General features: G+C 47.0%; 3 protein-coding genes across 6 annotated transcripts; 1 reads left to right on the forward strand and 2 right to left on the reverse strand.

The window, feature by feature from the left end:
- The first annotated feature begins 8,795 nt into the window (after positions 1-8,795).
- DNAL1 (dynein axonemal light chain 1) lies at positions 8,796-43,027 on the forward strand. Of its 2 annotated transcripts, XM_032837294.1 has the most exons (8): positions 8,800-8,913; positions 15,912-15,950; positions 19,356-19,465; positions 22,946-23,001; positions 24,087-24,142; positions 36,051-36,177; positions 38,357-38,497; positions 42,629-43,027. In XM_032837294.1, the coding sequence occupies exons 1-8, from the start codon at positions 8,911-8,913 to the stop codon at positions 42,667-42,669; spliced, it is 573 nt and encodes a 190-aa protein (XP_032693185.1). In that variant the 5' UTR covers positions 8,800-8,910; the 3' UTR covers positions 42,670-43,027. The 2 variants fall into 2 exon arrangements, with proteins under 2 accessions (XP_032693186.1, XP_032693185.1); XM_032837295.1 differs by lacking the exon at positions 15,912-15,950 and having other exon boundaries at positions 8,796-8,913.
- Positions 43,028-50,500: 7,473 nt separating this feature from the next.
- PNMA1 (PNMA family member 1) lies at positions 50,501-52,224 on the reverse strand. The gene has a single exon (XM_032837397.1). The coding sequence runs from the start codon at positions 51,712-51,714 to the stop codon at positions 50,653-50,655; it is 1,062 nt and encodes a 353-aa protein (XP_032693288.1). The 5' UTR covers positions 51,715-52,224; the 3' UTR covers positions 50,501-50,652.
- A 4,368-nt stretch (positions 52,225-56,592) lies between these two features.
- Positions 56,593-119,991, reverse strand: MIDEAS (mitotic deacetylase associated SANT domain protein). Of its 3 annotated transcripts, none has more exons than XM_032837480.1 (13): positions 119,826-119,991; positions 74,101-75,793; positions 72,539-72,838; positions 66,841-67,186; positions 64,802-64,868; positions 64,171-64,313; positions 63,963-64,066; positions 63,400-63,475; positions 62,698-62,786; positions 60,512-60,661; positions 59,166-59,378; positions 57,204-57,400; positions 56,593-56,810 (listed from the first exon to the last, which is right to left on the reverse strand). In XM_032837480.1, the coding sequence occupies exons 2-13, from the start codon at positions 75,559-75,561 to the stop codon at positions 56,630-56,632; spliced, it is 3,327 nt and encodes a 1,108-aa protein (XP_032693371.1). In that variant the 5' UTR covers positions 75,562-75,793; positions 119,826-119,991; the 3' UTR covers positions 56,593-56,629. The 3 variants fall into 3 exon arrangements, with proteins under 3 accessions (XP_032693371.1, XP_032693370.1, XP_032693372.1); XM_032837479.1 differs by lacking the exon at positions 119,826-119,991 and adding an exon at positions 93,846-94,364; XM_032837481.1 differs by lacking the exons at positions 59,166-59,378; positions 119,826-119,991 and adding an exon at positions 93,846-94,367.
- Between the last annotated feature and the right edge of the window lie 22,688 nt (positions 119,992-142,679).

The raw sequence follows: 142,679 nt of genomic DNA on the forward strand, positions 1-142,679 counted from the left end.
CCAGGCCAGGACCCCAGCTGAAGGCAAAGGCTTTAACCCCCTGAGCCACACGGGCGCCCCCAGATGACCTTTTTGTTGTTATTTTCAAACATACTCTGATTGCTTGGAGACCTTCATCATGATGAAGAGACTGTTCTGTTGCTCATCTCGTAGATCAAAGAACAATTTATTTTACAGATGAGAAAACGGAGGCTTAAAGTGTTTTAACCAAATCACACAGCTAGATGGTGCTAAAATCAGGACGTAGTCAAAATCTTTGAGAGCCACACTCACAACGCAAACAGGGGCTGACTGAATGAGTGAAATAGGTTTTTGTTTTTAAAAAACTAGTCTGGCTTATTTTCTACTCTCACTTTCGGGATCCTTAGGAACAACTAAGAATCTTTTAAATGAGAGATTTAAAACATTTTCATCGTTGAGGGTCGGTGGGCTTTTTCTTTTTTTTTTTTTAAAAGATTGTATTTATGTATTTGATAGAGAGAGATCACAAGTAGGCAGAGAGGCAGGCAGAGAGAGAGAAGGGGGAAGCAGGCTGCCCGCTGAGCAGGGAGCCCCCTGCGGGTTCCATCCCAGGTCCCCAGGATCATGACCTGAGCTGAAAGCAGGCACTTAATGACAGAGCCACCCAGGCTCCCCTCCTTTTTTTTTTTTTTTTTTTTTTTAAGAATCTAAAAGGTAGTAGCAAGTTTGCATACTGAGGATCAAATTGCTGAATTGAAGCAAAATTAACAAATTCTCAGTTATTTTAATGTTGTAAACCTGTGGTTGGAAAAATCTATTGCTGGAATAATTGGAGGACCTCTGCGTTATGTCTTTTTCATGGTTTGCTTTAGGCTTTCTGAAAGTAATCTTGAATCCAGAGATATTTGAGGTTGACCTAATTTTAAAAAGAGCAGACCAAGATATGTCAAGAAATCTGAATGTTAAGAAGACCATACCGTAAAAACCACTACGCAAACATGTACATCTTGGCTTTCACTTGGGTGGCTGTGTGTGCCTTAATTTCTTTCTAGATTTGAAAATTTAGAATGGCCTTTGGCACTGGAATTTTAGATCTCTTAGTTTGGTTTATATTCTAATGTTCTTGCCTCTCAATCCGTTTTTATAAATTTATCTGGGACTTTTTTTGGAATAACACAGAAGAATATATCTGAAAAATACTAGGAGGGAATTGGCTGAGACATTCTTCTCTTGGAATGGTGAATGAATAACGTCATCTACTATAGGGATGTTGAAAGAGAAATGACATCGACATCAGAAGGAAATAGTTTGACACTTTATACTCTCTTTCCACTGTGAGGGAGCAAGAATTTATTGTTCCCTTCAAAGTCCTTCTAGCTGGATTAAGAATCAAATTGACATGAGACAGATTAACAGAAGAAAATGAAACTTAGTTTTTAATATATGGGGAATCCACACAGACATGGAAATTCCAAAGACAGTCAGGCAAAACGACGTATATATGTCATCCTGAACTAAGGAGAAAAGGTTTGGGGTCTAGGACTTTGAAAGGAAGGAGTGCAGCTCACAGGGCAATAAGAAGACCAGATGTTTGGAAATTGGATTTTTGCCCTGCCATATGGGTGCACTCAGATAAAATTTATCTCTGGTAGTAAACCTCATTCTGGGAAATACCCCTAACTTAGATTTTTCCATGTCATTAAGGGAGGGCAAAAGTTTCTCTTGAGCTGCAGGGTCTGGATTGCCTTCAGCTCAAGATCACCCCCATGCCAAAGTGGCATATTCTGAGGGCAACTCCCCTGAGCTCCTTCGAATTCAAACTACTCTTTATATACCAAAGTGGTTGATCTAGGGACAGCCTGCTTTGGCACCAACACCACACATATTGTTCATTTTATATCACAGTATCATTAGACCTTTAAAATAGCAAAACTTTGTTTATTTAGGGGTTTTGGTGACTTTGTATCTTAAGCTCATTGAGAATTCAAAGGGCCTTTTACAGTTGGACTTTTTTTCAATGAGGTATTATACTGTCACAACTCAGAGACTGCCAGAACTATTTGCTTAGATTAATCAGGACTCACACTTCAAACCAAAACATTTTCCATATCTTTGGTGCAAAAAAAAAAAAAATGGATTTTTTTCCATTTCCAAGTGATTTTCTCATAGGAAAAAAAAGATAAAAACATTCTTACATTTGTAGCTTCAAAATAGCCAAAACAAGTATCTATTTCAACCACAACAATAAACCTATTTACGCCAAAACAGATTCCCCCCCCCAAGGCAAATAGGTGAACATTTTAAACAGATAAAAATCATTAGACAATTTTTAAAGTTAAAAAATAGTAAAAATTTTTAAAAATAGAAATTATACAATTAGAATTTGCTTCAGAAAATTATAGTCCATTAAATGTCCTGTCATCTAATCCCAGATTAATCCTCTTTCCTGGTTTATAGGAGATGGTCCTTTTCCTGGAGTGACTGATATGTTTGGTGATGGAGGATTAAATGAATCTGGAGCTAGTCTCCTGGCTTGTCGAGGTTTTGCTACTCTGGCTTTGCCATTTTTTGGCTGTGAAGATCTACCTCCAATCATGAAGGACTGAAATTTAGATTACTTTGAGGAGGCAGCTAAATTTGTGCAAAGTCACTCGAAGGTGAGTGGGATTGTAGAGAGAAATGTATTGAAAATTAACTCCTTAGGGCCAGGAGAGCGTGAATAAAGAAAAGTGGTACTAATGGGCTGGAAAACATCTATAACAAATATCTGTTGAATGAATTATTGAATGGATAAGTAAGTGAATAAATAAGCTATCTGATACGTACATAAATGGTGTTCTTTATCTAGGGCTTTGCAACTCCATTAACAGTCATGCTTTCTCTCTGTGTCTCTGTCTCTCTCCTTGTCTGTCTTCTTTTTCTTCAATCTCTAGGTTAAAGGTCCAAACATTGGAGTGATCGGTTCTGGCAAAGGGGCTGAGTTGGCATTTTCCATGGCTAGCTTTCTCCCAAATACAGGTGCCGTTGTCAGCATCAGTGGCTGCATCTCTAACACAACTACTTCCCTTTCATGTGGTAGATGCATCCTGCCAGGACTGCCTTTTAACCGAGATAAAATCTCTGCTCTGGGTTCAGGGGTTTACGATGTTAAAGAAGCACTGGAGGACCCCTTGGACCCAGCCTACCGGGCAAGCCGCATCCCCCTTGAAGAAGCCAGTGCCCATTTCCTTTTCATAGTCGGAGAGGATGACAGGCATTGGAAGAGGTCTGTTTATGCGGACATAGCTGTGAAGCTCCTCACAGGGCACGGGAAGACAACTTTCACTCTTTTAAGTTACCCTAACGCCGGCCATAGAATAGATCCCCCTTAGAGCCCCTTTTTCTCTGTATCCCTGGATCCCGTGTCGGGAGTGCCTGTTCTGGGAGGTGGACAGCTCAAAGCTCATGCTGTTGCTCAGATTGAGTCTTGGAAGAAGATCTTGGAATTTTTGCACTTGCATCTAGGGTAAAGTCTAACAAACTAGACGTTTAAGTTTAGAGTATGTGCAGAACGAATTAAGGGCTAGATTGAATATTTTTAGCAAGTGGTGACTGAAATCTCGACTTCTCAGGGGCATCTGCAAGCTTTTAAAAGAAGTAAGAATACTTGCTTCAAGTTCACCAGAACCTGTAACTTTGGCTAATATCCATGTTTCTCCAATTTTGGTTTGTTTTAGCTTGACCTCAAGGTAATTGCTAGGTGAAAACCAGTTTCCAATCTGTCATTTGCCCACCCTTCCCACCTACCCTCCTTGTTTCCTATACTTCTAAAGGTTTCTAAAAACTGGTGTATGGGGCACCTGGGTGGTTCAGATGTTTGGGCATCTGCCTTTGGCTCAGGTCATGATCTCCAGGTCCTGGGATTGAGTCCTACATCGGGCTCCTTGTTCCGTAGGGAGCCTGATTCTCCCTCTGCCTCTCTCTCTCTCTGTCTCTCATGAATGAATAAATAAAATCTTAAAAAAAAAACTGGTGTATGAGAATTAGTTTGATATTATGTGTCCCAGAGATTATAAAACTGTTTTAAACCGGGTTGAATACATAAATATAGGTCCCCGGTTTAATGATGAAGAGCCACTGGACCATGATAGGTTTCTCATAATAGAGGCTGGAGTGAACTCTAACAAGATGACTCAGAGATTCATTTGTGGTAAGACTGAAGTCATAGAATCCTTTCTGTTGTTAATCAGGTTTTGATTTTTTTTTTCTAGTTGCTACCTGTTCTAGGATCTTTAAAGAAAGTTAGGCATCCTAAAATACTTGCTTTAAAACTGCTGACCAATTACTGAGAAACACTGATTCTTTACAGTTCCTCTATGTCTGTGTTTGAACTTTAAAAAACTTTTCTTCACGCTTTGCTTCAAAAACATATTTAAAAATAGGCACATTCCGGTTCTCCTCCCGAGCTGATAATGACACAAGTAGACAATGTAATTATCTGAGGTAAAGACTGGGTTCATCCCTTCTACTTTCCACCACCCTCACTAAAGCTTTAATTGCAACTTATAGATGAGTATAATTTATTAAAATCATTTTAACTGAAGTTCTGAGATTTGATTTTAAACTTTAAAAATACGTGTGGAGGAGCACGTGGGTGGCTCAGTGGGTTGGGCCTCTGCCTTCATTCGGCTCATGTCATGGTCTCTGGGTCCTGGGAGCAGGGAGCCTGCTTCCCCCCACCTCTCTTTGCCTGCCTCTCTGCCTCCTCGTGACCTCTCTCTCTGTCAAATAAAGAAATAAATAAATAAATGTTAAAGAAAATATGTGCGGAATTAGAAGATGTTAAAAGTTCTCAGAATTTACTTTCAGTTTAGTGGGTTTTTCTTCCACATAATTGAAGGGGAAGATTAAAGTATTAATGATCAGCCTTTGATTTTGCTTGATCAGTGGATCCTGTGGTCAGAACTATATATTTTGGGCTCTTGGCAGAGGATGAAGTGTTGGCACCCTAATTTGTAGTATTAATACTTTCCCTCCCACAAATTAACGTTATTTTTAAAACATAATATATGTTTCAAATTATTAACATCAAAAGAAAGTGTATGTGTCATACTTTATACATACCTAAATACATATGTACTACCTCCTGATTTTTGGGTTATCCATGTAAGATTTTTTTTTTAAGATTTTATTCATTTGAGAGAAAGCAAGAGCACCAGGGGGAAGGGCAGAGCAGAGCCCTTTGGGGGCTCCTATCCCAGGGCTCTGGGATCATGACCTCAGCCAAAGACAGGTTTAACTTACATGAACCTCATTCATGTAAGATTTAAAAAAAAAAATTTTTTTAAACAGACCAAAACCATAGGGGAGAAATTAGCTTTTTATCAAATAATTATAATGAGAATAATAATCTGGGAAACTGACTACTGGAATTTGTTACAAAGCTCACTTCTATTTGAACAGATAAACCTTTGACTGTATAAATGACCTTAACAATTAATGACTCTCCTAAGCTTTAAATTCTTAAATTTTTTTTAGTTTTAAGGTATGTAACTTTTAGCTATTTTGCTCAATCTCTAATCATCTGGTAAATGTGACATTTTCTTTCTCTTTTATTCAACCCACATTCTTGTTCAGAGAATTAAAGATTCCTTAACATACTCAGTGGCTACCATTCACACTCTTTTACCTTTACTTTTCAACGGGTCTGCCAGATTTTCTGAATTTGGGGAAACTGTTTCAATAGTAGTTTTAATCTTTCTCTCAACTTTCTTCTAGGCCTGCAGGAAGAGCAAGTAGATCCAAAGTCGAAGTCTCTGGTGAACAGCTTTTTGAATCTATTTTGCCATTTGGTAGGACTCGGAAGAACTAAGAAAGGATCCAAGTTCTATAATTCTTTCTTTTCCTGTGTGAATGGTTTTAACCTTTGAGAATCTGAAACTCAGCACATTTCTGCTTATGTAGTGGTAAATAGTTTATTTGGAGGTAAATAAGACATATTCATAGTCAAAGTTTCCTCCTCCGATGATGAGGAGGAAGTAAATAACATTCTGAACAAGCATGAAGAAGGAATGGATTGACTAGTGGTATTTTACCTTTAATGCCAACGCCTTCTGATGTAATCCACAGTTTTGAGCAAAAGGCATACTCTATTAGGTTAGAAGATATGTTCAAGGATTAAATTCCCATTTCAGCCACCTCAGCAAAACTGGTGGCTGTTTTGGCAGGCAGGATAAATTCTAGTTTGGAGAGGTGTGGTAGTATGGAGATCTGAAACAAGACGAAACAAAACACTACAAGCAAAAAGGCTAGATATGTTATGAATACCCATTTTATTTTTTTAAAGTTTTTAAAAAGATTTTATTTACTTATTCGTCAGAGAAATAACAAGCAAGGGGAGTGGTAGGCAGAGGGAGAAGCAGGCTCCCCACTGAGCAAGGAGCCTGATGAAGGACTCCATCCCAGGACCCTGGGATCATGACCTGGGCCAAAGGCAGATGCTTAAATGACTGAGCCATCCAGACGCCCCTATGAATATCCATTTTAATTTTCTTTAATAAACAATTCAGTGTTTCCTGTTTTTTTTTTAATCTGATTCAATTACCTTTTTCAAAATGGAATTTATTTGTTATTTCAAAATTTAAAATATCCACTTTACAGGGGCTTCTGGGTAGCTTGGTTGGTTAAGGGTCAAACTCTTGATCTCAGCTCAGGACTTGATCTCAGGGTCATGAGTTCAAGTCCCATGTTGGCCCCCATGCCTGGTGTGGAGCCTAGCCTATCTACAAAAAAAAAAAATTTTTTTAATTAAATTAAATATAAATAAATAAATAAATATTCACATTCCAGAATAGAATAATCAGAGAATAGAGAAGCAAAATGAACACCATATTAGTCTTCTCAGGCTGCCATAGTAGAATACCACAGACTGGGTGGTTTAAACAACAGAAATTTATTTCCTCACAGTACAGGAGGCTGAAATTCCAAAATCAAGATGCCAGCAGTGTTAGTTGTGGGTGAGGCTTCTCTTGTTGACTTGCAGGTGACCATCTTCTTACTGTGTCCTTGGATGGCCTTTCCTCTGTGACCACCACTCCTAGCATGTTTATTCCTCTTCTAAGGACACTAGTTATATTGGATTAGGGCCCCACTCTTATGGCCTCATTTAACTGAAATTACCTCCGTAACAGCCCTCTTTCCAAGTACAGTCACAGTGGACTTAGAGCTTCAACGTATGAATTTGAGTGGGGAGGACACAATTCAATCTGCAGCAAACATTAGACTCTCATAATATTCTTTTAGATATATGTTATGTCTAAATGTGTCCACGGTATATAATTTTTTTAGATTTATTAGAGAGAGAGTGTGTGTGCTCAAGTGGGAGCAGGGGCAGAGGGAGAAGGAGTGGGAGAAAATCCCAAGCAGGCTCCGTGCCCAGGATGAGATCCACCCCCCCAGATCTTGACTGGAGTCAAAATCGAGAGTCAGAGGCTTAACGGACTGAGCCATCCAGGCATCCCTGCGGTATATCATTTTCAAGAAGATTATACCAACTATTTTGTTTGGTAACTTGCATTATAAATTAGGACATCATGACTGCATGTGAATAGATGCATTTCAACAACTTTTTAAAAAAAGGATTTTATTCATTTATTCGACAGAGAGAGAGCGCGCAAGTGAGCAGAGAGGCAGGCAGAGGGAGAAGGAGAAGCAGGCTCCACAGTGAGCAAGGAGCCCAGTGTGGGGCTGGATCCCAGGATCCTGGGATCATGACCTGAGCCGGAATCAAGAGTCGGAAGCTTAACTGACTGAGCCAGCCAGGAATCCCATTTCAGCAACATTCTTTTTTCTTTTATTTATTTACTTGACAGAGATCACAAGTAGGCAGAAAGACAGGCAGAGAGAGGAGGAAGCAGGCTCCCTGCTGAGCAGAGAGTCCAGTATGCTGCTCTATCCCAGGATCCTGGGATCGTGACCTGAGCCAGAGGCAAAGGCTTTAACCCACTGAGCCACCCAGGGGCCCCTTTCAGCAACATTCTTCATGGAAGTATATTATTTCATTGTTTGGATGTTTGATAATACCAATTTTTTCCCTCTTGACATTTGGGTTATTTTACTTTTTGCTATTAAAACCTTGAACATAAATCTCTGTGCACTTGTCTGATTATTTCTCCAAGATGAAGTCCTAGAAGTCCAACTGCTGGGTCCCAGAGGTGCACACGTTTTGAAAGCTTTTCATACTATGACCAACAGCTCTCCACAAAGGCTGTGTCAGTTTTAAAGAGCAGTGTATATACGCCACCGCATTTCTCCATACCCCTAGCAACTCAGTATTTTTACAGTTTTTGTCTAATTTAATAGGAGGAGAGCAGGAGAGGACATCTCGGTCATCTAAAAATCACCGTTTTATGCTTTCATTCGCCTCTGGCTCCACGGAGGGGTTGGGGAAAGGCAACCGAGGAAATTCAGCTGAATTTAGTTTCAGTCATAAAATGAACAACAACAACAACAAAGAATTTCGTTTAGGTCGAACTACAGGTGAATTATAACAGGCGATAAAGACAAGGATGCGATGGGCAACCTGCGGGAGAAGGGAATTTATTTTTAAAGTTGTTTACGGGAAGGGCAATTTTATAGCGAGGTTTTCAACTTTAGGCAGGCACGTCACTGCGGAGCGAGTGAAACTGCTTTCGGTAGAAAGCATCTCCTGACCACCCTGCATGGCGGAGCTCTCGCATCCTGCGAGAGCCCAGCAGCCCCGCCGCACATGCTGGGAAGCGAGCCGCTGCCCGGCGGGAGGACCGAGGCGGCTGCCGGGAGGTCCCACAATGCCCCGCACGCGCCACCCGGAGGGCGGAGAGAAAGGACCACTGCCGGGGGTGGGCTCCACGGAGGGCTCCGAGAAGTGCGCACGCGCACTGACCTCGGCGGGCCCTAGCAACCAGAGCAGTGACAGTAGCAACGGCCGGGATGGTGAGTACCCTCTAGGCCTCGTAGTCAAAGAGGAGAGGAGACTGGAGGTGAAAAAGGGTGACTGTGGAGTGTTGAGGGTCGGAGCGCTTCTCGGTCAGCGGAAGGAAGCCGGTCGCCGGCGCTAGCTCCGCAGTCAGAGGCCTGAGGCGAAAGAGAAGCCCCGGCACGGCGCGGTCTGGGGTGCGGGCGGCCTGGGGCAGAGCGGAGGTTGGGTGCGTGTGGAGGGACTCTGACAGAGAAAGGGAGCGCAGAGAGCAGGAACTTCTCGAAAAAGAGCGGATTAGAGTGGGAAAGGTGATGAAGGCGGAGTGCGAATAAGGATTTTTCTGTGCGTAGCAGTCATTTTCCCCCTGGCGAGACGGGGCGCGGGGAGCTGGTTATGAGAGGCGTGTGTGTAACCCCGACTGCCGCGGTACTCCTTACCTGTGAGGTGCCCGGGTTGTCCTCTCAAGGACTGTAAGTGCAGGTATTAGGTAGCACTGTAAAGCCTATTCGGATAGACTGTATTAGGAGATGTTCCTCAAGTTTAAGTATGCATAAGTATAGTGGGCTGAAGACTGAGCTTGCTGGAATGGAGATTATGAATTCTTAATGCAATGGGATTCGGGAATTGCATTTGGACGGTGCACCTCAAGTGATTCTAAAATTGGAGGGCGTCCGTACTGCTACCTGGGATTTGAAATCTCTCCGTGATCTATCCAATCAAAGACCTTTATGAAGGAGTGATTTTACTTACTGATGCTCCTCATCTCCTCCTTAAAATGTGCAGTGTTGGGACACCCGGGTGGCTCAGTCGGTTAAGCCACTGCCTTCAGCCCAGGTCAGGATCCCAGATTGCTGGGATGAAGTCCGCATCAGGCTCCTTGCACGGCAGGGAGCCTGCTTCTCTCTCTGCCTCTGCCTGGCACTTTGCCTGCATGTCCTCGCTCTCTCTCTCGCTCTCTCTCTCTGACAAATAAATAAATAAATAAAATCTTTAAAAAAGAGAAAAAAGGTTTAAAAAAAATGTGCAGTGTTGCGTACAGGTTTGGTAGTTCCGCCTAGCAGTTTGAAAAGGGTTGTTGTTGGTTGATTACAGAGTCAAAGCTGTTTAGCAACTATGTGATTGTCCTGTCCGGTGGAGGTGTTTATGAAGAACAAGTACAATTGGTTGTCTTCTTTTTGTGATTCCAGTGCTGTGTAAGTGGGCAGAAATTGAGCCCAGGAAATTGAAATGATGAGGAAGTCATGCTTGCCTTCAACCACAGGATTAAATACCACTTTTAAAAGTAGTTTTCCCGCACACTTTCCTTACTTTATTCGACAGGCATTTAGCTGAAAAGCACTACCAAAGAAAGGAAAAAGTTCTGGAACCTAGGTTTATATTCAGGTGAAGAAATAATCAGCCCTAAGCGATTTTGAAAGCTTGATCCATGAGAATTACTGAAAATCGCCAAATAGAGAATCAGAACCAGTAATTAGATGAAGCTAGCTAAGGCTGGAAACCGGTCGGTCCAGAGCCCTCCAGAAATCAGGCCAGCATAGTTTTGTCAATGAACAATCCGTTAGCCTCCGGGGCGTCTGGGTGGGTTAGTCAGTGAAGCATTTGCGTTCCTCTCAGGTCATGATCCCCCAGTCCTGGGATCAAGCCTGCTCTTGTGTTGTTGCTCTCTCGCTCTCTCTCTTTCTCAAATAAATAAATAAATAAATATCTTTATAAAAAAAAAAAAAACAAACTGCCTTAGCTTCCATTGTCTTTAAATGATTGTATTTCACATCAAAACCCAGGTTTATGGCCTCTGTGAAAAATCAGAAATACTATATTTCACCACTGGACACATTTTCGCCCTATTTTTGTATTACTAAAATATGATGGTGTTGTATAATTGGCAGCATCTTTACTTTCTTAGTAAAGGGTGTTATTTTCAGTAATGGAGTTTTAACGTTTGGAGACATCTTGTCCCAAGTCCCACGTGCCAGCTGTTTTCTAATGCCAGAGTTGAGGTTATTCTCTTTATATGGCCAGCTTTACCCATTAAAGATGCCCACTGAAATAAGTCGAGCAGAGAGAGTCAATTATCATATGGTTTCACTTATTTGTGGAGCATAACAAATAGCATGGAGGACATGGGGAGTTAGGAGAAGGGAGTTGGGGGAAATTGGAAGGGGAGGTGAGCCATGAGAGACTATGGACTCTGAAAAACAACCTGAGGGTCTTGAAGGGGCGGGGGGTGGGAGGTTGGGGGAACAAGGTGGTGGGTATTAGGGAGGGCACGTATTGCATGGAGCACTGGGTGTGGTGCAAAAACAATGAATACTGTTACGCTGAAAAGAAATAAAAAAAATAATAACACAATAAAAAAAAAAAAGCTGTCCACTGGTCCTTTAGGCATTTCAGTTTTTGACCTCTATCTATAGGGAACTAGTAACCTCATAAACCAACTTGCCAGATTGCTTCCAGTTTGAAAGTATTATCAGACGTGTCTTTTCATGGTACTATACAGGGATTTTTTTGGAAATCTACCCAGCAGTGAGATTTCCGAGTCATAGGGCCTCTGCATACTTAATTTCCCTAGGTATTGTCAGACTGCTTTCCAGAAGTCTGCTAGTTTGTTTTGTTTTGTTTTGATTTTAAGTAAGCTTTACCCCCAACGTGGGTCTTGAACTCACCACCCTGAGATCAAAAGTTGCATGCTCTGCTGGCCGAGTCAGCCAGCCACCCCTCTCTCTACTAGTTTTTACTTCCTTCAGTACTGCCTGAGAGTTCTACATTCTCACCAAATTTCTCACCTTTGCCAATCTGAGGATGTATTTTAGTATTCCGTTGTTTTACTCTGCATTCCTCTGATTCTCAGTGAGTTCCAGTACCTCATGATATTGTTAGTCATTTGGATTTCAATTTCTGTTAATTCTCTGTTTATATTTATTTTGCTTTTTCCATTTTTTGTTTTTTGAATTTTAGGAGTTCCCTCTATATTCTCTATTAGTCTTTTGTTGGTTTTATGTTGAAAATCTCTTCTCCCAGCTTTTCTGTTAACTCTCTCAACAGTGTTCTTCACTTGCTGAATTCCATTTGTTCTATTTCTCAGTTTGTTCTATTGTATTTCCTATGTAAATGATCACGTACGCATCGTGCGTTTTATTTCTTCCTTTAAATCATTCCAATTTGTATTTTCTTTTATTATAACATTGATAAAGATCTCTTGTACCATGTTAAACAACAGCAGTGATAGTAGGGATCTCTGATGTATTGGGGATCATAAAGAGAAGACTTCTCGTGTTACCTTTCCAATTTGCTCTTCTTTCCACCTTATTTAAAATACACATACTTTACACACATAAACGCACATCCTGGTACCTCTTCGAAATTCAGCGTTTTTGTTTTTGTTTTTTCTTTTTCCTTAGTAATTGTCACTTTCTAATATACTATAAAATGTATTTATTTAATATATTATTTACCACGTGTCTCCCGCCAGTGGATGTAAGTTATAGAAGTTGGGAATCTTTGTTTTGTTCCTTGATATTTCCCAAGCATGTAAACGTATGTTTGGTATATAGTAGACACTTACTGAATATTTGCTGAAATGAATGACTGTCTTAAGTCTGGCGTTTGTGATAGCTTTTTGGTATGTAGCTTTTATCAAGTAAAGAATTTCCTTGTAACTCTTAGTTGAGAGCTTTTAATGTTAGATGTAGAATGTTACTTTTTAAAAAGATTTTATTTATTTATTTGACAGCGAGAGGGAGAGAGAGAGAGGGAGAGAGAGAGAGAGAGCAAGAGCAAGCGTACAAGCAAGGGGAGCGGCAGACAGAGGGAGAGGGAGAGGGGGAGGGAGAAGCGGGCTGTGGGAGGGGAAGGGCTCTACCCCAGGGTCCAGGGATCATGACCTGAGCTGAAGGGAGACTCTTAACTGACTGAGCCACCCAGGTGCCCCAGATGTACAACTATTTTATAAAGTACTTTTTCCTCACTTCCTGAAATAAATGTGATTTTTTCCCCTTTAATCCATAAATAGGTGATTTACATTTATGGGGTTTTTTGGTTAAACAATCCTTATGCTCCTGGGATCAGCCATTCTTGACCCTGATTATTATTCACCATTGGCTTTGGAGATCTAATGTTGTATCTAGGATTTTCACATCTGTGTTGAGAAGTAAGGAGGGCCTCTTATCTGGTTATGACATCAAGGTTATTCTAGCCTCATAAAGTAAATTGGCAGCTTTCCCTCCTTTTCTGGTTTCTAAAACAACTTGTCTGTTAACAGAGAATATCTGTTCCTTGAAACCTTGTCAGGATTTACTTGTAAAATTATCTAAGCTTGGAGATGTAGGGGAAGAGGATAAGGGTAAATCTCTGGTCATCTTTTTAACATTGAAAATAATTATTGGTCTATTCAGATTTTCTGATTCTTCCTGTGACAGTTTGACACTTTTGTGTTTTTTCTAGAAATGCATTCTTTCTAGGTTTTCAAACTACCATATGTTTGCTTATGATATTTTATTTTTAAATCTTTGCGGTATCTGTTATTTCCTCTGATTCTCTGTTTTCGTCATACAGCTCTCTTTTTGCTCAGTCAGCCTTGCTAGAGATTTAGGAACCAGATTTTAGTTTTGTTAAGCTTTTTTTCTTCAGGTCTGTTTTTTATAGACTTATTCCTTTGTATTTTCCTTAGCCTTCTTTGTGTTTGCAATGACGTGCTTTTTCAAATATCTCAAATACTTGGCTTGTTTTCTGTTTCTTATTTTCTCTTAATTTTTGAATAGATAAATATATTTGAAACCGTAAGTTTCCTTTTAAATGTTATATTCCTAAAATTTTTATATTTCTTCTTTTATTTTTTTTGTTTTACTGTTGTTTATAGTTTACTTTTAACCCAACGATTATTTATTACTATGTCTTTGCTTTCTAGATGTAATGGTATATACAGTTGAGCACCATAGGCCTGAACTATACCGGTCCATTTATATGCAGATTTTTTTCCAATAAATACACTGCAATACTGTAAGTGTATTTCCTCTTATGATTTTTTTTCTTTTTTTAAAATTTATTTGAGAGAGAGCACATGAGTCAGGGGAGGGGCTGAGAGGGAGGGAGAATCTTGAGCAGATTCCACGCTGAGCCCAATATGGGGCTCTATCTCTCGACCCTGACTGAGGTCATGACCAGAGCCAAAACTAAGGGTTGGATGCTTAACCTACTGAGCCACCCAGGCACCCCTCTTATGATTTTCATAATAACATTTTCTTTTTTGTAGTTTACTTTATTGTAAGAATACAGTATATAATGCATGTGATGTGCAAAATGTGCATTAATCAAATGTTTATGTTATTAGTAAGGTTCTGGTTGATAGTAGGCTTTTAGTATTTTTTGGCAAGTCAGAAGTTATACTCAGATTTTTTACTGTGTTGTGGGTTTGGGGCAGGGGAGGTTGGTGTCCCTAATGCCTGTCTTGTTGGAGAGTTAACTGTACTTTTAAACTTTTCCTTTTGTTATTCCTTAGGATTTTTTAAAAAGATTTTATTTATTTATTTGACAGCCAGAGATCACAAGTAGGCATAGAGGAAGGCAGGCAGAGAGAGAGGAGGAAGCAGGCTCCGCATGGAGCAGAGAGCCTGACGTGGGACTCGATCCCAGGACCCTGGGACCACGACTGGGGCGAAAGGCAGAGGTTTCAACCCACTAAGCCATCCAGGCACCTGCTTAGGATTTTTTCTAAATGAACTCTAGCAGTAATGAAAAGATGTCTCCCTTTTCTCACATTTAAAGTTTTAAGTGTTCGGGCTCCTGGGTGGCTCAGTGGGTTAAATCCTCTGCCTTCGGATAGGGTCATGGTCCCGGGGTCCTGGGATCAGGCTCCACATTGGGCTTTCTGATCAGCAGGGAGCCTGCTTACTCCTCTCCCTGCCTGCCTCTCTGCCTAGTTGTGATCTGTCTGTCAAATAAATAAAATCTTAAAGAAATAAAATAACTTTTAAGTGTCATATTAAATTGAATCTAAGATACTATTGATTATAAGGTGCAACGTTATTTTATGTTTTAAGAAAGAAAAATAAGTAGTTGGAATTGAATCATGACAATTAATTTCTTATCACTTAGAATTTTTATTTTGTGCCTATCGACAAAGTTCTTTTTTTTTTAAATTTTATTTACTTATTTGACAGAGAGAGATCACAAGTAGGCAGAGAGGCAGGCAGAGAGAGACAGGCAAGCAGGCGCCCTGCTGAGCAGAGAGCCCGATGGGGGGGCTCAATCCCAGGACCCTGGGATCAGGACCCGAGCTGAAGGCAGAGGCTTATCCCACTGAGCCACCCAGGCGCCCCGACAAAGTTCTTTTAAATGTATTTAGGCATGTAGGTTTTTATCGTAAGTCATTATTTGCAAACATAAAAAAGAATATATGTATATTAAATAAATTGCTTAATATTTTTCTAGATCATCACCATTGCTACCCGGCCACAGTAATTGTAGATTGTTCCTGGTTGTAAAATGCATCCAAATTTCAAAGATATTAAAACGTAAAAGATGTCGATCTTAGAATCAATGAAATAAGATCTATTTTTTCAATTTTATTTTAAAGATTTTATTTATTTATTTGACACAGAGAGAGATCACAAGTAGGCAGAGAGAGAGGGAAGCAGGCTCCCCACTGAGCAAAGAGCCCGAGGCAGGGCTTGATCCCAGGACCCTGAGATCAGGACCTGAGCCAAAGGCAGAGGCTTAACCCACTGACCCATAAGATCTATTGTAATATCAAATGTTGAAAACTGTATCTTTCTGTAAACCAAGTGGGAGAGAAGTATATGGGCATTGCATCATGATTTCCTTAATTTCTCTGAGAGGCATTTAAATAAATCATCCTGATTTGAGGAAGTTAAAATACTTGTATTTTTTGCATGTAAGGTCTCAAAGAAAGAAGTTAATCTTTTCAGTGGTAGATGCTGAGGCTAATAATCATTGTGTGAAAATCGAATCAACAAATCATACCAATAAAGATACTCTTGTTTCCTTTCCTTTTAAGGCAAAAGCAACAACAATCAAAGAAGCTCTAGCCAGATGGGTGAGTATGTGAATTTTTACCTCTTTTAGAAACCATACAAGAATTATTGGATAGTTATTTAAATCTGACCAGTCAGCACAAGGAATCTTTGTGGCACTGGAACTATTTAACTGTCTTAACTGTGGCAGTGGGTACATGAACCTGTATAGGTGATAAAATTGTATACATTTAATACGCACATACCAATGCATTCACACTTGTGTATAAATGAGTACTAGTAAAACTGGGAAAGTCTGATCAAAATCAGTGGATTATATCAATATCAACACCCTACATGTCCCATCAGTGGGTAAATGGATAAAGAAAATTGTATATCTACAGAGTAGAATATTATTCAGCCACAAAAAAGAAGGAAATCCTTCCATTTACAACATGGACAGTCCTTGAGTGCATTATGCAAAGTGACATAAGCAAGACAGAGAAAGACACATACTCTGTGATCTCACACATATGTGAAATCTAAAAAAGCTGAACCCGGAAATGAAGAGTAGAACAGTGATTGCGGGGGATTTGGGTGTGGGGGAAATGGGAGATGTTGGTCAAAGGGTACAGACATCCAGTTATAAGCCAAGTCCTGGGGATCTGATATACGGCATGGTGACTATAGTTAATAATATTGCATTATATACTTGAAAGTTGCTAAGAGAGTGGATCTTAAATTTTCTTTGCACCCAAAGTAAAAAATTAGGTGATGGATGTGTTAGCTAACCTAATTGTGTTAATCATTTCGCAGTATATACAGGTATCAGATCATCACCTTAAACTTATACAATGTTAAGTGTCAATAACGCTGGAAAAAATATTAAGGTATATATTAACATAAGAAAGGAAACTGCATTATAAAATAAATGAATTGAATATAAACTATAGATATTTTGAATAAATCATTCTATAAAGTTTGAACAGTTGTAATTCAGCATCATAAATAGAATTTCCTTAGAGTATTGACATAGCTCCTCAATTTCTATGCCCAGTGATAACTTTTTTGTGGATATTATCAAAGGTTTTTTGAATAATATATGTCTTTTGCTTTTGAGGCTGAGCTTTGAATCAAAAGTCTTTCAGGAAAAAAAAAATCTTTCAGCAGACTTGTGTCTAGGGAAAATAAGGTGGATAGAATAATGAAATATTTGAATTCTTGTTTTGGTGCTTATAAACTTCTCTGTACTTCACATTTAAAAATTCATTTCTGTTTGGTTAATGAAAAATCTGTTTTCTTAAAGAAGAAAAGTAAATATGGAATAAGCTTAGTATTAGATTAGATTTTCTTTGAATTAGATTTTAGGACTTAATTTACTTAAATAATAAGTGGTTGCGTTTTTGTTTTGGGTTGTAGGTTCTATTTCTAGATTATATTGTGGCCATAAATCTTTAACTTTAAGATTGATTGAAGACACTAAGCTCGTTCTTTCACTGATTAACCTAACATTTATTCAGGATCTACTATGTATCAGTTTCCCTCTCATAACCTACAAATGTATGACACAAAAATAAGTACTCAGTGTATGTGTATTAGATCTTTTTCTTTCAATGTACTGTGTATTTTCTTTTTTGTTGTTTTTTAAATTGTGTATTTTCTAGTATTGACATGTTACAATTTGAATTTTAAAAATAAGGCTCTGGGGGCGCCTGGGTGGCTCAGTGGGTTAAAGCCTCTGCCTTCGGCTCAGGTCATGATCTCAGGGTTCTGGGATCGAGCCCTGCATGGGGCTCTCTGCTTGGCAGGGAGCCTGCTTTCCCCTCTCTCTCTGCCTGCCTCTCTGCCTACTTGTGATCTCTGTCTGTGAAATAAGTTAAATAAAATCTTAAAAAAAAAAATAAGGCTCTGTATGTCTGCTAGTGCACTGTTCTAGAAAATGCAGGAAAGCAAAGGAAATGGTCCTGCACTTTAGGAGCTTCCTGTTTTGTTGGAGAGAGAGAACTAACTTTAAGTAGGGAGGTACTTTGAAAATATTATTAGGCAGCATATATTGGTAATATTAAATTGTGTACATAGTACTGAAAATCTAAGATAGAATTTAGTAGTAAATTATTATAGAGTAAATTACTATCTTTGACTTTGGCTGTGTTGTAAGGATGACATCTTCCCGAATTCTTGGTATTTTGGAGCTCTATCTCAGACTGAACTGTGTGCAGAAAAAACAAGAAGTGGGACACCTGGGTGGCTCAGTCGGTAAAGTGTCTGCTTTTGGCTCAGGTCATGATCCCAGGGTCCTGGGATGGAATCACGGCATCAGATTCCTTGCTCGGCTGGAAGCCTGCTTCTCCTGTCTGCTGCTCCCCCTGCTTTACTCTTTGTCTCTGGCAAAGGAATAAATAAAATTAAAAGAAAAAGAAAAAGCAAGATAAGATGACAAAATAGTTGATCTTATAGATCTAAATCTCATATTTAAGAAAAGGGTGCTTAGGGACAAAGAACTCTTCCCAAGAAAATGTTGTTATTGTTGTATTTTTGTTTATTATTAGACTCTTAAAGGATTTTTTATTTTTTATTTTATTTATTTATTTATTTTTAAAATTTTCTTTATTTATTTGACAGAGAGAGAAATCACAAGTAGGCAGAGAGGCAGGCAGAGAGAGAAGGGGAAGCAGGCTCGCCACTGAGCAGAGAGCCCGATGTGGGGCTCGATCCCAGGACTCTGGGATCATGACCTGAGCCGAAGGCAGAGGCTTTAACCCACTGAGCCACCCAGGTGCCCCTCTTAAAGGATTTTTTAAAAATGCTTTTGTTTGTTTATTTGTCAGAGGGAGAGAGAGAGAGAGAGAGTGCAAGCACAAGCAGGGGGAGAGGCAGGCAGAGGGAGAAGCAGGCTCCCCGCTGAGCAAGGAGCCCGATGAGGGACTCGATCCTGGGACCCTGGTGTCATGACCTGAGCTGAAGGCAGATGCTTAACTGACTGAGCCATTCAAGTGTCCCAACTCTTAAAGGATTTTATTTTATTTTATTTTAAAGATTGTATATATTGACTTATTTGTCAGAGAGTACAAGCAGGCGGAGCAGCAGGCAGAGGGAGGTAGCAGACGCCCTGCTGAGCAAGGAACCTGATGTGGGACTGATCCCAGGGTGCTGGGATTATGACCTGAGGCTGGAGGCAGATGCTTAACCCACTGAGCCACCCAGGCATCCCAAGGATTTTAAATATTACAGAGAGGAAAGTTATTTTCTTTCCTCCTCCCTTCCACTTGGTTGGGACCTATCAGTAAATTATCTGAACCGGCCAGGTAGAAGCCTGGTTGTCAGGGCCAGTTAGTAAATGTCAGTAAGTGAATTGTAAAGAATGCAGAGTTATCAAATTCTAAGAACTGTTTTGAAATAAACTTTGAAAAGCCTTAGGGTAGTCTGTACTTTTTTAGTTCTGTGTTACAATCAGGTTTCACTTTCTTCCAAACTAATTTTTGTCATAGGAAGAGAAAACCAGTCAGAAGCCATCCGAAGCCAAAGAGATTAAGCTTTATGCTCAGATTCCCCCTATAGAGAAGATGGATGCCTCCTTGTCCACGCTTGCTAATTGCGAGTAAGTTCTCTTGTCTTTTTCCCTTTCTTTTCTAAATACACAAACCAGAAAAAATGTGTTTGTTTCCTATGATCTTCATTTCTCTTCTTTTGTTTGTTTGGTTAGTGCAGTTCCCCCTTTGGCAAGGCCAAACATAAGAGATTACTGGTTTATGGGACTACTAATAAAGTAAGCTTGAACAATGTAGTATTTTTTTACAGTAAAATTTGTATAATGCGCCTGGAGAATAGAAGTTTCCTTGTCTCTTGGGAGAAACTAAATAACACAGTAATACTATTATCCTGCCATAAAACCTAATAATTTCTCTTATAAGATTAGCCAGTCAGCACTATACTTAGCAGAGGACTAAGAGATACTGCTGTAAAATTTTTTTCAAATTATAAAAATACATTGTAAAACATCTAGAAAATACAAAGAGCACAAAGGAAAGAGTTAATATTAACCAAAATTGTACCACCTTTTGAGAACCAGTATTAGCATTCTGATATAGAGCCTTCTAATTTTTTTTCCTAATGAAGATCAAATTATACTTAATATTTTGTAATTTTCCCATGACTTTAAGTACCAAATCTATATTAATTCCTCTTAACTTCTTCTTCTTTTTTTTTTTTTTTAATTTGAGAGAGAGAGTAGGAGAAGTGGAGAGTCAGAGGGAGAAGCAGACTCCCTTCTGAGCAGGGAGCCCCATATAGGACTTGATCCTAGGACTCATCCTCTTATTTTCTAAATACTCTATGTACTTTTTAGCAAGCTTCTGTGACAAATTTGAGGCAGTTCAACCATGACACCTTGTGACCATGCTCTCTGGCAGCAGTGTCTCTTCTCAGAGCTGTAGAATATTGTAGAAACACCTGGGGTTCTTTCTGCTTTCTCCACCTTGTGTGTTTCGAAGTGTAGTGCACTGACTACCAACATAAGAATCTCCTTATACATGAGATAAGCCCCATCCTAATTTACAGAAACAAAATAGCTACTGATGAGATCTAGGAATCTTTTTTTTTCCCTAAGAGTTTATTCATTTATTTGACAGAGACAGTGAAAGAGGAAACACAAGCAGGGGGAGTGGAAGAGGGAGAAGGAGGCTCCCCATTGAGCAGGGAGCCTGATGTGGGGCTCAATCCCAGAACCCTGGGATCATAATCTGAGCCGAAGGCAGATGCTTAATGGCTGAGCCACCCAGGTGCCCCAATCTGTATTTATAATAAGCAACTTGAGTATCTCTTAGACACATAATTTGTGAACCCACGCATTAGACTAGTATCTGTCTTTGGAATGAAAGGGAAAAGCAAACATACTTCGTTATTGTATGCAACTTGTCCTTTATGATGACAGCACAGTGTATTATATAAAATTCCATCTTGGATTTTTTTTTTTTTTTTTGCTTCAAAAGCATGGCTTCAAAGAGCACTGTTTCCAAATGGTCAGATATCTTTTTATCGTAAGGCCATCTCCAAGGCAAATATTTGAGAAGGTTTTGTACCTAGTACCACAGTACTAGGAAGCGGCTTGGAAAGAGTCAACCTATTTGTATTTTTGCTGACAATCTCTTTGGGCAGGTTGCCTAGACACCAATTAAAGAATTCATCCCCAATCACATTCCCAGATTTAAGGCATTTTCCACTTGTAGTAGTCAGGAGTTGGGGATTATTGGAAAATATACAGATTTGACCAATAACTTACACTGCACAGTAGTTGCTTTTATTAAAAAGAATGAATAATTCTTCTTCAAGTCATATCAGAAAGGATAAGATCACATGTTTTAGAGTCAGTTTTGGAGGGATTTAAATTAGTCTCTGCCCCTTTCTGGCTATGTAATATTGGGCAAATTGCTAAACATCTTTGTACCTCAGTTTACTCATTTGTAAAATACAGGTGATCATAATAGTACTTACTTCACAGGATTGTTGTGATGGTTCAAACAGTTTATGTAAAGTACTTGGAAGAGTACTGAGCACAGATTGTGTTCAATAAAATTAGCTTTTATTATATTTTTTGCATGAAGTAAACTAAAATATTAAATGTTTTTGTCAAGAAAGGATGACTAATAATAAAAAAGAAAGAAAAGAAGGGATGACTAAGAATGTGTAGTTATGTCCCTGTACAATATTTTTTTCTTTTCTTTCTTTTTTTTTTTGGTAAGTAGGCTCCACACCCACTGTGGAGCCCAATGCAGAGCCTGAACTCATGACCCTGAGATCAAGACCTGAGCTGAGATCAACAGTCAGAGGCTCAGCCAACTGAGACACCGAGGCACCCCTAAATTATTTTTTTATATAACTGAATTATGAGTAGAAAAAATCTAGACAAATATATACAAACCATTAAAAGTAGTTCTCTCTGGGGAAATCTGTGGAGTGGTTAGGATTACATATGGCTTCCTCAGTATTCATTTCTGAATGATTTAACACACAAGCAAACAAATATCTTCGTACATGCACATATATAGTTCTGCTTTTTTTTTTTTTAAGATTTTATTATTTATTTGAGAGAGAGAGCATGAGAGGAGAGAGGTCAGCGGGAGAAGCAGACTCCCTGCCAAGCAGGGAGCCCAATGTGGGACTCGATCCTAGGACTCCAGCATCATGACCTGAGCCGCAGGCAGTTGCTTAACCAACTGAGCCACCCAGATACCCTATAGTTCTGCTTTTTATCAAAAGGGATCATATAAAATGTATCGTTCTGCTAGGTGGTTTTCAACTTGAGTACACATCATGGACATCTTCCCAAGCTGGTATCTGGAGCCCAGTTTCATTTGTATTAGTGACAGCATAGTTTTCCATTATCTATCCCTCAGTTGCTAGATGTTTACAGATTTTTCCCCATTTTTTTGCTATTACAATAATACACTAAATAATCTAGCTTATAGGTCTGTTGGCATTGGTATTAGCATTTCAGTAGGATGTATTCCTAGAAATGAATTACTGGGTCAAAGAACACATGCATTTAAAAAATTTAATAGGTAACACCAAATTACCTGCAGAAAGTTTTTTTTAAATTTTCTGCAATAAATATGTATTAACTTCTGTAATCAGAAGTGGATTGATTTCAAATGAGGATTGATTTCAAAATGAAAGAATACAGGGCTCCTGGGTGGCTCAGTAGGTTAAAGCCTCTGCCTTCAGCTCGGGTCATGATCCCAGCGTCCTGGGATCGAGCCCCGCATCGGGCTCTCTGCTCAGCAGGGAGCCTGCTTCCCCCACTCTCTCTCTGCCTGCCTCTCTGCCTCCTTGTGATTTCTGTCTGTCAAATAAATAAATAAAATCTTTAAAAAAAAATGAAAGAATACATGCCATGTCTGAGAGGGAAAAAAAGGATTCGGTGTAAAAAGAAAACATGACTTAAATGTTATCTTGTATGGGCACTTGATTAATTCCTGATACAGAATTTATTTATTTATTTATTTATTTATTTATTTATTTTTCTGATATACCACTTAAAATTGTTTTGTATTAATTCAAGTTTTCCTTTGTTCTTTTTAAGGAAGCTTTCACTGTCTACAAACTGCATTGAAAAAATTGCCAACCTCAATGGCTTAAGTAAGTGATCCACAGTAACAGATGGTTCTTGGATTTTCTCGTTTTGGGAATAAACATTCCAGAGACACTATGTAATCCCAGAAACTGGCACCTGTTTTAACCACAGTAATTGTCAGGTGGCAGAGAGACTATATCAACCATGTGTCTTAAATGTGGTCATCCAAAGAACATTAGAACACAAGATCTGAACATTTTAAAGACATTTTAAAGCTTTCTTAGAGTTAGAATTAAATGGAAGAATTAGATTTTTTAATTATAAATTTTTCAAATCTGTCTTGTGTTTAATACTTGTAATATTTAAATTTTAATTCCTCACCATCATTGTTTTTGTTATCCTCCTTATCTGTCTTTTTTTTTTAATTTTTTTTTAGATTTTCTTTATTATTTGACAGAAAGAGACACAGCGAGAGAGGGCACACCAGCAGGGGGAGTGAGAGAGGGAGAAGCAGGCTTCCCGCGGAGCAGGCAGCCCGGTGCAGGGCTGGATGTGGGGCTAAATGCAGGGCTGGATCCCAGGACCCTAGGATCATGACCTGAGCCAAAGGCATGATATGAGCCACCCAGACACCCCACAAATAAGCATTTTTAAAGCAAATCACAATCTAACTCTTTAAAAGTTTGAAAGCAAAAGATTTTAAAATACTAATTCATTTGATTTCACTTTTAATCCTTTGTGGAGTGAGGCAGGCTATACATAGATATGTTCCTATTTTCTAATGTGAGTCCTTATGCTATAGTAGATTTGAAATATATATGCTTCCAAATTTAAAGTTCAAATCTTCTTTACTTATTTTATCCCTGAAGTATTTTTCCTAGCCAGCAATTTAAAACCATGCTTTCAAAATAGCTGACCATTTGTAAATTTCATGTTGTCATGATGTGAAATTATAGTTGTAGTGTTTACCTTCAATGATAAGTAAGTCAATTTCCTACTTGAATACCACTTTTTATTAATACAGCCTTTCTTACTCATTAGATAAGTATATTTATTATATAGTTTATTAACCACTTCATTATACTAGATTTACAACAGCTGTAATATGATTCTCATAAACAAATAACTGTGTTTTTTTTCCCCACTGCAGAAAACTTGAGGATATTGTCTTTAGGAAGAAACAACATAAAGAACTTAAATGGACTGGTAGGTTGTTATTTATTTCTTTAAAAAAGCATGCACTTCTTTCCTTAATATACAAGCAATATTTGTCCATTGCAGAAACTTTACTAAATAGAAAAGCAACTATGAAAGGTACCTACAGATCACTTACAGTTTAAATATTGGTAACTTTTTTTTAAAGATTTATTCATTTATTTGAGGGACACAGAGTGTGCAGGGGGAGGGGCAGAGGGAGAGGGAGAGCTGAGGTGGGGCTCAATCGTGACCCTGAGCACGACCTGACCCAAAACCAAGAGTTGGATGCTTAATTGACTATCCCACCCAGGCACCTCATAAATATTGCTGACATTTTGATTGTCATCTTTCTTGCATTTTTTCCTATTCTTTGATGTAGAAAATGAAACCATACTATACATATTGTTTTGGATCTTTTATTTTTTTTACTTAATATGTAAAGATGAATTTTTTCATGTTATTCATTCATTTAACAAATTCATTTGGTATATTTCCTGAATGCCTACTTTAAGCCAGGTGCTGTTCTGGGCATCAGAGATACAGAAAAATATGAAACGAAGTCCTTGCTTCCCTAGAACTTCTATTACAGTAGAGGGAGGCAGACTAGAAAATATTTGTAGAGTACATAAGCAATAGATTATATAATGTGGGTGGTGATGAAGGCAATGAAGAAAAACAAAACATACAAAAGCATGGGTGGATGTAAGCTCTAGATAGTGAGGACGTAAGCTCTAGAACTGACCAAGGGACTGGTGTTCCCAGACTGAGGTGGGACAGCAAAGGTAGATGTCCTGAAACCGAAGGTACTTGATATGATTGAGTAAGATCAGAAGAGTTGAATGAGGTGGGGGCAGGGGGAAGTTGTCCTCCCTGAGGTAGGAAGCCAGGAACCAGGCCAGATGGGGCCTAGTAGGTCATAATAAGATTTTGGATTTTTTTCCCAAATGGCTTGAATAGTCATTGGAGGTTTTTGATCAGAGGATGTAACTTAAGTTGTTCTGTTTTTTTTTTTTTCTTAAAGATTTTATTTATTTGAGAGAGCATACCTGCGTGTGCACATGCAGGGGGAGGGACAGAGGGAGAGGAAGAGAAGCAGACTCCCTGTGGAGTGCAGAGCCTGTCCCAGGACTAAATCTCATGACCCTGAAATATGACCTGAGCCGAAATCAAGAGTTGGACACTTAACTCACTGAGCCACCCAGGTGCCCCGTAACTCAAGTTTTTAAAATAATTTTCAACCATACCCTTTTTAAATAACAGCGTAATATTCTGTTTTACCGATGTACCATAATTTAAGTCAGTTACTTATTAGTCATTGTTTCTAGTTTGGAGTTGTTATCATAATGCTATTATAAATCTCCTTTTAGCTATATTATTACACATATCTGTGAGTAATTCTTTGGATAAATTCCTTGAAATGGAATTGCTGGGTCAAAAAGTATAAATTTCTTTTAAGGCTTCTATATAGCACATTATCAGGTTATCCTTTGGAAAGTTTGAAACAATTTATATTCCTACCAATAATGTATCAGGGCTCCTATTTCCCCTTACCAAACTTGGGCATTTAAAAGTTTTAAGTTTTTGACACTGTATTTTATTCGTATATTTATTGCCCATTTGAATTTCCTTGCAAAGAAGTTGAGATGAAACAATACTGTAAAACTAGGCAATTTCAGGAATGACAAAGCCAATGTCTTTTTCTTGTATCTGTTCCCCAAAAGACAAATTTTTCAATTTATTATAGATTTTATGTGTTTATTTTAGACAGAGAGAGAGAGTGAGCATGAGCAGAGGGTAGGGGAAGTGGGAGAGGGAGAAGCAGACTCCCCACTGAGCAGGGAGCATGATGGGCTCCACCCCAGGACCCCGGGATCATGACCTGCACTGAAGGCAGAGGCTTATCCACTGAGCCACCCAGATCCCCCAACAATAACTTTTTTTAAGTGTTTATTGTTAAATAATTTCTAAACAGGGGTGCCTGGGTGGCTCAGTGGGTTAAAGCCTCTGCCTTCAGCTCAGGTCATGATCCCAGGGTCTTGGGATCGAGCCCCGCATCGGGCTCTCTGCTCAGCAGGGAGCCTGCTTCCTCCTCTCTCTCTGCCTGCTTCTCTGCCTACTTGTGATCTCTGTCTGTCAAATAAATAAATAAAATCTTAAAAAAATAATTTATAAACATTCTGAAATTTTATTTTATTTATTTATTTTTTAAAGATTTTATTTATTTATTTGTGAGAGAGAGCGAGAGAGCGAAGGAGTGAGCACAGGCAGGCGGAATGGCAGGCAGAGTCAGAGGGAGAAGCAGGCTTCCCCACCAAGCAAGGAGCCAGATGTGGGACTCGATCCCAAGACACTGGAACCATGACCCGAGCCGAAGGCAGCTGCTTAACCAACTGAGCCACCCAGGCATCCCAACATTCTGAAATTTTAAAAAAGATTTTATTTTTATGTATTTTTCAGAGAGAGAGAGAGAAAGAGAGAGCACAGCAGGGGGAGGACAAGCAGAGAGAGAAACAGGCTCCCCACTGAGCAAGGAGCCTGATAGTGGGGCTCCATCCCAGGACCCTGGGATCATGACCTAAGCCGAAGACAGATGCTTAACTGACTGAGCCCCGCAGGCATCCCAACAGTCCGAAATTTTTTTTGACTCTGGCCTTCTCCTCTCAGTCCCCCAGCAAGTCTAGCTTGTGCTTCATAAGAACCAGCAGGGACAAATCTACAGAGCTTCTCGACAATAAGCTCACCAAACGGACAGGCTGAAGTGGCCGTGCCCTTGTTGCAGAGGCCACTGTAATACCTGAACAGGAGGCAGTGTTCAGAGTTGTGATTTTGGAATGATCTTGAAATGTCTTTACCTACCCACATGAAGTGTTACGAAAACTTACAAAATACTTGGAAATTCTTAGAGATTACATTCTGGAGTTAAATAAAAGAAGTTTTCTCTCTCAAAATAATGACCAGTAGATGAACTGTGTGCTTGCTAGTTGGATGTGATAAGTGAAATATAGGATTAAAGGCATGTGTAGAGATATTATCTAGCTGAACCATCACTTGCTTAGAGCTCTTCACTTTCCATAGATTTCTATCATACCACCCAGCAGTTTTCTTCCCAGGGTGTGTGTGTGTGTGTGTGTGTGTGTGTGTGTGTACATATATGTGTATGTGTATATACTATGTATACATCAAACATTTTCCCAATCCATAAGTTTTACTACTTATACATAGACGAAAGGAAAATAAGTGCATAGGGATTCCGATGCCAGGCTTCAGGCAGGTTCACATACTAACTGATTTATTCACCTAGACACACCAGCCTCAAAGCATGAATTCACATAGCTGCCTCCGTAAGTTACAGATGACTAATGTGTGAAACCTGGAATGTTAAATCAAAGGAACGGAGTCCATTTAAAAGGACCCTGAAAGCTAACAAGGTACATTGCAAGCCCATTTGTATATGTGATCTGGCCTCTGCCTCCCTTTCAGATCTCATTCCAGGTTACTCTTCCTAGTTGGTAATCTACAGACACTTGTCAGTCTCCTCCTTGAACACACCAAGTCTGTTCCCACCTGAAGACCCCTGTACTTGCTATTTCTTCAGCCTTATCACCTCTGTTACTTTGGATTTCTTCATTACTGGCCTTCACACTTCTCCTCCACAGAAGCGTCCCAGCTGCCACATATCTAAAAGTTGCCCTCTAGGCAGTAACTCTCACCACTTACAGTTTTCTTCATCTTCCTTGTTATTATCTGAAATTTTCATTGGTTTATTCTCTGTCATGTCACGCACACACACACACACACACACACACACACGAGTCCTAATGAGTACATTAGTTTTGTTTATCGCATCTATGTCAGTGCTGGATATGTGTAGTAGGCACTCTGTAAATATTTACTGAGTGACTCAATGTGTTCCTAATTATAGAAACTATTAGGTTACATTTTTAATTCTAAGAGTAATATACGTTAATTATAAAAAACAAATCAGGCATTACATAAATACATGAAATACACTTTGAAAGTCTTTCCTCTCTATACCTATAGATATCTGTGTGTGTGTGCGTGTGTATGTGTGTGTGTATATATATATATATATATGTTATATATGTTTGTACTGATAGTATACAGGCCATATTTTTTCTGCTTTTTCATTCATCAGTATATCAGGGATATCCTTCCATGTCAAAACTTGAAGACTTAGTGTATTTTTTTTAAGATTTATTTTATTTATTTGAGGGAGAGCGTGTGCTGGAGGAGGGGCGGAGGGAGAGAAGAGGGAAAGAAGCAGACTCCTCAATGAGCATGGAGCCCAATGCGGGGCTCGATCTCACAGCCTCGAGATCATGACCTGAGCCAAAATCAAGAGTGGGATGCTTAACCATCCAGGCACTGCAATGCATTAACATTTTCTTTAAGGATTGCATTTATTTATTTGAGAGAGAGACAGATAGAGATCTCACACAAGTTGGGGGGGGGGTGGGGGCAGAGGGAGAAGCAGACTCACGGCTGAGTAGAGAGCCTGACACGGGGCTCAATCCCAGGACCCTGGGATCATGACCTGAGCCCAAGGCAGACACTTAACTGAGTCCCCAGTGCATTATTTTTTTAATAGCTTATAGTTTCACAGTTCCAATATATAACAATGCATTTATTCCTTATACTGCTGAATGTTCATATTGTTTTTTTGAGGAAGGGGTATCTTTTTTTTTTTTTTTTACTATTACAAATCATGCTGCTGTGAATATCTTCACACATATCCTTCAACAGTTATTTGAATGTTTATATAGGCTAGATTGCTGTAAGCAGAAATGCTGAGAATATTTGTGTGGATTTAAATTTTTGGTTGGTACCTCAAATTGCTCTTACAATGCTAGTGCCAGTTTCTGCTTCCATCAATGGTATATGGGTGAGGATTCTCCCCTCCACCCTCAGTATCCATGAGTATTATGCCTGTTTTTAATATGGTAAAATATGATAGGCAAAATGGAGTATACTGGTGTTCTTGTTGTTTTTTTTCAAAGATTTTATTTATTTATTTGACAGACAGAGATGACAAGTAGGCAGAGCAGCAGGCAGAAAGAGAGGTGGAAGCAGGCTCCCTGCTGTGCAGAGAGCCCAATGTGGGGCTCGAGTCTCTATCCCAGGACCTCAATCCCAGGACACTGGGATCATGACCTGAGCCAAAGGCAGAGGCTTAACCCACAAAGCCACACATGTGCCCTGGACTGCTGTGTTGTTTTAATCTGTATTCTCTAGTTCTGATTTTGAACGTCCTCCTATATCTTTGTTATGTATGTTTCCTCTTTTGGAAATTGACCAAATATAGTTGTTACCCATTTTTCTATTGGCTTTATTTTTTTCTTATTGAATTCTAATCACTCTCAATATTTCTAATATCCATTGTTGAGAATATTATTACTATTATTGTTGTTAACATTTATTATCTATGTAACAGACTCTTTATATGCATTGTCTCCTTTGAAATTCACAGGTAGATAATGTCCTCATTTTAAGATTAAAAAAAAAATCCTCATTTCAAGATAAAGACACTCAGTCTCAGGTAGTTATGTGAAGTGCCCAAGTGTAGTGAGCAGACACTCTTAAACACTATTGCTGAGGGCCGTCTGGGTGGTTCAGTGAGTTAAATATCTGACTTCCGCTCAGGTCATGATCTCAGGGTCTTGGGATGGAGTCTTGCATTGGACTCTCTGCTCAGCCAGGAGTCTGCTGCTCATGCTGCCTGCTGCTCTCCCTGCTTGTGCTCTCTCTTTCTTTCTCTTTCTCTGACAAATAAATAAATAAATAAAATCTTTAAAATAAAACAAAACACTGTTGCTGAGACCAGCAGTTTGTAGTAGCTGTCACAGTCTTCAGTATGGTTTTTTTTTTAAAGATTTATTTATTTATTTATTTATTTGAGAGAGAGAGAGAGAGAGAGAGAGATCACAAGCAGGCAGAGAGGCAGGCAGAGAGAGAGAGGGAAGCAGGCTCCCTGCTGAGCAGAGAGCCCGATTCAGGACTTGATCCCAGGATCCTGAGATCATGACCTGAGCCGAAGGCAGAGGCTTAATGCACTGAGCCACCCAGGCCCCCAGTATGTATTTACTTTTTCCCAGCTATTCCACATCTAAGAGTTTTTTTTCATGCTCATGTATATGGGCCAAGATGTTAGACCAAATATATTATTTGCAACATAGCTTGTATAAAAAGCTGCAACACTCTAGGTGTCTGTCAGTTGTAGACTAGCTACATTAAATAAATAAATAAATAAATAAATAAAATAAATAACATATCAAGGGGAAAATGAGGAAGGACTTACCTATACATGGTGGGTAGAATAATTTTCAAGGTATATTGTTAGGTGAAAAAATAAGCAATGTGTAGATAGATAGATAGATAGATCTGTATATAATATTTCTGGTGATAGCTGTTACCTCTGCAGAAAGGAAGAGGTGTGAGATGTGAAACGTTTTTCTTTTTATGCTTTTTTTGTAGTGTTCGGGGTTTTTTGTTTGTTTTGGTTTGTTGTTATTTTGTATGTTACTTTTTATTCAAAAAACAAACTAATGATTCCCCCCTAAAATACAAGCAAATATTTGTTTACCCATGTTTATAGCAGCATTATTCACAATAGCCAAAAGATGGAAGCAACCCAAGCGTACTTCAATGGATTAATAGATAAACAAAAAAGAAAATGATGGAAGAGTGGCAGAGGGTAGGAGGAAGAAGGTGGACAGGGTGGAGGACTTGGCCAAGATAGTCAAATCTAGGCAATCTGATTGCAGATTCCACACTTCAATTTAATGCAAAGAGTTTTAAGATTTTTTTTTAAGATTTTATTTTTAAGTAATCTCTACACCCAACGTGGGACTCACACCCACCTTCTGAGATCAAGAACCACATGCTTTTACGACTGAGCCAGCCAAGGACCCCAGTTTTCAGAATTATTAAATGTATTTTCTCTTAGTTTGTCCCTTGTCTTTTTACTTCATTTGTAGTAGCCAAGTGGAATTTTAGAATTTGTCAAATTTATTCATCAAACTTTATGACTTCTATGTTTTGTATCTTATATAGTAGTTCTTCGAGATTATAAAAATAGTCACATTTTCTTCTAGTACTTCTATAGTTTTTTTAAGTGTAAAATTTTAAATTTATATGTTTAGTCCCTCTGGAGTTTATTTTTATATATTTCATTAGGTAGGTATCAAACCTTATTTTTTTTTCCTTTAAATGGTTAGCCATATATTGAAAAAATCTCTTTTTCCCACTGTATGTGCCACCTACCAAACTCTGTGTATGCATGAGTGGGTTCCTGGATGGCCAACTTTCTATTTGTTGTTTTACTTATATACTCCAGCTCCAATATGCTGGTTTAGTTTTCTTTAGCTTTATAATATATTTTGATATCTGTTTGGATAGGTCCTCTTTCTTTGTTCAAAGTGCTTGTTGGCTTTTCTTAAATATTTACTCTCCAAGAGAAACTTGAAAATCAGTTTATCAAGCTCACAAAAATAAATTCCCATTGGAAGTCTTAGAACTACATTGAATTTATAGATTGATTTGGAGAAAATTGATATCTTTTTTTTTTAGATTTTATTTATTTATTTGACAGAGATCACAAGTAGTCAGAGAGGCAGGCAGAGAGAGAGGAAGGGAAGCAGGCTGCCTGCTGAGCAGAGAGCCTGATGCGGGGCTCGATCCCAGGACCCTGGAATCATGACCTGAGCTGAATGCAGAGGCTTTAACCCACTGAGCCACCCAGGCGCTTGAAAATTGATATCTTTATAATAATGAGACTTCCCTTACAGGCAGATTTATTCAGATTTTTTTATGTCTTTTAGTAGAATTTTAGTTTTAGTTCCTGTAAGGCCTGTACACTTCTTACAAAAGTGTATTCCTGGGGCGCCTGGGTGGTTCAGTCGTTAAGCATCTGCTTTCAGCTCGGGTAGTGATATTAGGGTCGTGGGATTGAGCCCCACATTGGGCTCCCTGCTCTGCAGGAAGCCTGCTTTTCCTTCTCCCACTCCCCCTGCTTGTGTTCCCTCTCTCCCAGTCTCTCTCTGTCAAATAAATAAATAAAATCTTTAAAAAAAATGTATTCCTAGATAACTTATAGTTTTTGTTGCTATGATGAATGAGGTAATTTCTCTCTAATCACTTCCTGTTTATAATATAAAAGCTATTTTTTGTATATTTATAATCAATTGCTTACAAACAGCTCTTAACTGTTTATGAATCAGATCTTCTTAAAGACTTCTAAGCAAAATTGTTATCTGAATTCATTACTTTATATCAAAAGCAAACACTAATAATCATCATCATCATTTTGTGTGGTCCAAAATGGAGGTTTTTATAGCACTTCATTAAGCCCTTCCCATTCCTACAACTTCCAATGTAATACTATTTATGGAAGACACTTTTTTTTGTTTGTTTGTTTTCAATACTTGTAATTTCATACTTTGTTGACCTCAAAGAATCATAAACTTTAATAGCTGAAAGGGATCTAAGAGAACTTCTTGCCCAACCTCCTCATTTCCTTTCCTTTTTTTTTAAATTGTGCAAAATACACATAACATAAAATTTACCATGGTAACCATTTTTAAGAGTACAGTTCAATGGTATTAAGTATATTTGTATTGTTGTACAACCATCAATGCTATCCATCTCCAAAACTCTTTTCAGCTGGTAAAACTGCACTTCTGTACCCACTGAACAATAACTTCCCTGTCTCCTCCCTTCAACTGTAAAACCCCATTCTACTTTCTGTCTGTGTGAATGTGACTACTATATGTACCTCACGTAAATGGAATCATACAGTACTTGTCTTCATGTGTGCTTATTTCACTTGGCATAATATCCTATTTATGTGTAGCATGTATCAGAATTTCTTTCCATTTTAGGGATGAATAATATTCTTTTGTATGTATATACCATATTTTGTTTTGTTTATCCATTCATCCATCAATAGATACTTGAGTTGTTTCCACCCTTGACTATTATAAACAATGCTGCTGTGAACATGGGTATCCAAGTATCTCTTCAAAACTCTGCTTCCAGTTCTTTTGGGTGTATGCTCAGAAATGGGAATTCCAGGATGCCTGGGTGGCTCAGCTGGTTAATCGTCTGCCTTCGGCTCAGGTCATGATCCCAAGGTCCTGGGATTGAGTCCTGCATCAGAGTCCTTGCCAAGCAGGGAGCCTGCTTCTCCCTCTGCCCACCACTTCCCCTGCTTGTGCTCTCTCTCTCTCTCTCTCTGGCAAATAAATAAATAAAATCTTTAAAAAAAAAAAAAAGGGAATGGGAATTCTAGATCACATATTTTTAATTTTTGGAGGAACCACCAAACTGTTCTGTAGTATAGTAGCTGTACCATTTTACATTCCCACCACTATTGCGCAAGGGTTCCAATTTCTTCCTATACTCGCCCAACACTTGTTATTTTCCATTTGCCTGATAATAGCCATCCTGATGAGTGTGAAATGGTATCTCAATATGCCAACCTCCTTATTTTACAGAGTAAGAAACTAGGAGGAGGAATGATTTGTTCACATGCAGAAGCAGACCAGTTTGCTAAGTACCTGTTTACTCAATGTCCGGTTCTCCAAAGAGCCAGTGCACTTAATGACAGATTTCACTGAACTGATCTACACCAGTTTAGGCAGGTTTGCTGGTTCATAGTCACCAGATTGCTTTCCTAAAATCTTATCATTATTACCTACATAAAAGTATATAGAAAATTGTGTTTCAACACCTTGAAAATTTTTAAGGTTTTATTTAGTCTTAATGTACAGCTGTTTCATCTCAGCTGTGTTTCTGTCAGTCCATCTTTGTAGAATGTCAGTTTCATAATTTAGACACTAATCACTTCTCAAATGATTAGAACACATAAAAACAGTAATCTAATTGAGCTGGTTAGCAAATCCTTCCATTTACAGAAGTACAATAGATAGTGGAATAGATTGAAAATGATTTGAAAGAACTATGCTCTGGGCATCCCAAATCTATACATTTGTGAGTCAGTATACATAAGAAACTCTCATTCCACAAAGTCATATTGCCAAGCAAAGAAAAGTCCCCAAGCGCACTGCGATTCAGCAGTGGTAAAACAGCTACATCCAAATGGCTGAAAACTAAACTAAAACTTAATTAGTACTTGGATGAATAAAACATCACAGACATCTTCAAAAGTTATCCTAGCTAAAGAAATTTCTACCCTATCTAAAATGAATTGCTGTAATTTATAAGTAGTTGAACAGTTTTTCAGCAGATCAGTGAAAGAGTAAATTCAACAAATTGGCTCTTGGAGAACTGATCCAGCTGGCTATGTGAAATTGACTGAGAGTCCTCACTCGCACACGTAAAACAAAACTAAGCAGCAGAACCCAGAATTGAGCCTAAATCTTCTAATCCATATTTAGTCAGTGTTTTTCCTGCTATCTCACACTTTCTAAATTGGAGACATGAGATGAATGGAGATGCGGTGAGATGAAAATGTACACAATACGTTTTCAATTATTTGAAGACTGATTGCCCTCTTCTGAAAGATAGGCTATATTAGGTCCTTTGGGAGAAGATACCAGAAAACTATTAGATGAGGGGGTTTGGTTAAATCACAAAGTTCTGATATATGAATGAAGTTGAAAGTTCAAAGTTGAAACTATGATGAATTGTGGGAGTTGGGATGACACACAGACTAATTCAGGCCACTCCCTTCTTGGCTTCCCCCTGCTTCCACCAGTACGGAAAATGCATTAAGGATATTTATCCAGGGTACACTTATTTTCTTTGGGGGTCTTTGAAGGGAAAATTACCAGGACGTAGACCTAGGCCCCACGGTCTAGATGTTACCATGTGGTTGTAGGTAAATTATTTTGGGATAAGAGGGAATTGAGCATATAATTGATCCTGCATAGCACTTTTTTTTAGTGGAGGGACAGGCAAAGAGAGAGGGAGAGAGAGAATCCCAAGCAGGCTTCATGCCCAGCATGGAACATGATATGTGACTTGATCTCACAACCCTGTGATCATGACCTGAGCCGAAATCAAGAGTAGGGCACTTCACCGACTGAGCCACCCAGGTGCCCCTCTTTTCTTTTTTATAAAGAGAAATAATCATTATATTTGTCTTATGTCTATAAAGGAAGGAAGAGTCTTTGTACCACCATTGATTAATCTAACATTTGAGATCCAGTATGATCTTTATACCATAATGGAAAGCCTGTGGGTTTTAAGCTGAATTTTATACATCAAAATAAGAGGAAAAATAATAAAATAAATTTTGGTTATTTTATATAAATAAATAAAGTAAGAGGAATTGATGAATAGTGGATGGTTAGATGGACAGATATGTGATAGGAAAGGGATAGTAGAATGTTAATGGTAGAGTCTGGGTCATAGATGCATAGATACTTGTTGTAAGATTCTTCCAACTTCTTGTGTTTGAAAATTTCTGTAGTAAATACTGAAACAAAAAAAACCCTGAAATTTAGACCTAGCTTTATTATTTGATAACACTGTGATCTTAGAAAATGCCTTTAAGCTCTCTATAATAGAAATCAAGTAACCTGCTTTGCCTATCTTAAATGTTATAAGGATCAAATAATAAAATGGACAGGGAAATAATTTGAAATCTATACAGTTCAATAAAAGTGATAAAATATTGCTGTTATTTCCCCTTTTGATATTTCAGTAGCTATTCTTAGATCAGTTTGAAGAGAGGAAGAAAATGTTGTACTTGCCTTTTTAATGAGAAAAAAACCTCCCACATTGCCTTCAGCTCTCCTGCTAGTGGCCAGGTGTGTTTCAGTTCACTCTGAAGGCCATTGTCTTTATGTTTATAAGAAAGGGGACAGAGGAAAAGTTTTTTAAAAAGCTTGATGTTTAAAAATAAGCTTGTAAACCAAATTGCTTTCTTTTTCAGGAAGCAGTAGGGGACACATTAGAAGAACTATGGATCTCCTACAATTTTATTGAGAAGTTGAAAGGGATCCATGTAATGAAGAAATTGAAGATTCTCTACATGTCTAATAACCTCGTGAAAGACTGGGGTAAGCTGAAGCTGGCTCTTCACTGGCTCTTCTACCTCCTATATATGGAAAATATCCCAAATAGAGAACAAGATGCAAAATGGGGACATTTCTTTATATGCACACAGGGTTCCAGTCTTTCGGCTGAATGCGTGAAATTTACATTTAAATATTTACTTAAAGTGATTATAATTGAATAGATCCTGGTCCTATTCATCATGGAAAAAAATTACTGTCCAAAAGCTGAATGGAATCAGGTTTTGTTTTTTGTTGTTGTTGTTTTTTTTTTTTAATTTTTATTTATTTGATACAGAGAGAGAGAGCACAAGCAGAGGGAGCAGCAGGCTCTCCACTGATCAGGGAACCTGATGCAGGGCTCGATCCCAGGACCCTGCAATCATGACCTGAGTCAAAGGCAGCCGTATAACCGACTGAGCCACTCAGGCATCTTGCAATAATCTTAAAGTCTTTCTTTCCGGGGTGCCTGGGTGGCTCAGTGGGTTAAAGCCTCTGCCTTCAGCTCGGGTCATGATCCCAGAGTCCTGGGATCGAGCCCCACATCGGGCTCTCTGCTTAGCAGGGAGCCTGCTTTCTCCTCTCTCTCTCTGCCTGCCTCTCTGCCTACTTGTGATCTCTGTCTGTCAAATAAATAAATAAAATCTTAAAAAAAAAAAAGTCTTTCCTGTTTAACTTTTGAATGGAATCAGTTTAAATTTAATAATTCTTGGATGGAAGATGTATTTGCCATCTGTATGACTTCGTTTTTTTTGTTTGTTTGTTTTCTTTTTTCTTTTAAAGATTTTATTTATTTATTTGACGGACAGAGATAGCAAGTAGGCAGAGAGTCAGGCAGAGAAGCAGGCTCCCTGCTGAGCAGAGAGCCCGATGCGGGGCTCAATCCCAGGACCCTGGGACCATGACCTGAGCTGAAGGCAGAGGCTTTAACCCACTGAGCCACCCAGGCGCCCTAACTTCATTTTCTTACAGTATATTATTCATTCAGCATTACTAAAAGCCCTGTTCAGTGTTATGAACTGTGCCAGGCTCTTGAGATACATAGTTGAATAGGACACTGCCCCTGCCTTCAAGGAATTCACAACTTAGTGGGAAAGAGTGGTTTATAAGCTAATAATTATAAAACTGTGTAATGAGTTTTTCCATAGGTGTGTGAATGCAGTGCCTTGAAAATTCAAAGATGAGGGGTACTTGGATGGCTTGGTCAGTTAAGCTCTGGAGTCTTGGTTTCAGCTCAGGTTGTGATCTCATGGTTGTGAGATCAAGCCCTGCAGGGTCTGTGCCCAGCAGGGAGTCTCTTTAAGACTGTCTCCGTCTCCCTCTGCACCTCCACCCACTCTCTCTATATATAAAATAAATAAACCTTAAAAAGAATAATTCAAAGATGAGGGGCGGCTGGATGGCTCAGTTGGTTAAGCTTCCAATCTCGGGGTTGTGGGTTTGAGCCCCACATCAGGCTCCACGCTCAAAGGAGAGTCTGCTTGAGATTCTATGTCTCCCTCTCCCTCTACTCCCTCCCACACACTCTCTCTTTCTCTCAAATAAATGAATATATATTTTTAAATTTTTAAAATTATTTACTTATTTATTTATTTGTTTTGATTTGACAGACAGAGATCACAAGTAGGCAGAGAGACAGGCAGAGAGAGAGGGGGAAGCAGGCTTCCTGCTGAGCGGAGAGCCTGACGCGGGGCTCCATCCCAGGACCTTGGGATCATGACCTGAGCCGAAGGCAGAGGCTTTAACCCACTGAGCCACCCAAGCGCCCCTCAAATAAAAATAAATAAATCTTTTAAAAACAAAAGAACTCGAAGATGAGGGAGTGGGTAGAGACAAAAGCAGTTTGACTTAACCCACACTGATACAGTACAGCATAGAGAAGACCTGTTACTGTCTTTGTGATTCTGAACCTCATCTTCTTTTCTTACCCCATCCTTAGGCTAGGATAAAGATAGAAGAGGTATGTCTTCTTTTTCCTTCCCTTTCAATAATGTCTTCAGAGAATGACTCCATATGGTATAATTTCCCTTACTTTCTTCAAAATCTTAACCAACAAATCATTCTGAACGATTTGTCACAAACTGAGGGTTCTGAATAGTCACAAACACATACTAGAGTTCAACCCCCAAAATTGTAACAGGACAACTTGGCATTTTAATATGGAATGTGTTCCTTGTACTTGTAGCTGAATTTGTAAAGCTGGCAGAATTGCCATGTCTGGAAGACCTGGTGTTTGTAGGCAATCCCTTGGAAGAGAAACATTCTGCTGATGGAAACTGGATTGAAGAGGCCACCAAGAGAGTTCCCAAACTGAAAAAGCTGGATGGTGAGTGACTCTGGGCGAGTTTGGGCCAATGCTTTTTGGGTATAAGGATTGAATTTGTGACGTGGAATAATAAAAAGGAACAAAACTAAAAAAGAAATAGCTTTTCCCTAATCTCCAAAGCCATTTCATTCCATAGGAAATTTTATAGTCCGGGGTCGAGCCAGGGTGAGATGAAAACCTTCTAGCATACTGAGACTGGTATAAGGTCATCCCTAGACCAGGAACTTTTAAGAAAGCTGGTTTTGTTCTCAAGTCAGGTATTATTTTGCAGGATAACTAGACATAAATGGTAAGCAGTCTCTTTTTCACAACTGGACCAAAATTGTAGTTTCCGCTCTACCCCCACCCTCTAATTGTAGTTAACCAATATTTAAGATAGGTGTCAATGTTTGTAGATATCCCTGACTGATTGGGTTCAAGTTCCAGTTCTCCCACTTAATAGCTTTTTCGTTATCGTGCTAGTTAATTAATTTCACCAAATCTTTTTCTTTTATAAACTAAAAACTGGAAATGATAATAGTCCCAGACTTCTCTGGATCTTACCTCCTCCCAGGAAGTCAGGCAAGGATCCCAACTGTTCCAGAATCCACAGACTTCTCTCTTTCTGCCAGCCCAGGGAAATAACCTTTCTAATCTGAAGAGAATCACTATTCCCCTCCTTTATTTCCACATCATTCTGCATGTTCTCACAAACTGTCTTCCAGGAATCTTCTTAGGCCTTTCAAAGACAAAAGCCGGTAAGTCTGACGGTCTTTACTTTCCACATGCCCCTGTAGCAGTGATCCAGAGCCAACTAGGCTACCTAATTGAATGGAGAGAAATAAAAATATTTAGAAGAAACAAATAAGCAATATCCAGCTACGTAATCATCATCATCATCATCCCATGTACCAAATATATATTTGCCCTATTGTCTTTTTTTTTAAGATTTTTAAAAATTTATTTGACAGAGAGAGATCACAAGTAGGCAGAGAGACAGGCAGAGAGAGAGAGAGAGAGGAGGAAGCAGGCTCCCTGCCGAGCAGAGAGCCTGATGCGGGACTCTATCCCAGGACGCTGAGATCGTGACCTGAGCTGAAGGCAGAGGCTTTAACCCACTGAGCCACCCAGGCGCCCTGCCCTATTGTCTTTAGCACCATACCCACACTGACAGTCACATCCAAATCAGAAGGACTTAGCTGTCTGTGGTTGAGGCTTCCTTGTCCCTCAGCCCTTCTCTTCCCTCTTTACCACCCCCACTGCCTTGTCATTCTATCCTTTCTATATTCTTTGTCTCCCTATCGCTCCCCTACTATCTCTCTCAGAGCCTCACTACGCAACCCTTTTATCCACCCCAGCTTACTGCAGTGGTTGTTCTTCAATGGGGCCACACCCCTTCGAAGATATCAGATATTTTAGAATCTCTCGGGAGAGAGTAAAGAGGTCTCTATTGTTTGAAAAATTTCACAGGTGATTCCGGCATGCCTCCCTGGAAGATATTTGCTCATCTGTCCTCCAGTTGAGAATTATTGATGTGAAAAGCTCTTAACTATCTATTTTCCTATACCAGAAAGTTTTAGCAGCTTGACTGACATTTAATTGACACACAGTTAACTGCACATATTTCAAGTGTGTAATTTGTACATTTTGTTATACATATACACCTCTGAAACCATCACCACAATTAAGATAATGAATATATGATGGTGACTATAGTTAATAGTACTGTCTTACAGCAACTTGAAAGTTGCTTAGAGTGGTTCTTAAAAGTTCTCACCACACGCACACACGCACACACACACACAGAAGTACTTATGTAAGGGGATGAATGTATTAACTAACATTGTGGTAATGAGTCCATAAAATACATGTATATCAAATCATCACTTTCATACCTTAAACTTACACAGTGCTATATCAGTCATATCTCAATAAAGCTGAGGAAAAAAGATAATAAACATATGCATCACCCCCAGAAGTGTCCTCGTGCCTCTTTGTAATCCCTCCTTCCTGGTCCTTGCCATCATCCCTCCCAAGGCAATCACTGATTGCTTTCTGTCTCTATAGATTAGTTTGAATTTTCTAGAGTTTTATATCAGTGGAATCATGCAGAATGTTTTCTTTTTTCCTGGGTGCATATGTAGGGGTAAGGTGACATACTTATGGAGAGGTACAGGAATAATTGGGAAGAAGAAAACAGGTTTCTAAGATACTGGTAATGTTCTATTTCCTAAATTGGTGGTGGGTATATAATCATTAGCTTTATTACTCCTTAAATTATTTATATTGCATTTATATGAATGAATATTTCATAATTTAAAAATAAAATTGAAAAAAGGAGGTAGGGACATTAGAGTCTTGAACTTTAGCTTTTTAACGTTCACCTTTGGTTGGATTCTAGAAACCATTTAAAGTCATTTGTCTTCTTTCAGGATTGCATACAGGAAATAAAACCCTTCCCTTAAAACTGGAACAGAACCTCCCCCCACCCCATGTAGACCTTGAATAGACCAAGCCACAATGTAGGCTTTTGGACCAAGTATTGACCTCAAGCCAATCCAAACAGCCCCTAGGAGAACCAGCTTGGTCTACCCTAGTAGAATAGATGAGAACAGAGATAGCTACAGCTGCTCATTTGCCTACTTTTGCTTCTCTTCTGTTGCTTATAAGCAGAACTGGGGAATCTTAAAAAGCTCAAATGAAAAGAATAAGGCCAAATATTAGTGGGACATGGAGAACTAGAACTCTCAGACCTTGCCAGATGGTGATGTAACTTGGTATAACCACTTTGGAAAACTAGCATTATCTATGAAAGCTCTACATACATATCCGTTATGAACCCACTTTTCCTCCTAGCTATATACCCAAAAGAAAAGGATATATATGTTTACCAAATGACGTGTATGAGAATGTTCATAGCAGCACTATTTTAATAGCTATCAATTGGAAACAACCCAAATGCCCATCAACAATAGAATAAATTATGATGTATTCATACAATGTAATATTAAACAGCAATAAGAAAGAATGAACTACAAATTTCGCACAGTATAGATGGGTCATGCAAACATAATGTCGAGTAACAGAAGCCAGACACAGAATGTATATCAATTTCAAAAACAGGCAAAATAACCTGTGGTGTTGGACATTAGGATAGAACATGCTTTTTGTGGGGGATAGTGAACGGAAGGGGCCCTGAGGAAGTTTTGGCGGTTCTAATAATGTTCTCTACCTAATCTGGTGCTGATTACCAGATGTGTTCACTTTGTGTATATTTATTGGTCTGTACGCTTATGTAATTTGTGTACTTTGGATGTTATACTCCAATAATACGTTCACTCTCCCCCTGCAAAAAGATGCTGTGGGGAGTACAGAGGGATGAAACTCTGCTTGCTGACATAAAGAACATAAATGTTCATTACGGAAGGATCACAGAGGAAGAGGCACTGGAATTGGTTTCTTATTAAGGGTGGGGTTTAGATGGAAGGAGAGTTGTGGGGTGGGGGGACATTCCAAAATGGAGGAACTCTGTTGAACAAGGCTCCAGGGGTAAGAGTGTGCACAGTGAGTTTGGGAGACAGTGAATTGATCAGTTTAGCTGGTGCAGAAGGTGACTGTCTGAGGAGTTAAGACAGAACAGTGGATCGAGGTCAAATTGTGGGCAGGCTTCAAATGCCAGTGCTCAGAAATGGGTGGCCCTTGGCCCAGTAACAGCCTGCAGATATGTCCCCCCCCCCAAATTTGTCCCTATTGTTTAATATTTGGGAGAATAATACAAAAATTCAGATTTCTGGCAACACTGGGCTTGTATATTTTATTGTGAAAAATGAAGAATATTTCTTTGTGTTTAACATACAAAGTTTTTTACTGTGGATTGGGCTTTATTTTTCTGCCTGGCACCTGTAACCATTTCATTTGCAACTCTGCATTTGGGGAGCCATATTCATAAGTACTTACATTAATCCATTTGAGAATTTCCCTGAGGGGCTTTTTGGATAATTTGAAATTAAGGAGATTATTTTATAAAATTATTTTTATTATGGCACACTTCCTAGCATCTCATAGCTTCTCAAGTTAATAGGAAAATATTTTCATTTAGAATTTTAACAATCTTTTGAGAATAACCAGAAATAATTTTCTTTTTCATTTTAGGTACCCCAGTAATTAAAGAGGATGAGGAAGAAGATAACTAACACCATGTTTCCTGCTTTGTGTTAACTTATTTAAATGTCATAAGAACAATAGATAAGTTTTGTATAATTGTCTATTTTAAAGATTCTGTGTGGGGCAAAAGGTTCTTCAGATAAAACAAATCTCTCATTCCTTTCTTTTTTTTAAACCTATTGAGTGTTTCTCCCCGCAAACGGTAACACCAACTTCATATATCCAAGTACTTTTTTTAGAAACTCAAATTCTCAATTTTTTGTCTTCAGTCCCAGTTATGTACTATGTGGCCCCGTCTACAAAAGTTTTATAGACCAGTCATTTTTAACAACAAAGAACAACAAATACCGTTCTTTATTCAGCTTGGTTAGGTTTTTGGTTTTTTTTTTTTTTTTCAGACCAGGCATTTAAATATATATACTTAACTTTTGAATCTGTAAACCATCTTTCCTGAAGGTCCATGTCCTTATGACTCAGAAGCACAAATGTGTTATGCCTTTGGTTTAGAAGGCACCACAGTGACAGGAAGGGTTCCTCTTAGAAGAAATACAGAGCAGTCCTAGAACAAAGACTCCCAAAGTCCAATTGGAAAAGCTGTGGTGAAAAAGGAAAAATTAATATCTTGGAGGCCTTATAGCCCATGTTATATTTACTTATTTGTTTTTCTAAAAAATGTGTGCATTGTCAACTGGAATTTAGCTTGTATTTGCATGCCCGGCCACTTGAGTCGCTGTGCACAGTCAGTCATGCTGTGGTCCGGGTCAGTGGTGAAAATGACGGCCATGATAATTCCTTTGACCACTACTGTGGTCATGTTATTCATGTGGACCTGACTTTAGGCACACTTTTTGGTTTATAGTCCCTTATATGTTATATAAGGGAATATATGTAAACAGTAGTTATATTTGAATTCCTAGTGTAAATGTTGGCTATTCATATATATCAAAATTTTCTCCAATAACTTTGTTCTGTTGACCCTCATGGTCATGTTGGGAGAAGTGGTTGCTATAAATAAGGATATAGAACTTAAAAGATTGCATCTGATACCTTTCAGTAGATTAAATTTAGAATCTCAAAATATATTTTTAGAATGTTTCTAAGGTAGACAGCTCTTAAAATGAATTATGTAAGTGATTATGGAGGGAAAAGAGAAGAGATATTTCATTATGGGATCCCAGGCAAATGGCAATATTTTTGAAGATTGCCTTCTCTATGAAGCATGGTAGGTGATTTAACCTCAAAATTGCAAAGCAATAGTTGGATACAGAGCTTAGAATTTGTAAGGGAAAAAAAAAAATCCTTTTGGAAAGTACCAGGTATAGTAGTCAGTAACCAGAGGAAGTTCATAGCAAGTCATGACTGAATCACAGATTGCAGAAAAGAAGTCAGAGGCGCTCTGCCAAATTGTGCCTAAAGTCCCTCAACCAGAGACTGATTCTTATTTCCCCATTTACTTGTGTAAAATCAGTCAGAGGGGAGAGTCATTTTTTTAAAAAAGTGATTGCATAGTCCTAAGTTTCAGAAAATTTCAGCTATTATTTAAGTGGGAATTACATGATTTCTCTGAGTCACTCTGATCTAAAGGGACCACTGCTTTGACAATCAATACTAAGTATAAACAGCAAGAGGAAAAATGAGTCCAACACTTTTTTTAGCTTCCTTTTTGTTCTTCCTCATAATCTGATAGGAAGAAATCTTTACTCTGGCTTATACATTCAAAGCCTCTGGGTACTTCTTTTGTGAACTGTAGACAATGAGTATTCCCCATGGTGATGTTTAAGTCCCCCAAACTAGGAGGGAAGACGATCTTCTTCGGTTGTAGTTTACACTTCACCCAGTAGGCAAGCTTAAAGCCATTTTACGATGTATGGATATATTTTCAAAAGTTACTCTGGAAGTGAATGTAATAGGAAGGGATGACTTCATATTGAATCTGTAAAATGGCTTACAGTGTTGGTGTGTGGTTTTCTGAATTTTATAATATAGAAACTAATTTTCTCTGCTTCTCCTTGTTTCTTAATGTCTTTAATCACTAATAGTTCTCAAAGAAATGAAAGGTGCTTTTCTGTGTCCATTTCACACAAAATTCATATTTCGTTTCAGCAAATATTTGAATGACTTCTGTGCATCCTTTTCATGGAGTTAAAACCAGAATCCATGCCATTAGAAGATGGAAGATAGGATGTAGGAGTACGTTCTGAACATTCTCTCCAATCATTCCTTAAATCATCCTTTACTGTTGCAAATTTAGCTGATATTAAATCCCTTTGGTTTATGGATTAGACACTTGACCTACTTGGAATGGTTTCTCTCTGTGCTCCTGGTTTAAAGCATTATGCCATTTTAGTGGCTCATTTAAATTTCTTCTATTCTCATAATGATGGTAGAGCTCTAAAATCAGTTCAGTATTTTAATTTTTCACAGGTAACTTGATTTTAGTCTACAAAGAATTCAACTTTTCTGTGTTCCTTAACTCTAAGCTTATGGGTATATTACCTGGTCAAGACCTTGAAAGGTTTTTGTGTTCTCTGTTCATAGGATTTTATTCCTTTAAATCAGAGTTTCTCAGTTTCTTGGCCCTATTAACATGTTGGGTTGGATGATACTGTCCTGTGTATTACAGGATGTTTAACAACATATCTGGCTTCTCCTCACTAGATGCCAGTAGAACCCCCTGCTTAGTTGTAACAACCACAAATATCTTCAGACATTACCATCTGTCCCTTCTGGCAGGGGCATAGGAGCAAATCTGCCCCTGGTGAAGAACCAGTGCTTTATACTAACATTCCTTTTGTCCAGGGTGCATTATTTTCACTCCATAGTCACATATGCCACCTGAGTTATTATATGCGAGAAGGTGTCGTATTTAATAATCATGGGTGGAACGAAAATGGTCCTTGGTGTTTTTCTCTTTGGTAATGGTCATTTTAATAATTTTCATATAACACTAGAAACTCAGGGCTGGAAGGTTCAACTTATATTTTTCAGCAGGGTCTCAACTTCTATTTCTTAGCACTCTTGCTTTTCTTAGGACAGTAATTATTAACCTACCTCTCTCTTACTCTAACAGAACTCAACTTTATGGTATATTTTTCTTTATCTCTAAAGTTGAACTTTCTGAGTGTGCTTTTAGAAAATGGATCATTAACTGTTCATTCTTTAAATGTTCCTTCATTGTCCACTAATGCATAGAATTTTCCAGACTGTAGCAGTCGTTAAATACAGAAAAGTATTGTATAAAATTTGGCAAAATTTGGCAATCAGATGTGAGTTAGCTGGTGTAGACATCAATTTTGAATGTGATCAGAGGAATGTCTGATGATGATAGTTGGTCACTAACTCGGTATAGTTATAAGATACTTAAATGTGGTTCTTGTGAGGAAAAATAAATTTTGGCTTGAATAGATGCTTCTTCTTATACCTTTTACCAGTGGTCTGAATTGAAGTAGAGTAACAAAGAATAAGAAATGAATCTTAACTGTTGACTTATTCTCAAAATCGGTGATGTGTAAGTGGAATGGAAGATTGTTTATCTCTCTGACCCAGAATCTTCTACCTGGGTTTTTCTTAAGATTAAATGGAAGAAGTGTAGGGTCTAGAAAGGTTGGATTTAATCATTAACTTTTTAAAAATTGATGTGTGTTGGGGGGGGGAGTGTCAAAGTATCAATCATATGAGTAGTTAGTGTCTCTCTGACTGCAGTCTGTCAGTTTGTGAAGACCTTACTTTGTAAGTATTGGTAAAGGGAGGAAACTAACTGCTGAACTGAAAGTTATTCTTTAACTGAAATTAATTCCTTTGGCACACATTTTCTTTATTTAGGCTGCTTAATGGGTCTGTGAAAAAGTAAACATAAAGCAGAATTCAGTGTAATGGATTTGGTGCTCCCGTCACAGCTAACTTGACCGTATTCCTTTATCTTCACTCCAGCATGAGGTTTTGGTTTTTGTTTTTGTAAAACCATAAAATAGGTGCAATTAAAAAAAGGGTGTGTTTAAAAAAAAAAAATCACTGAACTTTTAGAAATCCCACATCTAAGTCTCTGTCCCTGCCTTTTTATAAGCTAATGACTACAAAGGAAGAAAACTGAAAGAAAAAAATGAGACGGAGTCTTAACTTTTTTTCTAAACTATCTAAACTTTCTCTTGCCACTTGGAGAAGTCATAACTGGATTCTAGTAAATTTCCCATATTGGGCTAAAATAGAGGGGAACCAGCCAACCAAATTCTGATCCAGCAAATTTAACAAGGGAGTGGGGGAGAATGAACTATTTTGAAGTAGATTTGCACTTTAAAATTATAAACTGGATGTTGGTGGAAAGTACTCCCAAAGGACAGATAAGTAAATACCTAGCCTGCACATGGATATTGGAGAATCCAACTTCGTCCTTGCTCGTTCTAAGCCCACCTGTGCAGTAGTTGTCTGTTGACATAATCAGAGTCAGGATTTCCCTGTGTCCCTCGTTGGTGTCATCTCCCACATCTGCTACATTGACAGTCGTCCCTCTGGGGAATGTGTCAAGTAGAATGCTCTCAGAATAGAAACTTCGTGAGTTATCTTTCCCACATCTAGATTTGCAAAATTAATTTAGATGTTGGTTAAATTAAGTTGTGGCTCGTGTTACAAGGGCGGGAAGTTCTTTGCTTCTTGGATCTGTCACAGGGTACCTGCCTCTGAGGTGCTATCGCCTAGAGGGATCAATTCCATCAGGACTGGTGAGTCAGTAGCTATGGAGAATACACATATAGCTAGCTACTTCTCCCAGGGTGTCAGTCGTGATAACGAGCATCATTCCAGAATCTTTGGCTTCTAGAACCAACTCCATTCTGAAGAACATTTTAACATCTATTAATACTTTGGTAATAATCTTTTATATGCAGGAATTTTGTAGCATGACTTTATGACTAAACTTATTGTGTTAAATTATTTAGAAATGTTGAGTTTCTGAATGTTATTTTGTGAGACATGTTTTAAAATAGTAATAAATTGTGTTATTTTATAAAAAAAATAATTTGTATCTTTTTTGGTTATATGACCCATTAGTTTTAGCTAGTACAGAGCAATGACGTGAACTTCCAATGACATTCAGTTCTGAAGAAATTTGGTCTTTGGATCAAACATTCCACACAGCTTGTGTGCGTGTGTATGAGAGAAGGGGGGGGAGAGATTGACTCATTTCTTTATGCTTTTTTTTCCCCCCTATAGTTCACCACCAATGACAGTCTCCTCTCCCAGTTTTGTAAGTCTTCGCCATAAGTTCTCTGGGCACCGTTTCAATGATTAGTAGCCTGGAAAGAGTGCTTCCCAAGACAGCAAGTTACTACTGCACGTGACAAGTCCTAGTCTTCTCCTTGCTAGTGGTATAGGAGGTTAAGATTGGTTAACAGGCCCCTGATGTGTGGTCTGGAATAACCTGACATTGGCCAGCCCCTTTTTGATACGTAAGAAATAGGGAAGAGCGTAGGTATGGACGTAACATTATATGCTGTCTCAGCACGTATTCTGCGCTATCGGCTGAATATAATTTTGGTCTCAGAATGGTACTGTAGTGCAGTTTCTACTTCTTTATTCCACAGTTCTTTGGTTTTAAGGATGTTTCTTGCTGCTATCCTCCTTTAAAAAGCAGATTTTAGTTTCTGAGCCTATAAAGAGAAACCTTAATTCAGATTTGAAACAGCTCATTACTTTTAGTTATTTTCTAGACTAAAGGGTGGATGTCTAGAATCCTGACATGTATACCATTATATGTATTGTATTAAATATATATGTATGTATATGTAGATATATAATTGTTATATATAATAAAAGAATCCTAAGTGATAACCCTCCTTTCTAAAATTTAGTCAACTCTGCAGCTATAAGAAGGTGTATCCCTATGTACAGACGTAGAAGGATGCCTGCAACACTGGGTGAAAAAAATGAACTATTTTTGTTATGAATGTAGTATGTGTGGGTGAGAAGGTGTGTATATGTGTGGTGGCCAGTTGGTGTGAAGTGGCAGTGGGAGCACATGTGTGTGTATGTGTGGAGAGACGGGAACGTATGGTTGGGGTGGAGACTGCTGCAGTGTATGCATGGGGGTGCGATACGATGGAGTGCTGGGGGGGGAGGTGGGAGTGGATGTGTGTGTACAGGTAAGATTCTAAGAAGTAAGTGGGGTGCGTGTACCGAGTGCCATGCCGCCAAGATGATGGGAATGAGTTGGGGAGTGGAGGAATGAGGCCATGTTTGGTGGGGGAAGCAAAGACACGGTATCTGTTGTTAGGGTCAAATATGTGGAGATCTCTGGAGAGAAGACTGTGAGTGTGGAACAGACCTGACACGGCAGATGAGGACATAAGTGAGTGTACAGAAAAATCTGTTAGACTGTATACCAGTATTAGCCTTTATAAATAATCTTTTGCCTTATGATTGTTAAATAGATTGGCTATAATTTTAAAGCCTTGTTACTAGGGGGAAACCCCACTGAACTCTTATGTTCATGTAACCATTTCTGGATTTATTGGGATCTCAAGACAAAACATCTTCAGTCACTGATTCTCTGCAGTCAAACATGTTTTTAAACTGTCCCTGTTTATACCATTTTCATATAAAAGGGCTGCTATAAATCTGAAACATTCATTTTAAACAGATATGAGGAATTATTCCTGTAGCAAAACATTTTTATTTTATTTTATTTATTTATTTTTTTAAGATCCCACCCATTCACTTGACAGACAGAGAACACAAGTAGGCAGAGAGGCAGGCAGAGAGAGAAGGGGAAGCAGGCTCCCCGCCGAGCAGAGAGCCCGACTCAGGGCTGGATCCCAGGACCCCGGGACCATGACCTGAGCCAAAGGCAGAGGCCTTCACCCACTGAGCCACCCAGGCGCCCTGTAGCAAAACATTTTTAGCTGAAAAGGGATTTAAAAGAGAAAAAGCATTGCTAGATAACATCCTGAGCCTCATTTCAGGATTTCTTAACATTGTATAATAAGTTAGTATTTACTTATGTCTATTTAGCCTTCTAACATTTGCCTGGTAGAAAACGTGCAAAAATGGAATACATCAAAAAGTTCTGCAATTTAAACTTACATAGTATGCTATAAAGCTTAAAGATAAAGTAACTGGTTTGATTTTCTTTTTTTTTAGTGACATGGGGAAGTCTTCCTAAGAGAATATAGAGCTTAATTACAATGAAATTTTGTATACGTGTCAGAAAAGACAACAGAATTTTTTAAATTCTTTTATTCATTTACATGTATTTTGATAACTTCGAATTTAGAACACTTAGAATCAGCATGAACAAGAACTACTATTCAATGACAAATATTTGAAATGGGGGAACAGATACTGTAACCGGTTCTTATTAGCCTCCCCATGCAATTTATATCTGTATCTTGTACAGAGAAAAACTGATTTACATAATTCTAGAACTGCAGTATTTTTCTAACACCCCATTCCATAGTCTCAGAATACTCAATTAAACTGATCCAGATGTTTCAAGATGAAAAGAAATTCGCTTTGTTTGAATAACTAAATAGCATCTAATTAAGTCACATTTCTTTCCATTAATGTAAATGAGGAGCAATTTACTGTAAACACAAAACTACTCACGGTATTAGTTAACAACGGCTCCTGTATTTACTGAACACTTCTCATGTTTGCCAGGCCCTGCGCTGAACATCTGAACATGCAATTTCACATTTAATTGCCTCAATGGGAAGTGTCACAAATTCACATGTTTTTTTACAACAAGTTTGCCACAAGGACAGCTTGCACTGAGCACCTGCAGACAGGTCTGTACTCGCACTGCAGCCAGTACCACCACTCCCTTGGAGCAGTGCAGGGTGCTCAATGGCCAGTCGGTACTAATGTTACACGAGTACCCAGGCCTGACTCCCCCCGCCCCACCCCCCAAAACAAGAGAACATGGCGAAGTCTTTACAACTAAGAGACACACCTGTAAGACAGCACAGAGACAAGGAAATCGGCTGTGATCTACATCTGCACTACAGTCCCACTCCTGGGGCTCAGAAGTGCCCCTCCAGGCCTAACTGCAGGAGGGCGACCTCAGCCTCCTCCTCCTCCTCCTTGGCCTCCTCCTCCCGGATCTGCACCAGCAGCTGGAAGAGATTAGGGGCAGGCCCTTCCCCAGCCCCCGTCAGCCACAGCTGCCTCCGGATGGCCCCGCTGTGGTTGGCCCCTGCAATGACCTGCTCCAGGCGGGCCTGGTTCACGTTATCTTTATCTATGGCCCCCTTCTCCACCACCTTCTGCAGAAGAGGCTCCAGACGAATGACATAGGCAGACAACTTCTCTCCCGGGTTCTGGTAAGTGTTCAGAAATCTGACCTGCGCGTCCCTAGAGCTCTCCACGCTGCCAAACACCTGCTCGAGCGCCTTCAGGCATTCGGCAGTGGTTATGGAAGGGTTGTTAGTCTTGAGGATGCGGATGACATCAGCGGCAGGGCCTCTAAGACTCTCCATCAGTCGCCGCCTCTTTTCTAAATCAGACACCTGCCACTCCTCTAAGACCTCATGAGTGTGTTCCAGCCAGGGATCAAAGGTCTCCTCCCCAGGCCCCGGGATGTCCCTCCCCGAGAACAGCGTCAGCTTCTTGTACCATATGGACTCAACAAGAGGCTGAATAACGTTATCCAAAATATAGTTTAGCATCTCTGCTGGCATATCTGGGCCTGGGGCCGGAGCGGGGTTCTGAAAGCCAAGGACGCGGGCAACATCTTGCACGGTCCACCCCTCTCTCGCTAGGAAGAGGTGCAACCTTTCTAAAAACTCAGCATCGGAAGTCGGGGGTTTAAAGACCACTTTCCAGACCCCTCCTTTCCCCGGCATCTCCCTGGGGATCGCGGCGTAATCGACAGCGCCAGTGAGCTCTAACAAGGCTGCTTTCGCATTCTCTTCCCTCCAAAACATTCTCCCAAGCACTCGATAGGGCACCTGGGGCATCGCAGCCTGGAGGGTCTCTTCGATTTCAGCCTCATCACAGTTCACTGGGATCCCCCAGACCAGCAGGGCTCTCTGGGAGTTCACATCCATCCCCCTGCACCAGTCTTCCAACAGTGTCATCGCCATTTTCCCAACTCTCACGGGCCCCAATTCTATAAATACGGATTAGGCTGTGTCTGCCTGTGCTCTAGGACTCAGAACAGCTGCCGACACTCGCCCCAATATGCCCGAGGGAGGCAAGCTTCACGCGATCACAATTAACAAATGACACCAGAATCCTGCTCTTGTCCTTTCGCTGCCCGCCCCCCAAGTCAGTCCGTCGGCTCGTTCTCGGAGCGAAGCCTCGGGGAGGCTGAGGCAGTAGGTCACGCGTCCTCCGCCACCTTGCGTCTCCGGTCGGGGTCCGCAGCCGGGGTCTCCACGCGCAGGCAGGGGGTCGCGGCGCGGCGAAGAAGGCGAGGAGCGAGGGCGGGTGGCCAAGGCTGGAACCGCGGGGCTGGAGGGGCGCCGGGGTGTGGCCGCGGGGCGTGGCCGCCTTCTCCCTGCAGCCGGGGCGCCGGGCACCCGCCGCACCTCCCGGGAGACGATGCAGCGGCGTTCGCGGTCGGAGGCCGGCCTTCAGGCTGAGAAGCGGCTGCTCTGCAGACGAAGGCTGTGTCGTCCCTGAAGGAACAGACAGTTCTGAGGTCTCGGCGGCGGCGGCGGCGGCGAGGCCAGCCCGCAAGCGGCTTCCTTGCAGACGCGGTGATGGCTTCAGGTGGCGAGGGCGTCTGAGGACCGAGGACACAGGCCAGGGAGCGGACTCGCCAGAAGGCCGGGGAAACGATACTGCAGGCGGCGGAGGCAGGGGCGGGAAGGGGCGTGCAGGGGCAGCCCTGCGCCGGTTGCAACCGGCTGCGGCGGTGTGGCGCAGCTCGGCCACCAGGTCGTCCGACCCGCAGCCCTCGGAGGCGTTCCTGCCGCAGTGGGGGGCGGGGCCGGCTCCGGGAGAGCCTTTCCGCCAGGTCCCGCCCCCGCGGCTGAGCGTAGCCATGGCAACGGCGGCCTTGAGGACGCGAGTTCCGTGCGCTCCCGCAGTTGGCGGGGGGTCGAGCGGTTGCCATGGTGCTAGCGAGGCGCTCCGGGCACGGCTTACTCGGAAGGCGCATTTCCTTTTTCACATTTTCCATTTTTTTTTTTTTTTTTTTTTTTTTTTTGTAAACAAAGCACCGTGTTTAAAAGAAAATTCAGGAGTAGAGTGAAGGTGACGTCCGTCAAGGCAGACTGGCCTACCACTGCGCAGGAAAAATACCGTCTTGAGTGCCGCGGCTTCGTTTGTGCCACCTGATTGCCTTCTGCACGCTCCGTACTTCATCTCCACGAAACCAACACGTGGGAAGTGTGCCTTGTACATATTTTTGTGTGAGACACTGAGTTGAGACTTTTCCTTGTCTAAAATTTTGTAAAAGTATCTGTATCTTTTCAGGAATCTTTGTAGCCAGGCAAACGCTAGCTTGTTGTTTTTCCCGTCCTGGCATCGTTTGACAAAGAGGTAATAAAAGAGAATCTTTATGGTTCAAATCTGTCAAGTAATCCCCTGCAAGCAAAACGGGGCCACCCAACCTCAATCCCGGGTGGTGAAAATCTCCCCAAAAGAACACAGAATTCAACTCTGAATTTTTAAAACCTTATTTAATAAAAGGTTTAAAGATACAGAAGAACATTCAAAAGTAAATAAGTTACATAGGTACATTACAATCACATCCGCAAGATTTACTTTAGTGTGTTATTTTTTCTTTTTTATAAAAAGCACACAAAAAATAAAATCTTCAGTCTGGTCTATCACAACTGTACAGCAAAAGAGGTAATATTTATATATATATATATACACGATTTTAATATGTAACAGTCTTTTTAAAAAAGGGTGCCACAGGCAGCAAACACACAAAAGGCAGTGTCTGATCATTTTTTTTCCAAAATAAAAGGAATATACTTATTTATATGCTATTAAAATATTTGTACAATAATTACAGACTGTCAAGGCTGTTCCTGTGCTGTCCCCTCCAAACAAGGCCTTCAACTTAGAGACAAATGAGGGAAAGCTGAAACAGCTGCAAACTGTTAGAGGCAAATATTAACACAGCAAACTATGGGGAGGACATACATTTGTTGTATAAAAATATGCATACTTCCTGTAAACCTAAGGAGTTAGGCTTGCCAGTCTGGTAATAAATACCATTCGAAAAAAGACAGCCCCAGGGAAAATATATTTAAATAGCTGAGGCTTGAGTATGTGTTGTATTCCTCCTTCATCTTAACATCTGGCACATGAGAAGAAAGAGGTCAGGTCACTGAGGCAGTTAAATATAGGGGATCTCTTTAGACATAAGCAACATACAACCTCTGTCAGGGGTAGGGGGGGTGGCAGAAGGGAGGAGGGTGTACCTTAGCTGTGAGGGGGACTGCTGAAGGCATGGAGGACAGTGTGCTGGAGCACAGTCTCCTTGGGTGGGTAAGACACCTCAGAAATGGTCTGGAACACAGGCACTAGTTAGTTTCATGCCCTTAGCTAAGTGTGGATGGAGACTGGAAGATGGATATGGGAGACGGTGTGGGGAAGGCATCAGAAAAGCCGGAGGTGTTTGTCATTTAACTTCTTAAAGCAAACAGCTCTGAACAGAAGACAGTAAGAAAAAGAATTAACAGAAGACGAGCCGATTGTGTTCACAGGGAGAAAGCACCATAAAGGATATACCTGTCCCAACTCCTATGGCTGCACCTACTTTGTTCGCAGGTCACTTGGAACAATGGCATCTGCCCGCTACACTTTTTTAACTTTCACCAAATATTCTAGATATGACTCCATCATGGAGCACGAGCCCTTCTAAAATACAGTGTCTGGTGGAATTAATACAGAGGTACCAGCTTGATTTTCTCCACCAACATTTACCCAGTCTGGTTTCTATGAGCTTAGAATAGGAGAATCACTCTAAACGAAGCAGGTTTCCTCTTACCATGTGTCTACAGAGGGGCCTGAAACTAAATACTACTGAAATAGAAAAAACCTCGGGAAACATAAGTAGCACTTTGGGGCAAAGCTGCGAAGGCACTCTTATTACACAAGTGATTGAGAAGACAGCCTAAATTTGCCACCTTCCTGTTTCCGGAGGTTATACCAGATTTTTGCAGTCTTGGGACCTTGAAGAAGCCTTTGGGGGAAATTAACTGGGAACTTGAAGATCTAGGTAGCTTCCTGGAGTCTGGCAGGGAGAAGAATTTTGTTACTCCCATCGCTGGGGTCCTGAAGAACCATATTAATGCATAAATGAATGCTGAAAAACACCTGTTAGTGCATAGTTTAGAAAGAAACTCCCTCCCCACTCCCTATCAGACAAGGCGCCTTTTGGCTATCTCATAAGGAGAGTGGCAGAATTTTTAGCTCCTTCCTAACCTGCTGACCTGTCCTTTACTTGCATTCACTTGTAACTTTTAACACAACTAAGGCTGAATAACAAGATCAGAAAAGTAACTCAGCCCTCCTATAGGACTGGCAAGTGCTGGGGCCCCTAGAAACTTCCAGCCCTTCACTTCAGTGACTCCATGCCAAATATGGCTTCAGTCAAGCCAGAAACAAGGCCAGAATCCTGGCTTCCAGCCAATCCCCTCAGGCAACTTGAAAATACAGCCAGAGAAGAGGTAGCAATTAAGAACTGCCTTTGATCTCCCTTGCTTCTGCTAGTCTTTGTGTGGCTTTGGTGACACCTTACACCTTTCTACCCTCTTTCAGTGCTACTATCACTCCTAATGGCAAGAGCTTCCAGAGCAATGAGGTGAGGGACCTTAGGAATGGGAGGGTGGTGGGGTGGATGCCAAGAAGGTGCCTTGTTTTGGGATAAATGCACTTGGGCCTCTGTAAAGCAGGAGGCCCCTGGTCCCTGAGAGGATGTTAAAAATTAAATATTACGAATAAATAAATAGCTCCCAAATGACACAAGTCAAGGAATGAAGGCTCCTGTCCAATCTGGTTAGGAGACCTCCCCCTCCCAGGGAAGGATCCAGAAATCTCCAGCATGCAGGACTGGGGGCTGCGCTAGACCAGATGGGATGGGAATAGAGGGGAGCTGCCAAGGGCAGGAAAGAGGCAGGGAAGGAACTCGCACCAAAGGGGAGCAGGCTGGGCCCCGGATAAGCTCCCTTTGCAGCCTCCAGGGCCCAAAGGTGTTTGGCAAAAAGGTGGGAAGCAGGAAGAGCCAAGGTCTATCAAAGAGCTCCCTCCAGCCCAGTCCGGCAGCTTCCACTCTCTGCACCCTTCCTAGCCCTCCCAGCGGCTCCGGAGAGGAACGCTGCCCCACCCCCACCCCACCCCCATTCGAGAAACTGTTCAGCCCCAGCAGGCTGCGGGCCAGCAGCAAAGGGACAGGCACCTGTCCTCTGACCTCTAGGCATTCCCGCAGCTTTCCTCCCAGAGGAGGTGGCCTGAGGACTGGGTCACTGGAGAGGCGTAGGCCTGGCAGCACAGGTACTAGGCTGAGCTCCCTCTCAAGAGAGGACCGCCACACTCCCTCCAGGGGAGTCCCTTTTGTCGGGGGCTTGGGGGCAGGACCAGTGCCGCCTCTGACATCCTCGGGGAGGGGAACCACCCTGCCAGGCTCTCCACGACCGAAGGGGTGGGGGGTGGGGGGTGGGGGGGTGGCGGGGACACACAAAGACGAACGGAAGAGGCTGCGCGGTGGCAGAGGTCCCGGCAGAGGTCCCGGCGTGGGTAGCGGCGGTGGCAGTGGCGCCCCTCCCGAGGGGCAGCCCCTGCCGGCGGGGACCTTCGCGGTTCCAGGAGAGCGTAAGGACGACTTCCGACCCCGAATGCAAGAGAGCTGGATCCTGTAGCCCTGAAGACTGCTCCTGGGCCTTTGATAACTAACAGAGCCGTTTATTTTATTGTCTCGTTTTGCAGAGCAGAGTCCGCGCCGGCTCTCGGCGCTCCCTCTGGCGGCCCCTGGGGGCTGCAGGAGCTCGGGCAGGCCTCGGGGCGCCGTCTCCGCCGGGCACCCCCACCCCGGGCCCGTCAGCCCCGCTCCCCCGCGCCGCTCTCCTCGCGCAGGGCCGGCTGGTGGGGAGAGTTGGCGGCTGCGGTGGCCGCAGCAGCCGCCGCTTCCTTCTCCTTCTGCCTCAGCGCGGCCGCCTTCTTCTCCTGCTCGGCGTGGCTCTTCATGTGGGCGCTGCGGCTCTTCACCTTGTAGAACACCCTGCGGCCGGGCAGGAGGGGCTCAAATCAGAGGGCCGGCCCCACTCCCCGAAACCACCAGGCCCGACAGCGTGCGTGCACGCGTGTGTTTGTGCAGTGTGCGAATGTGCACCCCACCGGGGTGCCCCCGCCCTGCCTGATGGTCTCCGGCCACACGGCCCACTCACTCCCACCCCTATTCTAGGGGAGAGATGGGTTCCTGACTGGGCACCGTCATCCCTCTCCTCTGAGCCGCCAGGTGACATCACTGCCCTAGAAACCCTCGTTGCCAATCAGAAAGCAAGGCGAGAGCTCCCACTACCTCTGCCCTTTCCCCTGGAAAGCAGCTTTCCCTGCCCTCCCCAGGGGTGGCCACTCTGCTAGGTCCCAGGGGAGGCAGGGCCCACCATCTTACCTGCCACATTTTTTACAAGGGAAAGTGTTCTCCTGATTTTGGGTCTTGTTAAATGTCTCCGGTTTTTTCTTCTTCTCTGAAAAAGGTAGTGCCCTCCGTGACTTCCCAGCGCCCTCCCTTGGCTTCTCTGAGGCCTGGCCACCAGCAGACCCAGGGGCATTGGATTCATGGCTCCGGAGGATGAGGACGTCATTGGCCTGGAGAGGATCAGACAAGGACAGGTGAGATTGGGAAAGAGAGTTTCCTGAATTCTAGCATCGCAGGGAACAGAGGGCTCTTGAAGGTCCTATGCTCCTCCCAAATGGCCTTCTAGAATCTACCTGAATCTTTTCAGTGACAAGGGACTCACCTCTTTTTGGCAGCTGATTCCAGTCTTTGGCCAACTCTTCCCCCCCCCCCCGCCCCCCGCCCAAGGATTTTTAAATTTTTATTTATTTGACAGAGAGAGAGACAGCGAGAGAGGGAACACAAGCAGGGGGAGTGGGAGAGGGAGAAGCAGACCCACCACTGAACAGGAAGCCTGATGTGGGGCTCGATCCCAGGACCCTGGGGATCATGACCTGTGCTGAAGGCAGCCGCTTTAACAGCTGAGCCGCGCAGACGCCCCGTGGCCAACTCAATCTCTACAAAGCTGTTGGTACAGCTGTTCTGTGGGACAGCCCTAGCTGCCACAGGACTTCCCCATGCATCTACCTGATGGGGAGGCCTAGATGTTTCCATTAATGATGTCTGCACGTCTGCAGTCATCTAGCCCATTCATTCGTGCCTGAATTCCATAAATGAGATGCAAGTCCACGCGACTATGCCAGGTGCTGGGGATACAGAGGTGACAGACAGGAACCCCTGCTCTCAGAGAGCTCACAGTCTAGTAAACAGGACAGACAACAGGAGCCACCAAGGGAAATACCAAGCAGGCAAGCAGACGATGGAGAGCAGAGGACCGTGGCACAGAGCTGGAGAGGTGCTGCTCAGGACATAGAATCATGGGCCCTGAGTCAGGGAAGCCTCAGATGGCCATCAAGAGTCATGTCTGTGCACGGGCTGACCCTCACAGGGAAGTGTTCACAGAAGTCGGCAGAACTCCATGCAGCTTGTGCACAGAGGACAGCTCCCGGAGAAGGAGCGCAGCCAAGTCTCCAAAGGGAGGAGACAGCTGTGAGTCTGCAGTCTGGGCTGAAAGCGCAAGTGTACGACATACTTGTTTTTTGTCGGTTTTTTTTTTTTTTTAAACTCTCACAGTAGTTCCCTGATAGGCCCTTCCCATCCCTACTCTCTTTGGGGGCACCTCTCCCTGACAAGGAACACCTCTGGCTGGTACGTCCTGCTTCTTGGTCTGCGACAGAGCGGGTGGGGCCTCATTCCGAGAACCACGGGCAAGTTACTCAGCATCTCTGAACCCAGTGTCCTCTATGTTCCAGGTACGGGTTAACACTTTATGGGGTTACCGTGAGGAATCAACGAGAAATAATGGGCAGGAGGGCACCATGCGGAGAACACACGTGAGGGGCCGTTCTCATGGTCGCAGCTTGTTCTTGTCAGATGTTCTTGGCGGAGACACAGCTCACTCAGGGGCAATCTGCCTGACCTACAACTCATAAATGCCTCCCCACCGTCCCACACGCCTTTAAGGTCTTCCCATAGCTTTCTTCTTGAGTCTCAGATCCAGACGCAATATAGTATAAAAATTAATAGCAGACTTTGGAGTCTGGCTGCCTACTAGCTGTCTTACCTAGGGGCCTCAATTTCCTCATCCGTAAATGGGAATAATGACAGTACCTACCACACAGGTTATGAGGATTAAAGGAATTAAAAGCATAAAGTACTTAGAACATATCCTGCTGTGGCAATGATGATCGATGATCGCCATCACCTTGTTCCTGTTCTGCCCTCCCTCCCGCACCCCCAGGCCCAGCTCCAGCCCTCCTCCTGGCCCTGGACTCCCCCAGCGGAGGTCACACTTACCGACTCATTGGCCTGTAGTGTCTGTGTGGCTTTGACAGCCGCCGCCCTCCGGCTTCTCTCTCGCCCCTCTTCCTGCTCTCCCTTCTCCGGGATCTCTGGCACTTCCTCCTCCCCCTCCTTCCTGGTCTCCTTTACTTCCCTCTTGGGCTCCAGCCTCTCTTCACTTGGAGACTCTCTTCTGGGAGGAGGCACCCTAGGGAACTTCTGGGAAGTCTACAGGGGACAAGACCAAGGGCAGTGAGCCTGGAGCGCGGTTACACAGCCGTACTGCCCTGATTCTGACCCAGCCAGAGGCCTCTAGCCCCTGATCGTCCTGCTTGCCTGGCCCTGCCCGGCCTCCCATGCTACAACTCCATTTCCTGCCCCCACTGGTCTACCAAGGAAGGACGATGGGAGTCTTGAGCCCTGGAGGCCCTCATGGAAGAGACAGAGCCCTTGAGACTGAATTAAAGGCAGGGAAAGTACAGGCCAGTCCAAGACACACCCTTCAGCAAGGTGGTCTGGTGGGGCCAGGCAGCAGCCTTAGCTGCAATCCTAAACCACCTCTGTCATGCTTTCGGGACCTGAGCCCACTTTCCACCTGCACAATGGGGACCAAAACAATCTCTCCTTAGTACAGCATGTCAGCAAGCGTGGACTTTGAACCCCAAGATGATGTCAGGTGGATACATGGCCAGAGAATTAAATAATATCCGCTCTTCAATTTTCTTTCAATCCCGACTGTGTCCAGGACAAAGTTTTGAGTCGGGTCTTAGCGTGTCTTTTATACTTCTCCAGATTTCGTTAAACAGAGATCAGGCCCCAGACTCAGAGCCTTGGCAGGTAAGAGTATCTACCCAGAATTTAATAACACTGTTTGATTTTCATTATCTATCTATTTTTAATGTACCTTCTATGGCAAACAATACTGGTTTTCTATGACTGTGATACAGTGTTTCTCTTCTGAGTAAGAAATGAGTTGATTGAAAGAAAAATATGAAGTAGTAGCACAGGTGGTGTGTGATAGTGACACAATCAGTAGCAGTGCTGCATAGTTGGGCAACAGGGTTAGAGATTTGCCATGAGGGGACAGTAAGTCAGGGCTGGTCCAAGTACTGTGGGAAAACTCCCGAGGTTCTGCACTGACACAATCTATTATTCCCATGACACTGGTAGACAGAGAGGGGAACCTAAAAGGTCCAGGTCCAGTGCCCAGGATATTAGCTCCCTGGAGTGGTCAGGGACACTGCCTTCCTCTCTCTACCCTCCAGGGACTTCCAGAGAGCTTGGCCTCAAGCTCCCAACTCGGCCCCTCGCCCCAGACACAGTCAAGGCTCAAAGCAGCTGAGGCTTGGGAAGGGAGTCACCTTAATATCCACTTCAACCTCTTCCTGGGCCGACTTCTCATCACTTATATCCACATCCCCGAAGGTCAGCGTCCCATTGCGGCCAATTTTCACCTGCTTCTTGTAGGTGTAATAGAACTCCACGCACTGGGCCACCGTCTTGGTCTGAATCTGGTTGGAAGACAAAACGAGGTCAGAGTTCCTGGTTTATTTAGCTCACCTGCCTCGGGATACTCCAGTCTTTCCCATCCACGCATGTCCCCCTCAGCCGCAGCAAATCCTAAACCCAAGAAACCCAGGAAATACAACCATTTCTCCAATGCCTATTCAGAATAAACCACTGACCAATGCTTCAGCACTATTAAAATGGGGGGGAAAAGGCTAAAAAGCTAAAAAGCAACATGAGGCCATTGGGGGAGACCTGAATAGGGATTGCATATTAGAGCGTATTACTGTATCAGCTTCAATTTCTTAGGTATAAGGATGGTATTTTGGCTTTGCGAAAGAATATCCTTATTTTTAAGTAATATTCGGATCAAGCATCACGATGTCTGTAACTTACTTTTAATGATTAGTTAAAACAGAGGAAGAGGAAACAGAATGTATATAAATGTATGTATCGACAGAAAAAGAGAAAGCAAGCGTGGCAAACAGTAACAACTGGGAAATGTAAGTGAGGGGTACGTGGCTGTTCACTGTGCTATGTTTTCAATGTTGCTCTAAGTTTGTAATTTTTCAAAATAAAAAGCCAGGGTGACAACAATCTGGACACCATCCACAGAGCCAGCCCAGACGTGGCAACACAAACTCCCTTCACTGAGCTGGGCAACAGTATCCTTCCCCCACAGGGAGCAGCAATGGACAGTGAGGCTAGAGAAAGGGTCAACGTCCTAAGTCAGAGAGGGAAGGCCCACGCCTTCCTCCGAACTGAACTCTACCACTAAACGGCTGTGTAACCTCAGGTGAGTCTCTTCAGGTGCAGATGACCTCCAGCGGGCCTCCCAAGCCTCTGAAATCCTAGCACTCCCATTTGGCTCCAGGGGTTAGGTTCTGGAAGGTTTCCCCCACACAGGGGCTGTTTTCTCTGACTCTGCCCTTTCTGCCCCAGGCTCCCAGACTGCTCAGCCAACTGTGGGGCTGCAGAGGGAGCTGGGAAGTCCTGTCCACAGAGCCGCAAGGGTCAGTGACAGTCCTCAGTGCCTGAGGAGGAAACAGATGTGCTCCCATCTCTCAGGAATGGCCAAGTCACGATGTATTCATTAGATCCTGTTTATGCTTTTGCTATCAATTCTCTCTGATCATCTGTATGACTAATGGTCTGCTCTTTTCATTATGGCATTAAGGGCCCCACCGTGAATTTCACAGGCACGTACTTCGCAGAAATGTTGCCCAATCCAGGAACGCAGTGTTGCTAAAACCCAGCAAGTGACTGTCCTCACAACAGGGCCCTGAGGAGAGTTCCTCAGCACCCGGTCCCCAGAGCTGTCCTGGCACAGTGTATAGTTCCAGGAGGAGAGAACGCGTTCTTGGAAACCCTCTTGCCTCAGCAGGCCACAAGGCTCAGATTCTGTGAGGCAAGGCTGCTGGAAAGATGCAAGTCCTTGGATTAGCAAAGCACTCTTTTTCTCCCAGAAGAAGACGGGGAGAGGACAAGAGAAATTCAATCTAGGAAAACTAGGCTTGGCCTCCTCTACCTGTTCAGCTGAGTTATTGGAAGGAAGCCCCGGGTCTGAGAGGAGGGCGGGGGCGGTGGCCCCCCAGGTCAGTCCCACAGTCCCTTCCCTGCTGGCTCTCAGTTCCCCTCGTTCTTAGGGTGACCTCTCCTCCATATATAATTGTGGCTTTTGAAGTACTCAGCCCCTGTGGGGATGGCTCACGTCTGCCAGCAGCCCTCCTTCTTTTCCTGTTCTCCCCCAGGCAAGTCACTGCCTCAAATCTGACCTCTCTGGGTGGGTCTGTCCACTCAGGCCTCTGAGATTCCAGAGCAGGGCCACAGGACCCTAACCTGAGGGAAGGAGGCCTGGAACCAAGGGGAGGAAAAGCCCAACTGTTCCCCCTTGTCTGGAAAAGTGTCTCTGAGGACACTGCGTGGCATTACCCTCACGGCTTTCTCAGGGGGCCTGGGAAGGGACTGCCGGGCCCACCACTGGCAGAGAGAACCCCAAATCATGCACCAGTTCCGCCCCTAAAACAGAGCCCCAGCTTACCAGCTTCTGCACCAGGAAGAAGTCCTTCTTGTAGATAGCAATGCCCTTGTTGAACAGCTTCCTCTCTGCCATCTTCCACTGGTCAGAGCCTGCGGGGCAGAAAGGGAGCCGAGGCAGTGAGCTGGATGGGGCTGTGTGTACCGCAGGGGGCGACCCCAGCTGGCACAGAGGTGTGAGGGCGCCCACCGGTGGTCCCCGCGGGCATTCAGAGCCAGATCCATACCCTGCTATGGTACAGACTGAATGACATAAGCCCATGGAACCTCGATGCTTTGCCTGGCCTGGGCAAGGGGCACCGTTCAGCGGGGATCGAGGACAGTGGCTGCTGTGCTTATGCCACCGGGTCACTGTCCCTTCTAAAGCACAGTGCCCGGCGTGGGACATGGCACTCCAGGCGCTGCGTAAGTTCCAGGCACCTGAGGCTGGTGTGAACAGCACCCCCTAGACACCTGTCCCTTGCACCTTGCCACGGACTTTTCCGCCTGCACAGGCTCCCACCTGCCCACACCTTTCCCCCTCGGCCTCCAGAGCACAGGAAGCCCCTCGAGAACTACCCCAGCTTGGTGTCAGTTCCTTCTCTTTGGCTCTTGGCTTATCCACACCCTCACGCCACCCCCACCCCCCGCCCCGGGGCCATGCCTCAGCGCAGAACTGGGCCCCCCTGATGCCAGAAACTCCTGGAGGCTGCAGGTCCAGGCCCACCTGTGTAGTGATACGTCGCCAGTGGGTGGTTATGGGGCCGCAGGGGCTTCTTCAGTAGCAGCTTATTCAGCGTTTCCTGAAAGGGAAGTGGGAAAGCTCAGGGCCCTGCAGAGGTCTCGGTGGCAGGCGGAGCATCCCAGATGCTGGGCAGAACTCAGAAGGCCTCTTCAGCCCTCCGAGTAGTAGGGTGGGCCTTAATCCCCCCGCCACACTTACACTTAGCGGCTGAGGGACAAGGGGTCTGGTGGGATGGTGATGTCATGGGGGGTGGGGCTGCTCAGGAACTCAGCCATGGGCCTCCTCAGAGGGGAACATGCGATCCCCAGGACAGAGAGCCACAGGTACAGAAAGACCTCAATGACGGTCTTTCTGAGGGTGGGGACTCACTGACCCAGAACTGGAGACTGGGGTACACAGGAGGACCCTGTGCCGTGAAGTCTGGGCTCTGGAACTAAGATGGCTTGGTCGGACCCCCTGCCGGCCTCAGATCAGCTGGTCCGCAGACACGGGTCCGGGGCCAGCCTCCCCGAGGGGCCCTCCCTCCACCAGGGCCGTTGTCTCACCAGGATGTCTCCCCTGGACTCGTGCAGACAATGCAGTGCCAGCTCCTGGTTGGTGCCAGCCCCAGGGAAAATACTGGAACAAGCGGCAGTCAACAGGTCTTCCACTGGAGCAAGCGTGGGAAGGGAAGAGAAGGAATCAGGTTCCGGGCCCAGCCCACCCACCTGCCTGACAGCCCACCTTCACCTCCTGGTCCCGGTCCCCTCTCACCTTGCCTCTGCTTCTCCCGGCTGCTCTCGAGGTTCTCCCACGGCTGCCACACCAAGTCAGCCTTGTGGGGGTCGGCGGCTGCCAGGGCGCGATCCCTCATCGAGGGGATTTCCGCTTGGAACCGGGAACCCACATTGATCCGTCTGCAGGGGTGGAAAGGGCAGGGAGTGAGGCCTTGCCTGGCGGTGACCGGGACTCTTTCCCGCTGGGGTGGGAGAAGGCGCAGGGGGTAACTGGCAGAGGCTGAGCACAGTAAGGCCTCAACTGGGCGGAAGGGACTTTGGCTTCTGTGAGGACAGCCTGGAAAGGGCACCTGGTATGGCCAGAAAGACAAGGCCCAGAGGTTGGAAAGGGGAGAAGCTCAGGTCTCCAGACAGAGAAGTCTCTTGGACTATCCCCCGAATTCTCCTCAGAGGTGAAATTTAAACCGAGCTGGTCCTTACCTTTCCCTGTGACTTCCACACAGAAGCAGGCTGGACACAGTAAAGCCCAGAGGCCACTGCAGAGTCTCAGAAGCCCGCTCAGCCCTCTGGGGGCCCCACACGACCCTCCTCTTCCTCACAGGGCCCACATGCACTGGATCCCCCTCGGCCACCCTCATGCCACGGGCCAGAGAAAGGGCTGCACTTACGGCTCAATGCTCACTGGGGTGGCCTCCCCCATCACAGAGAGGACAGGTGGGGTGACTTCAGCACTATCTATGGGACAAAAGGCATGTTGGTGAATGGTCCCCTCTTCCCTTTAGCAAGCGCCCCCCCCCCCCCACCCTACATGGCTGCTCTGTTTGCAAAGAGCCACAGCAGTGACTCATAGAGACTCACACTAGGAAACCAGGCACCCTGCATCCTGGCTCCTCAGCCCGCGACTGTGACGGCTAACTGTGACTTTGCCAAACATGTGGCTGCTTCTGCTCTCATGCCTGCTGAAAGGGGCTATTACTACCCACCCCCCAGGGTTAACGTGAGGGCTGAGTAAGTCACGCGCAGAGCTGCACCCTTGATAAATATTAGCTATTACTACTACTACTACTCCCACCCAGAGCTGGGTCCCTGCCCCAGGAGCTCCCACACTACAGAATTAACTCCGGCCTTAAGCCGTACTTGCTCTAGTCAAGGGGCCGAAACTTCTGGCACACTAGCACGGTGGTGAAGGGGATCCCCGTTTCATACTTATCTCCTCCCTTCCGTCCTGGATTCTCTGCCTCAGTTTCTCCTGAGCTAATCTTAGGTCCCACGGGATCCAGACACTCCCTTGCTCTGAAACCCAAACCCTGGCTGACTCCCCTCTGCAGCCTGAGATAAACCCCGAACTCCTCACTCTGCAGGCTCACGCAGTCTCCCTTCCATCTATGCCTCCCACCACCCTCTCGCCCAGACCCCGGATCCAGCAGACCGCTTACTGTCGGCTCTCATCGCTCTCCCTGCACGCCCCACCTCCAGGCCTTGGTACCGCTCATTTCCTCACCCCGGTGGACCCTCCCCACCCCCTTCCCACTTGAAGCTCAGCTCTAGCCCCACCCTCTCTTGAAGGCTGTCTTAAGGCCCCAGGCTGGGAGCCCCTGCAGGCTCCGGAGCTCAGGGTCTGAGCTGCTGCTCCCACTCTGCTCACAACCTCTGCTTTTCTGTCTCCCAGGTTCCCAGGTCAACTCCCTAATGACCCTGTACTCTCTTTAGAACAGACTATGCTGTCCCATGCACTGCTGGAGCCTTCACAGGCCCAGTTCAACGCTTTACACCCAAGTACTCGATAAACACTTCTGGATGGACAGGAGACCTCTCGCTGCTGCCAGTCTGGTCTCTACAGTGACTTCTTCCTGCATGACCCAGACAGGGAGAGAAGCTTTGAAGCTTGGACAATACGTGAGAGGGGAGGAGGTCAGCCAGCCCAGGGTGAGTCATTTCTCATGCACAGACACCAGGGGGCACCAGAGAGCTAGGCCAAGGGCGGTCAGGGTTGGAGGTTAACTTCATGACAGGACTGCATGGCCTCACCCCTCCACCTCAGGCAGCCTTTACTCCCACTTAATCCTCCACCACTGCTAAGGGGCAGGATTATCCCATTTTTTCAGAGGAAATGGAGCCTTTCGTGGAGTGGGAAACATTCTTCAACAATTCACCATCCAGGCCAGCCAAAATGTCTACTCTACGCCAAAACTGTTTGAGAGAGGCAGGAGACAGGATCTACCAGACAGTAAGTGCATACAGGACGCTCCAGGTATGATGTTAAGTGCTTTATGTCTGTTAATGCATACGAACCTCCCCGCAACCCTGTGAGGTGGCGATTAGTTTGAACGCCAGGAAACTGCTATTTGTGGATCCCAGAAGGGTTGAGATCGGCAATTTCATCATCAAGCAAATACTACTAGTATCTTCAATTAAATACGGAAGAAACTGAAGCTGAGAGGGTTTGAACGACTTACACAAATAATAGTAAATGGTAGAACTGGGATCCGAACCTGCGCAGTTGGGCTCATACCTGCCTCCCACACCCCTGCCTGTTCTTGAACCAGGACAGTCTCCTTTTCTCTCTCAGAGAAGGACTGGAACCCCTTTGCCCACAGTGTTTTAGCCCAATCTCCAGCAGCCCTATAAGCAGAGTCTCATCCCTGCCCGCTGCCCTCCCCCTGCCCATTCCCTGCCCCCATGGCCCCTGATGGGGGGTGTCACTCACTAGACCGGAGCAGGGTGCGATGGGCACTCTTTGGCGTGATGGGAGGAGGGGCTGGGATGCTGCTGGTTGACATGATGGCATTGAAATAGAGGCCGGAGCCCTCCCGCACAGGGCTGAGGATGGGGGGAGGCGTGTAGGGGGGCAGCTCAAAGCTCCGCTCAGAGGGGTGGTCGGCGAGGCGGACAGGGGAGCGCAGGTGGCTCTGGTATGGGGTGATGTTGGAGTAGACGGGAGGGGCAATGAAGGTGCCCGCCTTGGTGGGGATGATCAGGGGCTCAGGCCGTGGCCGCTGCTTTGGTTTCCGCACTGAAGTGTCCCCTTCCAGCTTGACGTTCATGTCCTCAGCCTGGAGAAGGAAACAGAACCAAGATGGCTCAGCCTCCTAGGTGCTGGGAAAACTGAAGACTTGACCACTACTTGTCAGTCTCACCTCTGGAACTTCGTCTGCCCGCTACACCGACCAAGGCAAGCCTGAGACAGCGAACGGGTCCAAAAATCCCTTTACAGTCTCCTCTAGGCTAGGGGTCAGCACACTGTTTCAGTAAAGGGCCAGAAAGTAAATTTCGGCTTGTGGGCTACATGCCCGTCTCCATCACATATTCTTCTTCCCCTCCTCCTCCCCACGCTTTCCAAATAATCCTTTTAAAATGTAAAGTCCATTCTTAGGTCTGGATTTGGCCCACACGCCCTGGTTCGCAATCCCTAACATAAGTATGCCACTGGACAGGGAGCTGTAGTAGTTAAGGTCCAGGCCCCGCGGCTTGATTGCTTGGAATGGGATCTACCTCCTTTACTTACACCGAAAATTTCTTAACTTCTCTGTGCATCAACATTTTTAACACGGGAATAATAATTACCTACCAAATGGGTTAGCAATGAAAATGGAATGAATTAATACTTGGAAATCATGGAGAACAGTACCTGATATATAGTAATTGCTCAATAAATACAAGCTGCTATCAAGCTCTGTATATGATGGAGGTGCCTGCTATGTGCCAAGACCTGAGCCGGGTACGGGGCTACCAAATGAACAAAACAGTCCTGTCCTCATAGTATCAGTCCCATGACCACAGACTAGCCCATTCATGCTGTCAAGGGTTAGCGCTCCGAGCCTACACTTCTCCCTGCTCAGTAGGCCTCATGGGTCTTCAGACAGAATAGAGGGTAGGGCTGTAAGGGAACAGAGGCCTTTCTCTGTTCCATCCCTATCCTCTCAGGAGAATGGAACCCTATGAGCATGAGCAACATCCACATTGTCTCCCTGGGTGCAGGGCTGGCCGAGAGGTGAGGCTGGGTCACAGTGGCCCAGGAGGTCTGGGAACAGCTGCCTTTCTCCCCCTCCCCCTCACTTTCTCCAGTCCAGCCCACAACCCCTTTCAGCAGAGGGTCTTGATGGTCCATGAAGTCTTGGCCATGGCCTTTACCCATTTGTGCCCTTTTCTTTTCTTGCCCTTCTTTTCTTCTTCTACTAGGAAGAAATGAAATGTTTCATTCTTCCTCCCTTAGGGGAACAAGATGATTACACAGAAAAAAATGCAGCAGAACCGAAGGCCCCCAAACTTGCTAGACAAGAAACCCAACATGAACTCAGCTAGCTGTATTGATTTGTTAACTTTGTAATAAGGGAAATGGAATTAAACTAATATTTGACAATATTTTTGGTATTAATTTTGTAGATGTGATAGTGATATTGAGGTTATATGGAAAGAAGGAAGGCAGGGGGAGGAAGGGAGGAAGCAAGGAAAGAAGGAAGGGAGAAAGCTTATGTATAGTGTACTTCAGATACAAGAATGCAATGATATGGTGTTTGGGATTTGTTTAAAACAAAAAATCTAGTGGCAGAAGAAGTGGAGGTACAAATTTAAAAAAAGGATGTCTGTATTCTGAAAACCGTTAAAACCAGGGGGTGACTAAATACTGAGGTTCATTTTACCATCCTCTACACTTTTGTGCAACACTGAAAATATCTGTAATACAAGGAAAAATAAAAAGTAAACAATAACAATAAATAAATACATAAACAGACCTCCTCCTAAAGCCTGGTGAAGTGAAAGTACCCACAGGTGGGGATTCAAGAGATCCAAATTCCAGGGCTAGCTCTGTCATTTCTTGGCTGTATGAACTTAGGTAACTTCTCGCATTTTCTGGACCTACTTCCTCATCTGTGAAATGGGCACGTGGAGCTGTGCAGCTGCTCAGGCTCCTTCCAGTCATCCTCAGGACAAGCTAAGGCCTCTAGCCTCCAATCTCTATCACAACCAGGGAGTAGAGACTGAGCTGCCTGTGATAATCTTAGAGCTCCCTTTTCTGTTACGGAAGACAGGCTTATAGGCCAAATCTCCAGCTGAAAACTAAAAAATCCTTGCTGAAGAAGGAGAGCCTGATAAACCCTCAGGCCTTGGACTGGGGCTCCAAAAGGCTAACTCCTCAGAATAAAGGTGACTCAGAAATACACTCGTCATCACATGGAATAATGCTTAACTTAAAATCATCTCATCTCAGGACGCCTGGGTGGCTCAGTCGGTTAAGCTGCTACCTTCAGCTCAGGTCATAATCCCAAGGTCTTGGGATCGAGTCCCGCACTGGGCTCGTTCCTCAGTAGAGAGCCTGCTTCTCTCTCTGCCTCTGCCTGCCACTCTGTCTGCTTGTGTGCTCGCTTGCTCTCTCTCTCTCTGACAAATAAATAAATAAATAAATAAAATCTTTTAAAAAAATCACATCATCTCGATCGGTGATTAAATTAAATAATTCAGGATTGCTAATGCCCTTTGCTACCTGTCAGATGCAAAGCTAAATCCTCTCTCGAAGACAAGAACATCATCCACAGTCTTTAATTACCTCAACAATTTTTCATATATGTCTGACATGCAATTAAAACTAACCAGATCTGTAAGAGAACAAAATGTGACTTAAAAACAAGAAGTAACAGGCATTTAAAAAAAAAAAACCAAAAAAAAAAAAAAAACAAAAACAAACCAAGAAGTAACATAACAGAAGGAGACCCACGAGGATCCCACTAATGGAGTTATCAGACTTAAACTCTAAGAAAACTATGCTTAAATTATGCAATAGAAGAAAAGGTTGAAAAATTCACTGAAGAACCAGAAATGCTACAAATGAACCAAATAGAAATTCAGTAACTAAAAAAAATAACTAAAAATAAGAACTTGATGAGTGGGCTTAACAACATACTAGATACAGCTAAAGAGAGAATGGGTGAACTGAAAGTCCAGAGGAAGAGAAAAGTGGAAAATACAGAAAAGTGCATGACAGACAAAATAGGGGATATGGTGAAGGGCTCCAACAAATGTGTAACTGGAGTTCCCGAAGGAGAGAAGAGAAGAAATGGGGCAGATGAAATATTTAAGAAGGACTACAAACTCTAAACAGGATAAACACAAAGCAAACCAGTATTTAGGTCTAATAGCAAAAGTGCTGAAAAGCAGTGACAAAAACAAAAACAACAACAAAAAAACCACTTAAAAACAGTAAGATAAAATGACACCTTATATTCAAAGAAACAAAATGGCTTATGGTGATTTCCTAATACTGTAACTACAACAAAGTCTAAAGACAATAGAATGATATTAAATGCCAAGAGAAAGTAACTACCAACACAGAATCCTCCACCCAGCAAAGTTATCCTCCTTCTCTCTTGATAGCTCTCCAATAAATAAATCTTAAAAAAATAAACATTTTCAAACAATCAAAGACTAATAAATTTCATCATGAAGACTCGCACTGAAGGAAATACTAAGGGGCATTCTTCAAACAGCACATAAATGTTCTGAGCTAGAAGCCTGGAGATATGAGAAGAAATGAAAAGCAACAAATTGCTAAGTCTTTCAGTAAATCTAAAAGTAACAACAACTGAACAAAACAAGGTTATCACTGAGGAATGTATAGAATTGTTGAATCACAAGATTGTACAGATGAAACTAAAATAACACTGTATGTTAACTATATAGGAATTAAAGTTAAAAACTTAATAAAAACAATGATGTTATAATACCCTGGTGATGTTAAAATGTTTAGAGAATAAAAATACATGTTAATAATTCTACAAGTTAGAGACTGGTGAAAAATGGAGTTAAAAGTGTTGTAAGAATTTGCATTGTTCTGGAAGAGGTAAAATACTAATTTCTATTAGATTTCAATAAGCCAAGAATGCATGTTTTACACTGTAGTAGCTCTTTTCAACCAGAAAATTAAGCCCTAATGTCATGAGGCATTCACTATACGTAATGACTTAGCTTGCTTATGCATCTGGAATGGTACTAGCTTTGTGCCATCTGAGAAGGTAGTCATTCAAATTCCTTTTTGTGGGACTTAGTTCTCTCACATGAATTCAGAAAAGAAAGGCTACCCGGATAATTACTAAGAGTAATGAATAAATAAGAGTAATAATTAAGTAAATAAATAAGAATAATAAACAAGTATATAACTAATAAATTAATTGAGGGAAAATGGAGTAACAAACCCAATCAAGCCAAACGGGGTGAGGGGGTGGGGGAAAGGAACAGAAAAGGCAATATGGGATAAATCAGAAGGCAAACAGTAGGGGTGCCTGGGTTGCTCAGTGGGTTAAAGCCTCAGGTCATGATCCCAGGGTCCTGGGATCCAGACCCACATCGGGCTCTCTGCTCAGCAGGGATCTGGCTTCCCCCTCTCTCTCTGCCTGCCTCTCTGCCTACTTGTGATCTCTGTCTGTCAAATAAATAAATAAAATCTTTAAAAGAAAAAAAAAAGAAGAAGGCAGATTTAAACCCAAGTATTTCTGTAATTATGTTAAAGTAAACTACAGCAATGCTCTAAAAGACAAAGGTTGTCAGAACAAATAATAAACCCCAATTATAGACCACCTGAAAGATACACCTTAAGCATAAGGCTACAGAAGGGCTAAAATTAAATCGATGGAAAAGATACACATCTCATCCATTCCCCCTCCCCACAACACTAATCAAAAGAAAGCTACTGTTGGGGCGCCTGGGTGGTTCAGTGGGTTAAGCCTCTGCCTTCAGCTCGGGTCATGATCCCAGGGTCCTGGGATGGAGCCCCGCATCGGGCTCTCTGCTCAGCGGGGAGCCTGCTTCCCCCTCTCCCTCTTTGCCTTCTTCTGCCTACTTGTGATCTCTGTCAAATAAATAAATAATATCTTAAAAAAAAAAGAAAGCTACTGTTTCACAAAATAGACTTTAAGAGGCAAAAAGATTATGAAAGATAAATAGAAGCATTTCCTTATGATGAAGTGTCTAATCCACTTCTAAATGAGTATGCAACTAATAACACAGCATCAAAATGTATAAAACAAATGCTGACAGAAAAGATGAGACAGATAAAACCTCAATCTTAGTGAGAGACTTTAACATATATATGTTGGTACTGACAGAACAAGTAAACATCTCTGCATCCCAGTGCCTAGCACAAAACCTGACCCATATTAGAAATTTTGCTAACCTGTAATGAGATTCACACATCCTAGATTTTCCTAGGCAGTCTTAATTTTAAGTATAAAACTACCTGTGTCCCATAAATGCATTTCTCCGTCAATTTGGTTTGGAAAATATAAATAGTATCTCCACAGGTTGCTTGAATCCCTCCTGTATTGCCATGTTCTCCTTTTTTCCACAGGGTATTAGGTCCCCAGGAGCACACAGGTACTAGAGGTAGAGGTGTCTGCATGGGGAGCTTCTCATACCTGAGCTGGGGCATCAGCCCCTGGGATACGGGTAGACCGCCTGCGGGTGACGATGACGGACGGCTTGTGTTCAGTGGGGTTCTGTTCAGGACCCTTCCTGTCCTCGTCAACACCTCCAGCTTGGGCCGCCTCAGTTGGGTCCATAGTCCGCACAGGCACAGATACTGGGATGATGAGGGGTACCATCCCGCTGTCCTCTCGTGCTCGCTTGGCAGCTAAGGCAGGCTCAGAAAACTCCACCCCACACTTGGTAGTTGAAGCCAACACACTTTTCCGCTTCTCCTCAGAGCCACTGGCATCCTGGAGGAGAGGGAGGGGAAACAGAGGTTAAGGTTTAGAAGGTAAGTCCTAGACCTCTAGTCACCACTGGATTCAGGAACTCAGACACCCACAATGGTTCATTCCCATGAACCACAGCATTTGATGCTATGATGGTTCCCATGAAAACCGATGGTTTTCACAGTCTTTCCCTGAATACCTTTTCTCTCACCACATTCCCAAATACTCCCTATAACCTCCCTTCTGCCAGGACTTCGGATCCTGCCTGGCACGGGGGTCCCCAGATGGCCATTTCAAGCCACAAGTGGCTTACAGACTGTTTTGTTTCATCTGCATGGGGCATGGCACAAAAAACAGTATCTAAATTCAAAACGTATCTCTGCAAACAAACGAACAAACAAACAAAAAACGTATCTCTGCAAAAGAAAGTAACCAAGGAACCTGTTACCAGGCAATGGTGGTCTTTGTACCTTTTCCCCATTGGCAAGTGGCTGGAGGGAAGTCAAATTCTACAGCCTCTGACATGTCAGCCTGGCCCAAAGACATGGGAAAAAGCGGGTGGGGGAGTATGGGGGGAGGGTAGAAACCCCTAGGGAAGGAAGGTGCAAACACTGGCTTTGGAGCCAGATACTAGGCTTTTATCTTAGCTTTGCGCCCTTTGTAGAACTCCGAAAGCCTACAGGTTCTTTCCATCTCCGTCAATGAAATAATCCCTGGGCCTCAGCTTCTTTAGCAACAAAACAGGATAATGGCACCGTCCGTCACAGGGTTTGATGACAAATTATTTGTGATCAAGTGTAAGAAAGTGCAAGTACAAGACAGTGCTCAGATTCAGTTCATTCTTCTTCCCCCCTTGTGGCCATTTCTTTTAAATCCACCTGATTGCAGCAAAATTTACATAAAACAAAATGCACCTATTTTTAATTAGTTTGAAGCATTCTGACAAGTATAATCACCTGTGTAACCACTGCCACGTTCTTGTTCTAGTACACAGGATCTGGCAACGGTTTCACATGCCCCTATTCCCAGTCCTTCATGTGCCAACCCACAATGGCACCTTCCTGCCTGCGGACTACAGGTGTGCAGCCACTTCCTCTCTCCTTCAGGTCGGGATGTACCTACGTAGAGACTCTGCACACAGGGAGCTCAGAACTCCCAAAGCCTACAGGTTCTTTCCGTCTCCGTCAATGAAGGGAATACACTGCCCTGTGGACTCCCCTGGCCCCAGACACGGTTCCCTGTGCCCTCTGCCAGGCCAGGCCTGCACCTCGTGCCACTCTCACCTTTGCGTTCTGCATTGAGGCCAGCTCCACTGCCTTCTGGGCCAAGGTCAGCAAATTGGCCTCCTGCGACGCCCGGCGCCTCCGTCGAGTGCTCTGGATCACCCCACCCCGTAGCACCTGCCCACAGTCCCCCGTGCCCACGGCCCGCACGCCCTCCTCACTGCCCATGGCGGGAGCCTCCCGCTCCCGACCGTTGGGTGCCAGTCTCTCCCCGTCGGACAGCAACTGCGACTCCCTCAGCTCCAGCGGGAATCCCAGAGCTTCAGGATGCGGCTGCCCCAGGGGCCCAGGCGGCGGCTGCTGTGGGGGCCAGTGATGCAGGAACAGGTTGCTGGTGGGCTCCTGTCCAGGCTGGGTGCCAGCCACATCCAGGGGGGCGGAAGGCAGGACGCCCTCCTTCGAGAGGCGGCGGGAGCGGCGGGGGAAGGCGATCTGGGACTGAGGTAGCACAGGCTGTGGGGCTGACTCCTGCAGGAGGGCCTTGCGCAGTTCTGGGTTCATGTCAGGGTTGTGGGGGAAGGGGTAGGGCGCCATGCTGTGGTGAGCCAGGTGCGACTGCCCCAGGGGCCCGGCCGGCTGCAGCCCAAAGTCCTGGGGCTGCTGCGAGGGGGGCTGCTGCATGGGATAGAAGTTCTCGAAGAGCGGCATCTGCGGGAGGGCGGCCTGCGGCGCCGGCGGCTGCTGCTGCTGCTTCTGCGGCGGGAAAGCCGCCACCGGGTTGGGGGGCGGTGGGCCCTGCCGGAAGACCTGCCGGTTCACCTGGTGGCCGAACGCCAGCTGGAAGGGTTGCAGGGGCAATGTCTGGTTTGGGGGCTTCTTGGCCACATGGAAAGAGTTCAGGGGAGCCTGGGGCCTCCCGACCTCCAGCTGCACCTTCTGCGGCATCATCGGCCGCACCGCATTTCCGTAGCGGTCCAGCTGCGGCCCCGCTCCTTTGTCCCGCTTCAGCGCCTCGGGGTGGCTGTAGTACGTAGAGACCCCCATGGCGGGGTGGGGGCTCCCCTTGGGTCCACTGTAGAGAGGCAGGCTGTGGCGGTTCCACGTCGTGGGGGGCGGAGGCTGGCCCGGCTGCTGCTGCCAGCCGCTGTCGCTGACGCCCCCGCCGCCGCCGCCGCGCTCGGGGCCCCGCCCCGGAGCCATCACGGAGTTGGGCCACTTGACGGAGCCCACCTGCTGGGACAGCATGGCCGCCGTGGTCCGCTCGGGACCATACACCACGGAGTTAAGCAGGGCCAGGCTGTTGGGAGGGGGCAGCTCCACAGGCTGGGAGACAGGGGCCGCCCCTGCCGGGCCCTCGTGCCCGAAGTAAGGCTCCTCCTTCACTCTGGTAGACTGTGGAGGGGCGGGGTGCTGCTGTGGGGCCTGCAGGGGTGGGGGCTGCTCCTTGGGAGCTGGTTCCTGGTCCCCAAAGAGGCAACGCTTCCGCTTGTTCTGAGCCTTGGGCTGGGCCTGGAGGTTCATGGTGTGGCCAACCGGGCCCTGGAAGTGAGCCCTACTTCACCAGTTGCCCATGCCCTGTGGGAAGGTCCTGCTGGAAGCCCAGCTCTTGTCTTGGAGCCAGTGGGGGCAGAGAGGGAGGGGGATGAGGCCAGGCACGGGGAGATAGCAGGTTGGCTCTTCCTTGCTCTTGGCGGAGAGGTTCTTGGCCTCAGCTACTCTGCCCAGTTCATGATGTTCCACAGGGCCCTGGAGCCTGCAGACAGAAAGGCGATAGCGTCAGCCACAGCCTCCCAGGATGCCCCAGATGTCAGCACAAGTATGAGGGAGGGGCCCACGCTCACAGAGCAGCCCTGGCGAGGCAGGGGCCAGGGCCTCCAGTGGGAACGACCAGAAGCCAGCGCTTTGTGACTCTCCTTGTCCCACCAGCTCACCCTGCAGCATTTGGATGTATAATCTGTACACGGCACAAAGGCATCTACCAGGGAATAAGCGGGGCTGAGATCCAGTCGGATCCCCTACAGCCACGACGGGAAAACGGGCAACAAAGGCCTTCTCACAGGCCAGGTCTGGCTGCCCATAGGCTGAGCATGTCTGTCCACACAGTAGCTTCCCCAGCAGACCCAGGAGTTTTATCCACACCATGCCTCCTGTGATGCTCCAAGCATATCTCAGACACAGGAAGTGGAGACAACAGGGGTCATTCATAACTATGTGGCTCCAGGGTGGGGAGCCCACCAGGTCCTTGCAGAGCTCAGGGCCCAGGGCTAGCTCCCAGTCCTTTGCACTGATGCATGCAGGCGAGGCCCTAGAAGGGTAGGTGCAGTTCTAGCCCCACCCCTGGGAGGAGCTGCTGGGTGGGACTGCTGTGGCCAGTCTTTCCCAAAACAGCACAGAACCTGTTTTGCAGCCCTGGCTGGCTGGAGGCAGGATCCCGCCTGGTACTTGGTCAGCAATCCTCACCTACCCTCCTCCACCGCCAAAGAGCTCCTAGCGTCCCTGGTCAAAGGACTGGCGCAACTACGAACCGAGGGGATGCTGACAGCTAGGACTTAGATCTGAAGTGTTTTTCTGTGGCATGGTGTGACTTAAAAGTGTTCACGATGTCTGTGTTTATTTTCTAACTTCATTAAAAAAAAAACAAAACCCAAAGCAGGTTGCTCTATGCTGCTATAGGACAGCCCAAATCAAGACCAGTATTTTATAACTTACATGTATTTTTATCACCTACATGTACACTTGCATGTATTTTCAAAGCTCTGTCTTTCGTCAGAGGGCTTCCCCCCCAACCCCCACCCCCGGAAGCTGGTGAAGGTGGGAGCTACTCAGCCCACCTCCTCCCAAAGCCGCTAAGATTCTGGTCCTGAGCCAGTCAGGCCAGGAGGGAAGGGGAGGGAGAGGAGGGGCTCAGGAAGCCCCGGGGAATGAACCTCAGACCTCAGACCCTACAAGCTCCAGGTCCTAGTTAGTAGTCCCAGGAGTTCCCGGGAAACCAGCCCAGTCAAGGAGGGCTGGGGCTGGGAGTAAGGGCCGGCTCTCTCGGTGCAAGGCCCCCTATCACCAGTTCACAGGCTTCCGCAGCTCCCCAGCCCTTCCCCTCCCGGAGCTGCAGTGACTCACTCCAGCGCTCCCCCCCCCACCTGCCTTTCACTTTCACCAGCACCCAGAAGGGGAGGGACTTCCTCCTCCATTTCCTTCCTCAGCCCTGGGCCCCGCAGTAAGCAGACAGCGCTTCCTGCCAGCACCCTCTTCGACTTCAGTTATGGACATCGGGGGAGGGGAAGAGAGACTAGGTGGGCATCCAAGCCCCCCTGGCCCTGGCAGCAGGGGAACAATTTGCACAAGCAGGGAGTGCAGAGGACCATGGAAAACACCTTTAGAACAAACCCCTTTCTCTTGCCTTTAAACTCTCATTCCCTGACAGCCAACCTGACTCAGACCAGAGACCCTAAAGCCAGCGATCCCCTCCCCCATGAAAATAACCCTGTGTGGCGGGGCGAAGATGCAGGCTGGGACTGTCAGTGACAGGCGTCAAGCTCGGCCTCTCCAATCAGCGTGAGCAAACGAGACAGGTCTGCAGAAGCAAGACAGAGAGGAAGGAAGAATGTTCCTGAGGGGAGAGGGAGGGAGGGCGCCGAGGGGGAGCTGGCCGATCCACGTGCCTCAGCACCCGCCCCCAGCCCCTCAGGTGCTCACGTGCACTCCTGCTTCCCCTGCCCTCACAGGCCTGTTGCCTTTGATGAGCTACAGCACCAGCTCACGGGCTTGGAGTCTGGAAGAAAGGAAGGCCCACGTGACAGATGAGCTTGTGTGCACATGTGAGCGTGTACACCTGGTGGAGGGTAACCCAGACACCCAGCCCGGGGTGGGGGGTGGGGGGATGGCTGGCCACTTGGAGCCCAGTGGGGAGGGTGAGTTCTGCGGGCTGGGTTGAGTGAGATGGAGGCCAAGTCTGTGCATGGAGCTCAAGGCAGGGCTGCTTGGGGGCCTAGGGCCCTGGGCCCCAAGCTGGCTCACCAGCTGCTTGGTCAGGCTGGTCGGCCTCCCCTCCTCCGCCCTGCATGTCAAGAAGGACCCGCAGCAGGTTTCTAAAACTGGCCTTGGACCTTGCTTAGAAGAAACCAAGGCAGCAGATTCTGGGGAGGTTGAATCACCCCAGAAGCTTCTGCAGAGGCCTTCCTGTCCCCACACACTGGCAGGCTAAGAGTGCCAAGAGCACACAGACACCCAAACCTGCAACGCTTAGAGAAGGCAGGTCATGATCTGGGGGGATAAGAAGACCGAAAGATGCCTTGGAACCCTAGAGGAAGGAGGGGAGGACCCACACCAAGGCAGCAGGGCTCCAAGGATGGTGGTGGCTGTGGCAGCAGGTCTGTCCTAAGCGCTTTGCATAGGTTTAGTTTCCACAACAGCATTATACGGCAGCATGAAGGCCAAGCATGAAACATTGCTATTTTAACCTCCTTTTTACAGATGAACTAATTGAGGCTCAGGGGGGCTAAGTAACCTGAACCTAGGTCTGTCTGCCTCCCAGACCAAGCTCTTCTTTTTGTCCCTACGACATGCCACAAAGAAACCAGGTCCCTTCCCTCTCTGCATCCCCCCTTCCAGAGCATGTGCCCCACCATCTCAGGGCAAGGACTTCTGGACACAGATACACCTCCTCACTGACAGACCCCTAACCCCTGCCCGAACCGTTGGCAGGTAAACCTCTTTTATTTCTACCCCAATACAGCTGAGTCCCTCAGTCCTACACGAAGGGAAGGAAGACATGGGGCTTCATCACAGAAGGGCCACCCACAAGGAGGCCTGAGACTGCACTGGCCACTTCAGTCCAGTCCTCTGGGCCTGGCCCTGCAAACTCACCCCTGCCTCAGGTCTACTTGCTGCTGGTGAGGCTTCCAGCTCTCATACCCTACTTGAACCTCACAGCCTGTAACTCTGGGCAGGACCAAGCCACTTCCTCTTGTTTCCTGTGCCCCAACCCCACTTCTCTGTTCCTCAGGTGGAAGTCAGCCTGGCCTTCCTCCCAGTGAGGAAGAGGAAGGAAGCCATCTTTTCCGAAGGCTACTGACCTATGGGCCAACTCCCTGAGGGTACGGGGAAGAGGGTGTAATGAGGAACTTCTGCAGCGACTCTCCCCCTCCCCCGGGACCAGCTGCAGGGTCTCTAACAGCGGATGCAGGAACACTGCAAAAGGAAACCCACAGTCACCAAGGGGCCCCAGACACTGCAAGCCACTTATCAGTCTGTTCGACTGTCTGTCCCAGCTCTAGTCCCTCTCCCTTCCTCTGGGCACCTCACTGCTCTAGCCGATCTCTGACCAGAGATGCCCCAGGGCTGAAGACAAGGCAAGAGTCTGTTATCAACACTCGCTCTACGGAAGAAAGCAACATGCACCAAGAAAAGAAAACAGTGCTGAACCCGCATACGTGTTTTGCAGACACATGAGGAAAGGCGCTGGAAGGGTGTTTGGGTGCCCTGTGCTGATGGTGAGACCATGCCCTCCAGAGACGGCACACAGAAAATATGCAGCTCCCCAAGCGTCCTCAACAGCCCTGCCACATGCCCAGCCCTCAGCGGTGGGGCGCAGTGGGGCCAGGCCATGACCACCAGGAGACAAGAGCCATCCACAAGTTTGAGACACTGAGTGCGGCCATCTGAGAGATGAAACCAGTGTTAAGTCAAGGTGACACAGGCCAGGAAGGAGATGCTTCACCTGGTCCCACAGCAGCTGCAGGAGCTCAGCTCTGCCCCGGATACGGGAGCTGACTGGAGAACCCTCCTGGCCCTTCTCCCTAAAGCTTCTAACTCCTGCTCTTACAACCTGGGCCACTCCCAGCCCCACAAACTCAGCGCTGGGAGGATGGAGAGTCAGAGCTCACGCATCCTAACCAAGACAGTACACACCTATTTATGGCATCTAACAAATCCCTAGGTCAGCCAATTCCCAGAGCACCAGACAGGCTATGTCAGGACAAAGTCTAAACTCCCCATCCTGCCCACAAGTCCCGCAGACTTTGGCTCCCGCCACCTCTCTCCACCTGCCACGCTTGGGCTCTCCTTCAGTGCTGTTCCTGCTCTGCTTCCAGGTCTTTGGCAAGGCAGAACCTCTGCCCCTGACACCCTCCCAACCCTTTCATCTGGCCAGGTCCTACTCGTCCTTCAGGTCTGAGACACTGTTTCCTCTGGGAAGCCCTCCCTCACCCCAGGGCTGAGCCAGGAGCTTCCTTATGCACCCACAACACCTCCCAGCCACCTCCCCGTCCCATACCACGCTTAGCACACAAAACTCTAGAGGCCTGTATCTTTGTCCTCAGCAGACAGTAAGCTCCACGGAGCAGAGTTTGTAGACCATTGTACCTTGACACTTGACTTGTACCTGCCCCATGGGATGCTCATTCAAGACTGTGCCCAAGGTGAGTCAGAGCTCTGCCTGGCCAGGAGCACCACTCATGGCCAGCGTGTCCACCCTGGGTTCCCACCCAGGCCCTGGCTCCCAGTCTCTCTCCCCGATGCACAACAGAGATCCCCATGACCCTGAGATGAAGTGAAAAGCCCATCCAAACTCCATCCCACGGCATCCCATCAGCTGCTGCCCCACACCACGGGCAGGCCAACTGGAAAAGTGCCAGCCCCCCTGTTGCCCTGTCCAATTTTTCTTCCCCCATGGCCTCCCACCCTTGCTTTGACCATAGCCAGAAACGTGGATCTGTTTACCTCGTGCCCTGACATGGCTGGGCTGGGCCCTGAGACACCAAGGTGTCTGGCTAGGATGCCAGGAGCAGTGAGGAGGGTTCCTCCTTGGCCCAGCTGGCCCTCCAGCCCACACTCCTATCCTGGAAAGTTCTCTCTCAGATACTCTGGGGTCTGTGGCTACCACAAGCCTAGTCAAGTGGCCTGGAACTGTCATCTTGGGCTAGCTAGAGTTGCCCAGGCCCTAGATAACCCCTCCCTCTGGCCACAGTGCAATCATCAGCCATGCTGTGTGCCAGCCCACCCCCCACCTTTAACTGGGAGTTCACACCAGGCCAAAGGGCCCCTGTCTCCAAACCACTGGACACATACACTGTGTTCATAAGGAGTTTGCATGCCAGTAAGGAAGGACATACCAGCAACAGGGACAAGGACCTGACTCTGACAAGTGTCACTTCCCCTGGGGAGGGGGTCAGGGGGTGAGAAAGCAGGTCCTATATGATCCACCCGTTCCCAGATTAGCACTTCTCTGGACCCGGCTTCAGCTCAGAAATGCAGAGCCCAGGACAAGAAGGTCCCAGGGATCTGAGCCATCAAGCGGGTGAGAAGGTTCGGCCAGGGTTCCAGCTGGCTACAGTCTGAGCTGTGACAGTAAAAATGTCAACGCCAAGATGCCTTTGAAGGGATGTGTGTGAGAGAGGAATCCTTTGCCTTACGAGGCGCTCTCGGGGCTTTATGCAGACACCTACCCTCACTGTCCCTCTCCTCCACCTCCAGCAAGCACCCTCAGGAAGTCTATAGGAAGCCAGGATGTCCAAAAGAAGCTACGAGAGCGAGGTCTATTTTATAGGGGGGAAGCAGAGAGAAAAGAGAGTCCCAGGAAGAGCCTGGAAACGATCAAATCTCCAGGCCCAGCTTCTGCCCACATGGAGGGGACTGGCTGCCTCCCTCTGAGGCAAGGGCCACCAACAATCACAGGCAGCCTAGGAAAATTTGGGAGTCCCAGGGGACCAAGGTAAAAGCTGGCAGGTTTTGGCTTTCTCCAGAAGAGATACAGCAAATATGAAATCTCTGTACCCTAGGGACTCGCACCCCCAGAGGCTGCTCCAACCTCTACCTCCCCTTTGGAAAGGCCAGGCTGGCTCCTCAGCAGTAGACGTCTAGGGCAGGGCTCTTTGCAGTCTGTGCCTAAGCCTCAGGGCTAGACTCTGCCCCAGGCCAAGACACAGAGGAGCTGTCTCACAGGGGCCTCCCTAAACAGGGCCTGACCCTGCCTACTGAACAACTCCCCCTCCCCAACCCCACTCTCCACCGCCATCACACACACACACACACACCCTTGCAGCCCTCCAGTTCTGGGAGACACAGGAGACACAGCACGGTCCCTACCCGCACAGAGCTCCCGGCCCAACGGAGGACACAGAAACACACAGATTATAACCCACAGTGGCCCATGCAGGGGTGAGAAATATGGGAACAAGTGACCTGCGGAGAGTTCCCTGACTCTCAGCCTTGACCGGAGCTGTTCCCTCCACCCGGAAGCCTTGCCTCCAAGCTGACAGGTCTACCTCCTGCGGGAGGCCTCTGGCACACACAGTTCCCACCCTTTCTGAATCTTCACGCTCTTACTCCGTATTAATCATTTTCCCATAGTACTACTTCACTCTCTCTGTTTTTGCCCCAAGACTGGGGGAACCAGGGCCTGGAGGCAGTGTGGCCCAATGGCGAGTGTCGTGGACTGGTTACCCAGTCACACATGTCTGGTCCAGGAGCTGCAGCTCCCTGGTTCCTGCCTCTGAAGAATTTAGGAGCTTTGGGCAGGCCATGGGGGCGGTGGAGGGAACAAGGCAGGACAAACACCTTTGTAACCAGCAACTGCGACGTGAAGTATTAGCCACCAGCACTGACCACATGCCCCGTATGTGTGAGTACTGCTTACTTGTGTAACCACTATTCCCACCTGAGAAATGAGAAAGGTTGGCTCTGAAAACAACCTGTTCCAGGTCAGAGCCTGAGGACACGGTGAGGAGCCAGGGTTCAAATCCAAGTCCATCAACTCCAAACCAGATCTCTATCACACCCTGCGGCCCACCTGTGTTGAGCAGTGATTCTCAAACCTACCCTAATAAATGGATTTATGGGTCCAGTGAGGAGTAGGAGGTGGAAAGCTGCAATGCTCCACAGGAAGCCCTGGTGGTGGCCGCATGCTGGAGCAGGGGAAAGACGAGAGGGTTGGGGAAGGGCGTAAGATGGCTTCTGAGGATCCACCCACTGCTCCTTCCTCCCCAAAGGAGCCGACTGCCAGAGGGCCATATCCTGCCTAGGAGATGATCAGAATCCCACGGAGCCCTGGGTGGACTCTGCTCTCAGTCAGCCCTAGGGCCGACCACGGCTCTGAGACTGCCAGAGCCCCCACATGAGCACCACTGTCTACTACGCACTTACTATCTGTCAGGCATGGTGCCAAGTGCATTGCCAGCAACATCTCATTGAACCCTCACTCTTCCCAGTCTCATTTTGTAAGTCAGGAGTGATACACTCAGAAATACCTATTTAACGCAAAAGAAGACCGTAAGAGAGCTAACAGAGAAACAAACAAAAAGACATTAAGACAGACATCAATAGCAGAATGGCAGATATAAACTCCACCCTATCGATAATTATTTTAAATGTAAATAGATTAAACACTCCAATTAAGAGGGAGAGGTGGGGAAAATGGGTTAAAAAATAAAAAAAGAAACCACGATCCAACTTTATGCTGTTTACAAAAGACACACACTTTAGATTCAAGGACGCAAAGAGGATGAAAGTAAATGGATGGGAAAAGACCACATAAAAGGGTAACCAAAGGGAGCTGCACAAATCACGCTAATATTATGCTAATAGACTTCAAGACAAAAATTCTTCCTGGAGGGGCGTCTGGGTGGTTCAGTGGGTTAAGCCTCTGTCTTCAGCTCAGGTCATGATCTCAGGGTCCTGAGATGGAGCCCCACATTGGGCTGGCTCTCTGCTCGTCGGGGAGCCTGCTTCCTCCTCCCTCCTTCCCTCTCTGCCTGCCTCCTCTGCCTACTTGTGATCTCTCTCCCCATCAAATAAATAAATAAAATCTTTAAAAAAAAAAAATTCTTCCTAGAGACAAAGAAGGGCCTCTTATAATGATAAAAGCATCCACCCCTCAAGAGAATATCACAATTAGAAACATAAATGCACTTAACAACAGAGTCACCAGTATACGTAAGGCAAAAACTATCAGCATGGGTGGGAGAAACAGACAATCCAACAGTAATATCCAGAGACTTCAATAATGGTCCACTTTGACTAACAGACTGAACAACTAACCAGAAGATCAATAAGGAACATAAGACTTCAACACCAAGAAGCAACTAGACCTAAACAGATACCTACAGAACATTCCACCCAACAACAGCAGAATACACATTCTTCTCAAGAACACATGGAATATTCTCTAGGACAGATCATAAATTAGCCTATAAAACGAGTCTCAATAAATTCAAAAGAAGTGAAACCATTCGAAGCATGTCCTCCAATCAAAATGAAACAGAATTAAAAATCAACAACAGAAGGAAATTTGGGGAATTTACAGGAAATGAAGGTTCTAAGGAACTTGTCAGGTTGTCCCAGCCCAGAAAGGCCACTCCCTCAGATCACGGACTCTGCACCTTCTGCAAAACCCTAGGAAGCTGCAGATCTCAGATTTTTGCAAACGCCTGTATAGCCCCTCTTCCCCCCCCTACCCCGTACCAGACACACACTGAACCTGACCCCAAGCTTGACCCCAGAATCCAAACAGCCGTGGGAGGGAGAGGCCTGTGGGGCTGTAACAGCTTATTAGGCAGCTGCCTCTCCCCGGAGGGGGGGTGGGGAAGGCCACAGGCAAATATGTTCACTCCCCCTGCCAGTCTACAGAATATCCAAAAGAAGGAAGCAAACATTTACAGAACACTTCCCCTACGCCAGCCACTTGACATACCCTAATCCATGCTTACAAACTTCCCATCTAAGCATCATTATTGTCTCCATTCTAGACAAAAATCAAGGCTCTGCTGCTAAAGTGACAGAAGCATGATTCAGGTCTCTGTTGCCTGCCTTCAAAGTCCCTGGTCTTTCCATCATTCTTCCAGAAAACTCCCAATTGCACGCTTGTGGGCTTCAAAAGGATTGCCGCCCCACAAAGCGGGCTGTGGACCCTCCCCTTCCTTCTGCTCCCTCCCAGCTGCTGCTTCTCCTGGGAGCACTTCCAAGTAGAGCACAGTCTCTAACACTCCCACCCAGAAATCATCCCAGCCCTGGTCTGTCAGACACAGGCTCCTCACAAGACGGGGTATCGGTAAAAGTCCCCGGAAACCGATAGGATTTTCAGGTGAGGGGACAGCAGAGGTGAGCCAGGAGCCGTAGGGTTGGGAGGATCTCCCTCAGCAGAGTAAGAGCCTCCACACCACAGGGAGAAAGGTGGCCGGTGCCTCTCTTCAGAGCCAACCAGCCAAGCCGGGCCCAGCTGAGGAAGCTGAACAGATTCCAAACATGAAGGGATGCCAATGCTCACGGAGTCCATTCCTCATTCCACAGAGAAGCAGAGAGGGAAAGAAATTAGCCTGCGGATGCACAGCCAGGAGCAGAGCAGGGCCCAGAATCCAGAACTCCATTAACAATGCTTCGTGCCTCCACTCAGGCAAGCCACACCTTTTGGCAAGACACTAGGCAGGGCCTGGAGCCAAGGTGAAATCCCAACGTCACACACACACAGCTTTCTCCTTTCCCACCATCAGCATCTCTACCATTTCTTGAGGGTGCCACTGCGTGCCAAGACAGTGCTAAGCGCTCTCTACCCGTGACGTGGTTTAATCTTCAAAACAAGGTACACGTTAGTACTCTCCCCCTTTTTCCAATGAGGAACCTGAAGATCCAAGGGGTCCAGCCACTTGCCCGAGGCCATGGGAGCAGAAAGGGGAGGCTGGGACTGGAACCCACAGCCCTTTCTGTAAACTTCCTTCCCAGGAAGCTCTAGGCTCAGCCTCCTGCTTGGTAGCTGGGACCTGGTGGCAGCCTCTGGACGGCTCACGTCTTCTCCCTGGAGAGCAGCTTCGGCGGGCCTGAAAACCACCAGGGTGTTCTGCAAGCGTGGCTGGGCAAGGGTGCTGGCTGACAGAGGCGTGGGAAGCGAGCGGCTTTGAAAATGAAGAGACTACTGGTGATCACCACCACAGGGGACAGTCTGTGGAAGTCCCAACACCTTCTGCTGAGGAGGAAGCCACACCCCTCCCACACTCCCCAACCCCACACCCACGGCGGGCCAAACAGCTCTTTACACATAAAGCCTTGACTGTCCTCTGCTTGTCAGACAACCCAAACCCTCATGGGGCCCAGGCTCCCGTCCCTTCCTCTGGCCACCTGAGTCTGGGTCAGGTCAACTCCGTGACTGGGTTCCCACTGGTAACAATCCTCCCTCCCCCACCCAGGGCCTTGACTATCAGCCCCAGCCAAAGCAACTCGCCTCCTGCATAGGGCTCTCTGGAGGCTTCCTCTCAAGAACCTGAATTCCTAAATAAGGGCTATTCAGTGCACATCCTAATTAAGGGAGACAGATAATGTCTGCCCACCCCAAAGGTCACTGGTCCACATCTCTATTTCATGACAAATAAAACTGAAGCCCTACAAGGTGAAGTGACATGCCCAAGGACACACGGCTGATTACTTGGGTAGACAGGTGTGGTCAGGGCCTCGCAGGTGGATGCTCTCACACCCAGCACTTCCTGGCAGGGCCAGGGCCTTGACGTTTGGCTCATGTCCTTCTCAGGAGGGAGGTGGAACAGGGGTGACTAGCATGTGGTGTCTGCATCAGCCCGGGGTCTCCTGTGTGGTCAGCTCCAGAAGGCGCCAACACCCACCCGGTGGCCTAGAGCAGGCAGCGAGGAGGGCTGTCTCGCTGGTCTGGAACAAGAGTGGGGACAATACGGCTCCCCAGGACCTGCTAGTGTCCGAGAAGCACAGACCCTTGCTGCAGTGGGGGCGTCAGCACAGCTGCCTGGGCCTCCCGGAGGAGTTAGGACGTGGGCACAGAGCCGCCCGCCTCACTGGCCTGGCCAGCCAGTCGGAGCCTCGCCCTTTCTCAGGCCCCGGTCAAGATCCAGGGCCTCTGCCAAATGCTCACACATTCCTTGCGTTTCTTCAGTCTCCGAGCAGCTGCTGCAGGGCCTTTTTTCCTGTGTTGATTTATTCTTTATTGTTCCTGAAATATACCCAGAGGCCTTTGGCACCAGCCACCAGCAGCGCATCCAGCCCAGGCCCCAAGTACACACCGACCAGGTTCTCTGAGAGCGGGGCCGACCTGCTGGGATGAGGGACGCTAAGGGCAGACCCAACAGCCAGGAAGGAAGACCCAAGATTCCACCCATCCCTGGCCTACGGTCCTAGAACTGATCTCAGGGCTGACTACAGAGGCTGGGATGTCTGGGGAGGAGGAAACACTTGGAAGGTCTCGGGGAGGCCCACGCTAAGGCTTTCCACTCTTCCCATGCATGGGGGACCCCCCCCGCAACCCCCAGATCAGGGGCAGCTGACCCTTAGGTGTCTGCTGCCGTCCACAGGAGGGCCTTGTGGCTTGGGCTGGGCTCCTGACTGCCCTCTGACATGCTGGGAGAGGGAGGCCTCAGAGGGGTCTTCCGAGCCCTTCCCAGTCCAAAATATCTTCCCTCATCAGCTGTCTAAAGGTGCCTGAATTCCCACCATCAGCACTTCATTCCAAGGCTCAAAGCACTCCTCCCTGTGCGCATGCAAACAGCCCAGGTAGTGTGCGCTGCATGGCAAAAAGAGCCAGGGCCTTAGGGTCTGACAAAATGTATCCCAGCTTCTCCAATCGCCAGCCTCTCTGTGGGTCTCAGTTTCCCTATCAGTAAATGGGCACAATATCCTCGCCTCCTAGTTACCATGGAATATGATGAGGGTAACAGGTACATGGAGTGCCTGGCACAAAGCAGAGGCTCAGTAAATGTGCTTTCCTTTCCCCTCTGCTGGGCAGGAGCGGCACCGTTATCAGTCTTCGACCCCCGGGAGACCTGACTAGTCTGATGCTCTCGGTCCCGCAGCTGCCTGAGCACAGGGCCAGCCCGCCTGAGCAGACAAGGAGCAGAGCGGTCCCAGCATTCGTGTCGGGCTCTGCAGGCACGCAGGGCATCTGCCCTAGGGACCCAGGAGGGGCACACCCAGCACAGGCCCCTCCTGGGCTCCGCTGTGCCAGCAGGGCCTGTAGGGACATGGTGAGACAAGCGTCCCCGGATGATACCGGGCAGAGCTTCCAGGCCCGTCACGGAGCCTCCACCCCACTGGGCTCATTCGAAGAAAAGCAGTAAGAGGGAAAGTACCATCACCGGAGGGAAGCTGGGGAGAGGGGTGGCCAGAGCAAGTATGAGCAGGGACGCCAAAGGCACCTGGCCTGCACACAGCCAGTAAGCCTGCCCCCGGGGCGACCACAGTCAATGTCCTACAAGTCCAAGTGCCTGCCGGTTATTTTTGGCACCTCTTCTGCCCAAAGCCAGCAAGGAAAGGCAGCTGCTAGCAACATGGAAGGCGTGTTTATGCTTCAGCGTGCGAGCACTGAGGCAGAACACAAAGAGCACAGCGGCCACCGCACAGGGGAGGCCTTGGCCCCCTTTCCTCCTCTCCTGACTGTCCCTATGAGGTCCCATCTGCCTGTCACGTAGTTGACATAACATGGGTACTTCTGCTTTCACTCAGATCCAGTCTCCCAACCACGAAAGTCTCTCACACACGCACACACGCAGGCACGCACACACATGCACACACACATGCAGACACACACGCACACACAGACAAATAAATAACTAGGGAGCCAGCTGGGGACTGAGCCACGCCCGGGAGCTGGAGACAACTCCTCTGGGCAGCCCTCCCACCTTCCAAACCAGGAGGGGCAGGAACCAGGGGCGGGACGCTGGAGCAGCTCCTCTTTCCAACCGCCTCAGGTGACAGTGGACACGGAGGGGACTCTCAAGGCACTCACTGTCTCTGCACTTCCCCATCTGAAAACAAAGGAGTGGGATTCGATGTCCCAAAGTGTTTTCCAGCTCTGGGATGACTCCTGGGAGCAGGGGAGCCCAGGATCGTGACCCAGGCCCGCTGGGGAGGTCAGATCCAGCAAGGTCACGTGGGAAGGAGAATCCGGGCAGCAGCCAGGTACATTCCCCAGGAGCTGCCAGGAGGCTGGGAGGGGGAGGGGCAGGACCAGGTAGAGGAGGAGGTAGAAGAGAAGGAAGAGGGGGAAAAAGCCAGCCCAGGCGCACTCTTAAGAGTTACCAGTTATCACCTAAGCTTTTCTGAGCCCCTTTCTGAGCTCTGGGGCCCTCCCCCACAAGGAGCCGACAAATTCTGCCAACAGCAGGCTGGACTGGGCCTCTGTCTGTCCAACTGCTGGAAAAAGCTGGGAACTGAAATCCCTCACCATTTTCCTTCCTCTCTGGACCCCATTTCCCCAGAGAAGTTGGGCAGCCTCACAGGGAACCCCCTTCTGGCTGCAAGCCTGGTAGACGTTCCCCAATCCAAGCTCTGGCCTGGTCAAATCTTGCCCTGGCTGTTCCCCTCCCCCCTTCCTGAGACTCCTGGAGGAAGAAGCACTGCCTGGAAAAAATAACCCACAAGCTCCCTGCGGCTGGAGAGAAAGGCAGAGGGAACAGGGAGCACCTTCCCCAGCTGGCCACAGCACTGGGCTCTGTTCCAGAAAGAGCAAGAGCAAGAAGGGCTGCCCGGGAAGCCTCAGGCTCCCAGCCCCCCTCCTCCCTACCAACCCGGCAAACCACAGCCCGTAATTGTGTCCCTCAGGGAGACCCGCCACCCCCACCCCAGCAAAAACCCACCTCTTTTCTGACATGTGGCAACTTTCTTCTTATATAATACCTCGGTGTCTCCCCCTCCCCTGCTATTCCAACCGGTGAAAGAGTATTTCAACTGGTCAAAGAGCCCAAGAGCTCTTTAGAGGGCAACTCCCACCCTCAGCTCCACCCAACCCTCCACTGAGGTCACACTGGGAGGCTTCAGGTGAAGCAAAGACAAGGGGACTTTTTCCGTGGCTGAGAAAGCAGCCTTCCTCCCACCCACGTGAGCAGTTCACCCTGAGGCCTGGGTGGGTAGGTTCCCGAGAGCACAATCTGATCTCTGGGAAGTTGAGCCCTTAACTCTGGGCTGCAGGGACAGAATCCCTTGCAAAAGCGCAGAGGCACCAGGATCTGGGCCTGTCTAGGTGAGAGGATCACACAGCTGTACCCTGGGCCTAGGGACTTACAAAAGGAGCTTCATTCACACATGCCCCAATGCCCCGCAGGAGGGCCCTCCAACCACAGGCAGGACACGCTTCATTTCCTCTTCCCTGGGAAGAGTAAAAGGCAACAGCTGAACTTGGGAGGGACCAGGGAAATGACAGCCCCCATCTGTTGAGTACCTACTATGCACCCTTCCGCATGCAAGATCTTGTTTCACCTGCCCAGCAATCCTACAAAGTACTAGGATCATCCCCATTTTACAGGTAAGGAAACTGAGGCTCAGGAAGTTTAGCAAGGCCCAAAGCCACACAGCAAGTAGAGAAGCTGGAGTGGGAACCCCAAGGTCTGCCCAGTCCTTGTTCCCGTGCACCTATTGGGCTTCCTTCGTAGTCACCGCCCGGGTTACTGTCCACACACCGTCCAGGAATTGCGTCCCAAGTGTGGGGGCGGAAGCTTTGCCTGATGGCTCTGGAATTTGAACTGAAGCCCCCCCCCCACCAACTGTTATCACTCCCAAGTGTGTGGCTGTGAGAGACCCCATAAGTGTGCACGTGCTGGGGTGGAGGGAGGGGCAATCTGGATTCCAAACAGCAGTTTCCAATACCAAATTTATGCTGTAATGCTTCTGATTCATAAAATGAGCTCATAGTCTCAGGGTATCCTGAATGCTGCCTCGAATGCAAATGCAAGATCCCTTAAGTAAGACCTGGGGATTTCGGCACACTCCGCCTAGCTCCAGCCTTGGTGTGCAAACTCAGCCCCACAGCGTCACAGCTCCATGGGGCAGCAGCAACCCCTCCAACGGAATGCAACCCCTGGCTGCATTTCCTGCAGCTGCTGGTGAGTCAGGGAAGAACAGAGCCCGCAGGCTGCTTCTGTACCGATACACACGCACACGCACACAAAAAGGATGCCAGTTTGGCCCAGGGAAAGGAAATGTCCAGGTTAGCAGATTCGCAAGGCAGGAGGCTTCCCACTTTTACCCCAAGGTCCCGCAGGGGTCAGAATGACCAGACACATTCTCCAGCTCTCCGGAAGGCCAGCTGTAGTGTGGGGCCAAGGAACTGGGCTCACCAGCACCAGACTCACTCATGGAGTGACCTCTCCTGAAACCAACGGTGCGGTATGAATCCCAGCAGTGGCGAGACTCACGGGGCCCGCCCCATGCAAGTCCACATTTTTCTGCCGGAGATCTTTCATCCATTTGTTCAACCAACATGTACTAAATGCCGACCAGAAGCTAGGCATTGTGAGAACAACAGGGGACATATACTAGGGCAGAGGTGAGGGTGATGCTGAGACATACTTTTGGCCTTTCATGTATAGACTCCTCACTGCAACTACGCGACGGAGGTTGGGAGACTCCTCTGAGTTTATGTTTTGAGCACCAGAGTACGGTATATACACAAATGACTACATAAGGCGGAAATGAGTGTTCAGAAGAGGGCTGAGGCATCGCCAAAGAAGTACCATTTGAAACAGGCCTAAAAGGATCCACAGGATTCTCCCAGCTACTTGTGGTCATCCCCACTCCTCTGCGAGCAAGGCCTCCTTCTGCGAGACCCAGCTGCAGGAGAGGGGCCCTCAAGGCCAGATTCCCAGACTGGCCCATTCCCCTTCTAAGACATTCTGCCCCAGGTGCCTGCCCCCGCAACGTCCCCCTCCCATTCCTCTCTTCTCCTGGCTCCACAGTGCAGCCCTTCCCTGGGTTCTGCAGACACTGGGCAGCCCGTAACTGAATCTATAGCTGCATACTGCCTTTTTCCCCTCCATTTATTAAAAGTAGCAGCCCACAGGGCTAAACAATTGGGTTATTTTTAAATCCAGTACTTAAAAGTTGAACTCTCATCCTCATGGGCGTTCCAGGACACCCTTTCCTAAGGTGAGGTGAGAGTCGGCCTGGCACTTGGAAAAGCCACAGCGGGCAATGGGCAGACTGTCCCAGAGTAAGCTGTATGGCGGTGCAGGGAGGGGGAGCACCCTCTAGGTTCTTCATAGCCTTGTCCCCTAGGCTTTACAGAGATCAGAGTAACCAGCCAGAGGCCAATACAAATAGAATGGAGACTGGGCCAGGACCATGCAATGAGATGGTTTATCACAGTAATTGAATGTTTACACCCCTCTTACTCACTGTCCAGAGCAGGAGGAAAAAAAGGACCCATAAATTCTCAACCTAGGAAGGTTTCTCCTTTCCCTCTCTGTCCCGAAGCCATCCGACTGCCTATGGAAAGGGTGCATTTCTCTATTTCTCCAATATGTGCCACACCGTCTCTGGGGGGCTCTGGAGCAGGACATGTGGTTCTCCCTCCTCCCCCTGGGCTCCACAGGGGAGGACAGGCTTCTCCTCAGAGCTGCTGTCCCTCCACCTTCACCAGGCCTCCAATCTCAGTCCTGAAGCTGCATGGACAAGGAGAGGCCAGCCCTCCAGACCTCCACAGGCCAGGCTCCCCCTGCTGGAGCAAGCCGGACCTCCCCTCCCCCCACAGCCGCAACTGCCAACAGGGATCCCCTGCACACACGTGCCTCGGCGGCCTCCATAGTTAGCCTCAGCCAGGCAGATCTCCTCGCATCCCACCGGCCGGGCTCCGCAGGCTGGCACACGGCTCCGATGTGGGATGGTGGAAGCAGGAAGTAGCCAACAAAGTTGTTACCAACAAAGTTTTAAGTGGGGCAGTAACTTCCCCTTTCATCTTTCCAGCAGCTAGCTCTGGAGGCTGGGCCGGAGTACACAGTGGCCTCCACTTTGGCCGGACGCAGGTACTTCCTCCAGGTCTGCCTTCCTCGGGGCTGAGGCTTGAAAATCGCAGGGCGGCACCAGGCCCTTAGCCAGAGGCTTGGGTGGGGGCCCAGCAGGGGGGGCAACCTGGTGCACACGCTCCCGCTCCCGTCAGCGTGGCCTGGGAGGGTAGAACTACCTCCACCAAGCCGGCCATGTGCAGGGTCCAGACAAAACCCGGGCCCCCGAGTTCCGGACCGGCACCCACAAACACAGCACGCGGCGAGGCGCGCGGAGAGTTAGCAGGCCGCAGAGGCGCGGGCGTGCGGGGGCGGCCGAGAAGGATGACAGGTCTGAGGTGCGCCAGCAGCGCCAGGGTGCGCGGGGTGAGGCCGGCCGGCCCGCCCGAAGCGCTCCCCCTTAGGCCTCTGCCGCTCCTGTCCCAGCTCCCTGCCGCCCCTGCACGTCTGTCCCCCACACTCCCGGCGCGGGCACGGTTTCCATGTCCACTTTGCCGTGCACGCTGGCAGGACCCGGGTCAGGGGCTCCCGCGCCAAGTTCCCGCAGCTCGCGCGAGCCCCTCCCGATTCCTCCGGGGCCTGGGCTCAGTCCCGCAAGCCGGTCTCCGCGGACACCACGTTTCCCTCCGGCGGAGCAAGAGCCTGATTCCCGACTCGCCGCCGCCGCCCCCGCGGGCCAGGCGGCTCCGAAGGGTTTTCCTGCCGGGGCCGCGCCCGGGTGGGCGGGGGCCGCCAGCGAGCTGCGTAGCTGCACAAACACGGCGGGCTGGCGGGGCACACGCAGCGGCGGGCTGGAGGTGCGGGCCGCGGAGGCGCGGGCTGCGGGGCGGCGAACGCACGTACACACGCACACCCCGCCTCGGCCGCCCAGGCGGCAGAAGTTGACGCGCCGCGCCCCCCGCAGCCCCGCGCCCCCCGCCCCCCGCAGCCCCGCGCTCCAGCTCCCGGCCGCGCCTGCAGAGCTGCAGCCCGCGCGCCCGGCCGCCACCGCCTGCGCGCAGCCCCGGGTCGCTGGGCCGCCGCCGCCGCCAGGGCGGGCTGCGCCTCGCCGCGTGCAGGCCTCGGCAGCCAGCCCGGCACCCCACTTACCCCGCTCCTGCCCGAGCTCCAGCATCGGCCGTCCCCCTTCCGCCGCGGGCCGCCGCCTTCGGTCGCCTCCCAGGCTCCAGCCGCCTGCACGCACTCCCGGATTTTAAAAACAAACAGGCGCCTCCGCCTCCCCGCCGCGCTCGCAGGGCTTCCGCCAGCCCGCGCCTCCCAAGGCTGGGAAGTTTGCTGGCGGGGCCCGGGCGGGACGCGCGGGCTGTCACCCCTCGCTTGCGGCGCAGGAGCCTCGGCGCAGCCCGCGCCCGCGGTGTCTGCCTCGCGATCGTTCTCCCTCCCTCCGTGTCACCCCCAGTCCTGCGATGCAGTGTCAGGATTGCACTGCTCTGACTCATCGGTTGAGCTCACAGCTTGAAAAAAAAAAAAAGAGAGAGAGAGAGAGAGAGAGGGTGAGAGGCAACAGCGAAGGAGGAGGACTCTGGCGTGCTACAAAGGATTGCACAACTCCGGGCTGGGAGCGCGGAGCGCCCAGCGGCCGACCGGCGCGCGCGGCACGGCGGCGAGCAGGAACCAGCTCCACCACTCCATCAGCACAACTGTCTCGGGTCGGCCGCACCGCCAGCAGGCCTGGCGCCGCCCACTTCCTGCGACCAAATAAGGCCGAAGGAGGCGTCTTTAAACCTCGGGCGGCTGTCCGGGCTGGGGATTTCCAGCAGACCTCACCTCCACTGCTGAACGGGTCGCCCTCCTCCCTCAGCCCAGGCCGGCGCCCCCTTGGCTTTGCTGGAACCGAGAGGCCACGCGGCCTGTTCCTTTCACACCAAGGTCAGAAGGAGACGGTGACGAAATGCTTGGAAACCCATCGGGCCTGCCAGGAAAGTGTGTATGTGATGTTGGGGAGGACACAAGTCGCTTTCTTTCCACAAAAAGCACTCTGGTTTTGGATCCGGTAAATCATACACAATCCTCTCTAAGGCACTTCATTAAGTTTCCCCAAGTTTCACTTTTGGCATCCTAGTGGTGGAAAGGTTACTGAGAAACGTCCCAGCCCCTGTAAAAGACCAGTTACTGAGGTGATGAAAAGCTCCTGGGTTTAATTCTAGCCACTGAGTGCAGAGTTGGGGCAGCTTTTCACTGCAGGCCCACATTTCCCCCTCCCTTCCCTCCTAACCCCCCTCCTGGCCTGAATGCCAGAAAGATGGGGAACATTTCTGCTCCCGGAGGTTCTCGTTGGCGCCCACGTTCAGTGAAGCTCCAGGGCCAGGAGAAAGTCCAGGGGAGGTTCTTTCCATTTGTTTTGGTTTTTGTTTTTCCCAAAGAGATGGGTCAGAAGGACGTTTGCCTCTGAAGGAAGAAAAACACTGTCCTGGCGGCGGCCTTCCCCTGGGCCCAGTCCTGAGAAGCCAGAGAATCTCTTGCTTTCTCAGGGAGAAGGGGAGAGGCAGTGGAATGGGATCCTCCCAGACCCTCCGAGCCTGCAGGGTTGCCGCTGGGGACGAGATGACAGAGACCCAGCCTTGCTCCCAAGGAGGAGCACCACCGTCTCGTCCTGTTCCATGCCTCTGCTGGCAGGAGCACCTGTGCGCCCCTGGACCTCACACCTCACCCAGGAGGAAAAGGGCTTACTGTACCAGGATAGAACACATACGGCAAAAGAAGGACAACCTAAAACAGTCTCATCTTCAAAACAGCCATCATTATGCCAGGGCACTGGACCAGATGACCTCTTAAAACTCCCTTCCGGTTTAAAATCCAGGATTCCGTGATTGTAAAAAGTGAATGCAGGAGCCAGGGAAACCACCTTCAACAAAGAAAAGCCCAGGCTCTGGAATTCAGCATCTGCTATGACAGTATTGTTTCTGACAATTCTTTTTTTTTTTTTTTAAGATTTTATTTATTTGACAGACAGAGATCACAAGTAGGCAGAGAGGCAGGCAGAGAGAGAGGAGGAAGCAGGCTCTCCACTGAGCAGAGAGCCCAATGTGGGGCTCGATCCCAGGACCCTGGGATCATGACCTGAGCCGAAGGCAGAGGCTTTAACCCACTGAGCCACCCAGGCACCCCTGTTTCTGACAATTCTTAAAGCATGTCCCCACACAGAGCCTACTTAACAACCCTACGTATGTGTGAGTTTTATCCCCCTGGTTTTATGGACGAGCATACGGAGGTTCAGATAGGTTAAGGGACTTGCGCAAGATCACAGGGCAAGTCAATCATCTGTCACTTCTCTGTTCCTCTTCCCAGCTCCCCCAGAGGAAGGCAGTGAGCAGCTGGGGGACTGGGGTGCTGAGGCATGCAGGCCCAGTCCCCCAAGTAGAGGCTAGATTCTCAGGACTCCTAGGCAGAGGTTCGGTGTAAAGCCTTTTCGTTTTTTTCCATTTGTCTGATTTCTTCATTCCCACCGACACCTCATCCAAGTGAGGGAAGCAAAAGCAAAGACTTGGTGTCCAGTGCCCACTGCTGCCAGGTTTCCTCTGCAGGCCTCTGGCCATCCTGTCCTCCCCACCCCCACCACCGGGCCTAACCCTGAAATCTGGCCTCAAGCCAGCCCCAGAGCAAGCCCCTGAGAGCCAGGGCAGACCGGCCCAGGGATGTTCCCAACCAACCAGAAAACCCAGCTGGGAAGCACATTCCTAGAAGAGCTTGCCACCGTGGAGCCAGGGCCCAACCTCCAGGAAACGGATGGGAGCCACTCCAGAGGGCACTCCTCACGCAGCCTCGTGGGGCCAGGACTTCCTCCTGTCCCATGCGGGGTAGCTGGGCCTGGCCCAGGAAGCAGCACGAGGAGCAGGGGAAGGTGGCAGGGGGTGCGTGGGAAACAGAAGTCACTGACCCGGAGTAGTCCCGCTCATCTTGCAATAGCACATCCCTCCACCCCAACTCAACTTCCAGACTCACGCCGTTTCAGAAAGAAGAGAGGAAGGAGAGGGGCATGTGTGCGTCAAAGGGAGGAGGGCTCAAGATGGCGACCGATGCCCCCTCCCCAGGAGAAGCGCGCCTCCCACGGGCGGGCAGACAAGGATGTGTATAGACAGCTGCAGCTCTTCCGAGAAAGCCCTGGAGGTCAGTTTTGCTGCAGATATGACAGTGCAGAATCACTGACATGTGAAGTGAAAGTTTTGGTTTTAGAAGCTCTAGTCTCTGGGGCAGCCAAGAAGGGTGCCCTTTGGAGAGGGGGGAAAAAAAGGTGTTCCAGGGACCTTCCCCACAGAGCAAGCTTTTCTCGACCTTTACAAACTGCAGGGAAGAGAGGAACACAGAGCTCCAGTGCCCAGGGAGTGTGTCTGCTGAGAGACACTCCAGGAGGCAAAGCACCCTTGACAGGCTTCCAAACTCTGGGTCCTGATGAGGGCAGAAAATGGCCTTAGAGAGGCTTCCTGGGACTGTACCAACTCTCTGGACTTGGCCCCGAGTGACCACCAGCAGTGTCCACTTCTGGGAAAACCCGAGACCATTAAAAAGCTTCCGAGGGTGAATTCTGTGGTATTGAATTACATTCCAATAAAGGTGTTAGTAAGAGGGGGAAAAAAAGCTTCCAAGGAAGCTAGGTCCTCCCTACCCACCCACCCACCTCTATTAAGTAACTACTGCCACCAGTTACTATTTAAACAGGGGTTTTCTCCCCGCCTCCAACCCCGCCAAGCCCCAGGCCTGCATTCCTGCCTTTTTTCCATTGTCCCTTCTCTGTCAGGATCTTTCCATGGAGGCCAGATGGTGTGTTTCACCGAATAAGCGACCTGTACTGGAGTCTGGGGAATCGAGGAACAAATATGGTTGGGAAAATCACAAATCGATGATGCTGGGTTCCTTGTGTCCCTATTGTCCTTTCCTTTGCAGAATAAAGGTTCCGCCTCTAAGACCTCATTACCTACGGTTTCAACAGAAGAAAAGAGAGGTTGTGGAAAAAACAGTCACCAGGACAGAGTCTTGGTCCTGCCTATCGCTAATGCCCTGTGGGATCTTAGGGAAGTTGACACCCCTGAGCCTCACTTTTGGGGCCCATAGCAGATGTACTGAATTTGTTACACGGACAAAGAGAGAGAAAACACACCTTCTAGGGGCTGGGAGAATTCCAAGGGCAAAACAATGCTTTATGACGGTATCTTGTACACTTAAGGGATTACAACTGTTCCTCTTTTTACTGTTTTAGCCTATATCCCCTTCTCCTAAAACTAGCTTCTTCCTTTCAACCTAGCCCAAGCAACATATTTTTTCCCCTGCAGACCCCTGGGTCCATCCCCCATCAGCCTCAGGGAGACCCTCTGCTGGGCTTGTCCCAGATTCTTTTCAACCCTGACATCTGGGTGTCCTTCCATGGCCCCCCTCCCAGTCTCTCTTCGTGTCCTTTCCCTACACTTCCTCCCCAGTGCCACCCACCAGCCTGAGGAGAGACGCTCTTTTGACAGCCATGCCTTCTCCTCACCACTTTTTGTCATGTCCTTTCTGAGAGGGCAACGAGCTCAAAACCACCCCAGGCAGTAAGTGAAGCCATCGTGTGCTAAAAAGTCTCTGCACTGTTTTCTCTTCTACCCATGAAAGCTCCGTTCACTTTTACTTCACCTGTTCTGGGGCAGGGCCATGTCTGCAACACCAGGCCCCAGCTGTCTGCATCCTTTCGCCCACCTACCCTCGCCTCCACCTCCCTCTCTTGCAGGCTCTGGGCTAGGTTCTTAGTGCCTTTGTCAGGCCTGAGAGGGAGCTTCTGCAGATGTCCCCAGTTGCTGCTGTCACTCTGGGAGCGATGTCTGGCTGGGTGTAGGGGGAAGGACAAAACAGGTGTGGCTGGCAGGGAGGGCCGGCCAGCAGGGCCGTGGGGACAGAAGCACCCTTTCTTCACAGAGCCAAGGCTGCCAGCTTCCCAAAGGCCTCCTTTCAGCACAGTTCCATGCCCCCTGCGGAACCAGCCCCAGACAGACTCCAGTCACTGGCTGTTCCGCTGGAGCTCAGCTTCCCTACCTTGTGGCCATGGGCCAGGAAGAACTCCCACAAGATCGAGTGTGTGCAGTGAGGCTGCTTTAAAACGTTATTCTCGGGTTGCTTGGGTGGCTCAGTGGATTAAAGCCTCTGTCTTTGGCTCAGGTCATGATCCCAGGGTGCTGGGATTGAGCCCCGCATCGGGCTCTCTGCTCAGCAGGGAGCCTCCTTCCCTTCCTCTCTCTCTGCCTGCCTCTCTGCCTACTTGTGATCTTACAAATAAATAAATAAAATCTTTAAAAATAAATAAATAAACAAACAAATAAAACATTATTCTTAGGGGCACCTGGGTTGTTCAGTAGGTTAAAGCCTCTACCTTCAGTTCAGGTCATGATCCCAGGGTCCTGGGATCGAGCCCCGTGTCCTGCTCGGCGGGGAGCCCGCTTCCCCCTCTCCGCCTGCCTCTCTGCCTACTTGTGATCTCTTTCAAAAAATTAATAAAATCTTAAAAAAAAAAAACATTATCCTTAAATGAAAACAAATACTGATAGGTCATGGACTAGAACCCCATATTTCTGTTCATGGGAGTACACAGGTTAAGAGCCAAAGCTGAGACGTTAAGTCCAAATCTTGGCTCACGCTAGCTTGATGACCTTGAGCAAGTTATTTAACCACTTGGTTTTCTCATCTGCAAAATGGAGACAAGATCTTCACAGCATATGGCACACGTGAAGTCTTTCATAAGTGTTGGTTACCATTTTTTGTATCTCCTGATTCATCCCCCTTGCGTCTCGTCTTGCACACTTACCATCCTCACTGCCATCAGAGCGATCACATCCCTTTTCAGGAGTTCCCAGCATTCTTCCACAAAAGGCTGAACCCGTTAGCCAAACTGTTAGGTGCGGACACTTTGGACATGACCAGCTCTGTCCTACACCCCAGCCCCAGGGCCACACAACCAAGCAAGCTGAAGTTCCTCAAGAGACCTGCTTGCTCACACATGCTCCTCCTCCCCCACCTTCATCCACAGGTAAACCCCACACCCCTAGTCTCCCATCAGACTTGAGCTCAATGGCAACTCCCCCAGGAAGCCTTCCTTGACCTCTCCAAGCAGAGGAAGCCCACTGGAGTTTATACCGCTGGAGCCCTCCTGGACCTCCTTCATCAGACTGGTGCACCATCCGCCAGCCACTGTGTTAGCCACTAAGAAGAGATCAAAGCTGCCCCCTTTTCAAAGGGAGCCTTTGCTGGCAGAGCGCACTAGAGCCAATGATTGAATAGGGGGTGGGGCAAGGGGCTGGGTGGGAAAGTTCAGCCCCCTCATCTCAAGGTGGAATCCATACTGTGATGGTTCAAGTCACACCCGCGAGATCCCCGTGGGGTCTAGCTGAAGCTAGCCAGCTCCAGCTGCAGTAGGGCCTTCTTTGCTTCCTTCACAGTACGTCCTCCCCAGCTCTAGCCTGCTTCCTTCGTCTCTTTCCCCTGAGAGCACTTCCTAAATCAATCCCAAGCACCCCTCACTGCCTCTGTCCCTGCTCCTAAACTAACTGAGCTACCTCCTTACTAGGATTAGAGAGAACAGTCTAGATGCCAGTCACCTTGTATCCCTGGCACCCACACATAGTAAGTGCCCAGGAAATTCTTGTTGATAAGTGCACAAGTAATATATGAGAAAATCTGAGGTAAGCAATCACATGTAGCATTATTATTATTATCATCACTGTTTTCATTACTATTTCTTCCATTCCAAATGCACGTTTAACCTCTCTGAAATCAGGATGCACCCCATAATCAACAGAGCATGCCATGGTTTAATCAACAGCATTTTCTCTTTCTTAGTTGAACATAAAATACAACTGTACCTGGGTGGCGCAGCTGATTAGTGTCCGGCTCTTGGTCTCGGGTGCAGGTTGTGATCTCGGGGTCATGATCTCGGGGTTGTGAGTTTGAACCCCGTGTCAGGCTCTGTTCTCAGTGCGGAGTCCACTTGGGACTCTCCCTCCCTCTGCCCCTCCCCCTGCTCTCTCTCCTTCTCTCAAATAAATAAACAAATCTTTTTTAAAAATTAGAAAAATAAAAATCAGGATTTCTGGTTTGTCATGAAAAAAATCGGAACACTGGCCACCCTCCCTTTCAGAGGTGGAGAAGAGTAGCTACCTGAGGGGAGTAGCATTGGAAAGACCAGCAGCACTACAGGAGCAGCCCTGTGGTGGGACGCCCACACCCCAATTTTCCACTGCTTCCTTGACCACTTATCATCTCACCTGTGTAGTTGGAGATGGGGATGGGACCTTGAAGTGGGTGACCCTTAGACCAGATGAACCCCAATGCCCTCTCCAGCCCTAACATCCTGTGTAGCTCCTCCTAGAACCTCCCCTGTAGCCCCCTACAAGGCGGTCACTTCAGGAGCCTATACTGGAACCACTCAGGTAAGCCCCTCCTCTCACCTACCTCCCCTAAGACTTCCATCACTGGGCCTGCCCCTCTCCTTCCCTTCCCCTCCCTCCACACCCAGAGCACCAGTCCTAGCCAGTGAGGGGCTAAGCCAGGCAGGTGTGGAGTCCGGTTAGCCCAGGCCAAGGGTGCCCCCCCCAGGAGGGAGGGAGGCAGGCAGGACAGTGCGTCCCTCGTCTCTCCACAGGAGAGTAGTTTAAGGAGCCAGATGTAAGTGGGAATGCTCTGCAGACACCGAGGACGAACACAGTTTGACACATGAGGAAACACGAACAGTAAATCATCAGGATGAAGAATGTACAGTCTCAGCAGCAATCTAAGATATGCAAATTAGAACCCCATTAAGGACCCATTATGGCCTCAAGTCCACGTGCAAATAAGTAAATAAATTAAACAAGAAGGCTGCTGATGGCAGGGCAACCGGAGACAGCCACCCCCACACTGCTGTGCCACTCTAAACCATTCAAACCTTTCTAGAATGTGATCTGGCACTGTGTTGCGAGAGTTGAAGACTTTGACCAGGTAGTTACGATTGGGAGACCAGTTTCCATGATGAAAATAATCTCAAATACCCTCCCAAAGGAGTTTTTACAAACGATACTCATGGCACCTATATATAGACCCCCCCAAAACTGAAATCCATTCAGAATGAAACCTGAAAGGGATCAGCACGTGGAAACAATGTGATGAAACCATTTGATCTCGCTCTGTGACAAAATCAGCACAAAGGAACAGTACTGGCGGATTTACAAGGACCTACAAACGAGGTTAAAATATCCACAGGAGCATCAGCAGCAATCAGAAGAGAATCCTGACAGCACAAATTGCTAAGGTGTAATGTTTACTCTGACTGGAGATGGTTTAAATAACAATGACGATGATGATAAAAATGTCAGGGCCATTGAATACGATTTCCTGACCATAAAGATACCCCGCCCAGCTCCCAGGAAGCAGGGGAGCTCCAACTCCTGGCCCGAGGAGGGAGCAAGAAGGAATGGGAGCCGGGAGAGACAGGGCTGTGGGCAGGAGGATGGCCCCAGAGCTTCCCTTAGCAGGAGGGCTCAGAAAGATACCTCCCGCTAAAGAAACAGAGTTACACAAATCAACCCACACCATTTAACCTCTAACGTCCTGGGTGCTGGATCTCGCTGCTGCATCTTCGCTCTCAATTTTACTAATACCTATTTCAGCAACTTCAGAGGTGACACCAGGGCTCTCTGTGGGCTAGCCTAGGAACCCAACCACCATTTATAGCATTGTTTCTATGGAAATGTGTTTCAAGCTTCAAGAAATCTAGCTGCTGACAGCCCTGGGGCACGCACGTGGTCTCTAAATTAGGGAACTGAGACGAGCAGTTACTGCTGGGTCCTGGGCTCAGAAGACAGCTTGTTACTTAGACTGTGCTGTACACCACCAGCAATGATCCCGTGAGAGCAGGCTGGAAGTCGCTGTACGGGGTGGGATGGGACCGCGGCCATCTAGAAATATTCCAGGAAAGCACACAGATATCCCCCCTCCCCCGCTGCCTCCAAACACATCACGGAAAATATGAAATTGGCCTCAGTACCCCTCCCGAGTATCCAGATGAGCCCTGAGCCCACACGCTTTCCAACTCATTCCTGACCCTGGCCAACCTCTAACCACAAGGGCTCACTTCAGTCTGATCTCAAAACAAAGAAACTCCAAACCTTTGACAGTTCTGGAATTTGGCTTCTGCAGATAGGTGCTCGAGATAACCAGGGCCCCAGAAGGGCCCCAACCATCTCTCCCCACATGCACCGCTGCTGCCATGGTCTGTTCTAGCAGGTCCAACCTGCCTGCACAAGGTCTGCCCGGGGCTCTCCAGCTCTCACCTGCCTGAGGACTCCACAAACAACACTGGGAAGACTCCCTTGCCTGCCCTGAACCACAGCGGCCACAAAAGAAGGATGATCAAGCGTCCTCTGCAGAGACACTCCACGTGTCCAGAAAGCGCCTCATTAAGAAGAAAAGTCTACACACACATGGGAAGGCAGGGACCAGCACGGGGTGAACGGTGAGAAGCCTATTCACCAGGCATCCCAAGGTTCTGAGATGCCAGAGACAGGAGAAAGTGGTCAGAATAGGGTCAGCTGCTTGGCCACATGGCCACACCTCCAGCTGCAAGTTCGAGGAGAGCTCATGGCGAGATGGGGGTTCAGAGGGGCCTGACTGCTAAGCAGGTGGAGGCAGACCGGATAAATGTGGGGGGCTTTCCGAGGCTAACCATGAAGGGCAACTCAAAGTTTCAATCCTATAATAAATATGTACAATACTGCAAACACCCAAGATGCTAACTCACTAGGGCTCTACCTGGGTTAGGCAGGGCCGCGGGAGGTCAGTGTGCAAAGCACACGCTTGCTCGCCGCTGCCTACCGGAACCGCAAAAGAGAGCATAGGAGGCTGCCTCCCTCTGCCTGGAGGTGAGTGGGCGGCTCAGAGCTGAGCCTCAGGGCCACACGTGCTCAAGGGGCTAGTTCCCTGCAAAACCAGGTGTGAGCAATCATCTGGGGCTCTGAGGCCACTTGGAGGTCACCTGCACCAGGCAGAGTCCAAGCTGGGAGGCCGGCAGTTGTACAATTAGCCAGCCGGTGAGGTCAGGCCTTCCATCACGAAAAGACTCAGTTAGCCAATCTGAATTCTCCAGCCCCTGTAGTGCAGGTGGCTGATAAGACCCAGCAGTTCTGTCTTCCCAGTGGTAACAGATGGGAGGCCTGGAGGTCCCTCCCCCTGGCCTTCCCACCCAGATCCAAAGTCTTTGATATGTTAAGGTCTTCTTTTTAAAAAAGTGTATCAAGTGTATATCAAGCAATTTCAAACACACAAAATATTCATGGGCACTTACTTCACCTAAACCCAGTATCTACCTTATGCCAATTTACGCTACGGCCCGTGTAATCAGCTTTTAGTCCCTCAAGTGTATCTGTAACTTTGCCTGCTAAGACAGAAACCACTTTTTCACCAAAATCCATCAACATTTTCCTATGAATCACTATCATCTTCCTATTAATTTCATAACAGCACAGTATGTCACCGGATTTAGGTATCATGAACTCATGAATTATAAAGCCATGTGGGAACATTTAGGCTGTTTACAGTTTACTGCTATTTTAAACAATGTTGCTATAAATATCTTTATCCATACAGATAGCTCTTTCCCTCTTCAGAATTATTTCCTTAGAATAAATTCCCAAGAGGGGCACCTGGGTGGCTCAGTGGGTTAAGAGTCTGCAGCTCAGGTCATGATCCCAGGATCCTGGATCAAGCCCGAATTAGGCTCCCTGCTCACCAAGGACTCTGCTCCTCCCCCAAGTTGTGCGTGTGCTCTCTCTCTCTCACGCTCTCTCTCAAATAAATAGATAATCTTAAAAAAAAAAGAAAGAAAGAAAGAAAGAAATTCCCAAGAGTAATACTGATAGGTAATTAACATTTTTAAATAACTTCAAGTTCTACATTTTAAAAAAGATTTTATATATATAGATATATATCTATATATCTATCTATATATATCTGTGTCAGTTACCTGGATTGCCTATTTTCCAAGGTAGTTTTCCTGACCATACTTCCCAATCCTACCAATCAAGGTCTACTTTTTTTTTTCAAGGTCTACTCTTTTTTTTTTTTTAAGATTTTATTTATTTATTTGATAGACAGAGGTTACAAGTAGGCAGAGAGGCAGGCAGAGAGAGAAGAAGGGAAGCAGACTCCCAGCAGAGCAGAGAGCCCGATGCGGGGCTCGATCCCAGGACCCTGGGATCATGACCTGAGCCGAAGGCAGAGGCTTTAACACACTGAGCCACCCAGGCGCCCCCAAGGTCTACTCTTAAAATCCACTTTTCCTAAGTCCCCATTGGGTCTGGCATCTGAAGCACACATCCTATGACGGAATGGATTTCGGAGGAACTCAGCTGATTGTCCATGGAGGGATAAAGAAGGAGGACAGAGAGATGTGGGTAGAGAGGCAGAGGACTTGGATGGATACCAGGGGGTAGTATGCCCCATGGAGGCAGAAACAAAGGCAAATCCCACAGGCTGCTCCTTCCAAAACAAGGACATCAAACCTATCCCACCACCTAAGCCCACCAAACACACTTGCATGGGTTCCTAAAGATCTTAGCAATGCTATGTGCTTCTAAGTTCTGGAAACATACTCTGCAAGCAACATAAGCCACACATTCACCACTAGTCAAGGAGGCCCACACAAGTGTGGGCTCAGCCCTAAGCGTGGTTCAACTTTAAGAAAACAAGTCTACCCCCACAGCCAGGGCAGGAAGATGCTTCTTGTCAGTACTCTCTAAGTGGCATGCAGACCCCAGATGACTGTTTAATACCAGGAATGCCCTGGATAGTAGTCAGGTTCCATGGTGATGGGCCATAAAGACACCACCTGCCAGGCTGCCCACAGGCTTGTGGGATTTCTGAGCAGTGAAGGACCATATGCAGTCCAAGCCTCTCAATGGTGCCGCCTTTAAACCAGCTCCTCATGGATGCCCCCTCAGAGCCCTCCTCAGGGTGAGTGGGACCCAGGTGCTAGGCTTGTGGGTCCTAAGTCCCCTTCCCACCTTCACCGGGGCCTACCTGGCCGGCTCAGGGAAACAGCAAAGCCACCAAGACCGTGGCTTCAAAAGTTGCCAAGGGAGGGCCGTGCCGACAAACAGTTCATCCACCCCATGCATCCACCTGGTCCATATCGGGTCCTGGGCCTGCCCATGGCTCCCTCCTGTCCCCGCAGGCTGCCCTTCCGGCCCCATCATGGGACACCTACAGTGTGCCAGGCACAGTTCTGCCCCAGGGAGGAGCCAGGCCCCTCCAGTGGTAAGTTCTGTAGCAGAGATGCTAGGGCGGAGGCTCAGGAAGGCGGCAGGGAAGCAGGTGACTTCCGGTGGCTTCTGTGGGTAGCTGCCAGGAGGAAAAGGGCAGGGAGGGCATTCCAGAGAGAGGGAGCAAAAACACATCAGGCGCAGAGGAGCCGAAGTGCACTGAGCCCCAGAGAGAACACAGGCCACGCTGGGGAAAGAGGCAGTGGCAGGGGAAGAGGCAGGATGGTGCGCCGGGCCCCCAAAGAGGGCCTTGTGCGCCCTTCTGAGGGCTGTACGCCTTTTCCCGAAGGACCTGGGCAGCTCACAGAGGTTTGTAAGAGGGGGGATGTGAGCAAAGCCATGTTTTAGTAAAATAACCAGGTCCTTCAAGATTTCTTCTACATTTCAGTGCTGCTTTTAACATGATTTCACGTCATGGGGGCAAAAACACACAAGTCAGTAGAAGTTGTGCCAGAATCCGGGCCAGGAACACACCTGCTTGTCCCTCTCAAGGACCATCGTGACCCCACACGGGCGACCACACCTCGCCTTGGGAATGGCCTCCAGTCCAGACTGTAAGAAGCTCACCCATGACACACACCCGCCTTCACGGAGGCAGCAGCTCCCACTTGCAGGTACCAGGGGGAAAGACTCGCAAGGCTGCCAGTCCCCCCGCCTGAGTCCAGTTAAGTTCAAAAGTACATTCCTCTTTTTCAAGGAAATTAAATCCTTTGTCTAAGGCGATTGGGAATGAATGATCTAGACTTCTGGCAGGGTGCCCTTGCTTCAGAGAGCTATACCCCCAGGACTGGAGGGTAAGAAGGCAGGCAGTGCTCACCTAACCCAACGCACTCTCGTTGTGGAATTTGACTGTAGACGCTGACAACCCCAGGCAGACAAATTCTAGCTCCTTGAGCTTTCCCTCTCAGGCAGGATGCTGGGTAGAACATCTCAATGAGGTTGACATCTTCAGAACTGGAGAGATGCCCAGTCCCGCTGCCTTGGACAGCTGGGGCACCGGCACCTCGGTCATGCCACAGACCAAGCCTGAAGCCAGACCTCCAGCCTCCAGTCTGAAAAGCAAGGTAGGACGCCCCCCACCACCACCCCCCCCGCGCCTCATGGCCCCAAGAGTCTCGCCCAACCCCGGAGGAGAAAGAGAATTCAAGCTGTTAGCTAGAGAGAGCCAAGCCTTGGACTCCGTCCTCAGAAGGCAGCGATAAAGTTTTCCGAGTGGAATCAAATGTGCGGGGAGGATCCAGATGCCGGGATGACCTGTCTTTTCCACTGGAATCTTTCAGACTCCAGAGCTCTCCGGAGCATGCAAGAATCCTGCTGTTTAGCTGGAGGCTAAAAGACTCAGAAAAATGTCAAAAAGAGATTATGATCAAGATGTAGATACGTTCAGTAGCCTAAGGGGGGGATGCTAGGTCTCCGCCTCCCAGGTCCACTTTCAGGCATGGGGCCCCGCAGTGAGCCCTGGTGGGAGGCAGAGCTCCACCTGCTGCGGGGAGAGGGCACCTCAACCTCCGGGGCCTCACTCTTCATCACTCCCCCGCCCCCCACCCCGCAGCGAGATCACAGCGTGTGACCTAAGCTGGACAACCAGATGCTTGGCCTGGGTTCTGCCTCTGCCGCGAGTGGCTCAAAAAAGCCAGGAGTTCAGAACTCCTTCTGGAGGGGGCAGCAGCATCCAGGGCTGAGATGCAAGGTCAGTAGTGTTAGCACCTTCGCTTTGGTTCTAGACACCCAAGGCCCCACAGCCCTGATGGATGTCGGAGCCCCTTGTTGTTCAGGCTCTCAGTGTATCGTCCCGATGCATTCCTTTTCTCCTTAATTTAGCCAGATTACCCTACCATGTCCTTTTACCTCCACAGTGGTTCCTCTGGCGCCCAAGATAGCACCCACACTCAAGCTTCTATCTTACCTTCTGTGAAGGCAGTCTCACTTAAATACCCACACATCTAAGAGGACTATAGCCACCTAAGCGTCGCAAATATGGGCAAATGCCATAAATGCTGGCTCTAACAACCTCTCTGTCCCTGGTTCTACTGGTTGGGCATTACTCTCAGAAATGAACAGCATTGGGGCGCCTGGGTGGCTCAGTGGGTTAAAGCCTCTGCCTTCCGCTCAGGTCATGATCCCAGTGTCCTGGGATCAAGCCCTGCTTCGGGTTCTTTGCTGAGCAGAGAGCCTGCATCCCCCCACCTTCCCTCTCCCTGCCTCTCTGCCTACTTGTGATCTCTATCTGTCAAATAAATAAATAAAATCTTAAAAAAAAAAAAAGAAATGAATGGCATTAACACTGAAAAGAAATAAAATAAAATTAAATTAAATTAAATCAAATTTTAAAAAAAGAAATGAAAGGCATTGCCACTCCCTGGAACTGTTCCCTATTTCTCCACCAATTCGGGGAAAAGTAGACTGGAGCCAGGAAACCTGGCTTCTACAACTTGCACATGCCACTTCAACCCTGGGGCAGGTGATACCAGCAACACCTATTTCACAGGGAGGTGAAAGCAAAGGAGAAGCCCCCAGTGCAAAGTCTCCTAATTCCTAGATCAATCATTCTTTTTGGTCCTCTCTTTCTTGACGCGCCCAGTGATCAACAGTTGATCAATTTCAGCTCCATTTAATAAATACTTACGGAGAGTTTCCATGTGCCACCTGCCATACTAGGTGCACAAAATCACAGTCCCGTTTTCATAAAACACAAAGTTGCCCCCCACCACCTTCAGCATGACACCATGCTCTCCTGGGGTTCTTCCTTCCCCACTATTCTTTCCTTCCCAGTCTCTACTCCTGATTCCTTCACACCGCACCTCTTTTTTTTTTTTTTTTTAAGATTTTATTTATTTATTTGACAGAGAGAGAGATCACAAGTAGGCAGAAAGGCAGGCAGAGGGGTGGGGGGGGATGTGGGGCTCAAGATCCCAGGACCATGAAATCATGACCTGAGCCAAAAACAGAGGCTTAACTCATTGAGCCACCTAGGCGCCCCCACACTGCACCTCTTAAATGGTGATCCCCTCACCTTCTACTGTATGCTCTTCACGGGTCAAGTCATCAGCTTCCCTATCTCCAACCTCCATCTATGTTCTGGGATCCCCAAATGTCTGCTCCAGGAGGTCAGATAGAGAAGCTGAAGGGAGATAATTGGGTTTGTTTGGAACTTGTCTTGAAACTGCAGCTACACAGTAAGTCATCTTTTTAAAAATATGTATTTAATGGGGCACCTGGGTGGCTCAGTGGGGTAAAGCCTCTGCCTTCAGCTCAGGTCATGATCCCAGGGTCCTGGGATCAAGCCCCACATCAGGCTCTCTGCTCAGCAGGAAGCCTGCTTCCTCCTCTCTCTCTCTGCCTGCCTCTCTGCCTACTTGTGATCTCTGTCAAATAAATAAAATCTTTTTTAAAAATATATTTATTAAAAATATATTTATTTATTTACTTACTTACTTACTTGAGAGAGAGGGAGAGGGAGAAGCAGACTCCCCGCTAAGTGCAGGGGCAGACACGGGGCTCAATCTCATGACCCGGAGAGCATGACCTGAGCCAAAATCAAGAGTCAGAAGCTTAACTGACTAAGCCACCCAAGCACCCCAGTGAGTAATCATTTTTACTTAAATGATGTTTATTTGGAATGGTTTAGTTAGGGATCACAGAAGGGCAACATCCCTCATTGCCGTCTCTTGGGGATCTCCTGCCTGGACCCGTTAAGTCCAGCTACCCACTAGACATCTCTCCCTTGGATGTCCCACCTCATGAGCTGGGTGTACCTCCAACTCAACACGTCTGAAATCAGACTCATCGTCTCTCCCCTAAAATCTGTTCTTCCTCCTGTGTCTCCAGTAGAAACCTGAGCAAATACCCAGGCTTCTCCCTTGCTCTATACATGTGGCTGGTCCTCAAGGCCTGTCAACGCCACTCCCTTAATGCCTCCCTCATCCAGCCCCCCCCCCCCCCACTGCTCTTGGCTCAGACCCTCCATCTTGCCCCAGTGACTACAATGACCTCCTCACTAATCTCTTTGCTGTCCATCTCCCCCCATCTCTAGTCAGTCCTCCACATCACAGCCGAGTGTCTTTCAAAAAGAAAATCAGGGGTGCCTGGGAGGCTCAGTGGGTTAAGCCTCTGCCTGCGGCTCAGGTCATGATCTCAGGATCCTGGGATCAAGCCCCACATCGGGCTCTCTGCTCAGCAGGGAGCCTGCTTCCCCCTCTTTGCCTGACTCTATGCCTACTTGTGATCTCTCTCTCTGTCAAATAAATAAATTAAATCTTTTTTAAAAAATTTAAAAAAAATCAATCTCTCTCTCTCTCTCTCTCTCACACACACACACACACACACACAGTCCTCTGCGGCTCCCACTGCTCTCACAGTAAGATCCAAACCTCTCAGCCGACACAAACAGCTGGCATGAGCCCCGGCCTCTGCCTGCCCCGTTCAGCACTCTCTCCCACCAGTGCTCCCTCACACTCTGCTGCTTGCGGTTCCCAGAGCGTCCCATGTCGTGTCATGCCTCCACTCCACCGGCCTGAGCTGCTCCCCGTGTCGAGAATACCCTGATGCTCTTTGCCACCTGGTGGATACCTACTCGTTTCTTAGAACTCCACTCAAAATCAGGTCCTCCGCAAAGTTTCTCCTTCATTCATTCCACAGCGTTCACCAAGCACAGGCACCATGCAAGGTCCTGAGGCCACTGTGGACCCTTCTTAACACTCCTGTCTCCTCTGGCCTGGCAGAAGTGACCACAGACCCCCGAACACCGTCACACTGATGTTCATGCCACTAACTGTCCTTGGCTTTTGCTCATGTCTGTCTCCTTCACAGACCATGAGCACCTTGAAGAGGGAGGCTGAATCTTGATCTTTGTATCTCCAGGACCTAGCCCAGAGCACACAGTAGGGATTCAATAAATGCATGTCGCACAAGCGAATGACAAGGAATAAGAACGCGAGGGAAAGTACCCTGTAAACCATGCTGGGCAGGGTTCCCACTGCGGCTCTGGCTGGTTTCTTTTTCTCTGTCCCTGGGCAAGTCAGATCCTAAATGCCAGCTGGGTGGCTCAGCACAGACTCCCTGGGGAAATGGTAGAGGAAATTGTGAGCTTTCTACCACGTCTAGGGCAAGTGGAAGTGGGGTTGGGGAGTGGCCGTTGGCTCCTAAGTTGTCACAGAACACCTGCTCTTGGGAAGCCACAGAGGAAGTGGACACAGACTTGTGGAAGATCCCACTCAGGCCCCTTACAGAGGCTGCCACAGGGAGACTGGGGAGGGACAGAGGAGAGCAGACAGAGGGCTAGTGCTTTAGGGCAGAGAAAAGTGTGTTCCTGGGCCTTCTCCTGGGTCCCTCAGGAGACCACTAGGATCTCAGGAACTAGGAGGATTTCTCCATTTCCTTAATGTAGCCCAACCCACGTCCTGCGCTCAGAAAATACCCAGTAATCACTGGCCAGCTGGGCCTGGTTAGGAGTTTTTTAGGGACTCAACAAGTTGACAGCAATTAAGATCAATGAAGACTGTAATGAGATGATAAAATGGTAAGAAGCCTACTAAAAAAGTATCCCACTCTCTTCTTAAAGACCTCCCCCTACACCCCCCTTGTTTGTTGTTGTTTGTAAGTTTCTTCTTTCTATTTTTTATTTTTTATTTATTAAGACTTTATTTATTTGAGAGTGAGCATGAGAGAGAGAGCATGAGAGGGGGGCAGAGGGAGAGGGAAAAGCAGACTCCCCGCCAAGCAGGGAGCCTGATGCAGGAGCTCAATCCCAGCGTTGAATCACGACCTGAGCAGTGGCTTAACCAACTAAGCCACCCAGGTCCCCCAAGTTTCTTCTTTTTAAATCTTTGTGTACTGCCTTAAGGAAACTGAAGAGATCGAGTCCTTGGCTCACAGACAGACATGAGGGAACTGATGATTATGGTGACTGAGATAATCCACGCAGGATGGCAAAAGGAAATGGAATGTGGAATTTGTGCCCCAACCCTTCCACTCCACAGCTGTGTGATCTCAGAGAAGACACTTTCCCTCTCTGAAACTGCATTGAAGATGAGTTACTACAAGTGCCCTTCCCGGCTTTAAATGCTTAACGTCAGGATTCTCTGAGATGCTGTTACCACAGTTACTGTAAATCGGGGGCTGGATGAAAACAATCCCTGAGGTCCTAGTCAACTCTAAAAGGGGATTGTTGGGGCGCCTCTGCCTTTGACTCAGGTCATGATCCCAGGGTCCTGGGATCGAGCTCCACAACAGGCTCTCTGCTCAGTAGGGAGCCTGCTTCCCCATCTCTCTCTCTGCCTACCTGTGATCTCTCTGTCAAATAAAGAAATGAAATCTTAAATAAATAAATAAATAATAGGGGATCGTTCAGGGCGTCTGGCAGGCTCAGCTGGTGGAGCGTGCAACTCTTGATCTCGGGGTTGTGGGTTCAAGCCTCCCATTAGGTGCAGCGATTACTTAAAAATAAAATCTTAGACAAATAAAAGCTGATTACTTAGGGAAACCACAGATTCTAGAAATGATTGGTTTATTAAATGCAGTTTAGGCATAACTTATCAGAAATAGTTTTCTATGTAAATCACAGTTTCACTCATGTATGTTGTTCAAGAATTTTCAATTCAAAGTCCGATCGACATATGAATTGCAACATTGTGTGTCCTGGAGAAAGACAGGAAGCAGACCAAAAGTGCTCTTCAGTAAGAAACTAGTTACATAAATGATGGCATTTTCCTACAGGGGAATACAATCTAGCCAGTGGAAAACATGAGGCAGCTCTAAATGCACTGTTATAGGATAATCGACAAGATACATTAAGTGAAAAACACAGAATGCAGAACCCTGTGTACAGTATGCCAGAATTTTGCTTACATATTCAGATTTTCTTGTCTGCAAAGGCTACCTCTGGAAGCATGGCTGAAAAATGACAATCATAGCTGCCTAAGACAGGGTCACTGATGGATTGAAGAAATGGGAACGTTAGAGAAGGCGAAATTTATTTTTTGAAAATTTCACGTTATCAGATCATTCAGTATTTTCTTATGGCTTCTGCTTTGTAATCTTTCTTAAGAAGGTCTTCCTTCCCTCAAGGTTAAAAATAGATATTTTTCTAATTCTACTGCATTTGTATATGTGGGCATAATATGTAATCTATCTAATGTTGAAATGACTTTTGAGACTTACTTTATACTATATAACTTACCTCTTTTGAAATTTGAACCTTATTTAAATATTACCTTTTTAATAGAAAATGGGAGGGGGAGAATCTACCAGATTTTATTTTATTTTTTTTTAAGATTTTATTTATTTATTTGACAGAGAGCGATCACACATAGGCAGAGAGGCAGGCAGAGAGAGAGGAGGAAGCAGGCTCCCTGCTGAGCAGAGAGCCCGATGCGGGGCTCGATCCCAGGACCCTGAGATCATGACCTGAGCCGAAGGCAGCGGCTTAACCCACTGAGCCACCCAGGCGCCCCCAGATTTTATTTTTAAATGAAACAATATTTAGGGGGCGCCTGGGTGGCTCAATGGGTTGGGCCTCTGCCTTCGACTCAGGTCATGATCTCAGGGTCCTGGGATCGAGCCCCGCATCAGACTCTCTGCTCAGCAGGGAGCCTGCTTCCCTCTCTGTCTGTCTGCTGCTCTGCCCACTTGTGATATCTCTCTCTGTCAAATAAATATATAAAATCTTTAAAAAAGAAAAAAGAAGCCTATGAGCCATTTTTCATTAAAAAATATATATATACGTGGGGGCCACCTGGCTGGCTCAGTTAGTAGGACATGTGACTCTTGATCTTGGGGTTGTGAGGTCGAGCCCCATGCTGGGTATAGAGATTACTTAAAAATAAAATCTTTAAGGGGTGCCTGGGTGGCTCGGTCGCTGAGTGTCTGCCTTCGGCTCAGGTCATGATCCCAGGGTCCTGGGATCAAGCCCTGCGTTCGGCTCCCTGCTCAGAGGGAAGCCTGCTTCTCCCTCTCCCACTCCCCCTGCTTCTGTTCCCTCTCTCGCTGTGTCTCTCTCTGCCAAATAAATAAATACAATCTTTAAGAAAAAAAATCTTTAAAAAATAAAAGAAAAAGCAATTTTTTTAAGGAATCTATTTTATAGGGTACACGTTATGGTACGCGAATTATATCTCAGCTATGTCTCAATTTAAAAAAAAAGAATCTGGCTTATATGGCAAAGTTGAGAAAAACAGCATGATAACTGGCCCGGTCAAGGCCAACATTAGGGTTTAGCCAGGATCTCCCAGAGACTCGGTTTTCTAGTTTAGCCTACCTTTGTAGGTTCAGTGCCTCTTTGGGCGAAACCGAGGGGCAATGAACCAGGAAGCACCTTTGTCTTCCTCCAAAGTCTTGCCTGAGAGTTGCCCTACCTCCTATCAGACTGGTTCCCTTGGCAGAACAGGCCAACACAGATGACAAAGGCTCTCCCGGGGGAGCTGGTGCTCAGGCATAGGACATTGTGGGGCAGGTCAACCAGGCTCAAATCAGTGTGGAAGCTGGACAGATACTATCCGGCAGCCCTGGGGAAGAGGGGCTGGAAATGGAACAGAATGGTGACGTCCAAAGCCAGGAGGCACCAGGAGGAGGGAAGGCTGTGTGAACATTCAGAATACAGCCTAAGAACCACGGTCCTCGGAGCCTGGAGTGGCTGTGCATGTCTACACACAAAGCACACAGGACAGCACAGCTATTGCCATTTTATCATCATCATCACCATCATCTTCATCACCACCACCAAATACTTACTGGGACTCACTGTGAGTTAGGGCCTCCCGGCCTGGAGATACAAATACACTTAAAACAGGAACGTCCAGTTTGGTTGAAAATGGTAACAGTGTCGGCGCCCGGGTGGCTCGTGGGTTAAAGCCTCTGTCTTCGGCTCAGGTCATGATCCTAGGGTCCTGGGATGGAGCCCCACATCGGACTCTCTGCTCGGCAGGGAGCCTGCGTCCCCTCTCTCTCTCTCTACCTGCCTCTCTGCCTACTTGTGATTCCTGTCTGTCAAATAAATAAATAAAATCTTTTTTAAAATATGGTAACAGTGATCCACCCAAAGTCATATTAAGAAGCTGGATGAAGGGGTGCCTGGGTGGCTCAGTGGGTTAAAGCCTCTGCCTTTGGCTCAGGTCATGATCTTAGGGTCCTGGGATGGAGCCCCACATTGGGCTCTCTGCTCAGCAGGGAGCCTGCTTCCTCCTCTCTCTCTACTTGTGATCTCTGTCAAATAAATAAAAAAAAAAAAACAAAAAAAAAAACGAAGCTGAATAAAGTGTATGATTGAAGCCCAGAGGAAATGTTAAAAATCCTTTAGTCCAGGTTTTTAGGTTTTTCTTTGGTACAGGGTCCCGGTGAATGTTAGCACAGGATGGGACAGGGAAGTTCTTAAAGAGGAGAACAGAACCCGGCTGGAGGGAAAGCAAGACCGAGCCAAGCAGAACGGAAGAAAAAGGCATTCCAGGCTTCTGGGGAAGCAAGAGAGGCAGGAATGCTTGCCATCGGCAGTTTGGACAAACACACAGAGTGGGTCACTGGGTCAGTGAAGAGGGTGAGGGCAGGAGAGCAGCAGAGGCCAGACCCCTGTGTGGAAGGCCCTGACCGCCAGCCTAGAAGTTTGATCCTTACCATGCAGACAGCAGGGAGCCATTGAAGGTTGCTGAGCAAGAGGGTGACCCTTGCAACCAGGCATTTTAAGTGACATTACAGAGAGCCCTTTATCCCAGGCTTATGCAAAGCCCTGTGTATATTTCAAGTAGCACTCGATACAGAAAATCATAAAGCAAAGCCCTGTGTCATGTAGACGAGGAAAAAAAAGTAGTTTAAGGGTCTCAGAAAGAGATGCTTCAGGGAGTGCGAGAAATGAAGGCGAGAACATTTTAAAGAAGGAAGTGCAGCAGTGACCCACCAGGCATCTGGAAAATTGTAGCACTTTCTTCAGAGTCTGGCATGCCCTCTTTCAGCTGGTGGGGTGTTCTGCCTCCTTTTTTGGAGGTTAGCTGTGGTGTCAAAACACTGGATTGTGGTATAGGGAGTGAGGCAGCTAGGAGGAGGCAGATGAACAGAGATAGAACTTTCGGGCCTGGGGAGCATAAAAGGCCTTCCCTCGGAGACCACCGTCTTGCAGGGGACTTTTCCTTCTGCCTCTCTCAGTGGCACTTTGGGGCGTTTGAGAGAGTTGCTGAGTTTACTAGTTACCTCCAATGGTTTCTCCTCTTGAAACAAAATGATGTGTAAACTCTGTCAGGTTCTGAATCAGTGCTTTTTCAATATTGTTCCTAGTGGTGCACCGCGAGGCAGGAGGGCTGCTGCGGGGGGGGGGGGGGGGGGGGGGGGGGGGGGTAAGGCGGGCATGAACTGGGCAGCAACTTTGGGCCACTAATCAGCATTTACGTAAGGTGGGAGAGGAAGTCAGGATTGTTTCTGGTCTCTCCCTGGGCTGGGTACAACTGCAGGCAAAACTCTCTGAACGCTGAGGCAAAACTGGGCAAGCCAAGAGAAGGGCCTGAGTTAGGCACAAAAACTAGCCAGGCTGAACTGAAGATGAGGGCAGGCAACGGCTCCTGGTGGGGCCACAACTCCAGGTAATCTCCTTCCTTCTTTCTCTGGCCTTTACAAGGAGGGGGTCCCTCCGCTCCACTCTTCTGCCTACACTACTGGAGGGCCTTTCGGCACCTTGAGGCTCTGCAGGTTCGAAATTAACACCAAGTACCTCGACTCAGAGCTGTCTTTTTCTTTCTTTTTTTTCTTTTTAAAGATTTTATTTATTTATTTGCCAGAGAGAGAGAGAGAGAGAGAGCACAGGCAGGCTGAGTGGCAGCAGAGGCAGAGGGAGAAGCAGGCTCCCCGCCGAGCAAGGAGCCCCATGTGGGACTCCATCCCAGAACACTGGGATCATGACCTGAGCCGAAGGCAGCTGCTTAATCAACTGAGCCACCCAGGCGTCCCCTTTTCTTTTCTTTTCTTTTTTTTTTTAAGATTTTATTTATTTATTTGACAGAGAGATCACAAGTAGGCAGAGAGGCAGGCAGAGAGAGAGAGGAGGAAGCAGGCTCCCTGCTGAGCAGAGATTCCCGATGTGGGGCTCGATCCCAGGACCCTGGGATCATGACCTGAGCCGAAGGCAGAGGCTTCAACCCACTGAGCCACCCAGGCACCCCCAGAGCTGTCTTTTCTTTGAGGTCCTAAGGGAATGCTCCCCTCCTCTCCCCCTCAAGGCTAGTGCTGGACACCAGTAGGTCAGGGGACACAGCTGACCCGAACCTTGACAGTCAAGTTCAGGAAAAACCCAAATGTACCCGGAACAGGAGATTGTGCAGCTCAGGAACTCCTACCATAGTGGTGTTTTGCTCTAAACCTCATTACCCTGTGGCCGCTGGGCCTGTATATTCCAGACTTCCTAGAAACGTGCTGATTTCACATGTTTTTCCTCGAGTCTCTGGAAGCACATAGGTGACTGCCAGGGACTATGCCCTAATGTTTTGCTTTGGCAAACTATCACTGTGCCCATGACACACAGTTGGCACGAGCCTGCAAAACGGCATTTTTCTCCTCCAGGTGAAACTCAGTTACTGGGCTCAGGAGAAGGCCAGGCATGGGGAGCTTCAGGGTGCCAGGGCTATCTGTTCCTGCCACTCTGAGCAGAGAGGCTGCCCAAGCACTGGGGGAGGGTGCCACAGAGTCACAGAGCAGCCCCGTGGTGTGGGGCTGAATGCTGTCTCATGAGAATCTTCCACCTAGGCCACTCTGTCTCTAGGAGAGAGCAGGGGTGCTTCTAGGGGTGGGAGCAGAAGGACCCTCCTGTATCCTGTACATGCTTTTTTGATTGTGTTTTCCATCCCTCGACTACGACTACCGTTAGCCATATCTTAGCCACATCGGAGGCCATGGAGGAGAACCTGTTTGCCTTCTTTCCACACTTGCAGGCCTGACTCTCTCCCTGCGGCACACAAGCTCAGCGGGTAGGAGGACCCCCCACCCTTCTCTGTGCTATAGGCCTGACTCAGGAAATGGGCCTGGGGCCCTCCTGGACTAAGTGTACTTGAGTCACGCCTCTGGGAGGAGGGGGTGTCACGCCCCAGCCCCTTCCTGCCCACCCCAGACACCATCCGAGACACCCAGTCTCCAAGCCGCAGCACTTTTCCCTTTGCCCAGAACACAATAAAGGAATTAGGACCCACCTACTAAGTTTCTGCAGCTGACACCAAGGCTCAAAGTCTAGCTCGCCAGCTCAGTCACACAAGTCTGACGTGTCCTCTTTGCAACCAGGCCCCACTCCAGCCACCGTGTAATTTTGCTAATTCAAACTGCTTTCCCGTTTAGGGAGGTTGATAGCCATCTCCCATCTCCTTTTCCTGCTGACGTCATCCCACATTTTCTACAGACACAAATAAGGGTACAGTCCCTGGGATAGTTTGCAGGCTGCCTAAGTTGGGAGTGCAGGGATCCTGCCCTCCTGGGTCTACTTCACTTCTCCGGTGTTTGGCAAGTTGTTTGAGGTTAAGGGAGAGGCCAGGAAATAAATCACCTAGCTAAGGTGAAAGGCCAGAAAGAACTTGGTGACTTGCAGCTCAAGCCCAGATCTGTCCCGGGCATTTGCAATGCAAATCTGCGTTTTGTTCGCAGCCACCACGTCTTGCACAATAGCCTGTGTATAAACATCCACGCCAACAATGCCTGACTGTGCAATCACGCTGTAATTACAGGCCGGCAGGAAGCTGCTGCTAGGAAGGAGCTGCACCATCCAACCTCTAGACGTCCCACGTCCGGAGTCTCCACCGCACCGACGGACACTCCAGCATACCCGGACGCGTCCCGCCGCGCCGGCCGCAGCTGCTCCGCTCGCAGTCTCCAAGTCAGGGAGCCCCAACGCACCCCCGCCACCAACACCTCCCGCCCAGTCTGCCAGCCCCGAGTCGCTCTGTGGGGATGTCATAAACTTCTCGGCTGGTCTTTAAAAAGCCGTGCGCCACGCACGAGGCTACCGAGGGCGGCGGGAAGCACCAGCAAAGTTCGCAAGCACCACCCTGCAGCCCTGGCAGTTTTAGAAAACAGAAAGCGAGATGCCAGAGTGCACTGGAAGCGGGTTCCGGAGTTTTATATAGAAAACACTCACATATGTACGTGGGTGTGCTGACAGTTTTTATGGCTAAATTGCAAAGTGTTAGGCCTTAGGGATTACTGTCAGGTTCGGGACGCGGTGTAGGAGGACGAAGGGTGGGGGGAGTCGGGAGGGATCTCTTGCAAGGGGGCTTGGGGCCCATTCTGGTTTTGCTTTTGGGAAATGCGTACGGTTGTTTTCCCAAACGTCCGAGTCGCTCTGCTCTTCGTCACTGCAGGGCCGAGCGAAGAAAAGTGGGGGGAAAGTTCCTTTAACTTCCTTCCTGCAACCTCACCGAGGGCTACGAAGAGGAAGAGCACGTTTCCCTGGGAAGCACCGGGCAGGGCTGGGGCGGGCGGCTGCGCCCAGCCTGTGCGGATGCGGGACGCCGGGCGGAGGACCAGCACCGCACGCAGGCCGCGGGCAGCCCCTCCCTGCACCCCTCCTCTCGCAAACGGCGCCCGGAGAGGCCCAGCTGCAGGGCCCGCTGTTTCAAGCCCCGCGGCAAACCGGCGACAGCAGGGGAGCAGCCCGGGGCCCGGATCCCGGCCGCCGAGCGCCCCCCACCCCACGCCGTGCCGTGCCGCGCCGCCCGCACCCCCCAAGCCCAGCGCGGCCGGCCCAACCCGGCCCCCCACAACCCCGCCCGCCAGACCAAGCCCCAGCACCCCTCCCCCCCCACCGCGTTTCCGAGCCCCACGCCGGCGCCCCGGCGGCCGAAGGGGCGCCCAGCCCGCGGCTCACCTGCGCGCTGGCTCCCGGGGCCGCTCAGAGGGGCGCGGGGCGCAGGCGAGCGCAGCCCGCAGACTCAAACTTTGTTGCTCTCGGGACGGCGCAGTCGTCACTTCCTCGCGGAGCGGGCGGCGCGGCCGGGGCGTGTGACCCAGCAGCTCGCGCGGTGGCGCGCCGGGCCCTGCAGCCGCCCGCCCGCCCCCGGCTCTGCGCGCCCCGGTTGCCCCGGCGGCGCCGACTCCCGGGCTCGGCGGGCCCACGGCTGCGGGGGGCCGCGGGCTGTCGTCCTCCGAGGCTGCACCCCTCGGGGTCGTTGACGCGCGGAAGAAACGCGACCGAACCTGTATTCTCAAAACCTGGGTCTGGAAGGTGGTGTTGGAATTCCGGGAACCCGACGAGCTGGGGGTTCCAGGCGAAACACACCCAACCCCACAGACAAAAGGGTGGGGGAGGTGGAAGAGAAAGTTTTTCAGTTTCGCGTTGAGGCTAGAAGGTCAAGTCAGAAAGCGAAGTGCTCTGTGTTTTGCCAAAGAATGCCTAAGCTGGGCCTTAAAACCCGGGTTTCCTCTCCCACGTTCCCTCCAAAGGTCTGCACGCTTGTCCTTCGTCATTTCCACGGGTTCTAAGCGCGCAGGACGTTTACCATTTATCACACTTCAGGGGGGCTGTTCCAGCGTCCAAGTTGGCGCTGCAAAATGGTTTCTGTTCTCATCCTCCCCCGCGACTTCCACCTCTTCCTTTACACTCAACTCTCAGAAGATCTCTCTGGGGCCTGATGCATTCCGTGTTTCATCGCGGGCCAAAAGCGCCTTAGAGGGTTGGGGTGGAGCCCTGAGAAGAGGAGCTTCAGGCAGTAGTAATCTTGAAATTTATTCTGGCCCAAAATAAATTCGCTCGCTGTATTCAAAACTGCAACCAAAAAACCACTTTTTTTGGTTTCTGATAAACAGCAACAAAGTAGTTAAACGGCAGTCTGTAGGGAAGAATTCTCTCCCGTAAAGCTAGAGAGAAAACCGGGTTAGCCTTTGCTGTGGTTTAAAAAACAAAACAAAACAAAACAAAACTCAGACATTTGAAACTGCAGTGGAGGGCTTTCATAACAGAAACATTAGCTTCATTGTAGCTTGTTGTGGAAAACAGGGAGCTTTTTAAAGGTGGTTCAAAAGCATCCCTTAGGGCTCAACAATTTTTCCTTTTTCCCCAAATAACTGCTTCTACTAGCACTTTGGCCGGATCACAGAACCTCCCGTTCTAATGCTTCATCTTTTTGCATAAAGTGAAGGCTTTGTCCAGAAAGATAGATGTGAAACTGGTGGAAAATGACATCTGGGAATTGATCCCCAGGTCTGTGTTAATACCTAGTGGGAAGCCACAAATGCAGACTCACCCAAAGATGGTGAGTATGGGGGGATGCCTGGGTGGCTCAGTTGGTTGTCTGCCATCTGCTCAGGTCCTGACCTCTGGGTCCTGGGATTGAGTCCTGCATCGGGCTCCTTGATCATTGGAGAGCTTCCTTCTCCTTCTGCCTGCGCCTCCCTGCTTGTGCTCTCTGTCTCTGTCTCTGACAAATAAATAAATAAAATATATTTTTTTAAATGGGGAGTATGCAGATGAAGCTCTCCTAGCAACATGAAATCCCCCACACTGCAGCTCTTATGTACTAGTTCTGACTTCTACCCAGACATGATTAATGGCACCTTATAAATACAAAATATGCCATGGAGGGGAAATAATGCTGCTTTGAGAAGTATACATGTATTGTTAGACTCCTAATAATTACAATTTTCTGAAATTCTTATTGCATCGCACTCTTGGAGGGTGGGAGTGAGAAGGATTGCCCACTTCAGTTTTGGGATAGATAGAAGCAATTGTTTTGTGCATTCTGCTTCCAGCAAGCAATGATACAATCAAGGGGAATAAAGACAATAGGTCACTCAGGAGTCTAAAAACAATCACGTGGTGCTCCGTATTTGCTAGGACAAGAGCCAGATATTTCTTTGTTCGGTAATGCAAGGCTGAATTCCCAGTCACAATTTCATGAATATTCAGAAATTCTGCATGCCCAGGAATAATTTAACAGGTGGTGTAAAGGTGTGAAGGCCTGACACTTACAAATGCACACGTATACATTGCTTTTTCTCTGTACGGAGTGGCATTTGCTGGAGTACCACAGCCCAGAAGCGGAGGTAGGTGGTCTCAGAGACAGTATCACCACCGCCTCCTCGCCTCCTCCCCTCCTCTCCTGCCAGTGATCGATCCCCTGCCTCCCAGTATCCACATGCTTGTGTAATCCTGGCTTCTTGGGTGTGGGCTAGACTCACTGACTCCCTCCCAGCAAATAGTAGATGGCAGAAATCATGTGACGCCTCTGCTGAGATTAGGTTCTAAAAAAACTGTGGCTTCCATCTTGAGTGCTCTTTCTCTCTTGCTCTCTCTTGGTTGGATCACTCACTGTGGGAAAGCCAGCTGCCATGTCCCAAGGCAGCCCTGTGGAGAGGGAGTGGGGTCTGCCAACAACCACCCTGAGGTAGCTTGGGATACTTCCCCCTTCGCCTATGCTAATGGAGCCTTCAGATGAGACCTACAACCCCACTGCTTCAAGAAAGCCCTTGAGGCAAAAGCTTCCGGCTAAGCTGCCCAGATTCTTGACCCACAGAAACTGTAAAATAATACATGTTTGTTGTTTTAAGGTGCAGGGTTTTATAGTAATTTATTGGAGAGCCGTGGGTAACTAATGCACAGGCCAAAATAGAAGTCCGTGTGAGCCCAGTGACAATCCCACACGGCTTCCTGGTTCCTTACCTGGAAAGGAGAACGTGGAAGAAGAGGCAGGGGCCTGGACCAGAGCTAAGGGAAACACATGAATCCTAAGAACAGAAGGCAGAGCCGGGGTCATCCTTGAATTTAAACCAGCTCAGAGGGTGTAGGTGGGGCTGGGTGTCACCCACCCGAGAGCACGTGGAGATGTGTTTGTTTCACAAGAAATTGACATCTATCCGGGTGTCCTCTCCCTCTGGCTCAGATCATCGACCTTGTTCTTGAGGCACCAGCACACCCCAGGGGGTGGTGGGGTCAGGCCTTGGTCCTGGAAGGAGTGCTGGAAAGAAGGGCTCCCCAGCCTGGCAGCCAAAAGAGGTGGTGAATTCAGTGCAGCTCTAAAACTGGAAGGAAAGTCTCGTGGGCCCGCGGCTGAACAGCAGGTGGTGGACAATCTCAGATAAGAATCGCCTCCACACTCCTTCCAGGGCCACAAAGAACATTCTGTCCACGTGATGGTATCTTTCTCTCGACATCATTTCCTCTCCCATTAGAACAAATTATTTGCTTTGAAAACACAAAACAAAGTTTGAGGAAGCAGGAGTGAGGTCACACTCCTTCATCCCTAACTAGGGCAGGCGTCTCCTTGACAGTTGATCCCGCATCTCCCCTCCCCTTGGCCAACCCCGTACAAGCTGGCAGTCGTAGAGCCCTCTTCTGTTTTCTCTCCGGAGACACCAGGCTCTGATTGTTCTCATGTGCCGTGGCCACAGCTGCTGGGTTGCCATGCCGTCATCCGGTTGCTATGACTTGTACGGTCGTGGATGTGCCAGAACGTGAATCTATTAATTTAACAAGAACTAGGCTCAGCACATATATTCCTTGTTAGGTCATTTGCTTTGCTACCTAAACCACATCCAATGTGTTCAGCAATGAGAACATTTCCTAGAGTCTAGCTTTGCAAAAATGCCAAGTGCCCTGGATCTTACGTCCCACAGTCAGTTTGGCAGACTTTAGTGTCTGCAGAGCAGGATCTAAAGGCATTCTGGCATGGGGACGCAAACAGGTCAGCTTAGGAAAAAAAAAAAATCCAAGGAGGGGAAATAAAGTCTGGTCTTCCTTCTTTACACATTACGGTCCATTCTGCAGGAGGCTTATGAACTAACTTGCCCAGGAATCCTGCCCTGAGCCCAGGTCTCCCACTGACAGGGTCCAAGCTCTCCAACCCCAGAAAGAGGTGACCTGTGCTGTGAAAAGAGAAACCACTGACCTTCTTTCATTCCACCCCTTCCACCAACACTTACTAAATGTCTGCTGGTAGCTGGGCTGGGGATGCCAAGATGAAAAGGACAAAGTCTCTCCCTAGTGGGAGAGCAAGGCATGTAAATTACAACGTGACCTGAGAAGTGCTACAATGGAGCTTTGCATAGGGGACTGTGGATCCCAGAGAAGGAAGCAAGTAAGTTGGCCTGGGAATAGGAGTGATGGGTCACTGCCAGGGTTTTTCTTTTTATTAAAAAAAAAAAAAAAAAAAAAAAAGGCATGCATTAAAAATGATCAGATGCAAAAAAAAAATACTAAAAATAAAAAATGATCAGATGCATTAAGTAGTAAGTACTGTCTGTGTCGCTTTTAGTTCCATTGTTGATAATGTACATGTTTACATTTGTATGAGTCACAGTGTAAAACATATTTCCTACATATAGGCCAAAAAGTGTGAAAGTTGTAGGTTTAGAGAATATTAAACACCCCCAAACACTGGGGGCTTATGACGGGCTTGGCTCAAAGTGTTGTCGCACTGTGTAGTTGAAGAAACTAGCCAGGACTTAGGAGATTTTCCAAATCCTTCCAAATTCTCCTCCCTTAGTAAATCAAGGCCAAGCCTCTTCAGCTCCTTGACTCCTCTCTGAATAGAGCACCAGGCCCTGACCCCCAGGACTGTTAGGCCAATTCTAAGGCAATGAAAGAGTGAGTAGTCACCTCTTTTCTGGCCAGACAGATGGTGGGAAGGAGAAAAGAGGAGAGAGAGGAGGGTCAGAAGTGCTTCACGCTTTTCCCTCCTTTTTTTTTTTTTTTAAAAGATTTTATTTATTTATTTGACAGAGATCACAAGTAGGCAGAGAGGCAGACAGAGAGAGAGGAGGAAGCGGGCTCCCTGCTGAGCCACACAGGAGCCCCACGCTTTTCCCTCCTTGAATGAGAGCAGGAATGGTGCCTTATTCTGAGCATGGCAGGGGCCTTCACCCAGCTTCCCACTGGTATTTTTTTTTTAAGATGTATTTCTTTCGGGGTGCCTCGGTGGCTCAGTGGGTTAAAGTCTCTGTCTTCAGCTCAGGTCATGATCTCAGGGTCCTGGGATGGAGCCCCACATCAGGCTCTCTGCTCAGCGGGGAGCCTGCTTCCTCCCCTCTCTCTGCCTGCCTCTCTGCCTACTTGTCTGTCAAATAAAAAAAAAAAAAAGATTTATTTCTTTCTTTGACAGAGAGAGAATGAGGGGGGAAGAGGCAGACAGAGAAGGAGAAGCAGGCTCCTGATTGAGCAAGAAGCTCAATGTGGGACTCCATTCCAGGACCCTAGGATCATGACCTGATGCTCAACGGACTGAGCCACCAAAATGTCCCCTCACTGGGATTCTGAGAGGAATCTGCCCCGAAGGTGTTTTGCTTCTTCTTCTTCTTCTTTTTTTTTTTTTTTAAGATTTTATTTATTTATTTATTTAGCGAGAGAAAGAGAGCATGAGAATGGGGTAAGGGGCAGAGGGACAAGCAGACTCCCCCACTGAGCAGGGAGCCTGCCAATGTGGGGCTCAATCCCAGGACGCTGAGATCAAGACCTGAGCTGAAGTCAGACACTTAACCAACTGAGTCACCCAGGCTCCCCCAAAGGTGGTTTTTACCAAACTAAGGGCTGTCATGTCAAAGTGACCTGGTGATCAAGCCTGGGTATGCAGAGAGGCTCTGAGGCTCAGCTTTCCTGAGTCCCGGTCGTTCCCACATGGCATGTACATCACTTTGAGAGCAAGCGGCCTGCTGTGTGGCTGTCCTGGTGGCACACAGCAACCTGTGGCAAGCTCGAAGGAGGATCAGGGGTCTGTACCACAGAGAACAGAGGGGAAAAAGAGCACCGGGTTGCAAAGGGGAAAAGCCAGTGCTGGGAAGTGGGAAGGGGTGTTGCTGAAGAAGGGACCACCCGTTCACCTAACAAAGCTGATAGCAGGCCTGGGGGACAGTCAGAAAGCAAGAGGACAAGGCAGCTCAGCACCGTGGTCAGGAACAAGGGTTCTGGACCGTCCACACACTGCCTGGCTTCAAGTCCCATCTCTGCCACATACTACCTGTCTGATCTTGGAGTTACTTAGGCTTTGTATGCCTCAGTTTCCTTATCTGCAAAATGAGGATGATGATAACAATATTACGGACTTGATAAAGTTGTTGTAAGAATAAATGAATTTGTAAAGCTCTGATATATATGTTAAGTGTCAGTTAAATAAGTAAATCATTCACCAACAAAAACGATTGTATATGGATATCAAATGTCTTCAAGACCCACAAACTGGACGTTCTGTTACAGATCCCCCCCCCAACCATCAGCTCCTGGGGACAATCAAATCAGCTATAATCGTACATTTACGACATTGTGCAAGTGAAAAGGTGCCGCGGCCAGCATAACAAATCAACCAGGAACATGAGGGTAAGAGGATGAAGAAAAGAACTCGAGAAGCAGAGAGATGGGGGCAGGAGGAGCACTGAGGAGGATGTCCAGCGGTGCTAAGTTTACTCAAAACATTAAGGCCATATATATAGTGATAATAGGAGAAGCAATACATCTGTGTCTAGTTAAACAACCATGAGTTCCCATAATAAGTTTCACATTTAACTATAAGCAGACCTTGTGGCACCAAATGGCTGATGCCAGTACAATTGTTCTGTATTGATACAGCAAACCTGAAAGTAATTCATGGGCTGTACCAGGGCAGCAAGGACCAGCAACAAACTTATGATCCCAACCAAATTGTTCTCATTTGTTTAGCAAGCGTGTGGGAAGTCACGTAGGCAAGCGCACAACACATAGCACAGACCCTTTCTCAGTGCTACTCGACTTTTCCCGTCCTAAACCTTTAGTTAGGTTATTCGGACTTTAAAGGAGGCACAAGTCAGGGCCTGGTTTGGTCCTCGTCTCAAGCCTTATTGCGGCCTCCCTCAAAAAGGTTTGCCCCCTCTACACGGGCCAGTTGGGAAGATAGACATCGAGCGTGTCTTTACATTCAACTCGCCTCTGATTGTCCAAATGTAATTCAGGAAAGGACTTGGTAGGTAGAATAATAGTTCTCTCCAAAATGCCCATGTCCCAATCCCCAGAACGTGCAAATATATTAGGTTACACGACAAAGAGGAGTTAAGATTGAAATAGAGTTAAGTTTCCTAATCAGCTGATCTGAATATAGGGAGATGATCCTGGATTGTCAGGATGGGCCAATGTGATCACAGGGATCCTTAGAAGAAGAGGGAGGCAGAAGAGGAATCAGTCAGAGGAAGAAGTGACTACGGAAGAATGGCCAGAGAGAGGCCATGTTGCAGGCTTTGAACCTGGAGAAAAGGGGTCATGAGCCAATAACTATGGGTGGCTTCTGGAAGCTGGAAAAGCAAGGCAACAGATTGTCTTTTAGAGGCTCAAGAGAGGAATGCAACCCTACGGACACCTTGGTTTCAGCCTGTAAGATAAAAGCCTGTGTTGTTTTAAGGTACTGATTTTGTGGTAATTTGTTACAATAGCCACAGAAAATGAACACAGTGGCATGTCCTAAATAAGGTGTTTTCTGGGAAGTGTTTGCTTCATGTACTAGGTGCATGTGCTACACTGTGTATTAAGAGCCCCAGTTTTTGGGGCACCTGGGTGGCTCAGTGGGTTAAGGCCTCTGCCTTTGGCTCGGGTCATGATCCCAGGGTCCTGGGATCGAGCCCCGAATTGGGCTCTCTGCTCAGCAGGGAGCCTGCTTCCTCCTCTCTCTCTCTCTCTGCCTGCTTCTCTGCCTACTTGTGATCTCCGTCTGTTAAATAAATAAATAAAATCTTTTAAAAAAAAAAGAGCCCCAATTTTCAGACTGTAAGTTGGAAAAGAAGGCTGGCTGGGCCAGGCAAAGTCCCATGCTGAGTAACGGCTACTAGAAACTCAGTACCTTGAATGTTCAATCTGTAAGCAGTCCCTCGGTTTAGGCATGAACACTAATCCACAAACCTATTCTCGGAGCTTCTCAGACTTGCTAACTGTTGATGGTAGCAGGCCACAGTGTGGAGGCCGAGTGTAAAAGTGGTTAACAAAGTAAGCCAGAGTTCATTGTCAAAAGCTGTTGTGGAAATTCTGTGTGTTTGATGACCACAGCTCCCCAGCAAGGCTATACCACCACCTGGAGTTTGTAAATGACTTTTTCTTTTCACAATGAAGAGAAAAACACAAACCCAAGAGTCAAGGCAATGTGCACAGTTTTTCTGGGCTCCAGGGTGGCTAGCAATGCCAGAGCTCAATCACCGCACACAGGTTGCTTTTTCCTGTTTGAGAGAGGTGGCTACATTGGCGTGCACAGCTCAAAGGTTGAGATTACTGCATTTTGGGGAGGATGCTCTTACACAATCATCTGCCAGTAATATATATTGGCCCTGGGACATTAGTCCCAGCATTAACATGGGTGGTGTCATTTGAAGTCTCAGGCCAAGAAGTTGCTAGACATTCATGAGATTACTTTGGGTCTTATGACTTCTCACAGGAAGAAGGAAGTCCTCCTCTCCTGGGTGGGGTAATATCTATAGAGATTACAACAAGGGACCGTATACTGTGGCAGTATATAGTGTCCCGAAGGAGCTACAGCTCTTTGGGGATATCTTCATGAGCTAAAATTCTTTACAGTAGCTTCAGGGAACTGTGTGTAAAAGCTGCAGTTTGCAGATTATTTGAACAGGGCAAAGGACCCCATGGGCCCTCTAATTTATCTCCTACTTCCTAATTCTTTTTTGTTTTTTAATATTTTATTTATTTGACAGAGATCACAAGTAGTCAGAGAGGCAGGCAGAGACAGAGGGGGAAGCAGGCTCCTTGCTGAGCAGAGAGCCCGATGTGGGACTCAATCCCAGGACCCCAGGATCATGACCTGAGCGGAAGGCAGAGGCTTCAACCCACTGAACCACCCAGGTGCCCCCTTAATTCTTTTTTTAAAAAAGATTTTGTTTATTTATTTGAGAGAGAATAAAAGAGCATGAGCAAGTGGAGGGGCAGAAGGAGAGGGACAAGCAGACTCCGCGCTGAGTGGGGTGCCCAACTTTGTAGAATGGGGAACTACACATGGGACTCGATTCCAGGATCCCATGATCATGACCTGAGCCAAAGTCAGACGCTTACCCACTGAGCCACCCAGAGGCCCCCACCTCCCAAATTCTGAATAACCTCTAGTGATATGGGAGGGTCACATTGGGTGGCCTACTCTGACTTATATTTATAATGCATTATATTTAGAGCAGCCCACTGCCTCAGCAGAATCATCTGTGGTCCCTCTATCACACTTTCAGAATTACTCTCTAAGGCTAACCCCCCTGAATGGCCTTTGCCCCGTATTGGGCAGTGTTGGGTTTTGCCTAGTTTCTTGACATAATTTTTGCCCTTTGCCCCTAGATAGAGGGTGTGGTTGGTGACTCACCGGCCAGGTTCTCCCTGCCTGATTCCAGATGATTGGTCAACTCCCATCTCCTTGTGGTTGCAGAGAGCCTGAGGACCAATGGAATGCCACAGAATCCTTCCACGGACCATATCCCAGGTCCTGATGTGATTCTGGCAATATCTGTGAGCTTCTGTCCTGAGCTGCATTGTCCTTCCTTCAGCCTAGGGATCCATCCCCCTCTAGGCAAAGGAACAAAATTAACAGCCTTGAGGCCTGTCAGCCAGAGGCCTGGATTCAGGGTCTTAGTTATAGATACAAAACAGCTGCCTTAAATATGGAGCACAGGTAACAAATAAAGCCTGACTTCGTGGCCCATCTAGCTGTGGTTTCAAATGAGAGGCAAGACCAGGTCAGGGGGCTTGTGGACTGTATCATAGCGGTGAGCACCCCTTACCACATTTATTGTAGGTATTGATGGATATGATACAAAGGAGGGGTCCAAAGCCTCACCACCCCCCAACCTACACTGTGGGCACCTTGGGTTCTCAGAGCACATACTGTCTCCAGGAAACAGATAATGTTTGGAAGCCTGCATTCTTCCCTCCTCTGTGAAGTTTGAGAGCTACTTGAGATTTTTAACAGCTATGCGAAGAAGTGATATGATTTGTCTAAACCCTGTCAAGGCAGCGAATTGAGGGCTACATACATCAAAACAGGAGACACATGCCAAACTCCACAAAAGAGCCTCCGTGCTCTTGCCATAACTGACCACCAGTAAGAACCCATACAGAAAGGACAGGATTGATTACCCTACACTTCTACGTCCCCATCTTCCCCATCTTTTGTCTTTGGATGCGGCTGGCGGACTGTGAGCTCACTTTCTGCATTTGTACTTAACACTTGTTGGGAGACAATTCTCGATGGGTCTATCACATTTCTGCATGCCTTATGAGCAGAGTCATGGAATGCCCTTTAGTTCAGACTATCTTTTTAAACACCGTATGTTTCTCAAAGCAAAGTATAGGCACGCTTACTGTCCATTATTTAAGATCTGGTTCCCTGAGCTTTTGGGTTCCTCTCTTGCAATGGACCTCACTGTGTGTATAAGTGTTCATTGTCCCTCTTTGCATTGCCTTTGGGAATTGGGAATATCAGGAAACTGGCATAAGAAAATGCCAATGCTCTTGCTGCAGTTGTTGCAGTGAGCAAAGCAGTCTTTTGTTTCTGACCCAGAAGTCTCATGTGTTCTACCAGCTTCCATGGAACTGTGGCAGGCTAACTTGTTAGCTTGCAAGGAGGGTTAAATTTCAGAGCCTTTGCAGTTCTTGACAACCTCTCACTTCTTTCTTATATGTCATACCCCTTGACCCACCAATCCCCTCACACCTCGTGATCTTTAAAACCATCTTGGTAGTTTAGGCCAAAGGGAAACTACTCGTGGAGTTCAGGACAGACCGAAGGATCAAATGAACGAGCAAGACTGAAGCTAGGGCAGAGCGGAGATACCACGAAATTTGGTTTAAGCCTGAAACTAGAGGAGAATGATTGCAATTCTGGACTATTTATAGCTACATTTTTGGTTGTGTGTTCAGCTGACTGGCAAGCAATTCTAAACATGCTTAGAAGGACAAACTCCTTGGTTTTCTCATCTACGAAATGAGTTGGCTTGTATTCCCTCTGAGGTTCCTCCTTAGCTATAAAATGCGTGCTTTATGAATCTGTAACACATCTGTCCAGCATAAAAATTAGGCGCTTGACTTAATCTAAAATAATGATTGCAAAGACGACTGTGGTGTTAATTGAAAGAAGGTAGCAGTACAGGTTAAGAGCCCTGGGGTGCCTGAATGGCTCAGTCAGTTAAGCATCCAGTCTTGGTTTGGCTCAGGTCATGATCTTCCGGTCAGGAGATTGAGCCCCTGCCCGGTGTGGGGCTGTGCGCTCAGAAGGGAGTCGGCGTCCCCTCTCCCTCTCTGTCTGTCTCTCCCGGTGCACGTTGCGCGTGGCGCATGGCACGTGGCACATGGCACGTGGCGCGTGGTCTCTCTCTCTCCTCCAGAAATAAATAAATCTTAAAAAATAAAAGGTAAAGAAGACTGGATTCTAGACCGGGTCCGCTACCGCCTTGCTGTGTGACGTTAGACAAGTCACTCAACCCACCAGAAGGAGGCAAGCATGGGAAGACGGTTTTGGCAAAAGATGATTTTCGGTGGCTCAGGGATGTGGCGTGAAATTACACAGTGAGAAAGTAAGTTTTCTTTCAGTTCTCTTTTCATTGTCCTGAGTATGCCAAAGAGAGGGTCGCGTTTGAGTGTCAGTGTGTCGTTGCAGCTCTGTAGTACCTGCTAATCTCCCTTTTTGGAGAAGAGAGAGAAATCTGAAGCTTAGACACTGCACAGGCCGCGAGCCCCCTCGGTAACAGGGCCTCGGTCCTGTTGCTACTTTGCTTATGTTTGTTTTGCCTTCCATTTATGGTAAATAATGCAAGTTTGCCATTTAAGGAAATGATACAGAGTTTCCTTTAAAAGTAAATTAATTAAGAAAATGTTCTGAAATTGATTGTGGTAATGGTTGCCCACCTCTGTGACTATGCTAAATACATTGATTTGTACACTTGATGCGGGTGAATTAGATGGCCTATGAATTAATATCTCAGAGCTACTTTTACATTAATTAAAGCAAAAAGGGAGGCTGATTTAAATAAACTATTAAGCAAAAAACAGTAGAGGTGGGGAGTTGATAGAGAAAAAGTTGTACAGAGGATGTGGACCGAAGTTTGGGAAAACATTGGTGGGCTTTGGTAAGAAATATGCTTGCTAACAATGTGATCTCGGAGGAGTTTCTTAATCTTCCTGCGCCTCCTTCCTGGCCTATGAAATGGGAATAGGAGTACCTCCCTTGATTTGTTAAGAGGGAGAGAACATAGCACCTGAAACCCTCAGCCCAGGGCCCAGCGCATAGACTTCTGGTAAAGGGGATGGTTGACCGCTGACTGAGCTCTGCCCTTTCATGTGTTAATTCCCACCTTCGTACCATAACCCCATGTAGTAGGAACTGCCATTCCCATTCAGGAGCCCTGTGGAGTAGGTATCTTATCCTCAAGTTACAGGTGAGTGAGCTGAGGCTTAGGAAGGTTAGTCTTTTTTTTTTTTTTTAAGATTTTATTTATTTATTTGACAGGGAGAGAGATCACAAGTAGGCAGAGAGAGAGGGGGAAGCAGGCTCCCTGCTGAGCAGAGAGCCCAATGCGGGGCTCGATCCCAGGTCCCTGAGATCATGACCTGAGCCGAAGGCAGAGGCCCAACCCACTGAGCCACCCAGGCGCCCCAGGAAGGTTGGAGTCTTGCTTGGAGTCCTACAATTATTAAGTGGTTCCAGACGAGCTTCAAACCCTCCTCTCTGTGATGTCAGAGCACTGCCCTTTCCCCTTCACCACATGTCCCTGTACTTGCCAACCTTGAAGCTGGACCTGGTTAAATAGGATCCACCTAGGTCTAGATGGAGTGAGGTGGACATGGGAACTCTGCATCTCGGGTCTTGCTGCCAGCCTGGGACCGCGATGGGGACCCTGGTTCCTGGTTCTGGTTTCCCATCATCTCCTGTTTCCACTTGTCCAGTGGAAAATTCTCTTTCCTCATCCAGTTCTCCGGGGGCTGAAATTCTTTCATTGGCCTCTTATTCCTGTTGCTGAGTCCCCACCACCTTGTGCTGGTCGGTCTTTCTCTCTTTCTTTCTTTCTAGATTATTCTTGGGGCATCTGGGTGGCTCAGTGGGTTGGGCCTCTGTCTTTGGCTCCAGTCGTGATCTCAGGGTCCTGGGATGGAGCCCTGCATCAGGCTCCCTGCTTGGCGGGGAGCCTGCTTCCCACTCTTTTCTCGCCTGCCTACTTGTGGTCTCTCTCTGTCAAATAAATAAATTAAATATTTGTTTTAAAAAAAGATTATTCTTTATCATTTTTAAGTAATTTCTCCACCCAATGTGGGGCTTGAACTCATAACGCTAAGATCAAGAGTTGTATGTTTCACTGACTGGGCCAGCCAACTGGCCCTGGACTCACTCTCTAGCATCCACTTCCCTGTTGAGATGATGGACAGTTGCCTAACATTGGACCAATGTTAACCATTTACCTTCTGAGGCTCACCCAGGTGTCTTGGTCCCTGCCAATCTTCTGGGTTGACAGTGACCTCCCCTCCAACAAAGTAATCCAACCTAGGGCTGGAAGCCTGCTTCTCCCTCCCCCTCTGCTGCTTCCCTCCTTGTGCTCTCCTGCTCTCTCTCTGTCAAATAAATAAATAAAATCTTTTTTTTTTTTTAAAGATTTTATTTATTTGACAGACAGAGATCACAAGTAGTCAGAGAGGCAGGCAGAGAGAGAGAGAGGGTGTGGAAAAAGGCTCCCCGCTGAGCAGAGAGCCCGATGCGGGGCTCGATCCTAGGACCCCGAGATCATGACCTGAGCCGAAGGCAGAGGCTTTAACCCACTGAGCCACCCAGGCGCCCCTAAATAAATAAAATCTTTACAAAACAAAAACAAAAAAACACGAGCTTTCTGAAGTGCAACCTGATTAACAAACTCTTCTGTTTATCCTTTAGAATCTCTCCACTGTCCTTTGGATAAAGTCTTGGCCCCTTAGCAAGGCTTTCAAAGACCTCTGTGAGCTGGTGTCTCCTCAACTCTTCAGCCTCTCCTCCCTCTGGCCTTTTTTCTACTTACTATGACACAGTCATGTCGGCACTAGTTATAGTCTTTGGGTGCCTCCAGATACCCTTGATATGCAGTCGGCGCTTACCACATGGTAATTAAGCACTATGGTCTCTTGCCTCCTGGCTTTCCTGTGCTGTGCTCCCAGTCTGAAACGCACTCCCACCCCCATTCTCCTAACCATTCTGACTGGCTCTTTTGAACTCTGCCTACAGGTCACCTCCTCAAAGAAGCCTTCCATGCCCTTTCGGTGTCAGGTGCGTCTTTAAGTGTCCTGACAGTATCCTGTGCTTTCTTCTAACATCATGAGGCAGAACTATAGTGGAGGACCTGGATGCATAGGCCTTGGAGTCAAACTACTTGGATTTAAGTTCTAGGCATGCCACTCACGCCAGCTATGTGACCTTGGGCAAATCACTTAACCTCTCTGTGCCTCCATTGCCTCATGGGTAAGATGGAAATAATGATAATACCTACTAAAAGGATTCCAGTGAGGAGTACCTGAAAAAATGCGTGGTTAATCATGGCACATAGTGAGCCCTCAATAAATATTAGCTACTGTTATTTCAACATGCATCATAATCTATTATAAATACAAGTCCCCTGCTTTGTCTTTCTCATTCTAAGCATCTTGAGGGCCCAGAATGTGTCTCATTCACCACTGAATCTCGGAGTGCCCAGCATAGAACCTGACACATACAGTACTCAATTCATAATGAATCAATGTCTTGCTCTCTGGTTTATCTCAGATGACTTTACCTGATCCTGAAGCTCTTTTTGGATTCCTAAGACAGTTTTCCCTGCTCTGGATAGGCCAGAACTCAAATCTTGTCTATGGTATTGTGATTTCAGATGAAAACAACTGGTGTCAGTACAAAGTAGAAATACTTCCAGGTAGTATAGAAGGAAAAGATCTTACACAGTTTGGCCTCCTTAGCACCTCTACCTCCGTTGGTTCTAGTTTGTCATGACTGGGTGTAGGCAGCTCCCAAACAGGGCAGGTGAGTCATCTCTTCAACAAGGGTTTGCTGGGTTATGCCTGTTGATTGTTGAGGATGCCAGGAAGGGTAGAGCATGAGCCTTGCTTCCAGGATGCTTCCTCAGGGTGGCCAGGTCTAGATCATCTGGCTGGTCGGCAAGGAGATGGGCAGTTCCATTGCAAGGAACAGTAGACAGATGTCAGGATCTGACCTGGCCTCACTACTGGGAACCTGGATGTGAATGCAGGTCTAGGGATTCTGGCTCCCACGATAAAGTCCAAGGTTAGGACAGGAAGTGAGCCACACTGAGAGAAAGCAGAACTGAGACTGGCAAAGATCAGAATCCAGCAGGTAAAAGCCCAGCACCAGCATGGGGCCTATTGTGTTCTGGGTCTTTCTTCTTCTCCTCCTCCTCCTCCTCCTTCCTCTCCTCCTCCTTCTCTTTCTCCTTCCTCTCCTCCTTCTCTCCAGGGAGGAGACTGAAAGCAGAGAGAAAGCCAACCGGGGTTTTCTTGCTCCCGAAAGTAAGGGCAAATAAAGCAGCAACAGCAGCCACAAGCCAGTATTCGAAAGCAGCTTTGGGTCTCCTTGCTCAGGGAGGCAGGAAGGCGGTGGCTGCAAGGCTGGACAGCTGGGCCTTCTCCTGGGCCAGCTGTTGGCAGTGTGATTAGGGAGACCCTGAGGACTGGCACAAGACCAGGGGTCTGCCGCTAGACCAGCTGTGTGGCCTTGCCTAAGTCACTTCACCTCTTGGGCCTCCATTTAGAAAAGGAAGCCTGGGGAGCAACTGGCTGGCTCAGTCAGTGGAGCGTGCAACTCTTGAGCTCAGGGTTGTGGTTTCTGGCCCCATGTTGGGTGTAGAGATGACCTAGAAATAAAATCTTTAAGGGGCGCCTGGGTGGCTCAGTAGCTTAAAGCTCTGGACTCTTGGTCTCCTCTCGGGTCACCGTCACTGGGTAGTGAGATCCAGCCCCTCCCCAGGCCCCACGATGGAAGTAGAAGGTACTTGACATTCTGTCTCTCCTATTCCCTCTGCCCCTCCCCGCCTCCTCACGCTCATGTTCTCTTTCTTTCTCTTTCTAAAAATAAATAAATAAATAGATAAATAAATAAATTTCGTTAAATCTTTAAAAAAAAGAGAGAGAGATAAAGAAAAGGAAGTTTGGGGCAGTGCTAAAGGTTTCTCCAACCTTAAAATATGAAGGTTTCTTTTTCAAAGCAGAAGATTTCAAAGACTCCACAGGATGGCAATGGTAATCTAGTACATGATGATCAAAGAAAATGCAAAATGATTTAAAAAAAAAAAAGATCACTTTTGAATCCTTTAAAGGAATCTGCATTTTGTTAATCACAGGAACATCTACTGTCATTTAGAAAAATAAGGGGAGCAACATCCTTTGAGGTTCAGAATCACAACCTCTGTGAAAAGCTCCTACCCACATTCAACCAGTGGAGATTTTATTTTCCTCAGAAGTCACAGAACTTAGTGTCTTACACCTCCAGCTTGAAAAATATAAGGGATACTGGAGCACTGGGCCAGTGTTTTTCACACTTTTAATTATTATTTTTTTTAAGATTTTATTTATTTACTTGACAGATTAAACCAACCTAGATCACAAGTAGGCAGAGAGGCAGGCAGAGAGAGAGGGGGAAGCAGGCTCCCTGCTGAGCAGAGAGGCCTACGTGGGGCTCGATCCCAGACCATGAGATCATGACCTGAGCCGAAGGCAGAGGCTCAATCCACTCAGCCACCCAGGCGCCCCCACACTTTTAATTATTATACAGTCCACCAATGATGATAATACAATGGAACAAAACTTGAAAGCAGAGGTGATAGGTGACATTTGTCACTTTTTGGCAGTCCAGCTTCAGATTCCCTTCCCAGCTTCGTGGAAGACTCTATCTTACAAGTTTTAGTGGAAAGTTCCAGTCCACTGCTCACCTCTCACTATAGAGAGTGAAATCATAAGGCACTTGCTTCCCAGCTTCCTTCTTTGGCAGGACTCAAATATGTCACCTGGGCTTGGCCAATCAGGAGCACCATCCAGATTCTGAATCAGAGACCACAGAGAGAACCCCTTGGACAACCTTCTCTGGTAGACGGTAGCAGCATCTGTGGCAGCCATGTCCGGATTCCAAGGTAGCAGCCTCAGTCCAGCCACCGTTCAGGCCCAGCCCTGACTGTGTCACAAGCCACCCAGGGTTCTGAGGCCAGGGCAGGGCTCTGGAGAGCTTCTGTGCCACAATTTTGGCTGTGCTCCTGGCTGCTTCCGAGCACCCTTTGTTCTCATTCACGCACCGTGCCTGGTTCTCTGGCCTTCCCAGAGATTCCGTGGGCTACCCAAAATCCTTTCCACAAATTCCTCTTCAGCTTTACTCATCCAGAGCCAGTTCCTGATGTGCTTTTAAATCAAAGCCCTGGCTGATTCATAGTCTTAAGTCAGTTTGGGCATCCAGCTGCTTTCCTATTTTGCTTTGGTCACCCAGCTCTGAGAAAATTCTGATCGTATGAATGGACAGTGTCTCAGTTCATTTGGGTTGCTGTAACAAAATACTGAAGAGTGGGAGGCTTTCAAACAACAGAAGTTTGTTTCTCACAGTTCTGGAGGCTGCAAGTCCAAGGTCAGGGGGGTCACAGTGCCAGCATGGTCAGGTGAGGGCTTTCTTCTGAGTAGCAGACTTCTTATCAGATCCTCACGTGACAGAAAGGGCTAGAGAGATCTGTGGGGCCTCTCATGAGGGTGTTAATCCCGATCATCGGGGCTCTGTCCTCATGACCGAATCACTTCCTAAAGGCCCCTACCTCCTAATACTATCACCTTGGGGATTAGGATTTCAACAGAGGAATTCTGGGAGAATGCAAACATTCAGACCATAGGAGATGGTTATGAGTAATAATGATAGACACCAGTACATAACACCCACTACGTGGCAGGCCCTATCCCACACACTTTACATATATTAACACACTTAACAAACCTTTGAGGTAGCCCTACCGTTAACATTCCCCTATTATAAGTGGGAAGCTAAGGTAAAGAGGAATGGAATAAAAAATTTTCCCTAAGTCAAGGCTTTAAATCCAAGCAGTCCTACATGAAGGTCTGTGCTCATAACTGCTGCTAGCAGCTTTTTTTTTTCCCCCAGTTTCTCTTTGAGATTACAATAGTCTTCAGTTAAACCAATCTAGAAGCTAGAAAGAATGGTATAAATTTTTGTTTCAAAGTTGAATGAGTAACTATCAAAATATCCAACAACTGCTCTTTATTCTCATCATAAACATAGACGCCAGGCAATAAACAAGTAAAACTTACAACAAGTACTAAACAAACAAGACAGTTTCATTGCTTCATCTGCACTAGGCTAAGCCTGGTGGTATACGGAGCCCAGGGCACCCCATGCAAGAAGCACTCTGCTCTTCGTGAGCAGACGTGCCCAGGCTGGTGCCGCGCGGAACCTCACGAGGCACACCCACAATCCGTGCCAGCCTGGGCTCATTGATGCCAGAAGGAGTTTGAGCCAAAGTCAGCACAAAACAGAGTTTATAGAAAAATACTATACTGATGAAGGTCTGTCACAGGGGCCAAAAGACCTCCCAGGGGGCAAAGCTATGACCGTTTGAGGAACAAAATAAAGTAGCATTTGATTATGGCCCAAAGGGGATGCCTGGGTGGCTCAGTCGGTTGAGCGTTTGCCTTCATCTCAGGTCACGATCCCAGGGTCCTGAGATCGAGTCCCTTGTTGGGCTACTTGCTCAGTGGGAAACCTGATTCTCCATCTGCCTGCCGCTCCCCCTGCTTGTGCTCTCTTTCTCTCTGACAAATAGATAAATAAAATCTTTAAAACTGTATATAGATTATCGCCCAAAGTATAAAGTAAGTATCTGTGAGTCCATACTTATATACATGAACAAACAAACAAACTTGACAGTGAGAGAAATCTGACAAACACTACTTGAGCCAGATGGTCAAGATCCACACCAATAATCATAACCATGTGGGTAATATGTATCTTTGTACACTATGTATGATGTGATGAAAATGGCACTTTCTTTCTTTTTTTTTTTTTTAAGATTTTATTTATTTGACAGAGAGCACAAGTAGGCAGAGAGGTAGGCAGAGAGAGAGGGGGAAGCAGGCTCCCTGCCGAGCAGAGAGCCCGATGCGGGGCTCCATCCCAGGACCCCAGGATCATGACCTGAGCCTAAGGCAGAGGCTTTAACCCACTGAGTCACCCAGGCGCCCCGAAAATGGCACTTTCTATCTGTGATCTTCCTCCCTCAAACCTACAATCCCAGTCTAACTTACGAGAAAAGCATAAGACAAATCCCCAAAGAAAACTGTCCTACAAAAATCCTACAAAACTCAATCAGTACTCACAAGATCATCAATAAGAAAAGTCTGAGCAACTCTCACAACCAAGAGGAACCCCAGAAGACATGGCACTTGAATATAATGTGATATCCTTCTCGAGATACTAGAATAGAAAAAGGCCATTAGGTAAAAACTAAGGACATTTGAATAAACTATGGACCTTAGTTAATAATAATGTCTCAACATTGATTCACCAGTTGTGACTAACACACCAAATAAATGTAAGATGTTAGTAATAGGAGAAAGTGAATGCTGAGGAGGGGGAGGAGGACATGAGAGTTCTGTAAAACCTGCTCAGTTTCTTCCTAAATCTAAAAGTTTTCTGGGATGCCTGGATGGCTCAGTCAGTTAAGCATGTGCTTTCAGCTCAGATGATCCCAGGGTCCTGGGCTCGAGTCCTGCGTCAGGCTCCTTTCTCAGTGGAGAACTTTCTTCTCTCTCTGCCTGCTGCTCCCCCTGCTTGTACACGCACACTCTCTCCCCAAATAAATAAATAAAATCTTTTAAAAAAGATAAATAAAATTTGGGGCGCCTGGGTGGCTCAGTGGGTTAAGCCGCTGCCTTCGGCTCAGGTCATGATCCCAGGGTCCTGGGATCGAGCCTCGCATCGGGCTCTCTGCACAGTGGGGAGCCTGCTTCCCTTCCTCTCTCTGCCTGCCTCTCTGCCTACTTGTGATCTCTGCCTGTCAAATAAATAAATAAAATCTTAAAAAAAAAAAAGATAAACAAAATTTTTCTTAAAAAAAGTAAAGTCTAGGGGCACCTGGGTGGCTCAGTGGCTTAAAGCCTCTGCCTTTTCAGCTCAGGTCATGATGTCAGGGTCCTGGGATTGAGTCCTGCGTTGGGCTCTCTGCTCAGTGGGGAGCCTGCTTCTCTCTCTCTCCTCTCTCTCTCTCTCTGCCTGCATCTCTGCCTACTTGTGATCTCTCTCTGTCAAATAAATAAAATTTAAAAAAAAAAAAAGTCTGTTGGGGTGCCTGGCTAGCTCAGTTGGTAGAATCATGCGATTCTTGATCTCAGGATAGTGAGTTCAAGCCCCACATTGGTCGGGGAGCCTACTTAAAAATTATAATAAAAATAAAGTCTATTAACAAAAAAGACTCATGAAAGCAACTGCCCTCCCCTCAAAAAACTTAGTTTCCCTGGCAGTGGGACTTAAACCACTGAGGTCTTGAGGGGCCAGACATGTATATTTAATACATTCACAATGTATATTTAATACATTCACATTGCTACACACCAAGCACTTTTTAATAGCAGTTTTTAAAATACTGAAATATTGTTTCAAATAAACCTCTGATCTTCAAATAAACCTTCTGATCTTGCATCCCTGGATCACCTCTGAGCCGCTGAGTACAGTTTGAGCTCCTCCCAGATGACGTCCTTTGTCTCTGTCCCTTGAACACTGGATCTCTAAAGCTCCTTCACCTCAAGGCAAAGCAAAACACAATCCCTTCCCCTCCCCCACTGCACCCAAACCGCTGTGCGGCAGCTGTTGGAAGCCCGGGCTGCAGTTGGCCTTGTGTTGCACTTGCCTGTCAAGCCCCACGCTCCTCCACAGCAGGAACGGCAGAAGGCTGGTATGAAGTGGGGCAGCAGATGGCTGGGACATGTCCTCTCGAAACTCAGCTGTCCTGGCCAGCCTGCCAAGCTGTGTACATTTCAGAAGTCGGAGGTTCAACCAAAAGAGACAAGTAATGATTTTAAATCGCTTGCTGGAACACATGGCTAAGCCTGGGGTAGCCAGAGAAGAGCACTTGAAAAACTCACTCAAGTCTAGCGAGGGACGCAAGGAGACCCTGTGTGCTTTCTCAGCTTTGAATCCAGATCAGGCCACCCTGGGGGCAGTCGGGCATTTGTCCAGGATCCCAGTGTGCATCCTGCTTTTAGAAACGGTGTGATGTTTCAGTCTGTCTGTGTGTTTATTTGGTGGGGGAGTGGCGGGGCAAGGCTGTTTAGCAGGCAGGTTTGGATCCTGAGAAATTATGCACCCTGACCCTGTCTTCCTGTCTGGAGTTGGGAGATCTCTAGTCAACTCACTTTGTAAGTTCAGGCAGTGCCGTTTCCCTGTCCGGTTCCGTCCCTGCCTGGATTATGCCAATAGTCTCCTACCGTCCTGGCTTTTCAGTCCTGTATCATCAGAATATTCCATGATGTGAGGTCATCTCTATTACTATAGAGCATCTCCCACCTTGAATATCTTCTTTTTTGCCCCTATATCTCTCTCCAGCTTCCATGTCTCTCCTTTACCACAAAGCTTCTTGAACTAATAGTCTGCTTTCTCTGGTTCTTTTTTTAAATTTATTTTAAATTTATTTTTTATTTTTAAGTAATCTCTCCACCCAACATGGGGCTTAAACTCAAGACCCCAGGCCAAGAGTCACATACTCTACTCATTGAGCTACCCAGACACCCAAATGATGCTTTTATTTATTTTTTTATTTATTTTTAAAAATTTTATTTATTTATTTGACAGACAGCAATCACAAGTAGGTAGGGAGGCAGGAAGAGAGAGATTGGGAAGCAGGCTCTCTGCTGAGCAAAGAGCCCGATGTGGGGCTGGATCCCAGACTCTGGGATCATGACCTGAGCCAAAGGCAGAGGCTTTAACCCACTGAGCCACCCAGGTGCCCCTGAATGACACTTTTATTTTTTTTATTTTTTTTTATTTTTTTTTTTTTAAAGATTTTATTTATTTATTTGACAGAGAGAGATCACAAGCAGGCAGAGAGGCAGGCAGAGAGAGGAGGAAGCAGGCTCCCTGCTGAGCAGAGAGCCCGATGCGGGGCTCGATCCCAGGACTCTGAGATCATGACCTGAGCCGAAGGCAGCGGCTTAACCCACTGAGCCACCCAGGCGCCCCTGAATGACACTTTTAAAAGGAAGAACACAACTCATTGGTCACCTTTGGAGGATGCATTTTTGAAACATCTTTTCTTGCCTGGATTACTCCAACAGTCTCCTACAGCTCTGGCTTGTTGGTCTTGTGTCATGGGATTCTCCTGCTGCCCAAGGCCATCCCAGTTACCACACAGCAGCTCCCACATCTTGAACATACCTTTTTCTGTCCCTCCATCTCTCTCTAGCCACTGCTCCCATCTCTCCCCGTGAAGGATGTTTTATTCTGACAACTAGCAACTGAAAGTAAAGAATTAAGCATGTATCCTGCCTTTCCTATATGAAAATGACCAAGTAAGCCAAATGGTTGATGAGGGAATGTTTCCCTTTATAGACATATTCCAGCTAAGAAATGAAGGGAGGAAAAAAAAGAGAGAATTAGAACATCACAATTTTACAACCTCTAGGGAAATAACCAGTCCAGGCTATGATCACCAACAGCTGCTAACATCACAAACTGAGAGAGGGAGACATTATGTGACTCCTGATGGATGGACTCAATATCTCTTTTGAACT

Source organism: Lontra canadensis, unplaced genomic scaffold (genome assembly GCF_010015895.1).
Source record: "Lontra canadensis isolate GAN:19392208 unplaced genomic scaffold, GSC_riverotter_1.0 scaffold98, whole genome shotgun sequence".
NCBI classification, from domain to species: Eukaryota; Metazoa; Chordata; class Mammalia; order Carnivora; family Mustelidae; genus Lontra; species Lontra canadensis.

What these genes read in the sequence shown, in the direction of transcription:
- PNMA1 (XM_032837397.1), bottom strand. Translation starts at nt 51,714, where the DNA reads ATGGCGATGACACTGTTGGAAGACTGGTGCAGGGGGATGGATGTGAAC.
- MIDEAS (XM_032837480.1), bottom strand. Translation starts at nt 75,561, where the DNA reads ATGAACCTCCAGGCCCAGCCCAAGGCTCAGAACAAGCGGAAGCGTTGC. An exon ending in CCTCAATGCAGAACGCAAAG is followed by an intron (nt 72,839 to 74,100) that starts GTGAGAGTGGCA and finishes CCTCTCCTCCAG; the next exon opens with GATGCCAGTGGCTCTGAGGA. An exon ending in AGGTTGAAGTGGATATTAAG is followed by an intron (nt 59,379 to 60,511) that starts GTGACTCCCTTC and finishes TGTCCCCTGTAG; the next exon opens with ACTTCCCAGAAGTTCCCTAG.
- DNAL1 (XM_032837294.1), top strand. An exon ending in AAGAAGCTCTAGCCAGATGG is followed by an intron (nt 15,951 to 19,355) that starts GTGAGTATGTGA and finishes TTTTTGTCATAG; the next exon opens with GAAGAGAAAACCAGTCAGAA. An exon ending in TAACCTCGTGAAAGACTGGG is followed by an intron (nt 36,178 to 38,356) that starts GTAAGCTGAAGC and finishes TTGTACTTGTAG; the next exon opens with CTGAATTTGTAAAGCTGGCA.